The sequence below is a fragment of the Engystomops pustulosus genome, chromosome 6, assembly GCF_040894005.1.
Source record: "Engystomops pustulosus chromosome 6, aEngPut4.maternal, whole genome shotgun sequence".
Taxonomy (NCBI): domain Eukaryota; kingdom Metazoa; phylum Chordata; class Amphibia; order Anura; family Leptodactylidae; genus Engystomops; species Engystomops pustulosus.
In genome coordinates, this window is record NC_092416.1 from 132,664,298 (window position 1) to 132,772,409 (window position 108,112).

General features: G+C 41.5%; 2 protein-coding genes across 13 annotated transcripts; both read left to right on the forward strand.

The window, feature by feature from the left end:
- Positions 1-32,307: 32,307 nt before the first annotated feature.
- On the forward strand, positions 32,308-42,345 carry MYL4 (myosin light chain 4). The gene is made up of 7 exons (XM_072111091.1): positions 32,308-32,495; positions 34,775-34,802; positions 38,401-38,550; positions 40,344-40,517; positions 41,431-41,508; positions 41,964-42,002; positions 42,127-42,345. Exons 1-6 carry the CDS (start codon positions 32,382-32,384, stop codon positions 41,990-41,992), a joined length of 573 nt encoding a protein of 190 aa, XP_071967192.1. The 5' UTR covers positions 32,308-32,381; the 3' UTR covers positions 41,993-42,002; positions 42,127-42,345.
- Positions 42,346-54,139: 11,794 nt separating this feature from the next.
- Positions 54,140-107,459, forward strand: LOC140064328 (microtubule-associated protein tau-like). 12 transcript variants are annotated; one of them, XM_072111093.1, is made up of 16 exons: positions 54,140-54,420; positions 81,113-81,283; positions 83,160-83,276; positions 86,694-86,780; positions 89,603-89,668; positions 90,596-91,315; positions 95,691-95,740; positions 96,897-97,085; positions 97,555-97,663; positions 98,888-98,941; positions 99,203-99,474; positions 99,772-99,864; positions 102,238-102,319; positions 103,363-103,475; positions 105,042-105,174; positions 106,025-106,164. In XM_072111093.1, exons 1-16 carry the CDS (start codon positions 54,267-54,269, stop codon positions 106,027-106,029), a joined length of 2,415 nt encoding a protein of 804 aa, XP_071967194.1. In that variant the 5' UTR covers positions 54,140-54,266; the 3' UTR covers positions 106,030-106,164. The 12 variants fall into 12 exon arrangements, with proteins under 12 accessions (XP_071967194.1, XP_071967205.1, XP_071967195.1 ...); XM_072111104.1 differs by lacking the exon at positions 83,160-83,276 and having other exon boundaries at positions 54,143-54,420; XM_072111092.1 differs by lacking the exon at positions 105,042-105,174 and having other exon boundaries at positions 54,146-54,420; positions 106,025-107,459.
- Positions 107,460-108,112: the final 653 nt, after the last annotated feature.

Sequence of the window (108,112 nt, forward strand, 5' to 3'; positions counted from 1 at the left end):
ACAATCTGTTCAGATGTTTTCAGATCCTCGCAGAACATCTCCAGACTGCACCCAAAAAATACAACTTACACAATTGACCAAGCTTTGTCCCCCACCGTATATCACATATCCCTCTCATAGTACAACATACAACCTGATTACATTTTCATACAAAAATAATAATTCATCATTATACAGGAGTGTCCAGCTCATTTTCGTGGGGGGGCAGGAGGGGGGATGACATCAGCCTTGTGGTTGTCTTTTAATTCCTGTATACATGTATCTACTCAAGCTTTTCGTAGTTACATCTATACTGCATATGTAATCCATATATTACATTGCCACAGACAGAAGAGAAACCTAGCATCAATCTATTTCTTCCTATTCTATTTATTTCACTTCACAAAGTTTCATGTTAAATAGGGTTGATTCTTTAAACTCTCTTTCCGGAGAGGGTGTAAGACAATTTTATAATATCATTTAGATACAGTACAAAGGACCCCAACTCAAGGGTTATATGTAGGTTCATGTCGGATTATTAGATACCTCCCAACTTTTATGAGGGTTAAACAAGGAGAGATGCTGCAAAGTGAATATGCCCTGTGCCATTTACCTTGCCCCACCTTTCAGCCATAGCATTCCCACACAGTATATTGCCTTGCCCTTTGTACCCTCATACCCTTCACATTGTTGCCCCCTCATCCTCCTCTTTATATGCTGGCCCAATTCTCTTCCATTTTTTAATGTGGCCTCCTTCTACTTATATTGTTCCCTTCTTCTTACAGTATATTGTGGCCCCTTCTTCTCTATCTTATATTGGGCCCCCCTCCTCCTCCTGTAATGAGGCCCATTCCTACTCCTTATAATATGGTCCATAGGATGAAAATAGAGTTGGAATCTCAGGGCATACCTCCTGCCTCCACAGACAGATCCTGAAATGCAGTACTGTCTCCCTGGATCTGGAACTCTTGGGATATTTAAAATACAGTGTTAAGCAATGGAGGAGCAGTAAGCAATAGGTTTGCCACACTTCCGTTCATAGGAGATTGTGGGACCTGTGTAAAACCTAAAGATTCCTCTGCCCCATAACAAGTGATGATAAATAATGTATGAAATATGTTGGTGTATGATGGGGGGGGGGGGGTTCTGTTACAGACTATACATTAGAGCTCATTAGGTTATGTCTGGGTAAATGTGGAAATGCATGGGTTAATATAGACATCATGATGGAAGGAGGACCAAGTTCACATTCCATGTGGATACTCCCTGGAAGTCTGTGACACTGTATTGTGATGTTTCTCATACACAAGTTGTAAGTACAAAATCAGATCATTAAGACATGTCATGTTTGTCCTTATCCAACGTTCATTCTTATTTCCAATTTTGCACTTGCAAGAGTAAGTGTAAATATGAGTGGAGTCATAAGAAGATACACCCTCGCCGATGCAAGGCAGAACTGTGTTTGCAAATACGTCCCACCATGTAGCTTGCAGCCTGTGTAGGGTCTGATTAGCCTCACAGCATGTCACTACATAACACTAGATAACACAGATGAACTCTGCAGTGGTAGATCCTGCCTGGTAAGGCAGGAGTTGATTGCTTTATGTGATGTAAACTGTGTCATCCAATCACATGTATTATCCTAATGTATTGTAAGCTGGGATGTAATTGGAGGAGTAACCACCACATGACCAAGAGCTGAGAAAAAGTTGACGGTTGGAGATTTCCAACAGTCAGTTCAGTCAGAGAAGTGAGTCTGACAGGATTCAGTCAGAAAGACTAGCCAGTCAGACCAAGCAGTGAGACAGTAGAGTGTAGTGAGTTAAACAGAGAGAGGAAAGGGGTATCATCCTACCTTCCAGGGTGATACCTGAAGCAACCTGGGACAAGCTGAAGCATGCTACTAGGACACAGCTATCTCCCAGCCTGCCATTGCATCCAGGCTGATGATCCCTCCTGTGGCTCCCTCCAAATGCATCTCAGCACTCCACCATTTTGTTAAGGCACGTTGCTGCGATTCCTGTCGGTTCCAATAAAGAACTGTAAGTTGTTTTTGTTCAACGTCTGCCTCCGTCTGGTCCCTGCTACTACGGCTGTCACCATCACGGGCACCCTGTCCACTACACAGAGACTTATACTCTAGACACCAAAGGGTTGCCCCAGGGAGATCCGCTATAGCAGCCTCTCCCTCATCATTTCTTGCCAACACCACCCTGCTGGAGACCTGCCAGGATGTAGGACAGCCCTCCGGTCCCCATACCAAGCACCGTGACACTAGCGTGCCTAGGCCGCAACCGCCAGCCACTCAGGTACTGCGGGCCCCGGCTGACTCCAGGCCCCGAGAAAAGGCTAGGCCCCAGTGGGGGATGTTGCAAGTGGCGTCACGAACAGGATATATACTTCTGTGCCTTATTCTGGCACTATAGACTGTACTTTATTACAAAGACTGTGCTGCCTAACCCTGCTGCCATCCGGGTTTAGGCCCAAGTGATTGTGTGCATTACTACTTTGAACTGTGTTATACTGCTGCCACGTGCTGTCGAGCTCCGCTCCAGCACTCAAGAGGTTAAACCCTGCAAAGAACTTTGTCAGCTCTGCTACATCCGGCGCTGCTGGGCCTGAAGCATTTACCTCAGAGACGTGTGGCGCAGCAAGTATTTCCAGCCCGCCAAATCCTCACTGGCGGGAACTAGGCTCCGCCCCCTGCGCGAGTGGCGCGAAGTACCATGGAGGAGGAGCTGGAGTGTGTGCGGCCGGCAACGAAGAGGGTTAATCGGCCATCTTGGATTTCGTCGCAGGCCGCGCCTGAAGCCTGCCAGCAGCGTGCGCCTCATCCGGAGTTGCGGTGCACGTGTCCTGCGACTGGAGGAGAACACCGCTGAGCATCACCGATCCCCTGCTGCCTGCCGGACATCGGGAACAGAGTCCTTCATGCACCGGAGCTGTCCTGTCACCGTGGCTGTTCCTGAGTGAGTACCGCTGGGGAAGTTAAAGGGGGGTAGAGATTGTTTCCGACGCTAGGTTATTGGCTCACCTCCCAGGGAATAGTGACTGTGTCTTAAAGTGCCCACGTCCCATTCTAGCCATCGCCCATAGCAACGGACATTGTGTAACCCTACAGACTTCCCTCAGCTAGGCCAGTCATGTCCGCCAAGGACGAAGATACGGGACTGGAGCAAGTCCCGTCCCCTGGTCCCTCCTCAGGGTACCGGAGCATGTTAAGTCTTCCAGAGAGTCCCTTCAGCCCTGCTACAGCTAGTGTCCCTGGGACTCCCACCATGATGCCTCTGACTTTGCCCTACTATCTGGGGGCCCCCTGGTTACCCCACTACGAGGGAGAATCACACACTCTCTCTGGATTCAGAGACAAGTTGTTAGCCACCTTCGCCCTGTACCCGTTCACAGAGGAACAGAAAGTGGGCATCCTAACCGGGCAGTTGAAAGGACCCGCTCTCCGGGAAGTCAAGTCTTGGCCCCGAGAACACTGTCAGAATGTGTAAATACTAATACTCGTACCCACCTCTAGGGTAACAGGCCCCTATGCTGTACAAACAAGGAATACCAACAAAAAACATACGAGACCATGTGACATACTACACGTACCAAAAATTACAAAATATAAATCTTTATTAATGCACATAGACAATCAAAAATTGGACTTTAAAACCATACCCATTAAAACCACAGAAACAAACAGGATGGTGGTGGTCATATGCATAAAGCAAAGTATCACGTAATACATCATAACAATCTACAAGATAAATCCATAAATGTAAAAATAAGGGCTATACCGAGCACAAAGAAACATCAACTGCATCACAATTAAATCACAAGTGTCAAAGTATTATACCTGTGCCACAGGTCAAATAAGCCCCAGACCACCACCACAGCACCCCGACGCACGTTTCGCCGTCGCTTCCTCAAGGGGGTGTGCTCTAGACACCAAAGGGTTGCCCCAGGGAGATCCGCTATAGCAGCCTCTCCCTCATCATTTCTTGCCAACACCACCCTGCTGGAGACCTGCCAGGCTGTAGGACAGCCCTCCGGTCCCCATAACAAGCACCGTGACACTAGCGTGCCTAGGCCGCAACCGCCAGCCACTCAGGTACTGCGGGCCCCGGCTGACTCCAGGCCCCGAGAAAAGGCTAGGCCCCGGTGGGGGATGTTGCAGATACAATGATACCAAGACCCATTTAATAATACAAATATCTGAGGACTAACGCTTATTACAGGGCAGATTTTATTATCTGAGTATTGGGTATTGTCACCTCCGGAAACGCACACTGTAGTATCTGCTTGAAATAGTGAAGGAAGAAAGGGAATGACAGTGTGATTGACCCAGGCAATTGAATCAGGCAAAAGGAAATATTAGCAGAATATTTTACCAGAAGCCAAGAAGCCAGACATAACCCTGGTATTTTGAAGAGAAACTCTTTACCTACAGTAGCTGTAACTCACCATTCCACAGTACATGGGAGTAATTTATAGGTCGTTCTGCCTCTATCAACATTACAATGTTCATAGACAGGGTACAGTACACACTCAGCGGGCTATACCTCCCCATTTTGATATTGTGTCTTCATATTGTCACATTGTGGCCCCCTCCTCTCACTGCCCTATCAGCTCCCCTTAAGGCGACATGCACACGTCCGGGGCAATGGAGAGGAGGAGGGGTGACCCATCCCATCTCCATAGAGATACACAGTGCCGTAAGACAGGGAAAGATAGGATATGGTAAACGGTGCCGCACTTGCAGCCATTGCTGTCTATGGAGGACACAGTGCCCCCTGTCGGCCATGTGCATGGGGCCTAATATTGTATCCCTGACCAAGCAACGTCCCCTCATATTGTGGTCCCTCACCCACCGTTGAGGCCTGTGTATATTTTGGCCTAGCCTAGATTATTCCAAGGAGTATAAATTAAAAACAATGGCCCACATTAACTAAGCAATTTGCACCAGTATTCTGGTGTAGACTGCACATAAATAAGTGTGCACTATGCACGCCACAACACAATACTGTGCACCTAAAGGGGCGTTCCAGTGCGCATTTGCAGCATGCACCACATGTTGGCAAGTCTAACATAATAGTGGCACATCCCCGTTAAACTAAGTGCACCAGAAAAAAGTTGCACTCAGTTTAAGCATTTTGGTTGTGCACAGGGTGCGGAAGATTAATGAAGACCCTGCAGTTTGCCTCACTATAAGTAGATATGGGGCAATGTGTGAATGCAGTCCAACATCGAGTTCACATAGTTTTATTTAAGCATGATTTAAACAATCTGTTTGCGTGAATGTTTTATAAACATAGTTCAAAATGTGTGGTGTAAACATGGTTTACATCAACCTGATGTCAATGTAATGTAAGTACAGTGTAAATCCACAATGTGAATGCAGCCTAACATTGTATTCACATTTGCTTTTACGTAAATGTGGAGTAATTATCACATTAAAATTGTGTTTACATCAGGATCTTTCCTAGTAAAATCTGTCAATGGCTTAGCTAGTACAGAAATGTTTTTAATACATTTTTGATATTAGTTTGAAAAACTATTCTAGGGTTTAGCTTAGTGGGACGTCCCCAGTTCTCAATAGCCGTGACCTTGATGGGATCCATACAAAAAAAGACCTCAGGAGTGATGATGTAATCCATAAACAGGGTTGGATTATAGGGTGGGCACATGAGGCGTGCTCCCAGGGCCCTATAGACCATAGAGCACTCAGTACATCGGTGACATCCCAAGAGAAGATCATCGGTGACATCCCAAGAGAAGATCCCAAGAGGCGCACATCAGGGAAACAAGACAAGCATGCATTACTTGAGTATAACTTTATTATTTTACCTGGGTGTTGCTGGATATATGTATTTATTGTTGGGTGGCTGCTGTACATATATATATATTCCCTGGGATGGGCGGTGCTGTGTATATCTAGGTATTCCTGGGGGGTGGTATATACATATATATATATATATATGTATTGATATAGTGTATTCCTGGGAGGGGGCCATTCTGTATATGTCTAGTATATAGACATATATACATCCTGTGGGGGTGCTGTATAAAAGTATGTATTCTGTGGGGGAGTTGCATATATCTTTGTGTTCCTGGGGGATTGCTGTATATATCTATGTATTATTGGAGGGGCTGCGTATATGTGTTACTGGGAGTGACTCTGTGTATATATTCGTGTTACTGGGTAAGACGTTGTGTATATATGTTTTATGGAAGACGCAAATTTGCTTGTCTGCCTAGGGCACCAAAATGCCTCATCCCGGTCCTGTATATATGTGTTACTGGGGGTGGCACCGCGTATATATTTATATGTGCTGCTGCTGCTGAACTCCCCCCGGATGTCCTAGCCTTCTTGAAGCACATCTCCACAGTGCACCCCCTAAAATACCACAGGTACTAACAGCATAATTAACACAGTACTAAATACAGAACACCCCTGCCACTATCACCTTCTATCAGTGCTGGTGCCATTTACAGCTGTTAACCTTTTAAGGGCCTCAGTCACATTTGATGGTCACTACCCATGAGCACATCAGTGCTCATCACTTACCCTTTTATAGCAATACATGACAAAAATGAAAACCTGCCCCAACCTTTAGTACTCTTAAAGAAAACCCACCACCAGAATCAGGTATTGAAAACCAAGCACACTGACATAATAATAATAATAATGATCTTTATGTATATAACGCCATCTTATTCTGTAGTGCTGTACAGATCATAATGCTGACATGTGCCGCCTCTGACAGGATCTGCCCTGATTTTAGCTCCTTTTGGAATTGTTATTTACAAAAATAAGGCTTTTAAAATAAAGCTTTTAATAAAGCTGTCATTTGCTTAATTTTTAATCCCATTTACTTTTCTAGTACAGCCTCCCATGCATCATATGTGAAGCAGTGCTTGGTTCATTGGCCAGCAGAGGGCATCAGCAGCAATTAAAATTCTAGAAGCAGAGATTCAGCGGGAGAGGTGGGGAGGAGGGGGGGGGGAACTGTTTGTAAAAAATGTTAAAAAATGTTCAATAAAAAGATCTGATTTAAAAAAAAAAGAAGCAGAGATTCACATGGATAGATTGAAAAATAGAATTTTACTGCAGTTTCTTTCTTTTTATGAATCTAGAGAGGGTTTTTGATTAGCCATCCCCAATATAACTCAAATATTTCCTTTTTTAGTATGATAAGTGCATACTTTTATGGGTGTAGCTATGATAAATTATGTTTTTGCTCATTGTGTAATTTATGTATAGCTAGCTCCTGCACACAAACATAGTCATGTCATGGCTTTGTTCCCCATTTGCTATTGGACTAGCATGGGACCCTGAAAAACATAGTGGTCATAATGATCTGGACTTTGCACTTTTATTTCACATGTTCATTGAATGACATCTTTTTTGTAAAGGGCTACGGAATATGGTGGTGCTATGTAAATAAAGATTATTATTGTATACAATGGGGCACATTTACTTAGCCGGTCCAGTCGCAATCCAGCGGCGGGTTCTCCGACGCTGATTCGGGTTCTGCCGGGATTCACTAAGGTCCGTGCGCTGATATTCACCAGGTGTCGCTGCTGCGCCGAGGTCAGCTGGAGTTCACCTGCTTTTTTCTGGTGTATGTGAGTGCTTGATCTTGCGACACAAATGGCTTTTTAAATTCTGCGGTTTTTCCGGATCCTTCGGGTTGTCCGGTGGCCACACCCCCCGATTTCTGTCGCGCGAAAGTCGGCGCGATTGCGCCAAAAATCGATCGCGTGCGCCACAGTCCCGTGAAATACAGCGCAAAGTGGAAATATTCGGGAAAAACCCGGCGGATTCGCGGCTGCGGACCCTTAGTAAATGTGCCCCAATGTGGTTCTGATTATTATCCAACATACAACTAACAACTCTTGTTATCTGAGACCCCTAACCAGGGCCTAACCTGTTTTATGGGAAAATCCCTTTAAGACATATGAAGAGGGAGTAGGGGCTCATCTAGCCTCCTCTTGGCTCTGATGCTTCGGCTTCTCTGCAGCTCTAATGTATGGGACTAAGAGGAGGCGGGACAAAGCCGGGAGAGAGGGTCAGCCTGGGAAATTCTCCAACAGCCGGGGATGACGTGACAGCAGCTGAAAACCCGGGACTGTCCCACCGAATCAGGGACAGTTGGGAGCTATGCAATGGAGAGGGGAATATCTGTGTTTTACAGGTAGTTTTCCTGAAAAATGTAGCAGCCATTTTTAGAAGGACCAAATTGGAGAGGTGAATAAAGCAAAAAGGAAAGTAAATCAGAAAGCATGGCACCAGGAATGTTGACAATTCATGCCTTATGTAAAGTCAAAGGGTTGCTTATATTTTCCTGCTGAGCCACCACAAGGAAGATGAGCTGTATGGAGTTCTCATTCAAATCCATGGGTTCTGTGAAACTTAGGACATGACAGGTCTTCCAACACTCAGTTTTAAATCACTGACAAAGTGAGGAAGACCCTTAACAGAGGACCTCCCTGCTTTAATAACCTGACAGAATATATTATGGTGTTTCTAAACTGGGCAACTCTTGTACAAATAAGGAAATTAATGACTTTGTAATGCTACCTGTGTCCTTCGCAGTGTCTAAAAGTCAGAAATAAAGGCACTCTAGTCACTGATGTGAGGGATCTGGTTACTGGTTACTCGTGATGCAGCCCTGAAGGTAGCCCAGGAAGGGGTGGGTGGTGCAAGACATTCTGGAGAGCCTCCTAACGTGAAGGGTGTGAATTCCACAGAGGTCAAACAAAGGGGAAATTAGTCTGTCCTCCGCAGATGAAGCAGCCAAACTCACTGACACAATGGGTTGTACATGGCCAAATCAACAGGCATGTTACATTCAGGGATCCAGCCTGATGAAGTAATGAGAGGACAACTTCTGCTGCAGAATGACAGTCACTGATCCAGGGCTGGATGTACCCATTTTTCACGAGACAGCAACATGTCAGCAACATTCCATGACCTAACTTGGCCACTAGACTCTCTAGTTTGTTAAAGGGGCCTGTCATAGAAAGGTGTAGAATGTAAAATATATATTTATGTCAGTGTAGTGTCTCCTGTTACAAAGATGTTGATGATCCGACAGTAGTTTTATTCAATTGGTTGACTAACAGGCTACAATAATATCTGCCTTTATGATCAATTTGTCTTGTGTCCTGGAAAAGCTACTGACGTGATGGGTGCAGAACGCTCCTTCGGGAGGCATCAGACTTCTGCTTACAGAGGTAAAAGTAAGGCAAGTAGCTTGGGAATTACAAAGAACCTCTTGGAGGGCAAGAAGAGCAACACTTGATTGGTACACTTCACAGTGCATCTCCAGTGTCTTTCTTCATAGTTGCAATATACTAGGAGGATGACCACAGTTCCGTGGAATGGTCCTTATACACTGGCAATTATGGAACTGAGTCACAGGGCAATCATGTCCAAATCCACAGTAGCAAAGTAGACATAAGCCCTCAATCTGTAGTGTTTCACAATTACAGGTCGGCTGGTCACATCACTAGTCCATGTTTCTCCTGTGCAACTAATCAAAGCAAGTGATGGTTGGGGGCGTGGCTGGAGCCTGAACGAGATGGCCGCACACTAAAAGAGCTCTACAGCCCCGGTGCCAATTTAGCCTCAAAGGAGGGGTTTTACCCTGGCCACTAAGCCCAAAAAGACCCCCAGAAGGGGAGAGAAGCCTTCAGGACCCCAAAAAGAGAAAAGGGTGGGTGAAACGCCACTCACCCGGTTCCTTCTCCGCTCCGCAGACGCCATCGGTGCAGGGCCACGTGTCAAGCGGAGGTCCGGCAGCGCGCACGCCACGGGACAGCACCTGGAGGAAGCTACCAGCATGCCCCGAAGCCAGCGACAAGTAAGCGCGGAGCGGCGGTGTCCTCCGCCGCACCATCTGCGCATAAGGGCCGCAGCGCTCCTGAGGAAGCCTCCCGGACCGCGCCGAGCCGCCATCTTGGCGCCCAGCCAGCCGGGCAGCGTGGCTCCCCTGAGGCGCAGCAGCGCCAGAAAAATGTGGAGCTCCCGCAGCATCCCGATTTGGGCGCACGCCAGCGACACAATGGGGGGGGGATCCCCCTCAATCTAAAGGTAATGCCTCACCTCCAGCACAGTCCCCAGATCATGACCCCCTGCTGAGATCCCCCCAACTACCGCAGCCAGGGGAATTCATCCCCGGACTCCCATATGTCCCCAGATCACAAGGGATGGAGGACGAGCTGGGTGCTACCCCCACTCTCACCCGCTATGCTGCACCTTCCCCAGAGTGGGCGTCATCACCTGAGCACTATAGTGGGGACACTATGCCAGATAAGAGACCATCGACATCAGAACCGTTCTGGCATGCTCACCTCCAGAATTTGCCTACTAAAGAGGACTTTAAATCTTTAATTGCCGAAGTCAAAGAGGCGTTCAAATCTGAAATTTCGGAGATACGGCGTGATATTCAGGGTATGGCGCAGAAGATTGATAACTTAGAAGCTGAACAAGTGGACTCAAGGCGTCAGATTACGCAGACGCAACATGCCGTGCATTCTCACTCTGTCGCACTGCAGGACATGGCCAGGCACCTGGAGGATCTCGATAACAGAGGAAGACGCAACAATATTCGGGTGCGGGGTCTATCGGAGGTGGAGGGTAAAGAGGACGTTCGGATCACGCTACAAGCTCTCTTCTCAACACTATTAGGGGAGCCGGACACACAGGTGAAGCTCGACAGAGGTCATAGGGCATTGAGGCCTAAAGTAATGGGAGCGAACCCACGAGACATCATTTGTTGCGTGCATGACTTTGAATTAAAGGAACGTCTCATGCTGGCGGCGAGGAGGAAGAAGAACTTTGTCTTCAATGGTGATGCTATACAGCTCTACCAGGATCTTTCTGGGATCACCCTTCAAAAGAGGCGGATCTTACGACCATTGTTGGATATCCTGCGTGAGAACGACATATCCTACCACTGGAATTTCCCTTTTGCCCTGTCTGCCACCAAAGATGGAATAACGGCAACGCTTTCAGTAATGGAGGAACTGCAGGAATTCTGTGCCATTTGGAACATCCCGACTCCACGGCTGGAAGATTGGGGGAGTTTCCCCCCTCAACTGCGCCAACCGCAAAACAAGAACCAACCGCAACAAAAGAGAAGAAGACCACGAACCAGAGCTCTGTCCCAGGACTCTTATGAATAGAAGAGAATGCTTGCTGAATACATATCCTTTGTTGTTCTTGCATCTGATTGTTTGATGAGGGTCTTATGTTAGCTTATGTTAGCTTATGTTAGCTTATGTTAGCCTATGTTTGCATATATTAGGGGTATCTTTCCCCTCCTTAGTTATATAGGTAGTAATGGGCATAAAGGCACCGGGGTTAATCTCTGGATAGATAGTAATATTTCTTATATTTCAAAATTTTGTGTAGTACTATAATTGACATACTTTTCTTCCTTCAAAAGGGTTCCATTGCCACGGTATCCCCTACTTGGTGGGTCCTCGCTGGATCTCACCCTCTGGCCCTGACCAAGGGTTTATGCAGGAGGTGGTGATTCCGGATCAGCCGACTATACTCCCCTGACTTAGGGGTCGACCGGCTGAGTAGACCTACACCAGGGTCAGGAGGTTTCTCCTCTCCCTGGTTATAGAACTAGGAGTTTATCCTTGTTTTCTTATTACTTTCTTATTACTTTTTTACTTGTTTTTACTCGTTTTAACTGTTTGTCTTGTGGTGTGTGAGTTTTGTCTCCCCATTGTCGAACCCCTTGTCCCCCCCCCCCTTTTCTTTCTTTTTTTTCCCCTAGTGTTACTGACACATTAGGCCTATATACGTTGGTACTCTCCCCCACTCCCATACCAGAGCCTTACTGTATAAGCTACACATAACCCGTACAACCCCCTCCCTCCCCCAGGACCTGTTCAACCGCATATTACATAGAAGCGTACCAGACACCTTGATCGGGAACATTGGCTAGCTCATTTACCATGGTCCAGCTCTTGACACTGAATGTAAAAGGGCTCAACTCTGCCCGTAAGCGCCGACTTACACTCAATGAGCTTAAGAGAAGTAGGGCAGATGTAGTGTTCTTGCAGGAGACGCACTATGATACGACGGGGAATTTTAATTTTGCTAAGCATCTTTACCCGGTATCCTATATGGCGTCCACCGAGAATAAAAAAGCGGGAGTGGTGATCCTGTTTTCAACTTCGTGCCCCATAGTGCCTGACATCAGATCCCATGGGCCGCTTCATTATTGTGCAGGGTAAAATGTTCGGTTCGCCGGTGCTCTTATGCAATATATATGCCCCCAACTCATCGCAGGTCCGCTTCATCACCAAAGTCCTGAATAAAATAGCTAAACTCCCAGTGGCACCTTTACTGATAGGAGGGGACTTTAACGTCATTTTTTCAGAAAATATGGATCGGTTGGCAGTCAACCCCTCTCCCGCCAATAGATCGCAAAATACTATTTCAGCGGCTTTTCGCAGAGTCATCAGGAGATTTGCCCTGTATGATTTATGGAGGGTGGGCAACCCAGGGGACCGTTCTTTTACCTTTTATTCTGCTCCACATGGCACCCATACCCGTATAGACTACTGGTTTGGGGATATACAATTCTTGCGAATGATGCATACTGCAGAGGTGGGAGACATATCGTGGTCAGATCATGCGCCAGTTCTTTTACAGCTTAATGAGGGCCTATCTACAACTAGGGTATGTCACTGGCGCCTGAATGAATCCCTTCTTAAAAAACCCCTGATCAAGGAGGAGTTAACTGGATCATTAAGGGAATATTTCCAGTTTAATGAGGATTCAATCCCTTCTATCCCTGTGATGTGAGAAGCACATAAAGCGGTTTTCCGCGGTCATTGTATAGAACAGGGAGCTAGACTAAAAAGAAATAGGGCCCATCTAGAAAAGGAATTAAGAAAAGAGATTGCCAAACAGGAGGCAGCTTTGTTAGCTAAACCAACTAGGAAGAGACTCCAACAGTTAATTGAGGTTAGGGAACAGTTGCGAGAGGTCCAGACCCAAGCGGTAGAGAAATTGTTGGTGTTCACTAGGCAAAGATATTATGAGCAAGCAAACAAACACCATTCTCTTCTGGCAAAACAACTGAGGGAGAAAAGGGAACACCAAACCCCCCATATTATACGGGATTCTGGGGGGAATTTACTACATGACCCGAGAGCGATCGGCTCTCGCTTCCAAGAATTCTACGCAAAATTGTATTCCCTGCCAAATACCCTGCCCCCGGACGAGACCCTTAGGAAAAAGTCACTCGTAGATTTTTTTAATTCTTGCTCAATTCCTGGAATCCCCTCGGAGGCTATAGAGACACTCAGCTCAGAGTTCACATCGGAAGAGATTGAGGAGGTTATTAAGGGAATGCCTAATGGAAAATCCCCGGGTCCAGATGGACTTATGTATCTTTACTATCAAACCTTCTCCCCTGTGTTGTTGCCACGTATGACGAAGGTGTTTAATGCGTTCCTACAAGGTGCACCTATGCCTACAACTTTTACTCATTCTTACATTACTCTTATCCCCAAACCCGGGAAAGATGCAACTGATTGTGCCAATTATAGGCCGATTGCACTACTGAACGCAGATTTAAAATTTTTTACAAAACTGTTGGCCAATCGTCTGATACAGTGGATCCCTCAAGTAATCCATAAAGATCAGGTAGGCTTTGTACCAGGACGGCAAGGTGGTGACAACATGAGGAGAACAATTGATCTCATAGATGTAGCCAATAAACAAAAGGACCAAGCTCTGATCCTTAGTTTAGATGCTGAGAAGGCGTTTGACCGCCTTAGCTGGCCCTTTATGTTTCAAGTACTTGAACACGTGGGAATAAGGGGTCCCTTCCTACAGGCCTTGAGGGGACTATATTCAAACCCCACAGCTGAAATTAAGCTCCCACATGCGTCCTCCCCACCTCTGCGGATAAGGAACCGTACTCGCCAGGGTTGTCCACTTTCTCCTCTCCTGTTCATACTTTGTATTGAGCCCTTGGCCTCCATCATCCGACAAGACCCTAATATTCATGGTATTATGGTCAGAGACAAGGAATTTAAACTGTCTTTATTTGCGGTTGATATCCTACTTACTATAACCCAACCTCTAATCTCTTTACCCAACTTACAGGCACGGCTGCAGAAGTATGGCAGTCTTTCTGGTTATAAAGTAAATACTTCAAAAACGGAGGCCTTGCCTCTTAACCTTGACCAACCCCTGGTAAACCAACTGAAAACTGCGTTTAGATATAACTGGAAAGCAGATGCTATTAAGTATTTGGAGATACTATTGACCCCCTCTTACAATACGCTTTATGCGCAGAACTTCCCCGGTAGTTTCCGGGAAATAAGGACTCTACTTGACAATTGGAATAGCCTCCCCCTCTCCCTTTTTGGTAGGATTGCGGCAGTCAAAATGACCATCCTGCCCAAGCTGCTTTACCTCTTTGAAACCCTACCAGTCCCTGTCCCGCTGTGCGTTTTGAGGGCTCTGCAAGCATCGATAGTGCACTTTATCTGGGCAAAAAAGAGACATAGAATCTCCAAGACTGTCCTAGTCGCCCATAAGTCGAAGGGTGGCCTATCGGTACCGGATATCACCAGATACTACTGGGCAACAGATCTGCGGCGCATTCCGGCATGGTCCACTTTGCTGGCATTCTCCAAATGGATGGAGATAGAGAAATTGTGGTTGGCCCCTTTTCATCCTAACTCTTACCTCTGGCCTAAAGAAGTGCCTGCGTTACCTGACTCCCAATTAGGCCCCATCTCCTTCACGATTAAACTGTGGAGAGCTTGTCTGGCCAGGTTCCCATTGGTCTCTCAATGCTCTCCCATGCAATCTTTCTTACACACCCCCCTCATGCAACAGGCAGGGGTCGGACAGGAAACTAAACCCTGGCATGAGAAGGGATTGTTTAGGTTTGCTGATATTGTGGACTATCGAGACAGGAAGATTTTGCCTTTCGCGGCATTACAAGATAAATTCCATCTCCCGCATACGGCAAATTTTCATTACATACGAATTAGGCACCTTCTACAGGCTTTGAACAGTACTGAGACGGTTTCGGCACCCACTACATTTGAACACATCTGCAAAACCGCCACCCACACTTCAGGTCTTATATCCGACATTTACATAGTCCTACTACACCCGAACTCAGATGAACCTATTGCACACCCATACATGGCCAAATGGGAGAGCATAGTGGGGAGCCCAATATCTCAGGATACATGGCAACTGATCTGGAATAGAGCGGCTAAGACCTCCTTGTGTGCTACACATAAGGAGAATCAGTACAAATTAATGTTGCAGTGGTATCACACCCCATCCGTGCTACACAGGCTCTTTCCGGATACGCCGGACACATGCTGGCGATGTGGCTCGTCTGGGGGTTCTCTTCAACACATCTTTTGGACGTGCCCATTGGTGCAGCCCTTTTGGCAGGAGGTTAAGTCTCTCCTCCGGGAGGTCGTAGCAGTGGACATTCCACTCTCCCCACTGTACTACCTGCTGAACGTTTCTCCCCAGCCCATGGCTAAGACGGCTACGAAATTGAGTCTGCACATACTTACAGCCGCAAGGTGCTTGATAGCGCAATTCTGGAAAAGACAAGCCCCCCCCTCCCGAATGGACCTCCTCTCTAGGGTAAGGGAAAGGCGTAGTATGGAGTATCTGACTGCCTCTTTGAATAATCGTATCCCATTATTCGACAAAACCTGGGAACGGTGGGACCGCTACTGGATAGAGGAGCGAGCAGGAGGAGAGGAGTGATGTGGTCTTCCCTTTTTGTTTTTACCCAATTGTTAACTGTTGTCATGGTGAGTTTGTATGACTGTCTTTTGTTGATACCTCCCCCCCAACCCGCCTCATCCGATTAGGCGTAAGGCTGATGCCATATTTGGCAAGTGTGTAAATACAAGGAAACACTGCATGGTCAGGCCTAGTTTCCTGATACACAAATGGAGGATATAGGCTGTTAATATCTTTTGGAACAAAACTTGTCTTTCGGTTGTACTGTTGTTTGAAAAACTTTATTGTAAAATATGTACATGTCAGCTTTTCTGTTAAATTTCTTTGAAAAACGATAATAAAAATACAATTATATAAAAAAAAAAAAAGCAAGTGATGGTCTTCTTGCACCCCACTCTAAAATACCTTATTACAAGGGTGGTGCAGAGTACAATTTAGAACTTTTTTTCTTTGAAACTACATATTTTAAGTATTTTTTTGGAGTAATGAAAAGATAATGAGGTGATAAATAAACTTCATTAAGTGGAACAACTTTTCTGTGCCTTTTTCTCCTCCTTCTTTCTCCGATAGTGAGCAATGTATCTGCACTCTCAGCATAGAAATTATGAAAGGAGGCTAATGATTAACTCATCCCATATTTTCCAACCAGCCCGGACTTGTTGAAATAATCCCAGATTTCGAACTCTGCCCACTGCCGCAAACAACAGGATGTATGTTCTGGGAACTTCAACTCTAAAAGAGAGTTAAATACTGATGCAGAGACCTCTGCGCTGCTGTGATAGTAGCAGCAGTAAAAACAAAAGAGGAGAGCTGTGTGTAAACAGGGAAAGACTGATGTTATTTATGTAATTTTATAATTACACAGCAACAAGAAGGAGGCAAGGGGGCCACATAATAAGGGGGAAGGTACAATTTGATAGGGCCACAATATGAGGCGGAGAGAAAGCTGATTATTATTATCTTTATTATTGATTTATGCAATTTCGTTAAAATTGTAGTTAGGCTTTAATTTCCATATGGTGTGATTTTGCACCCAAATACATAACCAGAAGGTAATGACAGAACACTGTATTGTTTCACTCTAAAGATTTTCTCCATGTGACCTTGATCAGCCCAACCCTGTAGCCAATGCTCATAATAAAAGATTACATGTATAAGGTGCAATCCAAAAATCCACCCCGAAAAATATATAACAAAAGAATACAACTTAAGGACAACCGACTTACAGACTGACCTCTCTGTGTGCCCTCTGAGTTCCTGCAGTGTTCCTAAATCATTCAAACCTCACGATACAATGGACCACTCCGCCACCCCTGCCCCCCACAGTGGATATAGAGTCCACAGAGTGGCCCTTCTTAGTTTATAATAATAATAATAATAATATATGTCCCTGAATTAATTATAGTGCGTATTGCATCCCCATTCATTATATATATTAAAACAAAAGAAAGAGAAAAATTACTCTGACCGGAGCTCCAACAATCCTTTATAAATTCTTTATGAATCCAACACGGTATATTGCTTGACGCATCGATCTTTTTCAATGAGCATTGCACGTCTCCACAGGTTCTTCCGGAACCGGGTGGACATGTGTGACTGGCGTCCTGCTTATGTCTAGATATGCGCATTTTTACAAATGTTTTGTGAGTATATTTTTAATAAAATTTTAAACTACAAAGAATATACTACACTATCCGTACGCGTATTTCTTCTAGTGAAATTGTCTTAAAGAGAGATGGCAATGAAGTAGGATTAGGAAACGCAATGGAGTTGGTCTGAATGGTGACCTATTCTTGTCAGAAACCTGTGGAGACGTGCAATACTCATTGAAAAAGATCGATGCGTCAAGCAATATACCGTGTTGGATTCATAAAGAATTTATAAAGGATTGTTGGAGCTCCGGTCAGAGTAATTTTTCTCTTTCTTTTGTTTTAATTGTGGGACTGTTTGTGGACCGGTCCTGAGCCGTTGTTAGCTCCTAGGAGCCAAGTGTGCAACACATTAAGATTGTTACATTATATATATTGGGTTTTAACTGAATCTTGGGATGTTGCTGTTTTCATATATCTTATACAGCATCCTCTTAATTTTAAATATATATATAAATATATATGATATATTAATTAATATGTAGCCCCCTTCTATTACATACAGCCCCCATTACTTTATAATATGCAGCCCCTTATTATATAATATGCAGCTCCCATATTATATTATATACAGTCCTCTAATATTATAATATGCAGCCCCCTTATATTAAATGTAGCCCCTATTTTATTATATAACCCCCCCTTTTCTATAATATACAGCACCACTTATATAATATGCAGCCCCTTGTCTTTGTGTTGCTTAGCCACTTCTAAAAATAAAGCTGTTACTAACCTCGGCTACAGTCACGCTCCCACACCATCGTTGGCGCCCTCTTCATTTTCGTGGCTCTTTGCAATTGATTTTCCCTGTGGCCCCACAGTATGGTCCCACATTTTGCCACCCCCCTCAAGGCTCGGACATCTGCCGTCTGAGCAGGGGCGTAACTACAGTGGTAGCAGCCATAGAAAACGCCATGGGGCCCACAGAGTCGGGGGGCCCCAGCATCCGACCTGACACACTAAAGAGTGGAGGATGTGCATCATTATATCCATATTATGCTGCACTTTGTACATCATAATATGTATATAACATATATGTGATGTATATATGCAGCATCTGTGATGTGTATATGTTGTATGTGTATACAGTGTATGGTGTCTGCATATACTGTATGTGTGTATATATGCTGTGTGTTTGTAAATGTCACTGTATGTGTGTATACAGTGCCTACAAGTAGTATTCAACCCCCTGCAGATTTATCAGGTTTGATAAGAAGCAAATAAGTTAGAGCCTTCAAACTTCAAACAAGAGCAGGATTTATTAACAGATGCATAAATCTTACAAACCAAAAAATTATGTTGCTTAGTTATATTTTAATAAATTTAAAACATAAAAGTATGGGTCAATTATTATTCAACCCCTAGGTTTAATATTTTGTGGAATAACCCTTGTTTGCAATTACAGCTAATAATCGTCTTTTATAAGACCTGATCAGGCCGGCATAGGTCTCTGGAGTTATCTTGGCCCACTCCTCCATGCAGATCTTCTCCAAGTTATCTAGGTTCTCATGGGTGTCTCATGTGGACTTTAATCTTGAGCTCCTTCCACAAGTTTTCAATTGGGTTAAGGTCAGGAGACTGACTAGGCCACTGCAACACCTTGATTTTTTCCCTCTTGTACCAGGCCTTGGTTTTCTTGGCTGTGTGCTTTGGGTCGTTGTCTTGTTGGAAGATGAAATGACGACACATCTTAAGATCCTTGATGGAGGAGCGGAGGTTTTTGGCCAAAATCTCCAAGTAGGCTGTGCTATCCATCTTCCCATGGATGCGGACCAGGTGTCCAGGCCCCTTGGCTGAGAAGCAGCCCCACAGCATGATGCTGCCACCACCATGCTTGACTGTAGGGATGGTATTCTTGGGGTCGTATGCAGTGCCATCCAGTCTCCAAACGTTACGTGTGTGGTTGGCACCAAAGATCTCGATCTTGGTCTCAACAGACCAGAGAACCTTGAACCAGTCCTCAGAGTCCTCCAAGTGATCATGAGCAAACTGTAAACGAGCCTTGACATGACGCTTTGAAAGTAAAGGTAGTTTACGTGCTTGTCTGGAACGTAGACCATTGCGGTGGAGTACGTTACTTATGGTATTGACTGAAACCAATGTCCCCATTGCCATGAGATCTTCCTGGAGCTCCTTCCTTGTTGTCCTTGGGTTAGCCTTGACTCTTCGGACAAGCCTGGCCTCAGCGCGAGAGGAAACTTTCAAAGGCTGTCCAGGCCGTGGAAGGCTAACAGTAGTTCCATAAGCCTTCCACTTCCGGATGATGCTCCCAACAGTGGAGACAGGTAGGCCCAACTCCTTGGAAAGGGTTTTGTACCCCTTGCCAGCCTTGTGACCCTCCACGATCTTGTCTCTAATGGCCTTGGAATGTTCCTTTGTCTTTCCCATGTTGACCATGTATGAGTGCTGTTCACAAGTTTGGGGAGGGTCTTAAATAGTCAGAAAAGGCTGGAAAAACAGATAATTAATCCAAACATGTGAAGCTCTTTGTTCTTTGTGCCTGAACTACTTCTTAATACTTCAGGGGAACCAAACAGAATTCTGGTGGTTTAAGGGGTTGAATAATAAATGACCCACACTTTTATGTTTAAAATTTATTAAAATTTAACAGAGCAACATAACTCTTTGGTTTGTAAGATTTATGCATCTGTTAATAAATCCTGCTCTTGTTTGAAATTTGAAGGCTGTAACTTATTTGCTTCTTATCAAACCTGATAAATCTGCAGGGGGTTGAATACTACTTGTAGGCACTGTATGCTCTATATGAGCAGCATATGTGCATAAGTGTACAAATGTGTCATTGTAACTCGCATGTGTGACTATACAAATATGTATCATTTTTAAGTGGGAAGGGGGGCCCCATGCCGAAGCCTGCTATGGGGCCCTGCCATTCCTAGTTACGCCACTGCGTCTGAGGCAAGATTCTCATGTCACCTCATGGCAGATGTGGCCCTGCCTCTGGTGAAGCTCTCTGCATCTCTTGTATGTACCCGGGGACTGCCTATATACAAAAAAGTTTTTAGCAATAAAAATAAAAAGAGCAAGTAGTTAGGGTTGCATTAATAATAATAATATGGTAATAATAATAATAATAGAGCTTATATTGTTATCCTCGTAGAAAAAACGGAGATCCGCACCAAACCAGGATAAAAAAATTTCTTGTCCTGTTGGACTTTATTATATAATATATTTAAAATTTAAACATGGCATGTCCCCTAGACCATATAGAGGAAGAAAACCTACGCGTTTCAAGTGCACGAGGCACTCTTAGTCATGGTTGAAATGTTTGTGGAGGTTATCGGGATATATACCTGTTTCCGGAAAAGGTCCCGATCACATGATCCAGGGAGATTTCCAAAACATGGAAAATCTCCCATATGTTTATAAAAACAAAATAGAAGAAATATATGTAAGAAACCACAATGTGTACTCATATTAGAGAGTGGGACCGGACGACTTTGGACAATTATGTCAGTAAAGACATGATCCCTAGAGGACTTCGTTTAAAAAAAATACCGACTTATGTGTACTCGGAAGATTTTGTTACCTCATGGAACAATATTTTGTCTAATTGTTCTAGCGAATTGATGAAACTAATTATTTTACATGAGGACAAAAAGTTACAAGAATTATCCAATAACATCACAACTGTTAAACAAAATTTAAAAATGGAAATCGATGATAACAGCTTTCAGGAAATCGAAAACAAACTTAAGACCTTAATAGATAACCTAGAAAAAACCATCATGGAAACTAAGAAAAAAAAGTTCAAAAGAGACTCATTTGATTATACTTACAACCAGGTGTACGAATGGGGTAGAAGAGATCAGCCGTGGGATACTCCCCGCTCCATCCTGAAAAAATATCCAAATAAAACGTCTAAACAACCAAAAGTGAATTTCAATTCATCAGAGGCATCCAATATTGATACAGAAGTTTCAGAAACAGAAACACAACAACGTAAAAATAACGAGAGACAAACAACCTCATATTATAAAAAAGAAAAAAAGGTGAACAAGAAAAAAACGTCAAAAAACGCATCAGACGAGGAGGACGCAACCGTAAAAAAGAAAAATTCACCTCCGCAGAGAAAATTAAGACACCAACCTGTGAAACAAGTCAAAAGACAAATAACACGGAAATGTCTATACAAAAGCCAGATGTACATACCAATGATGTTCTTGATGTATTGAACCTCTCAGATATTCCTCTGTCTGTGGAGCAAATTGAAGTTTTGTCCCTCGGATTAAACTTTTCTATTTCCTCAAATTTTGACCTTTTTACTACGCTCAAGGACATTAATAACTTTGTCCGCAGATTGACTATACGCAAACATTTTTTTGTTCAGGAGGGATTATGCTCTATAAAGAATGACATACCATTCACTAACAAATATTGCGATTTGAATTTTTCGGATCAAAATGTCATTTTTATGTTGTCAAAATTGAATGAACATAGTGAAGATAGAGGCTATATTAATGAGAGTAATTGTAATTTTAGGGTGCCAAATCCGGACTTCTACCCTATACAGACTAGAGTGGAGGCAATGGATAAATTTCAGGATACTATAGAGAGGGAATTACTCAAATTATATAATAATAAATCTCCCAATAAACCCAACCTAAGTAATAAACATAGAAAAGCTCTTAAAGAATTACAACACGATGATCAGAGAGTTATCAAAATGGCAGACAAGGGGGGTACAGTGGTAGTTATGGGTAAGGATATGTATAGGGCACAAATACTAATATTACTACAAGACATCGTTACTTATAGACCACTTCCTTCCAATCCTACCAATTCCTTTTCTAAAATATTATTTCAACATATAGATGAGGGTTTAGCTCTGGGTGTCCTGACTGAAAAACAGGGTGAATATATTAAAATCAAACACCCCATTACCCCTATATTACATGCACTTCCAAAAATTCACAAGGATGCTACTTTACCCCCAATGAGACCAATAATTGCGGGCATTGGATCACTTAATGAACGTTTGTGCCAGTGGCTTGATGTGCACCTACAGCCACTGGTCAAACGTATACCTGGATATTTACAAGACACTACAGATGTTTTACGAGGTATACAAAATATCATATGGACACCCGATTCACACTGGGTCACATGTGACGTAGTGTCGTTGTACACCTCCATACCCCACCAAGTTGCCATGGATGCTCTTTCATACCATTTAAATAAATACAGCGATTATAGCGAAAACTGTAAATTGTTTATCAAGGAGACCACATGGTATCTCATAACACATAATTTTTTCACATTTGATGGTGTTTTTTACCTCCAAACACGAGGAGTATCTATGGGGGCGAAATTTTCGCCCTCATTAGCAAATATTGTTATGGCATTTTGGGAAGAGCGTTTCATTTACTCAGATGACAACCCGTTTTTTTCGTCGGTGCATTGGTACGGCAGATACATCGATGATATACTCATTATTTGGAGGGGCGATGTATCTGCCGTGCCAATGTTTGACGAGTACATCAATGACAACCCTTTCAATTTACAGTTTACTGTGTGTATGGACCCATGTCATGCGGTGTTTTTGGATTTGGAACTAAATGTTGTTGAGATGACAAAAATTGTCACTACCACACACCGCAAAAAAAAAAAAAAAAAAACTGCGGGGAACACTATATTGCATGCGGATAGCTCACACCCCAAACATGTGGCTAAGGCAATCCCTGTGGGGGAGTTTACACGGGCTAGGAGGAACTGTACATTACACGCAGACTACAAAAAAGAAACTACACAAATACAGAATCGACTTAAAAAACGAAAATACCCACATTGGATGCTCGATCGAGCTGAGAAAATAGTTGACGAAAAAGATCGTCACTACATGTTGGATAGAAATAAAACACATACTAAAGATGACAACAAGGCTCCTTTTTTAATGTTACAGTTCTCAGATCAATTTTACAGTATAAAAAATCTCATCCATAAACACATCCCTATTTTATATGAGGATGAGGTTTTATCTCAAATATTAAGTGATGGCTGCAAGATTGTAGCACGTAAAAATACAACAATTGGCAACCTTGTGTCTCCTAGTATGTTTACTACAAAAACTAAAAGCAATCACACTTGGTTGCGTCATGTGGGTTTCTTTAAATGCGGTTCTCATCCATGCAAATCTTGCAGTTATGTGTCCCCGGTTAAGACGTTCTCTAATAGTACGAACACGGAGGTACATAATATTAAAACTTTCCTAAATTGTAACAGTGACTATGTGGTCTATCAAATAAAATGCACTATTTGTGAAAAGATATACATTGGCAGCACCGTTCGTAGGTTTAAACAAAGATTATTAGAACATATTAGAGACATCACTAACAGCAACAAAAATTTGTCGAGAGAACATACCTATACCAAGAATCTATCCGGTGCTGCCAGACATTTTATAGAACATCACCAAGGGAGAGTAGCCTCACTTACAGCTTGTGCAATAGAACAGATCCGCCCAGGCAAAAGGGGGGGTGACCGTAGTAAAACCCTACGAGACCGCGAAGCCTACTGGATTTTCTGCCTCAATAGCAGATTTCCAGTGGGCATGAATTTCAAACATGAGATTATGTTCCATTATTGAGTTTGTATTATCCTAAATGGCATACCAGCTTTTAATATGTTATTGATGTATATACTGATCCTATACAATCCAGTACAGAATTTGAATTGTGAGACTCTGTCCAATTGAAAGACGCTATGCTCTGGAATGCTGCATGTCTTCAGAAATTTCCATAATAGTTACTAACACAATTATTGTCTCATTTGATGTTATATGGATCTCTAATATGAGTACACATTGTGGTTTCTTACATATATTTCTTCTATTTTGTTTTTATAAACATATGGGAGATTTTCCATGTTTTGGAAATCTCCCTGGATCATGTGATCGGGACCTTTTCCGGAAACAGGTATATATCCCGATAACCTCCACAAACATTTCAACCATGACTAAGAGTGCCTCGTGCACTTGAAACGCGTAGGTTTTCTTCCTCTATATGGTCTAGGGGACATGCCATGTTTAAATTTTAAATATATTATATAATAAAGTCCAACAGGACAAGAAATTTTTTTATCCTGGTTTGGTGCGGATCTCCGTTTTTTCTACGAGGACTTGGATTGTACGTTGCGTCAACGTGGATTTCCTGCACAAACGAACAGGACCGATTGGTGAGCTACAAATCTTTCTTACCTATTCTTATATTGGACGCTCTTGTTTTGTTTAAGCTCCCTTTTTCAGAATATTTCTGATTGGCATAGTCCCCTGTGATGACCAGGCTTTTGTCTCATCACTATCAATCACTGTGAAGACATGGCCACCGGCACCACCAGTGTGAATGAGGACCGATTGGTCAAAGCCGCACAAGTCTTTAAAAACGATGATTTGTTGCAAACTTCCGAAGGATTGGATGTAAAACACATGACTAAAAATCTGGAAGATTTAGTAACACAGGAATGCATTATATGGTGGGACCGGACGACTTTGGACAATTATGTCAGTAAAGACATGATCCCTAGAGGACTTCGTTTAAAAAAAATACCGACTTATGTGTACTCGGAAGATTTTGTTACCTCATGGAACAATATTTTGTCTAATTGTTCTAGCGAATTGATGAAACTAATTATTTTACATGAGGACAAAAAGTTACAAGAATTATCCAATAACATCACAACTGTTAAACAAAATTTAAAAATGGAAATCGATGATAACAGCTTTCAGGAAATCGAAAACAAACTTAAGACCTTAATAGATAACCTAGAAAAAACCATCATGGAAACTAAGAAAAAAAAGTTCAAAAGAGACTCATTTGATTATACTTACAACCAGGTGTACGAATGGGGTAGAAGAGATCAGCCGTGGGATACTCCCCGCTCCATCCTGAAAAAATATCCAAATAAAACGTCTAAACAACCAAAAGTGAATTTCAATTCATCAGAGGCATCCAATATTGATACAGAAGTTTCAGAAACAGAAACACAACAACGTAAAAATAACGAGAGACAAACAACCTCATATTATAAAAAAGAAAAAAAGGTGAACAAGAAAAAAACGTCAAAAAACGCATCAGACGAGGAGGACGCAACCGTAAAAAAGAAAAATTCACCTCCGCAGAGAAAATTAAGACACCAACCTGTGAAATAAGTCAAAAGACAAATAACACGGAAATGTCTATACAAAAGCCAGATGTACATACCAATGATGTTCTTGATGTATTGAACCTCTCAGATATTCCTCTGTCTGTGGAGCAAATTGAAGTTTTGTCCCTCGGATTAAACTTTTCTATTTCCTCAAATTTTGACCTTTTTACTACGCTCAAGGACATTAATAACTTTGTCCGCAGATTGACTATACGCAAACATTTTTTTGTTCAGGAGGGATTATGCTCTATAAAGAATGACATACCATTCACTAACAAATATTGCGATTTGAATTTTTCGGATCAAAATGTCATTTTTATGTTGTCAAAATTGAATGAACATAGTGAAGATAGAGGCTATATTAATGAGAGTAATTGTAATTTTAGGGTGCCAAATCCGGACTTCTACCCTATACAGACTAGAGTGGAGGCAATGGATAAATTTCAGGATACTATAGAGAGGGAATTACTCAAATTATATAATAATAAATCTCCCAATAAACCCAACCTAAGTAATAAACATAGAAAAGCTCTTAAAGAATTACAACACGATGATCAGAGAGTTATCAAAATGGCAGACAAGGGGGGTACAGTGGTAGTTATGGGTAAGGATATGTATAGGGCACAAATACTAATATTACTACAAGACATCGTTACTTATAGACCACTTCCTTCCAATCCTACCAATTCCTTTTCTAAAATATTATTTCAACATATAGATGAGGGTTTAGCTCTGGGTGTCCTGACTGAAAAACAGGGTGAATATATTAAAATCAAACACCCCATTACCCCTATATTACATGCACTTCCAAAAATTCACAAGGATGCTACTTTACCCCCAATGAGACCAATAATTGCGGGCATTGGATCACTTAATGAACGTTTGTGCCAGTGGCTTGATGTGCACCTACAGCCACTGGTCAAACGTATACCTGGATATTTACAAGACACTACAGATGTTTTACGAGGTATACAAAATATCATATGGACACCCGATTCACACTGGGTCACATGTGACGTAGTGTCGTTGTACACCTCCATACCCCACCAAGTTGCCATGGATGCTCTTTCATACCATTTAAATAAATACAGCGATTATAGCGAAAACTGTAAATTGTTTATCAAGGAGACCACATGGTATCTCATAACACATAATTTTTTCACATTTGATGGTGTTTTTTACCTCCAAACACGAGGAGTATCTATGGGGGCGAAATTTTCGCCCTCATTAGCAAATATTGTTATGGCATTTTGGGAAGAGCGTTTCATTTACTCAGATGACAACCCGTTTTTTTCGTCGGTGCATTGGTACGGCAGATACATCGATGATATACTCATTATTTGGAGGGGCGATGTATCTGCCGTGCCAATGTTTGACGAGTACATCAATGACAACCCTTTCAATTTACAGTTTACTGTGTGTATGGACCCATGTCATGCGGTGTTTTTGGATTTGGAACTAAATGTTGTTGAGATGACAAAAATTGTCACTACCACACACCGCAAAAAAAAAAAAAAAAAAACTGCGGGGAACACTATATTGCATGCGGATAGCTCACACCCCAAACATGTGGCTAAGGCAATCCCTGTGGGGGAGTTTACACGGGCTAGGAGGAACTGTACATTACACGCAGACTACAAAAAAGAAACTACACAAATACAGAATCGACTTAAAAAACGAAAATACCCACATTGGATGCTCGATCGAGCTGAGAAAATAGTTGACGAAAAAGATCGTCACTACATGTTGGATAGAAATAAAACACATACTAAAGATGACAACAAGGCTCCTTTTTTAATGTTACAGTTCTCAGATCAATTTTACAGTATAAAAAATCTCATCCATAAACACATCCCTATTTTATATGAGGATGAGGTTTTATCTCAAATATTAAGTGATGGCTGCAAGATTGTAGCACGTAAAAATACAACAATTGGCAACCTTGTGTCTCCTAGTATGTTTACTACAAAAACTAAAAGTAATCACACTTGGTTGCGTCATGTGGGTTTCTTTAAATGCGGTTCTCATCCATGCAAATCTTGCAGTTATGTGTCCCCGGTTAAGACGTTCTCTAATAGTACGAACACGGAGGTACATAATATTAAAACTTTCCTAAATTGTAACAGTGACTATGTGGTCTATCAAATAAAATGCACTATTTGTGAAAAGATATACATTGGCAGCACCGTTCGTAGGTTTAAACAAAGATTATTAGAACATATTAGAGACATCACTAACAGCAACAAAAATTTGTCGAGAGAACATACCTATACCAAGAATCTATCCGGTGCTGCCAGACATTTTATAGAACATCACCAAGGGAGAGTAGCCTCACTTACAGCTTGTGCAATAGAACAGATCCGCCCAGGCAAAAGGGGGGGTGACCGTAGTAAAACCCTACGAGACCGCGAAGCCTACTGGATTTTCTGCCTCAATAGCAGATTTCCAGTGGGCATGAATTTCAAACATGAGATTATGTTCCATTATTGAGTTTGTATTATCCTAAATGGCATACCAGCTTTTAATATGTTATTGATGTATATACTGATCCTATACAATCCAGTACAGAATTTGAATTGTGAGACTCTGTCCAATTGAAAGACGCTATGCTCTGGAATGCTGCATGTCTTCAGAAATTTCCATAATAGTTACTAACACAATTATTGTCTCATTTGATGTTATATGGATCTCTAATATGAGTACACATTGTGGTTTCTTACATATATTTCTTCTATTTTGTTTTTATAAACATATGGGAGATTTTCCATGTTTTGGAAATCTCCCTGGATCATGTGATCGGGACCTTTTCCGGAAACAGGTATATATCCCGATAACCTCCACAAACATTTCAACCATGACTAAGAGTGCCTCGTGCACTTGAAACGCGTAGGTTTTCTTCCTCTATATGGTCTAGGGGACATGCCATGTTTAAATTTTAAATATATTATATAATAAAGTCCAACAGGACAAGAAATTTTTTTATCCTGGTTTGGTGCGGATCTCCGTTTTTTCTACGAGGACTTGGATTGTACGTTGCGTCAACGTGGATTTCCTGCACAAACGAACAGGACCGATTGGTGAGCTACAAATCTTTCTTACCTATTCTTATATTGTTATAGCCTTTATTAATGAAAATAACAACAACCCAGATTATCCTCAGGAATAAATGAATAACACATGAAATAAACCATAAATGAAGTTCCTAAAGTTAACTGTAGATGCGTTGGTTTGTTTGATTTGGAAAAAAGGAATGGGAAACCACACAAAATCCCTACATTTTTATGCACAATTACAGATTTTTTCAAGAAAAAGCTTAATGAAATCAATACAAAATTTCTTTGCAGATTTTCACAAGTTCATAGACTTAAATGTAAAATAAATGCACTCAATAAAAGCAAAGAGGTAGATGAAAAAGCAGGGAAAGTAGCGGCTGCAGTAAGGAGATGACAGAAACATCCCTCAGCTATGTCCTCCAAGCAGAGGTCAAACAAACCGAGACATATTTCAGTGCAGGGGTCACGTGTCTGCCCCCTGTACTTAGGGCCCCCTCCTTCAGAGCTTAAAGATCTAATTTTCGCTTATACACCCAGTCTTAGAATCATTTATCAAGTTATCACATGTGTGATTGTGTTTTTACAATATAGCTACAAATCTGTAGAAAAAAAAATAACAACAACAACAAGTATGTCTGTTATTGTAGCCTCCGTTTTCACCCTCTAGTACCCTGGATGGCAAATAGCTAAGGCTACATGGTGACAAGTGCTCATGCTACATAAGACTAGAATGTTGTGCTACCACATTGCGCCTAATGAGAGTAAATGTGATCATGTTGCGACCTGGAAGATGTCAGACACAGACAGCTGGCACAAATCCAACACTGCTGGATTTTTTTGCATGACCATATTTTTATTCTATTTTACACACACATGGAACTCAATCAACATTTTTACATTATGGATGTGCAGATATCAGAAAGTGAAAGTGGGGAGAAAGTAGGTGGGAACTGTAAATGAAACAACCATCTCAGCTCAGGAAAACTAAGAAATATGCAAATACCCAGTTACTTATTTAGAAAAGCAATTGGCTTAGTTGATGTTACCAGTGGGGTGACATAGGGGTCAGTATTGGGGACACTTTTTAATATTTTTATTAATGACCTTGTAGTGGGTTAACACAGTCAAGTTTCAATATTTGCAGATGATACTAAGCTGTGTAAAGTAATTAATACTGACGTTGATAGTTTAGCATTACAGAGGGATTTGTGGAAGCTTGAGGAGTGGATGGAGAAATGTTTGATGAGGTTTAATGTAGATAAATGTAAAGTTATACACTTGGGCCATGGAAATAAAAAGGACAATTATGTTCTAAACAGACAATTAATTGGTAAAACTGCAGCTGAAAAAGGACTTTTGGGTATTAGTGGATGGTAATCTTAATTTTAGTGACCACAGCCAGGCAGCTTCTGCTAAAGCAAATAAAATGATGGGATGTATCAAGAAAGGAATATATTCTCATGAATAAAGACATAGTTTTTCCCTTATATAAATCACTGGTTAGAACACACATGGAATATTGTGTACAGTTTTGGGCACTAATGTATAAAAAGGACATAGTATAACTGGAACAGTGCAGAGGAGACAAACCAAGATTATTAGGGGAATGTGGTGGGGACTAGAATACAAGGACAGAAATTGGGAATATTCCATTTAGGAAAAAGGTAGCTGAGGGGAGACCTCATTACAATGCACACATACCTGATTGGGCTGCACAAGGATCTCTCCAAAGATCTTTTTATGCCTAGGCCTGTGACCAAGACAAGGGGGCATCCTCTACGCCTAGAGTAGAAGCGATTCTACCATCGCCATATATAGGGATTCTTTACTGTGAGAGCAATGAGACTATGGAACTCTCTGCCACAGGAGGTTGTTATGATGGACTCTATGTACATGTTTAGGAGGGGCCTGGATCACGGGTTATGGGAAAAAAACATTTGTTTAATTCTTAAAGGTTGGACTTTATGAACTTGTGTCATTTTACAGTCTTATATACTATGATATGTTTTCCAAGGTGGGGAATGGAAAACAAATGCCTCGTTTTGTTACCTTGAAAGGTACCCCTTTAACTCCAAGCATGACCTACATCTATTCCAGAAGGAACAGATTCCAAACTGTAAACAGCATTGTTTTCCACCTGGATGGTTAGACTATTGACTAGGGTCTGGAAGTAAAAGTTCTCTTTATAGAGAGTTTGACAATTATGGCCGCCTTATAGGCGTGTGGAGATTTAAAGCCATTGATGCTCCACTAGGGAATTCTGGGAAATTTTTCTACCTTGAAAGGCAGTCCCCTTAACACCGAGCATGACCTACAATTAACAGGAAATCTTTACATCATCATGGGAGAACAGAAGTTCCTACAAAAAGCTGCTGGTGGTTGCTTTATATAGATGTATGTTATTTCCACTGACTTAAACAGTAGTTGTATAATACATTCAGTCCAGCGAGTCTCATTATAGTAGCTGCAGATTGCCACCACTTTTGATATTGCTTGAATGCATTTGGTGATGCAGTTTGCTGTCAGGTGGTTTACTTTCCGGGTACTGTAGTTTTTTTGTGGTGCTTTATTTATGTGTGTGGGCAAAATATGTGTTGCCTTGATGCAACAGATGTCTCTGGACTTCTTTGGTGCCGCATGAATAGATAGCACCTGTCTTAAGTTGGAAACTTTTTACTGACCTATTGTATTTTGCTTGGATATAAATATGAGTATGATGGTCAGCTACAAGATGTGATCACATTTAATCTGTTTGTCATTTGTCACTTAAGTGGTACCTGCTTTGTCACATTGTCACACAGCACTGGAGGACATTCCCCCCTCCCTTCATTTGGAGATATGTCAGTTTACAGAGGGGGCTGGGTACAGCTCTTAAGTATTACATGCCAATGTATCTAATGGGAATAATGCTTTACATCCCACCTCTAATAATAGCCGTAGGCCCCATAGGACTAACCCCCTCCTAGCCAGAGCCCAGCTCAGTACCACCACCCTGTCTGTACAGATATGCAATGCTGCACTGATATTATATTTAAGCAAGCTCATGGACGCAGCTGTTCATACAGTGTGACCTTGGGAGTCTGTCAATGCCACCCTTCTAACAGACAGTCTTGCCCCCCTTTATCCCGCCACCCAAAGGGATGCAGCATTATATTCTGATATTTCAGGAACTACACAATCTAATATATCATTCATCTGCTTCTAGTTGGATAACAGCTGACACAAGTAGAGCACATAGGATTTTTGACAAGATTTAAAAAAAATTATAATTCCATTGTCTCTTATCTTTACTTGAGGAAATTGGGTGATCTATATAATTACCACTACATCTCTCATAAAACTATAATTCCATGTTATTTATAGATCTCTATACTTTCTAAGATCTCTGGGATTCTAGGAAATCTGGATTACAAATATCTACCCATCATCCCAGACAGAGATGGCATATTCTTTTTTGTTAGTTAAAAATACATTTTTTTCAATAATACAATAATAACCATATGACTATTTCAGAACTGAGAAGCAGTTCATGAGTCTTCTTCTGGCTATCCAGCTGGTGGTCTGTGATTTGGCAGGGCAAGTGTTAATATCTCAGTGTAGGTCGGGACTGATAACAATGATGAATACTTGTCATGTGGGACATCTCTGTCACTCTTCCTTTTATAGTAGCGCAGCTCTCTCTCCCTGGATATAAGAGTGAGCTGAGTGACCACCCTGGCTCTGTCACCTCTCCCATCTCATTCATTGCATCCCAAGAGGCCCTATCACCCACACATCATGGCCCCCAAGAAGCCAGAGCCTAAGAAGGAGGCACCCAAGCCAGCTGCAGCACCACCACCTCCAGCACCAGAGCCCCCAAAGGAGGCTGCATTTGATCCAAAGAGTGTCACAGTAAGTATTCAGTACCATGAGGAAATATACAGCATGTGTGAGTTAGAATGACACAAACAATGATTTTTACAGATTTTTTATTGTCACAGAGATCTTATATATAATAAGGACTTGAAACATAAAGTATATTGAAAAGTTTATAGGTTCAATATTTTCTTTATACAGTATTTTAAGGGGACCAGTTAGGAGGTCATGAAATGGTAAACTAAAATCATGACCCTTGGTGTATGCACAGTGAAGCAGTGAATAGCTATCCTGGTTTCACTGGAGTAATGTGAGTAACAAAATAAGAGAAAATTGAATATATAAGATCCATCTCTTGGTAGGATGTATGAGTTTTTTCATACAACCCTGAGGCAAACTGTTAACGATTGGGAGGTTTGACAAGAAATCATTGGTCAATAAAGACATGCGGGGTCCCAAAACCTCTTGACAAGTTTCCTTTGAGTGGGATTTAGACTTACTATCCACTGCATAACTGCTAGGTTTCTGGAAGTCTGATCAGTGGAGCTTTAGCTGATCTCCAGCGTATGCACACAGATATGTGCTGAGCTACGTTTTCAGTGCCATAGTCTATGATAGCGGTGTCATAAGAGATGCTTGAGCACTGCTCCATTCCTCCTTCTTGCTGTTGTCTTAAGAATGCAGGAAAGAGCAAACAAGTGCCTCATAATGGCTTTTCATGGTGGTCAGACCCCCAGTGATCCAGGAGATATCAGTAATCCAGTCAATAGGTGATTATTTCTCCTAACCGGTAAAGATAACTTGTCACCACTCGTACTGTCCATGATATGGCAATTCTGATGCTTCTTTTTGCTATCTATGAATATTACCATTCCCCTCATCGATGTAGTGTGGCCCTAAATACAAACCCCTAATTGGCAAAAGCTTTTTTATCAATTTATTCATGAAAATTGAATTTTAAAATCTAGATTGTTGTTGATTAGGAATGCAATAACTTACTAAACATGGATAGGTGGCATGTCCCCTTGAAGGGTGCCTTTTATATTTGGACTTGAAGTTTTCTTGATTGCAGCAGTATAGATCTTTAAAAAAAATGGATTATATCATTTACATGTGGCAATTTTAAGCTGGAATGAAATTGTAGTGACAAGGTACAGGTGTGGGATCCTAAGCTGTATACTCCATACAGCTGATCATTGGATGGAGTTCAGTAAAGTTCAGTAAATTACTAGCACTCAGAGAGCTTCACTAGAGGTGACAGTGGGCAGAGAAGTCTGTCTGTAACTAGGAGTCTGTACTCAAGTCTTTGTTAGTCAAAACCAAAAAGAAATCATCATGTAGAACAAGGCAAAGATTGATGAATGGTAATGTATATTTATGTATCTCTATCTGTATGTCTGTGGTTTACTTATCATATATAAGATGATGCATTAATATAGTTGAATATATTATGAAAGATGGAAGGGTTTTTTTATTCATTGAAAACATTGAGATTTTCCTAACCATTTATGAGACTTGGTGGCACAATTGTCTTTGTAGAGTACACCACTCTATATATTTAGAAGCATCCAATCACTTACCAATAGAACAAGATTTGGTCAATTGCTTTAGCTGGTATTAGGTTTCATACTGAACCAAGCTCCTGGAATCCCTAGTGATCTGTGTGCTATCATATAGGAGTACTTTGTGTGCTGGTGTAAAGCGCAACTATCAAACATAAATGGTTAATGATGCCAATCTGAATATAGAAACCTTTCTACTGTTTATATGGGCATAAAGTAACTCGTGCCACATGATTAATAGCCAAGAGATGTGCTGGCCCATGAACAAGATATGCCAACAAGTACATGGAAGTCCTATCACATAGAGACATTTAATAACAATCAGAAAAATGTAATGTCATAATGACAAGTGATCATCAAGAACACAACACTCTCTGCACATTGCAGAATAGATGTGCTGTCCTGGCAGATTTAGCATCCCTAAATGAATCCCCCTTCTATAGTTCACCCGTGCAGTCTTAGACAATGATATAATGTACTATATGCATAAACAGGACTGCACAACAGCTGACATTGAGGTGGACTGGCAAAATGCATAGGCTTAACCTTAAATCTCATTATCACTTTTGGAATGTGCAGAAATACACCAACACCCAGAAGTTTGTGCTATCAGTGGACAATGACAGGGGTCTTTTGGCTTAAGAATGCTCCCAGCATTTTCCTTAAAAAGCCAGCTTGCTTATTGTAAAACCCATTGAATATTTTTTTTTTTTTACTCTATTAATACTAACTTACATTTTTCTTTTTCCACAGATTGAGTATACTGCCGATCAGATTGAAGGTAATTTTATAGTTAAAATAGAAACATTTAGAGCTGGTCATATAGTTAATTAGCTCACAGGTTTAGGGCTCTTTCACATTTTGCGCTCAGCTTCAGTTGCACATCCTTTCGTTTTTGTCTCTGTTCTGTCTCCGTGTCCGCAAAAATAAACTGAAGGTTTAACATTGCTTTGAAAACATCAGACCTGTTTTTCAGTCACATCAAAAAACGGATGTTTCATAATTTCTTTTGAGGACCCATAGACTTCTATTGCCTTCTGTGAACTGCATCCATTAAAAAAACAGGACAGGTTTCAATTTTTTCATCGGGTCATTGAAAATACAAGCCAATGCAAAACGTCTATAGAAATCAATAGCTTTGTGAGGCATCTATGGAAATCACTGAACCACGGACGTGAAAACCAACGCCAATGTGAAAGAGTCCTTTATGTGGCCATTAAGATTAGACAACTTTCAGCAGATATCTAAAAGCACCCTCACCCTCAGAGACTCACCAGAGTTCTGAACTTAGGTGTCATTAACATGAGATCATGATCCGTTTACCTCTGTATTTATCTTTAGTATTATTGTTAGATTGGCTTTCCCTTTTCCCCTTATGTGTTTCTGTGTATGTTTGTGTCTTCAAACTGGCGGTGTGTCGCACTTTGAGGATGCACACTCTGTTATGTGGAATGTTATACTGTGGAAATCCATATGTGGCCCAACGTGATAGTATATGTATCATATTAGGTTCAATAAAATAATTTGTTAAAGCACCCTCATCCAAAGGGTACATTCACACAGCACCTCCTCCACCCTCCATAGAGAACAGTGGCGCACAGCCGCACACATGGGGAAAGATAGAGCATGCTGTATCTTTTCCCCGTGGACGGCACGGATTGGTACCGCCGCTGGGCAGCCTTTGCTGTCTATGGGGACGTGTATTTGCGGCAAATTTGCGATACATCACCCCAGGTGACCATGTGAATGAGGCCAAACACTTTGGGGCACAGTTTCCAGTTTTCTGGCGGACTTTGCACCTCTTTTCTGTGCAAACTGCTTGCACAGGTATTTAAGACGTGATTGCATTATTCTTCATGGGACACAAATTTCTCCACTGAAAGGGCGTGCATGCAAAGTCAGACAGAAGTGTGTCGCATGGCCCATGTTAAAGGTTCACTCTGTCAGAAATAGTTTTAAACCTATTGCTTCCCTTAACAAGCACAGAGTGTATTGGCCGACTTGAAAACATGTTTGGCAAATTAGTACATACATAATAACATCAAAATCAGACAATGTAATGCTAGTCTACAAAGAGAGTAATTTAGGACCCCAGTTCAATCTGCAGAGCACATTCTCGTCCTATGATCTGGAGTAGGTCAGCAACCCAACTGTTCACAGGAATCACTGACCTGCCCATGAATGGCTCAACACAGAAAAATAGCAGAATGGAGCTCAGCAACTTCAGATAGGCTATTCTAACAGTGTCCTTGTTTCAACTCCGCTCCCATTTATATATTCAAATCAGAAGGTCTATGTGTGGTCATGGTATCATACCCTGATGGCCAAATAATTTATATGGTTTGGAAAGGAAAACTTACACAATTTTTTCAAAATGCTTTCTATATCCATTCCTCAAGGTTTTCTATATCTCTGCTTGCTGTTGCAACACCCCTGCCAACGTATTGGCAGAGGAGTGTTTGTGGATAAGGGCCTCTATCTATGTCTCCCCAGCAGGTGAGGCTGCACAACTCGCCTTAGGGGTTACGCAATTATTCTGAGGCAATTAGCAGCGGTCGATCCTGCCTAGACAGGTAATGGTTAATAGGGTGCAAGTTTTTATCCAATTGTATTCCACCATGTACACTGGAGTGTGATTGGGGAGTTAGCCACCACCTGACCAGGTTAACAAAACCCCTGGACAGGGAGGGGCTAGGTCTCTTGGGTTCCAGAACACAGTGAAGAGGGAGACTGACACTTAGCTTATCCCAGTACCAGAGTCTGAAGACTCATAGCTGCAGCATCCACAGATTGGACATAGCTCCATCCCAGCCTGCATCTACTACCAGGATGGTGAACCATTCCTGAGGACACTCTCCATGATCACTCCAGTAATCCGGAATCTGTTACCAAAATCGTAACCAAAACCGTTGCCTGCAATAAAAAAACATGAGTTATTTTGCACAACGTTGCCTCAGTCTGATCCCTGGATACGGCTGTATCACCACCACGGGCTCCCCATCCATTACCCAGGGACATATCTTCCCTGCATCTAGGCCCCGTTGGGAGATTATGTACTGTACTACTATAGAATGCTTATATGTTTACTCGTAGTGGATAGAAATCTGTCCTTGGTCATGTGATGTCACACAGAGATCTAAAAATATGTGAGGAATTGATACAGAAAGTATCTAATGGCCTTAGGATAGGACATTGACTGTCAATTTTAGAGAACCTTTTCTAGATGTGATATTTTGCCATCTTCCAACACAAAGGAAAAATGGGAAGAATGAAACTCTAATATTGGACAAAACCTTGAGCATTGTTAGGGGATTAGACTGCTAAGGAAAGGATCTGGAATGAAAGGAATGTCCAGTGGAATGGACGGAACGATGGTTCTAATATAGATGTAACATATATAATAGTAACCGGACACCCAGAGAGACTAATTGCAGTGGTAAGTGATATTGTTCAGCTGCTTCTGAGGTTACACTGTTGAAATACTAGATAATGGCCATATGTACTATAACATTTTATATCAGGGTCTCTTCAGATTAGAAAAAGGGTATCCTTTATCTTACAAAACACTGCCACTTATTTCCATGGGCTGTGTCAGGTAGACATTCACTAGGCCGAAATACCAGACAATGCCTGCATTGTTCTAGAAAAAAAAACATAGAAAAATTTATTTTCAGTTTCAGATTATTTTATAACTACAGAAATCCCTAGAACAGAATAGAGATTCCAGACATGTACAGCCACCTCCCAAGAGGGTGCAGTCACTTCCAGTGAACCTCCCGCGACTGGTAATCAGCACCTATTGTCTTGTATTGTTTAAATGCAAGATAGCGGGTGCTGGTTACAGATTGCATACATTTCACTTGGAACGAATATGTGATTGGGCCATGGGCACTAGCATTGTGTTACTTACAGGCACACTTACTGTAACAACAAGAGACCTCTGTTCTTCAGATAGATGTGGGATCTATATCTATTGATCTTTAGGAATACCTTGCAAAAATGCAGCGGACAACCAAGTGTGCGGTCACATGAACGGTACTTCTTTGATTCTGCTTAAAAGCGGAATGAAACAGGGGTGTGCCCCGGCCTGATCACATATGCCTTAATACAGAAACACATGCGAAACACAGCACCTGGTAACTAGTATTTAAACAATACAAGACACCGGGTGCCAGTTACTGATCGCATGCATTTCCATAGAATCGCATATGTGATCGGCCCGTGGCCCCCATGCTCTTCTAAACGGAATCAAAAAATGGCGATGTGTCCAAGTAAAATTATACAGCTTTTGAAATATTTTTTCTTTCTATGTAAAATTAATATATAAAATGTTTGATTAATATAGAATTTGCTAGAATTTTCTTCTCTTTTACACCCAGAATTCAAAGAGGCCTTCCAGCTGTTTGACCGCACCCCAGGTGGGGAAATGAAGATCACATATGGGCAATGTGGTGATGTTTTGAGGGCTCTGGGACAGAATCCCACCAATGCAGAAGTAATGAAGGTCCTGGGCAGACCAAAACCAGAAGGTAAGTGAAAAATAAGTCTCGTTAACTCCACTCTGACCTGTGTGAAATATTATTAGTAAAACAGGGCACACCATATTGCCTACATGTTTTCCATTACATGAACTTGCTGATGATGATGGGGTTTGTATGTCAGAGCTTCTGCAATAGGAGGAGTTGACTGGCTCTGGTAAAACCATCTTTGTTCATATGGTATAACAGGGCACATGGAAAGGGCTGGTCTATTATCTTAATGAGATATTGATTTCTACAAAGGATGATTTGAAAATGTAACATACATTTTTTTAAAGGAAATCTACCATCAAAATCCAGCATGATAAACCAGGGACACTGGATCATGGATGTGGTAATCATATGACTCACACTGACTCATTTTGGTAATCTTCTTATATTTGCTATCCATGGGCTCTTCCTCCCAAAAGCAACTGTTAAAATTATGCTAATGTGCTGTAGCTGCACAGGCTATTAAAAATCTCCCCTTTTCTCCTCTGCTCCTTTAGCCCTCCTGCTGACTGATGTAATCTCACTACAGCAGAGGGAGTTTCAGCACACAGTGGAAGGAGGGAAGTGCTCCTGCACACTGTAAGCAGCACATTTGGGTTCTGGTAAATCTTAAAGTTTATTAGCATAATTTCAAAAGTTGATTTTTGAAGGAAACCATGGATAACAAATATAAGAAGATTATCACAGTCACTTCGCCTGGATCTACCGGTATGAGTAAGTGTCCCAGGTTTATCATGCTTAATATTGATGGTAGATTTCCTTAAAAGGAGCAGTTGCCACAAATTTAAAAAAATGTATATATCATTCTTGCTGTAACATATATGGTTTCAAGGCTTTGTGAATATTGTTAGAAATGAAGTGATTCAAAATTTGGTGAGAGGTCTATGCCACCTCAAGTGGTATGACAGGGTAGGTTTATGACATTACAGTGCAATGTAAAGATGACAACATATTTGTGTTATGTTGTATAGAATATAGAAGAAGAATGGCCAGATGCCAGACATGGGACCAACAGTCAGAATAAGACAATCCAACTTATAAATAGTATCGCTTTGGTAAACTGATATGTGCATCCAAAGATTTTGGCTCTATGTGACATACCTTCCATTTGGTGCAAATACACAGCCCCTCACACCTGGCATCGTGTCTTGTTCTATTTCTGCACAAGGGATTAAACCCCCTCGAGCCCAGAGCTATGAAGAATAGGTGGGTGAAAGCACAGGGCTACTGTCAGCTCTAAAGGATTGTGGTTATTACACCACTCTATTTGTGGGGGACCGGATCACTTAATTCCTAGTATTGAAAGGACAAACAAGGTCAGTCAGTCAAACTCATGGCCATGCCCTTAGCAGTCCAGATGCCAATACTGAACATCATATTCCTACTACTGACCAAGGGGAGGGCCATTGACATTTTACTAAGCAGTGGTATGTGTGTTGTTATCCATTATATGCAGTCAATGCCAGAGTACAGAAAATCCCAGAGGCTGCTCATCTCGAAGACTACATAGCTGATAACTTAATACTCAAAGCCTGCCAGCTGTCTGTGCCTAGATCTAGTAAATATATAGCATTCGGAATGATACACATAACACATCATACATCTCTGTATTTCTTAGATCACTGTGTGATTAGAAATTGTTGGCAACCAGGCCAAGACCTAAAGATATGAAACATTCCATGTTAACTATCATTTTTTTTTTGGGGGGGAGAACAGTTTGTGACCCCATGGCAGTTCCCTTATTGTTAAGTGGTTGGAAAGTTGATTATAATAAATTATTTGCTTTGTTTCAGAACTGAACACTAAACTCATTGATTTCGAGACCTTCCTTCCAATGCTTCAGCACATATCCAAAAATAAGGACCAGGGTTCCTTTGAGGACTTTGTAGAAGGCTTACGTGTTTTTGACAAAGAAAGTAATGGCACTGTAATGGGAGCTGAATTGCGCCATGTCTTGGCCACCTTAGGTAAATAACATGCTGCATTGAAATAACTTGGTATTGACTCATTTCTACAGTGAATGAGAGGAGACAGATTATGTGTGTCAAAGGCCCTGGTCTGTTCACCAAGTTTGGGTCCCCATAAAATACTGTAAGGTACAGATGAAACTAATAATAGATGTTTTCCCTATTACATATATCTTCATGAACTGCTCTGGCAGAATGTACATTGGGGAGTGATTCTAGTATATCCAGTATTTAAACTATAGTGTTATACATTACTTAAATAATGACATAACAAAAATAACGAAAAAGGGAATCTCATATGAATGCAAATAAAAAATATACAGTAACTATTGAATAAAAATATGAAAAATAAAAATAAACAGTTAACGTGAGTAAACTATCCCCATGCTTTGACTAAATCATAGTATCATACAACAACATCATAAGGTTTTCCGACCTTTTCTGTTTTGCGTTGCATTTAACTGCGGTTTTTGGCATGCGCAATCGGACTTTGATGCAATCTAGCCGACTTTCATGCGACACACGGCCATCGGACAACCCGACTGATTCGGACTAACAGCGGGATTTAACATTCAGAATTGTGTTGCAAGCCATGCACTAACATACACCGCGAAGAAGATTGTGAACTCTGGCAGACCTGAGCGGGGAAGCGACACATGCAGGAAATTGGACACACAATCTTAGTGAATCGCGGCAGCTCCAAATCATCGTCGGACAACGGACCTCAGGGATCGCGACGGGATGGGTAACTAAATGTGCCCCAATATTTTCACAACATATATATAATGGCCTACTATTTCTTATGTTGTATGTTCATTAAGGCACAGCTATCTGGGAGCTCATGGGCTCTAGGTGCCTTCCCAAATATTATAATCTGCTATTGTTACTCACAATCTTTCTCTATCACCTGCAGGGGAGAAGCTGCAGGAAAATGAAGTTGAACAGCTGCTTGCAGGACAAGAGGATGCAAATGGCTGTATTAACTATGAAGGTAAACCACGGCCCATACTAAAACGTTTCAGTAATGGGAATTCAAAAAGGAGCATTTTGTGTAAAAGCAAAGTAATTTATATTCTTAAATATGTCTATAAATCATTAGTATTATATAGTGTTGAGTAAAGAAGTACTTCTCCGACCAAGAGTTCTATATGCAACTCTAAATGACCCATTATCACAGATCTTCTCCAGAGTTCCTCTTCCATCCCTCATATTCATCATTACTCATATTCCCTAATCTAATGTTATTTAAAAGATACTACTTAAAAATTACCTAAATGATACATAGATCACAGCATCTTTTGTTGAAGCTGACCCCAGTGTTTTGATGCTAATCTGGCTAGCAAGTCTTTAGTTATCCAGCAGTGCCTCTGCAGGGGAGATAAAGTATTACACATCCCATCAAAAAATTTGTTACCATCTTTTCATTGAAATCTTTCTCTTCCTTAGCTTTTATCAAGCACATTATGGCTGGCTGAAGATAATATGGTATGTATTTAGCAATTTTACTTTATTTCTGACTCTGTTTAAAACTGGATCACAGTTTGAGAGATCATTTCATTCATATGTTTGACTCTTTGAAGGAACTATAATTTGTTTTCTATCTTTCCAGTTCCGCGTGAATCATCCATCACCATCTGACCCCAAGAAGTTAATTTAACTTGTTCATAAAGTACCTGAAAAGTCATCACAGTCCAAAAGCCACCCGTGACATCCTGGAGTTCTCATAAAGACTATGGCCTTTTAATGAAATAACATTTGTTGTTGTAAATTATTTGAGATGTTTTTTTCCCCTGGTGATCTTCACCAAATAAATTTCACAAAAAAGATAGCAATTGTGTCTTTTATTTACGGTTGTAAGTTTTATAATGTAAAGTCGTCTGCTGACCATAAAATGTGCTGCAACTGCAAAACCTAACATATTTTACTGTATTTTTACAATGTGCTAGTATTTAGCATTATATTGATGCATCCAGGAGCCTCCTGAAGAGTATTCCCCGGGCAGACTAATGGGAGGAGACTTATCACTGCTTCTACGCCAGTTTTCGGGCGCAGAAGCAGTGAAATAACTGTAAATTCTTGTTCAGTGCAATTATTTGCTATTAAAAAATAGCAGGGGGCATGGCTGCTAATACATGCTAGTGCAGGAGCGCGTATGATAAATCTCCTAAATGGTTTCTATTGGAAAGGCTGGGGGTGAGCATACATTTAACAGTTGATTTTAAAAGGAAAATAGGCCATGGATAACAAATATAAGATTACCGCAGTCACAGTGCTTGGGCCTATGAGTAAGTGCCCCTGGTTTATCATGCTTGATTTTTATGGTACATAAGGCATATAATCATCATGGTGGGGAGTATGAGCCATTACAGAGCACTGGTCTACAAAAGCAGCCCCTGCTCTGGTGACCTGTTATCATTGTGTCAAATAGTTGTCCATTAATTTGAGTGGCCAACACATAATATTACAGTCAGACAAGGGGTTCACTTGAATATAGTGACCTCTGGATAATAAAAAAATGTAGCTTTTATGAGAAACATTACTCAAGCTGCTATTACCGCCCTTGTACTTACTTTTCCCATTGATTGTGTGCAGAACCCCAAACTGGACAGGTTAGCCTACATTTTCTATTACAAACCTTCAATTCAATGTAAAAATCCCTATCAATATGTATCTGCCCAAATTACATTCAGTCATCCTACTCGTCCCCAAGTTATGTCCATCTCTGGAGGGTAGGAAAGTCGAAATATGCTCATTGGAACCCAATGACCTGTAGAACTATGTTCATAGTAAATAGGTCAGTAGGAGTCTCCTAAGGAAACCTCTGGAAAAGAAAAATAAAGACCACAACACAAGGTGCGATCTATACAACCACAAAGGATACTCAGTAATTGTTAGGTTGAAGTGTTACGCACATTACCTAAGCAGGTCAAGATATATACATGATATATGTGACAGGTAATGTTTGTGGGGGTGGTCTGATTGAATGGCGCACTCAGAGGTGAAGACTAAAAGATTTTTATTATTATAGAATAATGGGTCTTCGAATCACAACACTTTTCGGGGAAAAGAACCCCTTTCTCAAGTGAAAAAGACTGATGCCAAGGGTACAGATAGATACCTCTATGGGTATTCGCCCATATAGGAATTCCCATTATTCTATAATAATAAAAATCTTTTAGCCTTCACCTCTGAGTGCGCCATTCAATCAGACCACCCTAAAGAACTTTATCCATATATCCTGTATAGTATGGTGACGTTACACAGGAGATTTCTATTTGGAGGCAGAACCTGAAAATATCTATCTGAAGTCCAAAAATAGTGTTGTGCCTATCCTAAGCACAACTGCATACGGTGAGCACAACTCAACCTTTACATCTAAATTTACTCTCAAAGATGTCACACTATTAGCGCTTTCTCCCTGTCCTCCCTTGCCACTTTCTATTACCTCACCTCCCAGGATAGGTGATAGGTGTCCTTTTTAGGCCATTTTAAAATATTTTATTCAGGTGCTATAAAGAGTGAATCTCAAACTGCAGGACTTAACAAGTTCATGGATTTGTGATAAGCTATTTATTACAATTAGAACTGTGCCCCGTAGAGGCACTCCAAAGGAAAGAAACACACTCACTCAGTTCAGTGTTTGAGATTATATCAATGGGAAAGAACTGTCAGTTTATCTTCATAGAAAATGTCAAAGTGAACAAACCCTTTAAAGTTTACCTATAGTTATATATTACACTACAATGCCATGTGTACCATTTTATTTTACTTATTTGCCGTTATTATTGTTTTATACCATTACTATCACATTAGCCATCATAGAGCAGGTTCTAGGTTCTTCTTATATATCTATACACTTTTAAAAGTATTTGCTTTGCAATTATCTAACATTAACTTTTCATTGGCGATGACTCACACAATATTCATTTCCCTCCAACAATAGCCTGTTTTGTCACTTTCCTAGGCCCCATTACCTTGGTAAAAATAGCTGGTAAATGTAGAAGAGCATCCCCACTTGTGAGATAAGAAAAACCTTTCATACCAAAGAAGGCTTTGTGTCTGCATCGTCCCACCAGACACGTCTGATAACAGCACAACTTCATGTTAAGCCCCCTGCCCATTGGGACAGATCTGTTCTTTACAAAATAAAGGACATTGTCAAAGTGGGCAGATAATTTTAGCCGGAGTCCTAATCCACCAGACTTCTATATCCAACAATGAAAGAGGGCAAGACCTTATGTGGCATGAATTTTCATTAGGAATGTGCAATGTGTAAATTATGTTCTAGCTTCTCATATTTAGAAATCCTGAGCCAACATTCTGTAGAATTCCATGGGCGCACTAGAGCAAAGCCAGATCAATAAATAATCATAATGATGAGTTTGATGGATATACACTGAAATATAATAATGCTAAAAATATTGTGAACACGTGGGCGCATTCAAACTTCTCTCTGGAAATAAAGGTTCATGAACAATAAGGGCACATATGTGGCACACCATGACCTGGCATATCACAATTCAATGCTCAAATCTGTATAGTCAAATTATATGTCATGAAAATCAATATATATATTTTTAACAAACTTAAGTAATTAATGCACTGATGGTGCTGAGCAATAAAAACGATCCTTTAACTGTCCTTGTAAAGGACAGTTAAAAGTGCAACTAAAATTGCTACTTATACTTACTTACTTACTTATAATATACTTACTTAATTATGTGTATTGTAACCAAAATATACTTACTCTCTAATTCCAAATATTATACTTAAGAAAGTACAATACATTACAAATATAAATATCCATCACTTGCTTATAATGTGGACATCAAGGACAGGGCAACACTGCCCCCTGCTGGTAACTTACACGCTCATTCACACACCCATGAAAAATAGTATAGTTATCTATCTGTTCAGACATCTATTGATGTCTATTAATGTGGTTGGTTGACTTGGTTGTCTTTCTTAAACAACCGATATGAATGTAAAGGATTTGAAGAATTGTCTAGGGACTTTTTCTAGTATACAAACTATTTAAAGGCATAATAAAGAAAGGTTATCCTTATACTGCTGTCTTTTTCTAAAAATGAAACAACTTGATACCCATCATCTGTATAAGACCAGTTTAGACTATTCACATTCACATCTTGTTTTAGCCAGTAGTATGCACATACCATGACCTCCCCGTTGTGGTGTCTTACATGTCTCATATGTTTGCGCCAGTTTTCTGTCTGACTTTGCGCTGAAAAGGACATGCAAACTGCTTGAACATGTATTTATAAAGTGTCTGTGGCAGTTTTTTGTTGCGGCTGCACCACTTTTGATGAATCTGGCGCCCTCCGGAGACTCCACAGGCAAACTGCACATCACATACTGCTGCTTGCATTACTTTTGATAGGCCAAGAATATATATGTATGTTAGTATGTTAATTTTTTTATCTCATCCTTATAATGTTTTTTTTATTGAAGGAAATTTGGACAAATATAAATATAAGATGGATGGATGCGTACAATCTGCATGCATTGTCCATAGACAAGGCCATATTGAAAGATCTTGCAGAAAAAGTGTACAGAAAAAAAAGCAGCAGGCTACAAATTTTTGGACCAAATAAAAGTAATCCCAGCACACAGGGCAAGGAAGGTGTAATGTATATGTCCATTTGTGGTGTCCATAGACATGAATGTATATACCTATAGCTCACTTATGGATCCCCCTTTTTGGTTTAAAAATGCTTTCTGTGTGCAAGACAAGATGTGAATCTAGCCTTAGACCAGTTTTTCAGTCCAGGCAATCTATTCCAATCTATTCGTAAATTAAAAACAGAGAATTAGACTAAAAGAATGTAAGAAATTTGAATAACTTGTCCTTCTACTGTGATCAGATAGGGCCCCAGTGATACCACTAGTTCCACTGCCAAATAAGTAGATATATCCTGTGATATGAATAGTACATGTTAGGTCAGTCCTCGTTGCACTTTTGGCAGTATAGCGCCCTAGTTTCAAGTTATGTCTCTGTATCCCACTACCACTAGTTTTACTACTGCTATATACTTAAAGGGAACCTGTCAGGATAAATTGACCTGATGAACCCTTACAAGTATGTTGTCATGCAGCTTAACAGCTTTCACATCATGGTTCTGTTATGGCCCAGCACGGTAGCATGATCCAAAAATTAACATTAAAGTAAGATGTAAACTGGTGGTATAAACATCTCACTTCAAAGTTGATTTTCTTAATGATTCCACACTACCAGACCATGAAAGAAACATGGAAAATGAAGTTTTGGAAGGTGTTTAGCTGCTTAATAACATACTGGTAATGGTTTATGAAGTTCTGCTGACTGGTTCCCTTTAAACACTACTACAACAATACCACGACTACTACTGTACTATTGTATTATTCCACTTTTCATTCTTCATCATGATCTGAAATTTTCCTGAATAAAGCTCATTGAAACCATCTAGAGATGAAAGAGAAAGCTCAGTCTTAGAGAACAGAGAATACTATTCATTGGAGCAATGCACAGCATATTAAAGGTCAGTATAATGGAAAAAACGATTAGATGGAAGAAGAGATCCCATCATATAAATATAGAAGAAATTTGACTGATGAAAATATGATGAACAGAAAGTCAGGATATGTCTATCAATTCTATTATATGGTGGTAGTCTTAACGCCGTTTTTGCATTTTCATTTTTCACTCCCCAACTTCAAAAATCTATATATTTTTTAATTTTTCCATATAAAGAGCTGTGTGAGGGCTTGTTTTCGGCACAACAAATTTACGTCCATATTGCTGGTATTTAATATTCCATGGCATGTACTAGGAAGCGAGTAAAGCATTTCGAATGCAGTGAAATTAGTGAAAAACGGATTTGTATAGCTTTGTATAGGTTTTATAATATTTTCATACATTTACAAGAATTAAAACCTGTACATATATCACAGTGTAATACAGATGTAGTACACTGTGTTATTCAGCATGCTCATTCTGTTACTATTACTTTACAATTTTACTCAGTGTTATTGCTGTTTTAGCTCCTATCACTCCCTCGGCTGCTCAGTGCCGTTCTATGGGATGACAGTGTGGTTACATTATCAGGGTACAGGTGTATATACACTTTCATTGGCTTCTGACATTGTACTGCAGGGGGCCCGGCTAGAGGCACAAAGCAGAGAGAGAGACAGAAGTCTCATCTGCACACTGTCAAATACAAATCCAAGATGGCAGCCTGACTCTAAAGTCAGAAGTTACAGGGCAACTGGAATTGTGTACACCAGGACTGATAGAGACAGGTTGGAATTATATCTGTGAAATGTTGCATTTTTGTTAATAACAGTGAATTAGAGAATTATATATAAGTATATATAAGAAACTTGTCTTCGTGGGAATACCCTTTTAAGGTCAGGCCCATATTAGACCATTTTAGTGCCAAGTTCGCCCAGGCATATACCCAGGGGTGCACCTAGCCTTTCTGCTGCCTGAGGCGAGCTATAAAAAGACGCCCCCCCCCCCCCCCACTCCATATATGTAATATATCAAGGAGTGTCAAGACCAGACACAATCATATTGGTTTAATTTGAAAATAAAGCAATGCAAAATACATAGAGCATCCCTCCGTGTACTATATAATAATCACAGCGAGCTACCACAAAGAACAAAATACATACAACAATCCGCCATATAATATAAAATCAATCCATCATGCCACCATATATTATAAAATACATCCGGCGCCCCCCCCCCCCCATGTAATATATAATAGGTCCAGTGTGCGGCCATATACCAAATAATACATACAGTGTGCGGCCATATACCATATAATACATACAGTGTGCCGCCATATACCATATAATACATACAGTGTGCGGCCATATACCATATAATACATACAGTGTGCCGCCATATACCATATAATACATACAGTGTGCGGCCATATACCATATAATACATACAGCATGCCGCCATATACCACATAATACATATAGCGTGGCGCCATATACCATATAATACATATAGCGTGCCCCCATATACCATATAATACATACAGCGTGGCGCCATATACCATATAATACATACAGTGTGCCGCCATATACCATATAATACATACAGTGTGCGGCCATATACCATATAATACATACAGCATGCCGCCATATACCACATAATACATATAGCGTGGCGCCATATACCATATAATACATATAGCGTGCCCCCATATACCATATAATACATACAGCGTGGCGCCATATACCATATAATACATACAGTGTGCGGCCATATACCATATAATACATACAGCATGCCGCCATATACCACATAATACATATAGCGTGGCGCCATATACCATATAATACATATAGCGTGCCCCCATATACCATATAATACATACAGCGTGGCGCCATATACCATATAATACATACAGTGTGCCGCCATATACCATATAATACATACAGCGTGCCGCCATATACCATATAATACATACAGTGTGCGGCCATATACCATATAATACATACAGTGTGCCCCCATATACCATATAATACATACAGCGTGCCGCCATATACCATATAATACATACAGCGTGCCCCCATATACCATATAATACATACAGCGTGCCCCCATATACCATATAATACATACAGCGTGCCGCCATATACCATATAATACATACAGCGTGCCACCATATACCATATAATACATACAGCGTGCCTCCATATACCATATAATACATACAGCGTGCCTCCATATACCATATAATACACACAGCGTGCCGCCATATACCATATAATACATACAGCGTGCGGCCATATACCATATAATACATACAGTGTGCAGCCATATACCATATAATACATACAGCGTGCAGCCATATACCATATAATACATACAGTGTGCCCCCATATACCATATAATACATACAGCGTGCCTCCATATACCATATAATACATACAGCGTGCCACCATATACCATATAATACATACACTGTGCCGCCATATACTATATAATACATACAGCGTGCGGCCATATACCATATAATACATACAGCGTGCCCCCATATACCATATAATACATACAGTGTGCCGCCATATACCATATAATACATACAGCGTGCCTCCATATACCATATAATATATACAGCGTGCCGCCACATACCATATAATACATACAGCGTGCCTCCATATACCATATAATACATACAGCGTGCCCCCATATACCATATAATACATACAGCGTGCCCCCATATACCATATAATACATACAGCGTGCCACCATATACCATATAATATGTAAAATATACTATATGGAGGCAAGCCGTGTGTATTATATACTAAATGGAGGCATGCTGTATGTATAATATGGTATAGGGCGACACGTTATGTGTATTGTATATTAAATAACGTGTGCCGCTATATATATATATATATATATATATATATATATATATATATATATACAGTAATACAGTATACACACTCATACAGCAGATACACATATATACAGCATATACAGTCATATAGCATGCATATACCCACACTCACACAGTGTACACACACGTATATACAGTCATACAGTATACATACACATACATACACACTGTACAGAATATACATAAATACAGAGATGCATCTAAATATATAGTAGCTACATACTTACCATAATCGTTGAGGCAGGCCGCGGACGGGTTTGTCGGGCGGCTTGGAGGGGGGGGGATCGGAGCCGGGAGCCGGGAGCCGGGAGCCGGGAGCCGAGACCGGGGGGGGGGGGGGGGTGTGTTTGGATGGAGCCGAGCGCCGGGGTCGGAGCCGGGGGGGGGGTGGAGGCGGGGTGTTTCGGTGTTCGGAGTTGGGAGCGAGGGTTGAGGGGGGAGAGCTGGGACCGCGGGGGCAGGAGGGGGAGGGATTGGCGCCGACAACTTTTGGAGCGGGGAGCGGAGAGCGGCGGGGTGGGGGGAGCGGAAGTTAGCTGAGGTATGCGGAGAGCGGGAGTGTCGGCTGGTGGCCGGAACCAGGTGCTGGACGGAGCTCTAGAGTGCTGGTGGACCGGAAGCACAGTGCCGGCGGGGAGCATGGTGCCACACGGAGGGCTGCAACAGTCCCGTTCGGCGGGTGGGAGTTCGATGCAGGCGGGGGTTGGATGCACGGTGCCTGCGCTGGCGGGGAACTCGATGCCAGCCGGCAGGGAGTGGGGGCACGGTTCCGCCCCCTCGTCGCGCAGGAAGTTTGCCGCCTGAGGCGAGATGCTCAACTCGCCTCATGGCAGGTGCGCCCCTGCATATACCCCCGCCAAACAAGTGGCCATAGACGAGTCCCTGGTACATTTGAAAAGGGAAACTTCAATTCCGCCAGTACCTGCCCAATAAGAGGTCAAGGTATGGCGTGAAGATATATAAGCTGTGCGAATGTACATCAGGGTATACATACAAGTTCAGGGTATATGAAGGGAAGGACTCCACTATAGTGTCTTCACTATGCCCCCCCCCTCCTTCTTGGGCATTACTGCAAAGATAGTGTTCGATTTGGTGCACCAACTGCTGGACCAGGGCTACCACCTCTACCTGGACAATTTCTACACCAGCACTACCCTTTTCAAGAAATACTGCGGCATGCGGCACTGTACGCAGAAATCAGAGAAGTCTCCCAAAGTCTCTGCTAGGGGAATAAATTAGAAGGCACAAGAGCAGGGCACAATGCAGCGACTCTGTATTGTATGTTAAGTACAAGGACATAAGAGAGGTCCTTGTATTAACAACAATACATGGGCACACCTCCACCCCTGTTCCAGTACGAGGTACCAGTGCAGAAACCCCCAAGCCGAACAGCTGGCTTGTTGGACCAGGTGCTTCAGCCATACAACTCCATGCAGAAGTTGCGGGTATGGTACAAGAAGCTGGCCATGCACATCATGCAGATGGCACTGTATAATGCTTATGTGTTACATCGAGGTTCAGGCCAGAGGGGAACTTTCCTGGAATTTCAAGAGGTGGTTATTACGTATTTTCTTTTTAGAGACCAAGAAGGGGGGAGTGCTAGCACTTCTGGAAGCGAGGCCACAACACGTATTGTACCAGGGCAGCACTTTCCAGGAGAAGTTCCCCAAACTGTCAAGGAGGTAAGGACACAAAAAAGGTCCGGGTGTGCTCCAAAACAGGAATCTGGAAGGAGATCATTTACCATTGTGAAACATTCCCAGATAAACCAGGACTATGTATGAAAGATGCTTCAGTATTTATAACACATCCCTGAACCTTTAGATGTAGATTTTACCCTGATGTACTATGCACAGCTTAACCCGTTTACGACCCGTGACGTAATAGCACGTCACGGATCGGCCGCGGGTGCATGGAGAGGGCTCACGCGCTGAGCCCTCTCCATAGCCGGTAAGTCTTTTCTGCATATTGCAGCAAAGGCTTACCGGTAACACCCGCGATCGGTGCTAGCACCGATCCCGGGTGTTTTCACCTCGATCGCCGCCGGCAATGCTGCCGGTGGCTTCAAAAGGATGGCGGCGCATGGGCGCCGCCATCTTTTCGAGGATCGCCGCTCCCCGTGACGTCATCGGGGAGCGGCGATCCGTCGCCATGGTAACCTCGGGTCTCACGAAGACCCGAGGCTACTTCGGGTTAACCCATGCATTACAATGTGCTATCAAGTTTAAAAAGTGGTTTAAAACACTAACAAAAATAAGCTCCGGCACCAGCTCACCCTGAGCTGGTGCTCGGTATTTCCATCTGAAACCTGCCACTTCAAGTGGTAGGTTTCCTTTAAGGGTTTTTACTGTTATTGAAATATAAAGAAGATGAATGGCAAAAGGTTTCTACAAAAAAAATAGTTTTATGACTTTTTGTCTAAAAAGTAGAACATTTTAAACTTAAAAAAAGTAGTTTTTAAAAATTTGTCCTAAATTATTGAATTTTTACCCCCCCCCCAAAAAAAAGTCACCGATCAGTGAAATTATACTACTAACATAAACTACAATGAGGGGAGGATTTAACAATGGCGCTTTTTTCACACTTTCGTCGGTTTGTTCGCTGTTTTCGGGATTTTCACAGCTTTGACAGGTATTTAAAAAGGGGTTTGCACAGGGAATGTGTTGCAAGCAATCGTATTGTGGCGTTGCTGCGCCTGCTTTCATGCAACAGAAATTGGGGGGTGGGCCGGACGATCCGACTGATTTGGACTGAGCGCAGGATTTAAGTTTCAAATTATGTTGCAAGTCAATGCACTTACATACACCAGGAAGAAGAAGGTGAACTCTGGCAGACCTGAGCGGGGAAGCGACACATTCAGGATATTGGGCGCACAATCTTAGTGAATTATGGCATTTCAACGGACAATGCACTTTCTGTGTACTCCAAGGAAGAAGGTAAGTAAATGTGCCCCCATGTTTCTCAGGTTATGCCTGTTTCTAGCTGGAAAACACTAGCCTTTTGCTAGTCTAAAAGCCTTGATAAATGTGGCGCAAAAACACCAGAATTGTGGCGTAAGTGCATTTATAAATTCCCCCAATGTCTCATACAAAAAAAAACATTTCAAAATCACAGGGATATGTTAAAGTGTTGAAAAGTTATTACCACCGGAAGAGACACTGGTAAATTTTTTTAAGAAAAGACTGAGCCTTAACGTACAAACAGGCTACATCCTGAAGGGGTTAAGGATTGTTTGATGAAAACAAATCATTTTCATATGACCTGTCATATGATCCATCATAAACCTTTAAGAACCAGAATGGAATGGAAAGTGGCTTCAGTTCTGGAAAACATAATATAATATATAATATAACACTAATATAGCATAATATATTATAATAAATATCATTAACCATGTATAGCCATTAACCATGTATTACCCACTGTCCACACCCACCAGACCCCATTATATCAATGAAGACTTGAAAAGTGTAACAGACACTGTAGAAAATAGAGAATTCATGTAGAAAATATATATTTTACCATGGATCCCTAAGGGACACAGTGTGCAAGAACCCTTGTCCTGGGTTATCTCTTTTTCAGGAGTGGCAGGGGCTGTATCCCACCAATATCCTAAAGGGTGCTGTCATACGTAGCACTCTGACTGTGTTAAAAGCGGAATCAAAGCACAACGCCGCATGCCACGGCCCGATCACATGGAAATGCATGCAAACGGTAACCAGCACCCGGTGTCTTGTATTGTTTAAATGCAAGACAACTGGTGCCAGGAATGCCATCCAGCCTTGGCACTCAACCTTTTCCTAACAGTCAAAAGAGCTAGATGCCACGGGACATTAGGGATCTTTTACAATCAGTCCCTAAACATTCAACAAAGGACCTGTATTTTCTAAACATGAAAGTGTAGTAACTAACCTATTTTATTGCAATAAAACATCATCACTGAATTTTTGAGCAGGGTTAACTTTAATTATTGCAAGAGTCAAATGTATTCATATTCCTGTCTGAGTTATTGCTTGAATCCTAAAAGATTAGAGGAATGAGACATTAGCCATACCATGTTAAGAGACACAGCAAAGAGAAGGGGTTTCTAAATGTCCTCACTGATTATCACTGTCCAGATGTCGGCAGATTAAGGGTTTGCGTAATAGAAATACACAGGATGAGTTATAGGCAGGGGCGTAACTATAGCCGTAGCAGCCAGGGCCTCGAGGTCCAGGGGCCCGTAGTACCTGTGTCATGGGCAATTTTCATTTGTCATGCGCTACAATGAAACATCTTTACAGGAGCCCGGCTGATAAGAGGAGGGAGTGAAATTACAAATTTTATGCAGTCCTGGCCCCTGTGCATACAGAGAGGAGGGAGCGTGGTCTGTCCCTGCCCCTGCCAGGAACCTGACATGATCCAAAGGCCAACCTCGACCAGTGGAGAGCATGGTGGAGAAGAAGAGTGCCGCCCACGTAGAGAAGATAGATCTTCTGGTAAGTATGCTGGTGTATATATGTGTTAATGGTGTGTATGTGTGTGTATCTGCATGTGTATATTCTGTTTGTGTGTATATGATGTATGGTATGTATATATTGTATGTATGATGCCTATATACTTTGTGTATGTGTGGATGTGCTATAAGTATGTATATGCAGTATGTGTATATAGGATGTGCATATACTTTTAGTCTAAGTATATTGGGGCACATTTTCTGGGCCGTGCGCCAGTTTTCTGGTGGACTTTGCATGTTCTTTTATGGGCCAACTGCATACACAAGTATTTAGTAGTGTCTGCATCGCACGCACGCAACCATTTTGTGGTGCAGCTGCAATAGGCATTATGCGACACAAATTAAGGGGTGTTCCAGTGCTCATTCAGACCATACGCCACATTTATACACATAAAGTCTGTTGCAATGGTGCACTTTGTTAAGTCTGTCGGGGCAGTGCAGAGAGTGCCAGAAATCAGGAATCTGGCGCACCCTGCATTGTACACAGGCAAACACTTTACACTACTGTTAGTAAATGTGCCCCAATATTATGTATATATAATATATGTGTTTATAATTTATATGCACTATACAGTTTGGGGGACATCGATCATAAGCTGGCGCTAAGAGCGCAAGCGTATGATGCTGGCCCTGCCCTTGACGCTCACCAGCAGAGCTCTTCTATACCAGTTCAGACCTGGTGTAGAATTGCCCATTGCCTGCGCTAAGGGATGGGTGCAGGTTATAGGCTTTGCACAGATGTGGGGTAGCATCACCCTGCTCCGGCCCACTGCACGGTGTAGCACCTCCCTGCCCAACTGGTGTATAGGGGAAAAAGTTTCAATTTCAGGCCTCTGCACCGGAAATCATGCAAAAGTCACAGCTTGTATGCCTGTTGAGAGGACAGGAACTCCGCGTGACGGACCACTCCCCCGCTTTATGCCCCTCCACGCCCCCCCCCCCCTGGTATGGAGGTGGCGGAAAGGGGAAAATAATACAAGTGCTAACGATACGCTAACATTTGTGAATGTGATGGACAGATTGTCATTTATTATTGGGAAAAAAAATCTAGCAAAAAGAAACTGACCAGCGCAGAGGGATCCATTGTGACCAATGATGTGTCAGCTCAGTTCAGAACAGATCATAAATGAAAAAACGTAGAGAAACATAATGATAGGATATTGTGGGAGCACAGACCATGAGTATGTGGCTTTATTTTTCCAATACATGAAGAGAAAGCAGGGAATTTAACCTCAAAAATTCAGATAACATCCTCCACCCGATCCCTCATAATGATTCTTTATAACAACTTAATACAGTGATCATTTCTTTTTATGATCCTTGAGCTTTAGCAGCTGACATCATCACACCCTGGGAAGAATCTTTCTCCCATCAGGGTGGGCGCCTCAGACACATCCCTCACACAAAGGATCAGGCTGTAGGGGGAGGGATGGAGCTGCTGCTGCTGCTGATCCTGTCTCTATGGCAACCACCAGCCGCAGCCGCAGGACCAGGGAAGCGCGCTCCCGCTAAGTGGCGTTCACGGCCAGCCCCGCCCACTGCAGGGAGCGCGCATTTTGGGGAGCGGAGCTGAGTGCTACATGTCTAGGAGAAGGTTGTTTTTTTCTCTAGCTCACATAAGCGCGGGCACGACTGCTCCCCGCCTGTGTTACGGTACAGGACGGTGAGTTGTATTCTAAGTAGCTAAATAGCAACCTGTTGTCCAACTTCAACTCCCAGCATGCCAGCGGCTGTCAGGGTCTGCTGGGAGCTGTAGTTCCCCAACACATGTACAGCTGGAGCATTAGCATTGGGGAGACTTATGGCAGTTTGTACTATTGTGGGGACCCATCTCATTACAGCGCAGAGCTGACGTTCAGCACAGAAGGAAACCGCTGCAGGAGCGGGGCATGCTGGGAGTTGTAGTTCAGAGATCTCATCTGGGTCACGCAGGGGCTGACATGAAATGAGATGAAATAAGCCAGGTGTTATAATACGTCTTCTTCTAGTATCAGACTGCTCTGTATGACAAGGAGGAGAGCAGCATAATGCTCATGGAGGCCACTCAACTTTCCCAGATTCCTTAGCGGATAGATATGATAGATAGTAAAGAACACACCACAGAGGACACATGATAATGGGGGCAGGTGGATACATATGCCTGGGTGAGCACTCCTCCTGCAATGAGTGTCCCGCTGTCCGGTAATCCCCACCCGGGCTCAGCCTTCTCTCCCCCGGTCACTGGTGACAGCCGCCCCCCCTCCTCCTATCACGTGACCCCGCTCTCCTGACAGCTCGTCTGCTCGTCCCCGCCGCCGCTCGTCCCCGCTCCTCCAGCTCTGCGGACCAAGGAGACAGCAGCCCAGGCCAGCAGCGGCAGGATAGCACCGGCCAGGTACCGATCACCTCACACCCAGCACCGCACATACAGGGCCAGCTCCAGCCCTAATAGCCTCACTACTGGCATCGCCTGATTGACACTTCAGTATTTATATGAAAGTGATATGGACATTACTAGGTGTCTATGATGTCACCTATAGCTCCTATGCACAAACCATTAGGAAAATGGTATATATACATATATAATAACTGAGCTATCTACTGATGTTTTGCATCTATATATCATCTGTAAATATATATATATATATTAAGGTTATGATTATTATATCATTCTGTAGACTTTAAAATGACCATTTCTATTTTACAATATGATAGACAGGTGGGGGTCCATTGAACAAAAAGGGTGTGATCGCTTATGCTTATGATTTTTAGGAAAAATGACATCTGACACATAGTTTAACCCCTCCCCCGCCATAGACTTCATTTGACAATGACCATGCAGTGTATAAAGGTGACAGTGTATATAGAGCTGGTGGCACACGCCGGGTGAGGTGTGGCATCTCCATCCTTCTGTAGCATCCTAGTGACAGGAGGGGGCTTCTACCCTCCTGTATTCAGTGCATTGTCTGCACATTTGCTTCTATAAAAATATGCTCTTACATGTCAGTATGTCTGGTGTATAGCCTGCCGCCAGCATGCAACCTATGCATACAATGTGCTGATGGGGTGGATGCAATATTTTGTCTTTTCTGATTGCCTTTATCTCTTGATTATCATCCTCAGTGAGAAGCAGAGCAATGCCGGCTATCTGAAGCCTGTGCGCACATAAGAGGGTGGCATAATCATGATAAACATAGTACTGCCAGCTTGTAATATGGACAGGTCACTTCTGTACAGCAGATCTGGCATCAGCAGCGAGCATGGCTCCTGTGGGGCGTTGGCATTGCATGCCCTTACTATGCAGGAGGCAGGGTACAGGAATTTCACAGGGGTCTGTGCATATGTGAACATGCCCGCCTGGCGGCATTGCTAATTTTGGAGAAATTTTACCGCCTTGTTCTAATTCTTTCTGTATTTGCTATGAGGTTCAGGGATCCTGTATGAGGTACAGCCAGGCGCTGTACTCTTATTTTGTGTCAATAGGAAGCTGTTTTTAACCCTGACAACTAGCATACTATATAACAATGGTTTGGCCGGGGCTGGCTTGTATTGTGCTGTGGTTTTCTTTGGCTATTTTCTCATTATATTGTGCGTGGACACACCCCTTGCAGCGCAGTCCTCCACACTTTGCAGATGTTCCTCCATCCCTCTCACACACCAGCCCTGACTGCGCCCTCCCTGGCTCCATCAATCCCGGCTTTTGTTTCTCTGCTAGCCCCCAAAACGCTTGTACACAGAGCCCCCTCCACCACATCTGTTGGTAGTTTACTCTCCCTAAGCATTTAGTGTTTTGTTCCTCCCTCCCCCCTCCTCGGGAATACACAAGGGGACAGTCTGTGTCTCCTCTCTTGTCCCTGGCTTTGGCAGTGCTTTCTTTTTCCCTTTGTGTAGTACAGAGCATTTAATAATGGGTTTTATTTCCATGTTATCAAAGCATTAGATTTGCTGCAGGGAAAGCAATGAGATGCAATCTAGTAATTTGTAGCAGAATTGAGGAATTACATAAAAAACGCAATGACATGAATAGGCAAAGAAAAAAAGGAAATTATACGTGTGATCTGATATTCGCATTGTATTATTGGGGCCTACTATCTTCTATTCGATTATTGGCCGATTGCTAAGTGTCTATAGGAGATTTTCCCATAACGCACCTGTGCATTTTGTCATGTATAGCAGTCTATTGTTCTTCCCATGCTCGGAGCAGCCATTCCATCTGTCTCACACGTGTCGGTTGTAGCTGATACAAGTAGTGATGTACAGTCTTCTATTTCTACTCCCTGAAAGATATTCAAATACTTTTTTTATAATAGACGTTACCTGTCGGTGATATACACAGATTCAGGATGTGCAGAAGCCCATGGGCCACTAGCGTATTATTACACATACAGTATATGAACTGAAATATAAAGATAAGGGCCCCTTTCACACAGTCTGATGTGTGTGAAAACTGCATGTTTTTCAGCATGTGCTACATATTTTTAAGCAGAATATGTTTTTTTGGTATTTAAGAGATTGTCCCCTTGCTGCATGGATTCCAGAAATGCCATATACTAATGTAATTACATGAGAAGCTGCTACATGGGTAAAGGGGGATTTTTGGCTAAAAATACTGATAGAATAGATCCTTTGTATCGGATTGGTGGGAGTGAAACCCTCATCAATCCTACAGATCAGCCTGTCTCAGAAGATAACAGGAAATAGACAGCTCCGTTCTCTGATCAGTGGTCAGTCCGGGTACTGCGAATCACCTTTAACATTTTTGTTAAAGGCCCGGGGAGGAAGGGGGTGGGGAGGTTGGTTTGTAATACATTTTTCCCAATACCAGGTCTAAAAGGAAGGAGGAACCTTATATGTTTGATTTCAAAGGGGATTGAATCCATGGGGAATCTAGACTAATAGCTTGGTGCTTGGCGTATGTCACTGTCCATATGCACCTAAAACACAATAACAATAGGAAAGGGATAATTATAGGGAGAATGTGGATATAATGGCTCCCTTGTACAATATGTCGCCTTTAGCAACCAATCAGATTGAATCTTTCATTTTTTAAGTACAAACAGGTAAGTGAAAAATGAAAAATCTATGGGAAAATCTTGTTGGCGCAATCGATCCTCGTGACTCCTGTGAATGTGAGAGAACGTCAGTATTAGTATTTATGATAGTAACTTCTTGCTATCTATGGACTGGGCCCTTGTTTTTATGGAGATGAAAGTACTATACATACTGGAGGACTCAACTCTTTTCATGATTCAGGTAATTAAAACATTTTGACCAGACATCATCATGTGAAAGCTATGAAATATGCATAATATTTAATATGTAAAAATGTATTCATTGATCTTTATGCAATTTGAGATCCATGTATACAGAAAAGTGATGGGATCGGGTCTTATTGCTGTATAGTAATGACGATTATTCAGATCACTTGGTGTCCATACTCCATAAATCAGTACCATTTATTGTCCGTTTGTTTCCATAGTCATCCAACCATCGCTCATCTACAGGGCCAAGTAACCATTTGAGGACATTTATCAGAAGTGTCTGAGAGCAAAACTCTTCTAGTTGCTCATGATAACCACTCAGAGCTCAGCTTTCATTTTTCCACAGCAGTTTATAATATGAAAGCTGAGCTCTGACAGGTTGCTATGAGCAACCAGAACAGTTTTGCTCTCAGAGACTTCGGATAAATCCCCCCTCTATGGGTTTATTTCCAACATCTGAGAGTAATGAAGTGGCAGTGTTCATACATGGCCATGGGTTGCTTGTAACGGATGTACACAATTTTCTTAACCCCTCCCTGGGTCTACCAGCTGTGTAGCCAACAGCGAAGAGATTCTTCTAGAAGTTTTTCTCAAACCTCAACCTTGAAATAGGAGATTTCTCATTTTCTCCACTAGGTGGCACACTTTTATGGTATCCTTGACTCATTCATTTATTTTTCACTCTCTATGGTATTGGGCCCCATGCACACGAATGCGCTGGAAGGCCCCATGCAGGCCGCAACCCACAAGCTATATGCTGTTGTTTGCGGCCCGGCCAACATGTCAATAGAAAGGGACTGTGGTGCACCATACTGGGAAGATGCCCAATAGAAGGCTACAGGGCCGTACACATAAAACTGACATCTATTATGCATAAAGCAATAACTGGCTTGTATACAAATTACATGTTACATCATTTTACACACACGTATCAGATTGCAGACATAGTATGAATATTTAAAGGGGTTATTGCACTTAGGCCCTTTTTCGAACTATGCACAGGATATCTTATCGATGAAGGCTCTACCACTATTATCCCCTCGTGACCACTAGAACTGGACCCTGAGCTCCCTGTTTGAAGGGAGATATAGTCACTGGTTCTCCCTGCTGCTCTAATTATTGTCTACAGGGCTATAAGTGGTAGATGGGTGCTGTACTCCGCTGTTTATTTTCTAGTAATTAAAGGGGTCCCAATGTGCAACTCCAAGGAATCGGACATTTATCACAATAAATAGTGCATGTCCTCTTGAGACAAACCATTTAAGATAAAGCCAATGGAATGTACCAACTACTGCTCTTATAGACACACTACTGATTTAGGATTAGAGAGTAACATGAGGCCAAAACTTAGTAAATGAGGGCAGGAAGCCCTCTTTTTGTAAACGCTATCTATTTCTTGCAGCCTGGCCCTGAACCAAGCCTTCAGCTTTATATTACCCTGTTATTGTCATTCAGTATTCCAGTTACATACGACTCTTAGAGCTTACAACTATTTGCTCTGTAGTCCTTATTCGATAACTTCTAGCAAAATTCACACTACCGTTCCTTACCTTCCTTATCATCTGTTATGGTCAGGCTGGCAGGTATGCGTTTTCCATGCATTTTTTTTAAACTGAGGAAAAGTACTGCAGCCTCCTTCATATTTTTCCATCCAGAAAATGCATGGATAATGGATACCTGTCTAAATTGAACATAACGGATGACATACAATTTACATTGATGTTAATGGGATTTTTAATTCATATGTTAAGCCTTCATCCTATCCTTTTTTAAGAAGGTAAGGAATGGTAGTGTGAAATGAGCCTTAGGTTTGGAAAGTTTTACTTACCTATAGATATTGAGGTCTTCTTATAGGTTATTGTTTTGACCCAAAGAAAAGGCAAGGGAATACAGTTATCATACCACAGCTTATAAAAATGTTTTACAGGGTATAACAAAAAGATTTTCTCCTGAAATTTGTGGAGCCTGGCATTGTCTCCAATCTGTCACTTAGTTAAGCGCCAACATGGCAATCCCAGTGCCAGTGTAGCCACACATGACAGCTGTCATCTGCAGGCTAGGTTTTTAGATGATCTGACAGATTTTAAAGAGTTATATAAGAACATATTAGAAATGATATAATGTATGTCATTACTGGGATGACCAGACTGGTCCATGTGTTAATGTGTAAATGCTTATGTAGAAATGTCAAGCTCAGGCATATTGTATGGCACTGCCTTTCTAAGTATCTTGGAGATTTCTGAGCGAGGTACCTTAGGGTCACATAATGGATTAGAAATACTCCTATAATCTTCAGCTTAACCATTCAGGTCTGCATTTATTTGTGTTCAGAGTAAGAGAATGATAAGGGATGGGGAAGAGGTCCTCTAAGAAACAGGTTGAGGTTCTGCTATGTACTGACAAGGTTTCGGTGGTATGTAACAAATAATTCTGTTTTTCCCACGATTCCTTGTTCTCTGCACCTGTATCCATGGAATTATAAAGGAGATGCGTGTATAGAAAGTTGAGGAAATCTCTGTCGGCTAACATTTATAATCCAAGGAATAGGCAGCACTCCAGATTGTTGTATAAAGCAGTGTGTCTTTATTCCAAAGTGCGACGTTTCAGTGGATAAACCACCTTTTTCAAGCTAACCTCTAGCTATATTATGGCCAGTTTGTATTTTTTTTTACTATCCATTGGTTGAACTTTTTTGTGTTATTCTACCAACTTTTTGCTAGACCACATGAGCTGCCGGGATAGCTCAGTTTTTGCCTGCAGGAAATTTCATGCCGAAAATATGACCTCAATAGCCCAGGGTCCACGCAGCTAGAGGAGAAGCAAGCCCAGTGGGATTCACATGTCTGGCGATGTATGTGGAAGGATTAATTGCTTTATTATATGATAATTAGAATAATCGCAGCCCTAAAACTGCTGTCACTGACTGATGGACGTCTCTGACCTTAGCTTCACAGCATGCTTTATAGCCGCCATTGCTTTATTTCCAACATTTGTCAGGGCTGAAGATTAAGACTTTATCCAGTGTGTGTTAGAAGAGCCTATAATAGAGGGTATGTCATAATCACAGCTACAGGATAAAGTGGAGTTTTATGTATAGAGAAACAAAATCAGACTCAGACACATTAGGGTTATGTACAAGAGACGTGTAAAATGTGCACATTTGATTAGTATGAATCCATAGTATAACCACCGTGTGATACAGTATTGTTCTCTTATAGGCCCCAGATTTCCATATGAACCCAACAGATATTGCAGCATGCTTGAATGGACACTGCATTGTGTGTACTTTGCTTAGACTGTGCCATATACACTCACCGGCCACTTTATTAGGTACACCTGTCCAACTGCTCGTTAACACTTAATTTCTAATCAGTCAATGACATGGCGGCAACTCAGTGCATTTAGGCATGTAGACATGGTCAAGACAATCTCCTGCAGTTCCAACCGACCATCAGTATGGGGAAGAAAGGTGATTTGAGTGCCTTTGAACGTGGCATGGTTGTTGGTGCCAGAAGGGCTGGTCGAGTATTTCAGAAACTGCTGATCTACTGGGATTTTCACGCACAACCATCTCTAGGGTTTACAGAGAATGGTCCGAAAAAGAAAAAACATCCAGTGAGCGGCAGTTCTGTGGGCGGAAATGCCTTGTTGATGCCAGAGGTCAGAGGAGAATGGGCAGACTGCTTCGAGCTGATAGAAAGGCAACAGTGACTCAAATCGCCACCCGTTACAACCAAGGTAGGCAGAAGAGCATCTCTGAACGCACAGTACGTCAAACTTTGAGGCAGATGGGCTACAGCAGCAGAAGACCACACCGGGTGCCACTCCTTTCAGCTAAGAACAGGAAACTGAGGCTACAATTTGCACAATCTTATCGAAATTGGACAGTAGAAGATTGGAAAAACGTTGCCTGGTCTGATGAGTCTCGATTTCTGCTGCGACATTTGGATGGTAGGGTCAGAATTTGGCGTCAACAACATGAAAGCATGGATCCATCCTGCCTTGTATCAACGGTTCAGGCTGGTGGTGGTGTCATGGTGTGGGGAATATTTTCTTGGCACTCTTTGGGCCCCTTGGTACCAATTGAGAATCGTTGCAACGCCACAGCCTACCTGAGTATTGTTGCTGACCATGTCCATCCCTTTATGACCACAATGTACCCAACATCTGATGGCTACTTTCAGCAGGATAATGCGCCATGTCATAAAGCTGGAATCATCTCAGACTGGTTTCTTGAACATGACAATGAGTTCACTGTACTCAAATGGCCTCCACAGTCACCAGATCTCAATCCAATAGAGCATCTTTGGGATGTGGTGGAACGGGAGATTCGCATCATGGATGTGCAGCCGACAAATCTGCGGCAACTGTGTGATGCCATCATGTCAATATGGACCAAAATCTCTGAGGAATGCTTCCAGCACCTTGTTGAATCTATGCCACGAAGAATTGAGGCACTTCTGAAGGCAAAAGGGGGTCCAACCCGTTACTAGCATGGTGTACCTAATAAAGTGGCCGGTGAGTGTACAGTAGGGCACATTTACTAAGAACACTGCAAACTTTTCCTGGCATTGTCGCCCATCTTGCGCCCTCTGCACTGCCCCGAGAGAGTGCACCACTTATTTTTTTGGTGCGCCTTAAACATAGAGCATGCAACACATTTCTGTTGGACTTTGCATGACAAATGTGGCACCTGGTCCGACAGAGCACGAAGAATAGTACAGCCGCGACACAAAACGGTTGCGTGTAACACAATTAGGGGGTGGATACTTCTTAAATACCTGTGCAAGCAGTTTGCACCTAAAAGAACGTGCAAAATCCAACAGAAAACCGGTGCGCGCCCTTTAGAAAATGTGCCCCAATATACTTAGACTAACAGTATATACACACCCTATATACACATACTGCATATACATACTCATAGCACAGCGGTGGCGAACCTATGGCACTGGTGTGGGCACTCAGGCCATCACCAGAGAGGACTCCAGGTATCTTCCTGCAGTCCCAGACAGCCCAGGACTTGCTGTGCTGTGCTATTTTAAAGTGACAGTGCTACCTGGGACTACTGGAGGCGCGGGAAGGTGTGGACAGATCTGGATTATCATTGTAGCTCATGCTCCGGCTCTGACAATTCTTCCTGTTTATGGGACCCTGGAGGGAAGCTACAATGATCATCCAAATTTCTTCTATTTTCTGCTTTTCTGGTATCAATGAAAGCTGTGACAGAGTAGGGAGTATAAATCACAAATGAAATTTCTGTTTTGGCACTTTGCGATAAATAGGTGGGTCTTGGTTGTAGTTTGGGCACTGAGCCTCTAAAAGTTTCGCCATCACTGTTATAGCATATCCACACATACACAAGGTATATTAGTAAATGTTCCCCATTGAACGTAAACTATGCATTTTGCTATGTAACCATTGTGTGATTGGTTTACATGTTTTTTTTTGTTGGTTCAGTAGAAAAGAAGCTATTCACAAGACCAGCCACCCTTGTCCATGTGTCTATTGACAATTCAGTGAAATGGGGTTCAATGTCAATGTCCATGGATAATAGTGGTATGGTCTCCACAATTGAGCCCCCAAAAATTAAAATCTATATATTTTTTGGTCTTATCCATTTCACCCTTAATGGTGTAAGCTAGACCTTACTGTGGTGTTTTACTATGCAGAGGAGAATGCTGTATACACAGTAATGCTTCAGCAGCGCACTCCATTACACCCCAGAAAAATATGTAATAAACTGTGCTATTAGCTGGAGGCTGTGAGTGTTCACACACCTCCAGGAAGTGAGCAGATCCTCTGAGGCTTGTCCAATGATATGAAATATTAATGTAAGACAAGAGAGAAGAAACAAGGATTTGGCATGAAAGCTTCAAACGTGGGGGGGCTGGGGGGGGGGGCATGAAAGTGGAGTTGAAAAGAGGTTTATAAATGCAACACATATATATATATATATATATTATTATTATATCATATTTGCCCAGGCACATGTTAAATCCCATAACCCTAGCTTTGTTTTTTTCCCCAACATGGAATAATGCTGTAAACTGCACTAAAAGGCTACATGCACAGGAACGTTGGAAAAAATCTGGTATTAAAAAACAAACGTTAACTTCCATTTTTCCCCAGCCAATTTGCATCAGTCTGGCATTAGTTTTTTTTACTTTTGCTTGTGAACTGTAGTCTATGAGATATCATTGAAAGCGTATCAGACTACGACATCTTCTACTTTTAAACAGAAACCACAATAATAACAGCCATGGACACTGCTCTGTTAAAAGGTATTGCATATAGTATATAGACCAAGTTTCTTAGGTATCTGTTCTTAGGCAATAGGCACATGTGGCTGGTGCTTGTATGTACCAATGTACTGTACATACAGTGAGGGAGATTTATCATAAGTCTCTTAGAGCAGAACTGTTCTACTTGCCCATGGCAACCAATCAGAGCTCAGCTTTCATATCCCCACAGCTGTTTATAAAATGAAAGCGGAGCTCTGATTGGTTTCCATGGGCAACTAGAACAGTTTTACCTCAGAAACTTGATGATAAATCTCCCCCAGTGGGTATGGAATGTATTCAGACCCCTTAAAATTTTTCATTCTTTGTTTCATTGCAGCCAATTAGTAAGATCAAAAAAGTTCTTTTTGCTCATTAAATAAGTTCAGACCACAACAGAACCAAGTAACCACTTCTGCTTAGTGTTGTAGGAGCACAATGTAGATGATCTAGCTGCATAATGGAGGCCAGAGAAAGGATTCCTACATCCCCAGGCCTGGCTGTATATTACTCACAGCTCCGCACTGACTGGATACATGTGCTCATTTGTATAAGAGCAGAGCTCGCTGTGTGATGTATACATCCGGCTCCTTCAGAGAGGAGACATTATGAAAATGAGGTTACATTAGTAAACTTTAACAAATTACCTAAACATCCTGACACACATTTCTAAACCCTTAGTCCCCCTGCACACAATTGTTGTTTTACTATGTCCGCAATCTGCGGCTGTAATGGCTGCATGGGGCCGTGTGCAATCCGTATTTAACCCATGTCACGGCCCATCAGTCGACCCATCAGGAATAAATCTGAGAGAATCATCCCTACTTTTTTACCTACTTGAATCTTTTTCTAGAGGTATCTGCACTGACCTTGACTTGTTTGTCATGGAAAAGTTCAATATTTCGGCATTATTATAACTAGAACAAAATAAATCCACAACCAGAGTCACATAATAAAAGCTGAAAAAATATGTGAAATGATCTGAGCCTTTTAATATGATTTGGGTAAAAAAAAATGTAAAATTCGTCATTTATCATTTTAATTTTTGGTAAATAAAAGCAGTAAAGCAAGAAAAATGTAGAAATAAAAGCTGTTAATGATGCGTCCCGCATTACAGTAACATCAATGAACGTGTGTAAAATGAATACCGTATATACTTGAGTATAAGCCGACCCGAGTATAAGCCGAGACCCCTCATTTTACCACCAAAAACTGGGAAAACCTATTGACTCGAGTATAAGCCGAGGGTGTAGTATACAGCCAGTCCCCGTGTAGTATACAGCCAGTCCCAATGAAGTATACAGCCAGTCTCAATGTAGTATACAGCCAGTCTCAATGTAGTATACAGCCAGTCCCCATGTAGTATATAGCCAGTCCCCATGTAGTATACAGCCAGCCCCCATGTTGTATACAGCCAGCCCCCATGTAGTATACAGCCAGCCCCCATGTTGTATACAGCCAGCCCCCATGTTGTATACAGCCAGCCCTCATGAGGTATACAGCCAGTCCACATGAGGTATACAGCCAGTCCCCATTAGGTATACAGCCAGCCCCCAAGAGGTATACAGCCTTCCCCCATAAAGTATATAAAATAAAAAAATAAAAAAACGTAATACTCACCCTCCGGTGTCCCGATCTTCAGCGTGGGTCCCGATCTTCAGCGCGAGGCTCCGGATCCTCGGCGCGGTACCAGGCGGCAGCGGCGGTGGCTCCTCTTCTCTCTTCTGTAGACGGCAGATCACGTCCATGTGATCTCCAGGCTGGCGCGCACTATGATACCGCGGTGTCGCGGCTGATGACGTCATCAGCCGCGACAGCGCTGCATCTTATTGTGCGACCGCCGTCAGATCGCATGGATGCGATCTGCCGGCTACAGAAGAGAGAAGAGGAGCCACCGCCGCCTGGTACCGCGCCGAGGATCGGGAGCCTTGCGCTGAAGATCCGGACCCGCACTGAAGATCGGGACACCGGAGGGTGAGTATTACGTTTTTTATTTTTTTCTTGACTCGTGTATAAGCCGAAGTGAGGTTTTTCAGCACATTTTTTGTGCTGAAAAACTCGGCTTATACACGAGTATATACGGTAACTTTCTCAGGAGCTGGATCTCTGACACCTTTAATCACTCCTTATTGATGGACGGAGAATTATCAGAGAAGCTGAGACTCATCTAAAATGTATAAACTAGGATTGTAGGTAGAAGCATCACTGAAGCTACCGGTAATGCCGTTTTATTACTTAAAGGGGTTTCCCATGAAAACAAGTTAGGCCCTATCTACGGGATAGGGCCTAATTTGCTGATCAGTGGAGGTCTCAGTGCTGAGACCCCACGCAGATCCTGAAAACAAGGGGTCCGACCGACCCCTCGTCGCTCCATAAGAGTAATGGAGCAGACTGCTGCACATGACCATTCGGCACCATTGATCTCTATTTGAGATTTTATAATGATAATGATGATGATGTGGCAGAAGTGATCCAGTGCAATCTAGTTAAAGGGGTTGACTGTTGGGAAATAAACCATTTTAATACAGATATAGGGGATCCTTTGACACATGGCACATGATGATGTTTTCTTCCCCATATGTATTGATTCGAAAGTTAAATTAAAAGGGGTTTTTCAAGTTTATAAAAAAATGCGGAAGTTGGTTGGGGGGGGACAGTAAAAAAAGCTACACTCACCTCCTCGGGCACTTCCAGTGCCTCGTGTTGTGGTGCTTCAAAGCCCTGTCCCTGTTTGTTTACAGGCGCTAAGACAGGGACAAGTGGGTGCACCTGGCGGGTGGAAGTTGTTGGAGTCAAGGTGCTGTGTCCCTGTGAACAAACAGTGGCACAGCTCTGATGCGGTGTGTGACATCAGAAGTGCCCAGGAAGGTAAGTACAGCTTTATTTTTTTAAAGTCTTCCCTAGCCTACCTCCACATTTTTTAATTAAGTTGGACAACTCCTTTAAGAATATTTTTTATACCTGAGAGCAGTGCATTGTGGAAGTTCAGAATATGTTACAAAGTCAGTGCCTCCTTACTGGTCACAGTTCATGTCATGTGACCAGAGTGACATAATTTCAGGTCCTTTAGCCTCTTAACAATAGCAAACTGTACCCCATGCATGTATCTGACCACATGAAGCCACAGCTGCCTCCATGGACCTCTACTCCTCTCCATCCTCAATGGAGGCTGCTTTGATCTCATGTGATCACATACATGGTGTACAGTTTGCTAGTCTTAGAAATCTAAAGGACCTGTGATGATGTCACTCTGGTCACATGTCATGAATGTAACACAAGGCACCGTGTAAACAAATGGACATTATTTCACATCTGTACTTAGAGCATAGAGATTTGAAGAGACCCAGAGCTGCTAGTCACAATAATGGAGCGTTGTTCACTGCCAGGCTGAGAGAGAGAAGAGTCACAGATACCAGACATGAGTCAAAAAGCTAATTGCATATCAGAAAAACATCTGTAATTAAGGTACACTGCCCCACTGGCAGCTGATTTTAGGTGATACATGGAGGACTTGTTACCCTTTATCACCAAGCATTGTTAGTCAAGGTGGTCAAAATCTGGTAACAGGTCCTCTTTAAAATCCCTCTATTTTTTTGCCTAACCCCAATATAAATACCACCCTTTTCTGTAAAGACCCACTTATAATGCACCTTTTTCTGTAGTCCTCCCACTTATCCTTTTCTGTGCCTACTTTGCCCCCTCCCACTTATAATGCATACTAACTTATGACCCCTTTCGTCTAGCACCCCATTAATAATAAATTAATCTGAAACATACCTAATACTGCCAGGGATGGTGGGAGAAAGTCCTAACCCTAGCCTCACTACAAGAGGTAGTTTAGGACAGTGATGGCAAACCTTTTAGAGGCCGAGTGCCCAAACAACATTTTAAGCAGTAACTTATTGTTACCTGTTCTTCCACATCTTTTAATTGTATCGGCCGCCCGAGGCCACCAATACAGTTGAAAGAAGGAGGGCCAATTCAGACTATCATTGTAGCTTCCCTCCGGGGTCTCTCTGTACAGGAAGAATGGTGGGCCAACAGGATGACCTCCAAAGATTTTCTGTCAAAACCTTTTCATTTTTCCGCAGTTCCAAACAGTCAATGAAGTGTCGCTTTATAATAGCTCTGAGAGCAGCATCTCTTAAGTTGCCTGGGACTGCAGGAAAATTTGGTGGATTTGGTCCTGTTTCATGAACTCTGTCCTGGGGCGATGGCCTGAATGCCCACAGAAAGGGCTCTGAGTGCCACCTCTGGCACCCGTGCCATAGGTTTGCCACCACTGGTTTAGGAGCTTATGATTTATTTTTTGAATTGCATAGTAAAACAGTATGCAGTAAGTTTATTTATTTTGTTTTGTTTTAGTTAAGGGTTTAGTTGGGAATTACACTTAGTTACTACGAGCAACAACAGTGAACTGATAACAAATGGTAGCCATGAAGCATTGATTGATATCACTGAAATATAGGGTGCATGGTGCCTACAGGTCAATAGTAAGTAGCTCAGCAATTGGTCAGTACAAAAATTTGTTCAGATCACAAAAATAGCTGTATAGTACAGAATTACTGATGTCTTCATGTGACATTGTTATTCACTGGATGGTCAATCACTGTATTAATATTGACAATGCCGACACATTTTGGCTCAATGATTTACTTGAAAACCCTGCAGGCAGCTGATTTTTGCTGATGTAATGATGATTTAGGCAACTGCAGGAGCCGCATAACAATGTTCTTTTGTGGTAAATATGCATTTCTGATGATGCACAACTGCGCTTGTAATAGATGCCAGCCCCGCATCTGCAGAGGCTGATTGACTTCCGAGGACAGGCAAGGTGAACGAGATTATGTCATAGCTGACCTGAGAGCAGAATCATGCCTCAAATGCAAAGACCAAGTGTAGCAACGTGATTCTCCTATAAATATTACTCTGGTTTCCACGTACAGTCACCACTAGGGGGAGTTTAGAAGATTATGATTGATGGTGGTGACTGCACCCAATAGTAAAATAGTATGCAGAATGTTCCTAATCTCCCCCTAGTGGTGGTTGTTACTAACCAGAATTTGATGAGGTACCTTCCTTATTCACTTGGTACAGCTACACATCTGTCTGAGGGTTCTATCAATGAACATAGAATCTCAGCAATAATTTATTATTCTGTTGATTTTGTGGGTTTTAGGAAGTACACGTAGTTTCCATATAAACACATATGAGGCATACAAGGGATGAAACAGTCACAATTCATGGCGATAGGAAATTGCACCCCCCCCCTTCGCCTTGTGACTGTAAAGAAGCCTAAGGTGTGAGCGCAAAGAAAAGTAGAAGAGGGCAAATTTATTAAAATTTTTATTTATTTTCCTTCTTCCTTCCTAAAGAGGTTTCTTCCCAAAATGTTCTACATTCTTTCATCTTGTCCAGTTTTGTAGGGAGCAAAAGTTCAAGAATTAATAGCGAAACTTTCCAGACAACATCCACGTTCCATGTATAAAACAGCTTAGGAGTCCAGAAAATCCTTTCCCTGGGTTTTGGGTGACATCAGTTTGTCACATTGCCTTGCTGTCATTGCTGCGCCCCTGGTCTTGCCTGGCACAGGGCAGCACGTCTGATTGGCAGGCCATGTACTGCTCCGGTGGAAGTCACAGTTTGGTAGGCATGTCCGTAAAGCCTGTCGTCTCCCCCCCCCCCCCTCCATGCTGAGAGTTATTTATAGATGCGACACAGGAAGGATTGATGAAACCCAAGCTGCCGTTCTGCCGGCTCATATAACTCTACATATGACACGCAGAAAACACGGGGATCCCTGTGTGTGGCTTTCTGTGCAAGTGGGGAACTACTTAGTATATACTCACCCAGAGCAGAGCTGAGTATAGGGAGACTGGCTATTGACAGGTAAGGGCATCCTGGGATATTTGCAGCTTTCTGTATTGGCCTTGAAAAATGCAAACTCACGACATAGTTTGATGCCAATTGAAACCAAGGCATTAAATGTTTTTGTATTCCTCCTCTTATATTTACTGCAAAAGATCCTTATAGGAACCCTTACAGACAAACTCTCAAAAATATTTTTATCCACACCATACACATCTCGTAGAACATTTCTTTTGTTCTTGTATCTTGTTTTTTGGTTTAGTTTTTATTCACTAGAGAGCCTTTTGTCTATATGTTGCACGTGTAATGAGTCTGTAATCCATAGGGGCCTATAGTGGAATAGTAATTGTAAAGCAAAATGCCACCAAGGAGTTAGGATGAGGACATGTAATAATGCGGAACTGCGTGGCAGGACTACAGTTTGCTGCTGCTGTTTTACAGGAAATCAGGGACTCCTTGCATCATATATCACTATGATGCTTGGAGTCCCATCCCCTCCACTGTGGTTGGTCCATGCAATCCACAGACTGACCACATTCATGTGTTTTAGCCCTAAAAGAAACATGTCAGGAGGGTCAAAATGTATTACTGCAGACCATCAGTAGGGCAGTGTATGGATATCATGTAGTAACCTCTGAAGTTCATTTTACATTTTTTCATTTCTGCTTTCTACTGCCCACCTTCCAAAAGCCATTCTTCTTTTATATTTTCTTAGTTCATAGAACTATATATAAGACCTTATAAAAATTTTAACATTCTGTGTAAAGTCCTGGAAAACTGAAAGAGAAATTCAAAAGCAGTGGAATTTAAAGAACTGTGTACAGAGCTATTTAAAGGAAATATACCAACAAAATCAAGTATGGTAAACAACTTACTCATAATCCACTCTCTGTGGCTGTGGTAATATTCTTATATTTGTAATACATGACCTCCTTCCTTCTAAAATCAAGTTTTAAAATTATGGGCTACTGGGGGTTTTACCAGAGCCCCTCCGTGCTGTAGCTTCACAGACTGTCACGATGTCTGCCTCTGTCCTTCAGCACTCCCCCACCCTCTGCCTGATATAATCTCACTACAGCAGGGGATTTTCAGTGTAAAGGGGGGAAGTGCTCCTTGCATACTTAAAAGCTTTCAAATCTGTAGCAGGGAGGGGCTCTCATAACACCCCCAGGAGCCATTCAGAAGCATAAAATTAAATGTTTGTTTTGTAAGGAAGGAGGCCATGGATAACAAGTATTAGAAGATTACCACAATCACAGTCCCTGGATGATGGATTTTTATGCTATATTTTTAAAGGGGTATACCAGAAATGTGTCATTCAAATATAAGCAAATGTGTAATTAGTTGTGTAGTATTAGTAGTGTTATTTAACATTTTGCTCCCCTTAGCAGAAAGGTATTGTTGAAAATGCTGCCGGGTCACAGGGCAGGGTTGTGGTGAAGATCCGTCTCAGTGATGCCTCAGCACTGGTCATAATGGATGCACTGTGCATCATGGGCTGTTACACAGATCATTACTATGGTAACAGAGCAGCACAGTCTGTTACATCATCACTGGGAGCAGAGCATAAGAGCGAGGAGGAGTTACTGAGAACGGCAGAATCATGGGTAATTTTAGATGGCGGCCATCTTGGAGATAACTGCATACTTTAGCACATACAATTTTGTGAATCCTTAAAGCAAACTATTTAAGCTCTGTTTTATGATTAATGACATTGAGTTTTGTTCTATTCATTTTATTCATAGCATCATGGGTTATTGTAGACGTTCATATTCCCGGGAAAACACTCCTTTAAGGATTCTGATTTTGTAGGTCAGGCTGTAGTTTTTATTGATACCAAACGTATGACTTTTTGATCACCTTATTAAACATATTTTCTGGCATATAAGACAACTGGGCATATAAGAGGAACCCTAACTTTTGTAAAATGTTGTAAAATGGCAAAAAAGTAACTTTGCAGACATTTGGACGCTATTTTCTGTTACAGGGTTATTATATTTTGATTGATCAGACTTTTTGGGACCCAGTACACTCAACATATTTAGGATTTTTACTATTTATTATGAGGGAAAGGGGGATTAATTTAACAATCTAAACCAAGCTTTTTACCACCGCTGGCAGCTTTGCCGGCGGCGATGAAGGGTTAACACCCACGATCTGTGCTAACGCTGATTGCACGTGTTACGGGTGGGTGTTTGCTGCAGGGGGCACATTATTGAATCTTGCTATAAGACAACTCTCAACTTTTGAGAAGAAGTTTGAGGGCTTAAAAGTTGTCTTCTACGCTGCAAAATACAAGTATTTATGGGTAAAAAGAAAATTGTTGAAGACATTTTGAGGTTTTTGTTCACCTCATCGAATAATTATTATAATTATTTTTACATCTTAATAGATTGAGACTTTTTGGATACAAGGATAACTACTGGGTATATTTTGGGGGGTATATTCAACAAGGTCTCTTTTCAGCGTGCTACACGCCTGATTTTCGTCAGAGGTTTTAGTAAATCTGGTGAGCTAGGACATTGACAGTCCCCATCCCGTGATGCCACTATCAGAAAAAGTGTTGTTCAGGGTGAAAAAACAACAAAAATATCGGAAACTGTCCTTTTTACATGCATTTCTGTGATGTCCTGTGTTCTGAAGCACGTGTCGCAGGTTGGGGGCCATGAACTAAGATGCTCTCATTTCTGTACGCACGCCACCTTTATCATCACCACGTCCATGACAATGGTTGGAGGGATTTGTGGCACGTCCCTCCAACTAGTGACATGGGGGTGGTGTTCAAGGAGGAGACGTACATACAGTAATGAGTGTTTAGTAGTGCTTGACCCCGCAATGTTACCGGAAGTCCAGAAACTGTCTACCTGTGGGTCAAGCAACATTTGGCGTTACTAGAAAATATATTAGAAAGTTTACTCGGGTAAGTACAGTTTGTGTGACGCTTTTACTTTTGGTAATCGGCTCCTACCTCTTTCATTTAAATTCTGACAAACATTCATCACTTTCTCACTACCCTTTTACATCCTGTATTGTAATGGATACTCATGAACACAAGGATAGTTGAAAAATATTACCTAACTCAAGACAAGGACCATTGACATTGTAGATAAATACTAAGTGTCATTTGCCCCTTATCAATCAATTTCTCACTCATTCCCTCAAAGATTGTTGTATTCCTGCTAGAACTGGAGGTATTCACTGTGTTTAGGCCGTAGCTACATTTTAAAGAAACCTGTTATGTGCTTAGCATTAAATGAAATCCGGTTACTGAGACAACAGCTAAACTACTCCACCAAATGAGGCAACATAATGGATCACGTCTCATCCATCAGCTATGGGTAGTGATGGATTCTGTGCAAAGAACACAGATGAAGGGTTTGGTGAATAGGACATTTTTTGTATGTTTAGTGTTGTTTAAAAAAAAGCCCGCAATTTAAAAATAAATTGCAGTATATGTTTTGAAAGAATCAATCTGAAAATTCTCTCCAATCTTAATAATTATTTAGCTCATTATTTTGTTTATTGTTTTGTGGCACATTCTATATAAATGCAATTATTTCAATCCAGTATAAAGCAACTTTACTATAGGTGTAAAATAAAAATCTCATACGCAGCCCAAAGTAACCCCATGGTTACAGAATAGAAACAAACCCCCATAGTCTGATTCTGCTATCCATGCCTATCACGAACATGTTATTAGGTTATCTTACAGGAAGTGGGGAACAGATGGAAGGAAGAATGACTCCTCGATCAGACTACACAATCTTTGTTTGTAGTCTGTAGGCATGGCAACGCATAGGTCTGCAAGAAACATTAGAAATAAAATGCTACTTTTGATATTGGATTCCCTAAATGAACTATCCATTACTATCCAAATTTTGTCTTTTATCAGGTGTCAGTATTGAGAGTGTTGAGTGGCGACGGTCACTTTTGGAATACTCAGTCTTGATGCAGAAGTCCCCACCCCCCTCAGTGTAATGTAAGCATTGCAAAGTGTTAACTTCATAGATGCCACTTCCCATTCCTCAGCTTCAGTATCTAACTGAATTAAATTCCCAGGAGCTGAACTCTTGGAGCTTTCAAATATTGTCCCTATTCTGCCAGCGTCTCTAGATAAACTGCTGACTCTCTCAAGTGTTTTGGAGAAGGAGGGGAGTCTGCAGCCTCAAGATAAAGTGTTGGCCATGTTATGAGGATTCCCTGCTGGGTGAGATAAAACGCAGAGTCCTCCCTTTGCATTTATCTGTTTCTTTTGAAGCCTTCACACACAGGGAGATATTGCCCATTGAAACACAAGTGCCTTATTACACTGGGGTCCATTTTATAAAAGGTAGGTTTTTTTATTGCAAGCTGATAGAGATGATTCATGAAGTTTGGATATCTTTTCATTGCAGCTTCATAGTCAAGCTGTTTTGTTCATGTTTCAAGTGTATTTTGGAATTGTAAGGGTTAAAGCTAACAGGTGCCTAAGAGCCCTGCAAATGCCCATGTGTCATTAGAAAAAGTTCTGCGATAGGCTAGTTAGGCAGTAAAAAGGTTCCTGGATTTATAAAGCGTCAGTGTTCCACTTTATGACTGTTTAGGGTGTTTGAGATACATAGAGGTGTTGGCTACTTTGAAGTGACAAAATAAATAGCAAAAATATGATTATGATTTCAACAATCTACATGGGGTGCTGTTATTTACGTCCCTGACATTTACTCTCTACTAGAATAATGAGAGACAAAATTAAACTTGAGCAAAGCTATTGCTTATTACTGTACTGAGAAGTCACTGGATTCAGCAAGGCTCCATCAGGGTGGAGAATGCATCAAAAATAGCTCTTTCATGGGTTATACCATGTATCTAATGAAATTACTGGAAATTCATGTGATTTAGTTAACCTACGGTAATATCCATCTTTTATGTCACACAATGGGGCGGATGTATTATCGTCTCTGTGCCTAAAAAATGCCGGGATCATTATTTATTTTTTTTTGGCACAGAATTGTTGCGAATCATTTTTAATGAGTTTGCGCCAGAAAGAACAGATGTTTCCGACAATCCTGACTCCTCCGTCTTTTTTTCCCCGCAAGTGGGCGTGGCCTAACTTTTCCACATTATCCATCACATTTATGTGTATTTTGTCGGCATTTTTGGCGCACAATAGACCAGGAAAAAAAGGGTCAGAGAGCAAAATTAAGGCGCAGTCCATGTAAGATTTTGGCGCACATCTCATTGATGTCGGCATTTTTATGGCACACGACTGATTAGTTCCGTCTACCCATTAATTACTTACAGCCTTGCGCCACTTTAATACATTGGGCTGTGCTTTCCGGAGACTGATCTCCGATGCCAACAGTTGTGCCAGTTGCGCCAGAATTAGTAAATTCCCCCCCAATACGTCTACGGTACTCGCTCAGGATTATAAGAAATTTCCCTATATCTCAGCTTTACATAAAAGTATGTATAGGTGAAGGCTGTATTGGAGGTATAAGGGTTGGTCATAGGGGCCCCCACAACATTGCAGTCATTTTGGATACCCACATGGTTAGCCAATTACACGGCTACAGAGAGTGTCACCTTCAGGACTGGACAAATCGTGGGAATTAGGCAGCTAGCACAGACTATGGAAGTTCTTCACCAGGCCAACATTTTGCATGAAGGGCAGGTTTTTCCAATGGTAAATTGGTTATGTAGGATATCAGAGAAAACCAGAATTTTCTGTGCAATCGATTCCCACAATTACATTAGCAAATTTTCTTATGGCTCAAAAGTAAAGATCAAAGAACATTTTAATAACAACAACAACATTATTCTGAAGGTGTTGGATCCAATTTTAATGAAGCTGCATGAGAATTTCAGGAGAATCTACACATAACTTTTGAAACACAAGAGATTTTGCAAAACTGACTGCGGCAGTAGATATCTAAGACACATGACCACCTGATCCAATATTACAGCCTTCAAGATGACGGCCATGTTCCCTACATAGCTTAAAATAAAGGTACCTCACTCATTACTTGCTGGGGTATTCAGACATCTTCTTTTTGTTTCTGAAATAATATTATTTTTTGTGAGTACTCCTATACTCTACAGTTTTTGTCTCCAAATTGGCTTAATATCCAATACATGGGTCCATTGTAGCGGGTAACCATATATTAATGTCTTCTTGTATAAAGCCAAGCACAGCTAGGGAAGCGTAAATTGTACAAGTGCCATCCCCTGTGGGCACCAGATAACAGTGCCAAGGACAATTGTCACCTTTTTTTAAAGCTTCGCTGAAATAAATTGAAACACCTCACTCCCAAAACACTTGTTCACTTTATCTAGGTCATTAACTGAAGCAAATGTTTCCCTTTAAGCCTTTTTAAAAAGCTCTTTGTCAAAAGAAAGCAAAAGATATTTCATAGTCTTCTGTATACATCTTTCCTGGTACTGAGAGACTTACTGGGGGGGGGGGGGGGGGGGGTTGTTTTTTGGCACCTGATTTTGAAGTTTTTTTAATGTACAGTAGTGGTGTACAGCTTTAGTCTATTTTTGCACACCCTAAGAAAAACAACTACGCGTCAAACGACAAACCAAATTCATGAAAGGGGTTTAGATCTTGTTGGTCTTATTTTGCGTCAAAGATTGTGCCAACAAAAGTGTCAAGAAACCAGAATTGCTGGAGAAGCATCAGGATACAAAGCTGTGCCCAAATTGAGTAACAAAAAAGTGAGAATGTCAGAAAAATTGTCAACATAAAAATGGTGCACGCAACGCAGAAAGAACAAGAAAGTAAAAGCCCCAAGTATATCTTGTGGATGGGTACAGGCTTTCTCATTATAGACAGGGAAAGATGGTCATAAAATGGAACCAGTCCAAACACGGCTGCAGTGTTTTCTCTTCAGCAGACACTTCACCTCCCACAAAGCTAATTTCTCAGCATCTTCTAGTTTTTAACACATTTTGTGATGTATTGATACCGCCATTTTTACACCTCTCTATTCATGGCATGCCCATCACAGCATAAGAACAGATCACATTACACATTTTTGTGTTTCGCCAAGAGAAAATGCCAGTCAAAATAGATGCACAATAACTGGGAGCAAGCAGACATATTATTTACAGCCTTGTTACCCATAAATGCTGGGAGCACATGACTCATGAATTTTATTCTCTGGGGTCTATAAATACTACACAGAATACTGGGCGGCGCGTCTGTCTGCTCGTAAATACACACCGTGTGGTATAAAATCACTCTCCCAGTATATTTGGGGTGGGGGGTGTGTGCCTGAGGGAGTCTAAAGGGTTAACTACGAAGACGAATGACTGACTTTGTATTGTTCTGACATTACCATTTATGTGTAATTGCTTTTTATGAGGGTTTTCACCTTAGTCAGTGATTTGTGTTGACAGCGATGGCAGGACATTGCAGTTTCCTCTATCTGAAGGGAATAATGAGTAGACTGCAGAACTGCACTGTTTGTAGGCATACAGGCTCAAGACTCAAATATCTACATGATTTTCACTATGTAAAGTGCACCATATAGAAATATATAATATTTATAAGTCGGCTCCACGTTTCAGTAGGCCCCTGGGCGACAGATACTCAGTAGGCCTCTTTGCAGTGAACTTCCATGGCAGCATTCAAAATTCAGAAACTAAAACAGTCTCCTGTCTTAAAATATTCCCTAATTTATTATACCAAACAGCCCCCTCTTGTTTATTTTATATAAGCCCCCCTCTCACCCTAGGGATTAATTAGATACTGTCCCCTTTACCCCCATGGATGTACAGTCTTATGTGGGCCCCCAGCAGCTTTGTGCCCCGTCACTTGCCCAGGTATTCCTAGTGCTGGCACTTGCCCTGGGGAGGATCAGTGAAAAAATGTGTGCCACAAGGATGGATGTAATGAAGCCATGAGAAAACAGATGAAAGTGTCTATATTTCATGAACCCAAAAATAGGCTCAGAGAACATAGCCTTAATCCAACTTTTACTATGATATCTGAAAGGGGCTTTCCAGGGTTTACAGAAAAAGCCTTGCATTACAGTGGAGTATCCACACTGGCATCCCATTTAATAAAGCATGGCCTCCATTTTCTCTGCTTATACTCCAGGCATGATTGGAAGTTGTATGACTGCAATCAAAAGATTTTGGTAAATTTTCAAAAGATACAAAAAGTCTTCACAGAAAAACAGAAATCTTCACACAAAACATTGCAACTTCACCAGTATTTAGTATCTTGATCCACGCCATAGATTTCAGCAGAAAACACCTTCGTGTAAGAGAGCCGCATACACCCAGACCCCCTACTTTTTGGGGGATACTCCCCCTTTGATCTTGCAATTGTATGTTCCACACACAAAAAAGAGACTATTTGCATTTTTTACGAATGTAGCATGGTGCTAAAGTACAGTACCATCAAGAGGTCCGTCTCTAACTAGGGGTCGTCTGTAAGTTGGGTATTCTCAAGTCGGGGACCGCAAGTGTATATATACATAACGGAAATTGGGGAAAAAAAAACAGAAAACTAATGACACTGCTATATTTGGGGTTAAAAAACAGGCCATGCCCATATTCTTAAAAGAATTCTCGTATGTTCTGACAAAAAATGAAGCATCCCTCCTCTTGCATTTTTAAAGAGGGACTGCGAATCGGAAGATCTGTACCTATAAGGTTCTAACGATGTATTACACATTTGTTGATGGAATTTATATTGTGAACCAGAGGGCAAAATTGATTTCTTCCAGCTTATACAGATGAAATGAAATAATGACACCACTTCCTGCAATATGCTTGTGTATTAGGCTGATGCCATGTATATTGTACAATAGATCCATTATTATTCTCTGAGGAATATCTGGATTATTCTCCAAGAAATATTTGGAAAATGTCCAACAGGTTTTTATGCCAGAGATGCACCTTGTTGAGTGCGGTGGATTTGAAGATTAGCTTTAATATGCAACTTTAAAACCTACACAGCTGGAACGTGCACATTAATAACCGTGATCTCAGTATTGGTTGTCTCAGACCCTGGAAATGCATCCCGTCTATGCGTCTCCCAGCACAGTCTTTGCTCCTTCTGCTCCCTGGCAGCCACACAGTAATTGACGTTCCCCTGCGGGGTATGGAGCCTGTTTTGTAAATGCACATTAATGTCTTTGAGATTTTCCTGATGCCATTGTCTAAGTGAAATCTAGGAGTTTTAACTCCAGCACTTTATTGCCATCTTGCCACACGTTTTGGTACTGCACCACATCATCGCTGTTGTCTATTATATGATCTGAATCTAAAATAATGTGTACTCTTGTCTGTTACGTAGGTTCGTCATACTCCAGGATGACTGATCAGTATCAGGACTATGATGCAGTGGGGGACCATGCCAGTGATGGGTCTACTCAGGAGACCTACTCTGGCGGGGCTGGTGCAAATGATGGAGGTCACGCACAAGAGGGTGTCATCAGGCTGCCAACTGCATCACAACATGGAGATGGTGAGTAAAGGTCTTCAAAAATCAGAGGTGTTGTCATTGGCATTAGACGTGCTATTTAGTTTCTTTGTACAGATCTCATTCTGACTTATGGGCATATCTGCTCATCTCGCCCTGATGGAGTTTATATGGTGTATCTATATACATCAGAGTGTGTGTCGTTTGCAGGCATCCCGACAAAGTGAGTCAAACAGAGTCAAAGGGGGAGATTTATCATAAGTTTCTTAGAGCAGAACTGTTCTAGTTGCCTATGGCAACCAATCTGAGTTGAGCTTTCATTTTCCCACAGCTGTTTATAAAATTAAAGCTGAGCTCTGATTTTTACAGTTTTACCTCAGAAACTTCATGATAAATCTCCCCCAAAGTGTAGATAGTTGGTAGTGGTGTGTTCCAGGTTGGTTATCAGCGCCAATAACTCCGTTTGGTGGTATTATTATATAATTAGTTTTATTCATAAGCTGTGTAAAATGCGTTTCGAGCCTGTGCTAGGCTCTTCATCAGTTACATATAGCTTCCATGTAACTGATGAAGAGCCTAGCACAGGCTCGAAACGCGTTTTACACAGCTTATGAATAAAACTAATTATATAATAATACCACCAAACGGAGTTATTGGCGCCGCTAACCAACCTGGAACACACCACTACCAACTGATAAACCGAACGGGGTGAGAACGCTCCACCTCGTTACCCAGGACGGCCGCCGAAACAACTCAACCAGAAACTGCGCTCAAACGTGTTGTACCGATCGTACAACCTAGAAAGGTGAGCATTATTCTAAACACCTTGTTTTTTACTGTAAAACGTTTTTTTACACATGTGGCGCCCGTATCGCCTCTTTTTTGTCTATACCAAAGTGTAGATAGCCATTGGCTGAATTCTTCTAATAGGTTACCACATTGTTACTACTTCATAGACTTAAAAAGAGAGGTATCAGCATTTTTGACCATACAAAGCTGCAGACATCGCTCTAGAAGTTGTGTATCTATACCTTTGTGTGAGTTGTGTGGGGAGTAGCCCAGTAGCCGCTTTAAAAAGCAGTCCAAGATGCAGCCAAAGCAAAGGTTTCCATGTGAAACAGGGCTTTGCCTTGTTTTTTTATTGCAAGAAAAAAAACTAAATAAACATGCAGCCTTATACTTCAGACGAAAATCAAAATAATACCTGCTCAGCACTCACTATACAGAGTCTTCCGGGACTACTTAGATGGCTTACTACCAGCCACCTAAGACAAACGAGAACAAAGTTGTGGGTTTTACCTCACACAAACAATCACAGTCCATAGACAGGCTCGCAGGCCTCAGTGCAGGAGACTCCGGATAGGTATATAGGATCTATCTCTTCACATGGTCCCCTCTGTAATACACACAGTGCAGACATTTGTAGCTCAACGAAGAGCTGAGCTCCAACACCTGGGTTTCCTGCAAGCTATCTGGAAAATCTGTACAGGAAGGGAATGACCAGCACCACTACAGCCTGCCAATTACATTTTCTATTCCAGGATTTCAGCACAGTTCATTCCCTTTGCTCTGAGTAAGAGCAGCAGCTGGCTTCTGGTTAGATATTACAGCTGAGAGGAAGGGCTGGAGAGCAGTTTGAATGCAGCGATCAAAGAACACAGGACACTCCTGCAGAGCTCTCAAGTCCAGCTACATTTCATAAATCCGTTTTTCACAGTTCTGCTGTTACTACACACTCACACACACACAACACTTTTGTCTAGCACTGTTTGAATCTCTGTATGTTGAAAACTGTTTGTAGACTCCCTTTGGGAGTTACTGATACTACTGCTCTAAGCTCCCAATATATTTAAAGTACACAAAGCCTAAAAATGTCTCCTTTATTTTGATCTTGCTGATGCCCCTGCTGTTACCATGGCAGGAATGCCTGGTTGTACACTGCCTCCCCTACACCGAATCTCAATGGCTCCTCTTGCTGGCATTGAAGAACTTTATGACCCCCTTGAGCCTGGGGAGCAGTGTACTTGTATTTCTGCAGGTAAGGCCTCCTGTCTGCTTGTAGAAGGTAGTGGTGCTATAGATCCTGTGTGTGTTAGCTATCTAGTGTAGAGATGTTAGAGATATGCTGATAACATCATTTTATTATTATACAATTCTAGATGCACATTGACATCATGTATCTTCCATCTAGAGCCTTTGCATTCATTGCAATATTCATAGGGTCCAGTTTATCAAGAAGAAGAATTCTGAGTCATTCCTGCTGTGTAGTACAATGATGATGTACACATATATGATGAAGCCAGAGCCTCAGCAGTTATGCTGTATGTCACTGAGACCATAACTGTAGCAAAGCACAGCTAACAGAGCAACCCTTACTACAGAAGTCATAGGTCACACAGATATATATGCTACCTGGGTTAAATGTTAGGAGGTGATTTCAGTATTCTTATTAGACCTTTAGTCTGTTGTTGCTTTTTATTATTAGAACCATATAAGCATTGAATTACATATATATATATATATATATATATATATATATATATATATATATATATATATATATATTAATATGTTGTTTAAATTAGAGGCATGGGGAGGGCAACTACACATGTATAGAGCAAGACAGTGTAGATAGGGAACTGAGAAGAGTCATGGTACATGGGTGGGCTGGGATAAGATCAGGGAATATGAACCAAAGGAATAGGGATAGGGAGAACCAAATAATGTCTATGTACACTAAAGCCTCATAAACAAGATGGAGGAACTAGAAGACTTGGAGGGCAAATATCAGTGAAACATGGCTGGATAATAGCTATGATTGGATTGGATTTTGTGTACCTAAAATTATGGGATGTATCAACTGAGGCATAGATTATCATAATAAGGACATGGTTTTGCCTGGTCAGGCCATATATGGAATGTTGTGTACAATGATAGATTACTAAAATTGGGTTTATTCAGCTTAGAAAAAAGACGACTGAGTGGAGACCTCATTACAATGTACAAATACCTGAACGGACAGTACAAGGATCTCTCCAAAGATCTTTTTATACCTAGGCCTGTGACCAGGACAAGGGGGCATCCTCTGGGCCTAGAGGAGAGGTTATTCTACCATCACCAAATACAGGAATTCTTTACTGTAAGAGCAGTGAGACTATGGAACTCTCTGCCGCAGGAGGTTGTTATGGGGGATATTTTGCACATGTTGAAAAAGACCTGGATGCCTTTCATAAGAACAAAAATATCATATGTAGTGGGTAAAATCATTTGTTTAATCTTGTAGGTTGGACTTGATGGACCTGCATCTTTTTCCTAAGACCTGAGTTTATAGTCAAACACTGGCCATGATAAATGGATGTCACATACTATATATAATAATATAATATAAGACTGGATTTACAATGTTGGATAATGGTACCTCACTATTAGGAGGCGTTTTCTACCCAGAAGGCCTCCTGCATTAAAGTCAGAATTTGTTTTGTATGTTTCATCATTTTTAGCAATGGTTTTAAGATAACAAAGTAAAATATTTTTCTTTTATCTGTTTATTTCTGTGTTGATGTCACTTTACTAAATTTGGTTTAAGAACACGGTAGGAAAACGTCAATCCAGTACTGAAGCGTGAATGAGGCAATGAGGGTATATCACTCATGTTACAGCAGTACTATGGCTTCATATTGGTGGGGGCCTGACACCCGGAACCCCTGGTGGCCACTTCTGCTTTACATAAGACGTTACATCCATTCATCACATGGCATAGTCCTTGGGAATAGAGCTGAGCTGCAATGCCTGGCACAGCTGTTCTACTCTTCACTATATTCATTCTGGGAATAGCCCTATAAGAGGTTTTATCATAAGCGATAAACATACCCTATCCACAGGATATCTCAACAGTCCGGCATGTCCTGTTCCAACACATATTTGGAGAATTTATGTGCCTCCTATGGAAAATGTGAATCTAAAGACAAATCCACTATGAATGATGAGGTAGGTCATGCCTGAGCATTGCCGTCCCAGGGAATTCCAAGGGACTTCCAGATAAATCAGTCCCTGGTCTATGTAGATGTCAGTAAAGCCCTGCCCTTTAATACAGCAAAACATTATGAAGCTCTGTATTTAATATGAATTCATTCAAAGGAGCAAACCTCACTTGCTATTTCCATCATGTCTAGCTGATCTTCATGTCATTGTGAATACCCCAGGCATAGGTCTAGTATATAACCCTGGGGATCAGATTCACATTTCAACATTTGACCGGAAGCACTGACATTCCGTGTTCTTGTCACCCAGTCTGTAACCAGGAACAGCTCTGCCCAAACAAGCAAATACGTTATCATTTCTTTTTATTAAAGGGAAGATGCATCTAAAAGCCCACAATCAGCCCAGACCTAATGCTACAACATCTCTGCATTGGTACATGCAAGTGTAAATCACATCAATACCACATTTACTTTTATCTATTTAGGCTGGGGCAAGGCCTGACAGAGGCCCAACATCCTTAACCTTTTCCCTGTTCTCCAAGAAAACCATTATAGTTTTTTTTACTGCAATACACCTGCAGGTAATACCCTTGGGCAGGGTCGGCTCCAGGTTCCAGTAGGCCCCTGGGCTACAGAGCCTCAGTGGGTCCTTTTGCAGTAAACTCACATGGCAGCATTGAACATTCAGAAACTAAAACCCTGTTCCCTAAAATATTCTCTTGCTATACCAAACATCCTCCTCATGGGCATTTTTTATACAGCCCCCATCATGGATTAATTTATATAAAGCCCCCCTTACACCCTATGTTGGTAAGTATGTAAATGTATCTAATTCTACTTAAGTCTACTAATATCTACTTATTCTAATGCCAGATATGCACGGCCCTCATGCACGTGGACATTGTTTTCGTCTGTGTGCCATTCATTGATATGGACAAATCAATTTTTGTAGGCTCATACGCAGCCGACTGCCTGAGCCACAAAACTCGGAGCAGGTCCTATTCCTGCCCATGTTTGCGGCCCTGGCTGGGTTTATTGCTGTTGTGTCAGCGGCTTTCACGCCAATAACACAGGTCACAAACATGATTTGCACACGTTCAAATGAGTTCATCTGTTTTCGGGGGCCTCGAGACATTGATAAATCTATTACATTGAATAATGCAAAACTAACGGGTAAATACGGGGTTAATGGAAGCTGCAGTAATCCGCAGCAGCCAGACAGCAGGAGGCTGTAGGTAATCTCTTGCTATGCTGGAAGTAAAATGAAATGTCTTATTGCAGTACAGTACTTGCCCTGGGCACTGGGAAGCCACGTATTGGCACTTTGTTAGTAACCTGGAGCAAGTTATCCAAAATCAGCGACGTATATGGAAGTCACTGATTACAATGGGCGTTTCATAGACAAGTGAATTATGGGTCATATTTTCTCTGCTGTAAACATGCTTAATACATACTGTTTTATCATCCCCTTACAGATGGAAGCTCTGTGTTAGAGGAGGATCTAGCTAATGGTGAAGCAGTAAAAGAACAGGGTGATTCAGAGATCCCTGAGGCAACGACTGGTAAGGCAGAACATGGCTAGGTTATTAGCCAGTCAGGCCATTGCCCCTCTTGGCACGGCCTTGCTTTCAGCTCTGCCATCCTTTTGCCTATGCTTTGCATTTCTGCTCAGGATCTGTCAGTGCGGAGGACGCATTCATTATGTGTGATACAAGCAGGTTGTGGATCAAAACCAAGGATATAGTCTTGACTCCAGCTTCCAAAAGATAGAGCTCTAGTATTGTCAAAGCTGAGTACAAGGGAACAAGCTCATTCTGCCATCCTTTTAATGCCAGCATTGTCTCCAAAAATGACTAAGGGTACATTCACACCTCGTTCTATGTATACATATGTGCTAGGAAAGCCTCTGCCATATACACTGGGCGTATACATAGACATATGCTGGCAAGTTGAATCCTCCTTTTCCCCTCCGTATGTACAGTATATGTTGTATCTTGTGGGAAGCACAGGATGAAAAGATGCAACAAAATACATATTTCCTTACTTTCCCCTCGTCAGTCAGAACATATATACTCAGGGGAAGGCATTGGGGGATGGATGCAACGATTTGCATCCCTCCCCCAGGCTCTGCTGATGTGCTGCCGCCAGTGATCAATCCTCCTCCTGTTAAGCTATATATGAAGATGCTCCCCCAGATTCATTGATGCACTGCAAAGAAAGAAGACAATGCTAGAGGTTTCGGATAGTAGTCTACTCTCTTCCCCCTTTAGAAAACACATGTACCCTTGGCCAAGATGAGGGTGCATATGTATGAGGAGGCTAGGAATAATAGCTGCCAGCTTTGATCGCTAACCAAGGTGTATTGGCATTCAGGGTGCGTTCACATGTTCATTTTTTCAGATGCAGTTTTTGATGTCCAAACCAGGGGTGGAGTGAAAAAAGAAGAGGAGCAGCTTCTCTTAATGATAAGCCCATCCATTATGATCCAATCCAGCGTTTGGCTTCATGTAGACGCACCCTTAAATAGTAAAACTTGTCCCTATATGTGAATATTTGCCATGCCCTCAGGTTACCTATTATCAGATTAGATGTAGCTGGAGAATGCCCGCTCCTCTCGGGCTATTAATATAACGCCCCTTCTACGGATACAGTCCTGTTTTGTTCCATTCCCTTCTTTATATCACACACCCTAGTTGCCTTGCTGCTTTTACTAACTCTGCTTACTACTACTTTAGTATCTTTTCCTAAATTGCTAGCGTTTTCTTAAAGGGTTGTTCAAGTTTCATGAAAAACTTCCCATAAATTGCATAAATTTCATGTATAAGTGTCTTATCATTGGATGCTAACATTCACTGGCTACAAACAGATTTCTTATAATACAAAGTAGCATCACTTTTAATTATGAAATTTGCATAAAGCATGGACAATCCCTTTAAATCTAACTAAATGCCCTAATTAATACAGCACGAAGATCTTCAATTCTTCTTTTACCGCACAATGTTTTTTTTCAGCGATTATTCTTGATTTTGTTACCTTCTGCTGCTTTATTTCTGTCCTTTTTAGATCTGATCAAAAGAGACGACTGCTTGTTGATTTTGAGTTTATACTAAATCTCTTTATAGTAAGAAGTAATAATAGCATTCTAATGCCAGTATTAATTTAGGCAGGACTAGAGTTACCAGCTTATCATCTAATTCTGTATAATAGCAGCGGCTCACTAGACAAACTGCTATAAAGTGCTAAACATGTCAGATAACTCTCCGCTAAATGAGTCTTCAGCTATTTCTTATGACCCCAAGTGGATTTCGAATAAAGGGCGGGGGATAAACCAGTAGTTTATCTCAGCAGGAACATACGTTGGGGGATTTAAAATAATGAAATAATGTGATAATTTCTTTTCCCTACATTTGCTGTTGGAGGACAATAGAACAGCTCCTTTAGATAATCGGTGGTCCCTACTAAAAATGTGGGCTTGAGATTGGTGCCAGAGATTGGCCTAATATTCATTAGATTTGGACATTCGTTAGCTGTACTGAGGGTTGATGAGGGGTTGATGAGGTTAGCCATAGATATTGAATGGCAACAATTCTCTTTCCCAGCTCTCATATACACATGCATGCTTGGCCAAGCCATCAGTAGATCTTGAATAGAGGAGGGGAGTGAGCGCTTGCCAGATACCTCAAGCTGTAGCTTATCTTTCTAACACCAAAAGGATGGGGTATGTTAAAATCTAACAACCTGATGCTTATAACCCCTAACACAGTGATGGCAAACCTTTTAGAGACCGAGTGCCCAAACTACAACAAAGACCCGCTTATTTATTGCAAAATGAGGATACCAATAAAGCAGAAATTAGTCCCAGGTAGCGCTGTCACTTTAAAATAGCTCTGTGCACAGCAAGTCCTGGGCTGTCTGGGACTGCAGGAAGATACCTGGAGTCATCTCTGGTGATGGCCTGAGTGCCCACAGAAAGGGCTCGGAGAGCCACTTCTGGCACCAGTGCCATAGGTTAGCCATCACTGCCCTAAAATCTGCCATCACTGGGTCTCCAATGAAGGAGGGCTAAGGGATACTTCTATAGTAGATTCCAGATAAACACATTAACTCTTCCTCATCCTTACTATGTCCATTGCTAAACTTTCTACAGATGTTGGTTGGGGCCTGCAAAGCCAACTATATCAGTTAGGTATCAGCTGTACCAAAGGTTTAGCAAACTTTATTAGTGATCAGATTAGTATAGAGCTTTGGCTATATGATATGTTGGACAATTTCCTTACACACATAAGCATGTCTTTGCTTTGCTATGACTGGCTTCTAAACATCTGAGATCAGTTACATAGGGTTCCCGAGGACTGATCACTGATCTCCACTTTATATCCTTCAGCCGAGGAAGCTGGTGTCGGTAACACCCCCAGTCAAGAGGACCAGGCTGCCAAGGGTGCAGTGAAAGGTACTTACTTAGTAGCAGATACTAATCCTTTCCTGAGCATTTTATCATTATTAGAATGATTTTATATAAAATAGATTGACAGTTATGGTCTCCAGGTAGCAGTCTACCAATATCCACAATAATTCCAATATTCTATTTTTTATATAAAGTGATCTTGAGCTGCTCATTCATGCTAATGTTGATGAAGTTTTTTTTTTTTGCTTTGCAGTCATTTATAAAAATAGACTTTGAAAGGAAATGCAAAACTGTAAAATAATTCATACATATAATAATAATAATAATTCTTTTATTTATATAGCGCACACAGATTATGCAGTGCTGCACAAAGCTTGTTTATAGTAAGACAATATATTCTACCAGATGCTTATGCTTTGTCAAGCCCCTATCTTTATGTAGGTCTACTTAGAGACTCCTGAAGACTCTTTACTTGTTCCCATTAAGCAGGGAAAGCAAAGCCATATGTATTATATTTTGAGTTTACCAGTAGTAAGGGGTAAAAAAGGTTTATGCTTAAATGTTGTGACTTTGGAAAAAATATAATTTTCATGAAAATTTAAAGAAAAAAAATCTAAAACAATTCTGGGCCAATATATTTAATAATATGAGACCACAGTATGTTTGTTTGACTTTCAAGGTGCAATGCACAAAGATCCAGAATTGTTAGCATGATATAGAGAGGGTTATCACAATAATATTAAATGAGGTATTACTATATACGTATTCTATAAAGAAACACTTACATGGTTGGAGGTAACTGGCAACGTCATTTATTCCCATGGCGCATATGTCACCTGCCTTTGTTCGCAGTAGTAGATTTGCTCTGCTCCATGTATTAGCCTTACATTGTATGTGTATTCTGTGACAAATGACAATGCATATTCATTACATCTTTTCATGTCAAATTGTACAATTTCACCTAAATCATAGAGATAAAAATTCCGGCAGCCACAGGCGAGGTGGATATTCAGGAGTCCTCAAGTAGCACACCAGAAACAGAAGTTGGTATAGAAGGAGACAGATCTATTACAGAACGGGAACTGGAAGATCTTTGTGTCATTACTGGAGACACATATGAAGATGTCAGTCCTGGCTGGACAACATTTAGTAATGAACTTACAGAACCTTCTGATGTGCAAGCAAAACATATGTTATTACAAGAATCCAATGGCCTTCATGCTCCAAGGCATGATGATGGGCTGGAAGAACAGAGATATGAAGGGGGAGAAGTGGAGCAGGATAACACATCATCTATGGAGCCATCACCTAGTCTACAACCTCAGACAAATGGCTTTGCCTTGAATGCAGAAGAAACCAACAACCTTGTTGATGGCTCAGTTTTCACAGACAACAAACACAGCAATGATATAGAGAAGCCACATGATGACATGGCCACTGATTCTTTTTCGATTGAAGACCAACTAGTGCTGCCTCGTTCACGCCCTTCTGTATCTGTTTACCAAGTAGAAGTAGATGCCAACAAGCCAATAGATAGCAACAAGATATCACCATGTGAAGCAGTCAGTACACCAGGTGAAGAAACATCAGAACAACATTTACCATCTCCTAGTGAGATTGTGGAGATCCCAAGAAAACGTGTGCCAGCACATGGATCTGGAATACCTGTCAGCAGGGTTCCTGTACTTAAAGGTGTGTTCTCAATTGTTATCTTCTAGTGGCCGGCCTACTAAAGTCTCCGATCTCCCACGGCTGCCTTTTGCTTTCCTAACTTGCTTTGAAGAAGCCACCAGAATTAAAAGCATCTGCCCACCACCCGTCCCATCCTTCTCGTATGGTTTTCATTGTTTGGTTTGCAGTTGTCTCCCAGTGCATGACACACTTTGCATGATCTCCACCCACCTCACTGCATGTCTTTTCATGTATACTCATCTAAGAGCGAGAGGCACCTTGAAAATTTATTAGTATGACAATTATTTTACAGGACAAAGATGGACATTCAATAAGAAAAAATAAATGATGCAGAGTTGGTATATAATATTTATGTCATTTTGGTGCCCTCAACATTAGATGAGTAAATGGTTTCATATCTAACCGTTATTGCTTTAGTCGTAAAGGACCTCTATTGGACCTTGTATGTCATCACGGAGTGAATTTATCAATCTGCATACTCTCAAACTGCCCTTTATTGTGTATTAATTTTGTACATGTACATGTTCAAGAGAGGCCTGGATGCCTTTCTGGAAAGCAAAAATATCACGAGTTATGGGGAAAAAACATTTGCTTAATTCTTAAAGGTTGGACTTGATGGACTTGCGTCTTTTTCCAGCCTTATATACTATGATACTACAGGCAGCCCCCGAGTTATGTACAAGATAGCTTCTGTAGGTTTGTTCTTATGGAAGTCAGAATTGTATATTTTATAATTGTAGCCCCAGCCACATTTTTTTTGACAATTGGATTTTAAAAATGTTGGGTTGTCATCAGAACCAGGATTAACAATAAAGCTTAATTGCAGACACCTTTGATGACTGTTACAGCTGTTTATTGTAGCCTAAGGCTAAAGTACAGTAAATTATCAACATCCAGAGATTCATCTGTACTATGTACTATGATACTATGATAGGCTTATATATCCATTTTATTAAGTTATTATTCATAATCTTTGTTACAGATATTCAGTCTTTGTTTACTTATCAGCTAGTATTTCTGTCATGGGAGCAGAACAACAACATCAATGAAAGTTATGGATCCTTGACCTACTGTTGCAGAAAGTTGTCCCTTTAGACACATCCTGAAACCCAGAGAGTGTTAGTGTTTATTAATCGTGTAGTGGCAACTGTAGTATAATGAGGAATTAATGCCGACATTAGCAATGATGTCACCACTTAAAAACTTTTTCTATTTAGGACTACAGCCATTAAACTATATTTTGAGCAACGTACATCCCCACTGTCTGGAGAATAAACATGCCATTAGGTATAAACACAAGGAATAGGATGACAGATACACAAATAGCTTAGTAATATTAATGCTGAGAGCATCTAGAAAACATTCTGGGATTTAACTGATATTTTCCATCTGTCTCCCTACCTGATATGCACAAAGGCCATTAGTTATACTTAGCAACATAATGGAGGCTGGTGGTAATTGTGTTTGTTAAAGGGACCTTCTCATCTGGAGATTCACATTTAAAGGGAACACGTCACCAGGGACCTTATTTTTACTAATACATTTTACAGTTATAATTATGTGTTATAACTTGCCCTGAACCCTGACAAAATCCTCTGTGTGATCCCAGAGGTTGGGATTTCTTTAGGATGCATTTTAAAATACAACATGTGACTTGTTGTGCTCCTGTACAGCTCCTCCCTCCCCCGCTGATATCAGCTCACCAGGCTGTGAGCTCTGTGAAGGAGCAGGAGGGAGGAGCTGTACAGGAGCACAAAGATGGGGGCTGAGAGCAGAGCATTCTGCAGACAAGTCATATGTTGTATTTTGAAATGCATCCAAACCTAATTCCAACCCCTGGGACTACACAGAGGATTCTGTCATGGTGCAAGGTGAGTTATAACACACAATTATATTGTAATGCAAATGCTAAGAGAAAGCAGAAAGGCATATTTGCAAAGCAGATGTAATGGGCTTCTGTAACCTGTCTTTAGTGAAAATGAGGTCCCTGGTGACAGGTTCCCTTTGAATTAATTCTGCCATATACATACATTTTTTCAATTTCAATCTATTTAAAAAGCGTACCTGTGTGAAGATAATTTTCCATACATGTTGCCCCTTAGACACAAGAGAGTTGTCCTTGGATACTACCACCCCACACTCTGCCAGGGGTGTCCACGATGCGCTATTGAGGAGATCAACCACCTTTATTCAGCCAAAGAATGGTTGTGGGACATGCAGTAACTTACAGACATTTCACATGAGAAAACAATTGGCTTCTCCGCGCAATCAATGCAGCAGCGATGGTCATATCCAAGGACAACTCGTTTCTAAGGGACTATATGGCTACATTAATTGAAAATAATCTTCACACAGGTACATATTGTTTTATAAGTAATGTATGTATTCGGCATAGTAATTAAATTGAATGTGAATGCACGTGTGGGAATACCCCTTTGTGAATCCTCTACTTCTCTGTTTGCCCATCAGTTAAATGACCACCGGTTTTGTTATCTAAGCATATGACAATTTTTGCATTTGATGTCCTCTCTTTAATGTACTCGTTACGTGGCATTCATTGCCCCCTTGGGATATACAAAAGGATTTTCCCCTATGACACAGAGTCAACAGCCTGAATGTTTTTATTATTTTACACTTGCCTGTAAAGATTGAAAGAAACGTTCTTTAATGTATTGTCTATGGGAGTCTTCTTCCAGACTTGTTTCACCAATTATCTTTGATGAGAGACACAAGGACAGTGAACACAAAATATAACCTTCCATCTGCACACTCTATATCTCCGATCCTCCAGAAATATGAGTTATACCAAGGAGTGTAGTCTTTGAGTGTGACATCTTAAAGATTGCATTGCAGAAGAGAGCATTGAATTTACCCATCAAGGGTCAGATTTCTAAATGCATTGCGTGCCTATAAAACTTGCAGTAATTTGGAATCAATAAAATAATGTGATGCGCTTGCATAATGTCTTAGCTTTCCTGTAGATTATCATACAAACATAACCTGTAACATGGGGCTCAAAAGTGAACATGGGCTTTTTTTCTTATCTCAACCACAGTCATACTGTATAAACACCATATGGCAGGAGCCACCCATGTTTGTCACACTGAGAGTAGATAACAATCCAAAAATGGAAGCAGCTTTCTTCAATATGGCAAATTATTTTCTTATTTGACAGCAATATTTCTGTGTGCATAAGTACGATCCCGCCTACCTTTAGAAAGGACCTTAACACATTCCTTTGACAAATGACAATGACTTTGGGGGCAGATCACAACCCCCATAGAGGTCTTTGGCACCTGGTCATTGTGCAGTGAGCAAAATATTGAACATGTCCTATTTTTAGCTGTTTTGCCCGGCGCCCGCTCTGCTTTCTATGAAGAGGGGATGGGTGAGTGATGGGGCTCACTTCTCCTCTCTTCTGCACCCGTCCACATTCTGGTCTGGTTCATGTGCATTTGGCCTTACAGTAGCCTGCAGCTAAAGTTCTGTAAATTATTAGGATCCAGAGGTCTGTCCAGGAGTCTTCTGTAAATCGGGTGTCGGACACTGTCTGTAAACACCTTATTTGTTTTGTTTTGGCAATGCCCCCTACACACACACCCTTGCAAAACTTATCTAACACATCCACGTCCCATGCATGATTTATGGACCAACTATCCATATTCACCCTAATAATATTCTTACAGTATAGAAATGCGTCTATTTACTTTTTTTTGTTGCTTCTGGTGTAAACCTCAGTATGTCCAAGGCCTAGTGCCTTATCTTACCTTGCTTGTCCATAGTTTAGCAGGTATCTACACATGATTGTGATTAAGTGGTTTTGGATAAGACTGGAAAATGTTGGTAAGTATGATCACATACATAGATATAGTCAGCTAAACCTTTGTTCTCTATTCTGCCCTCTACTTATACATGCATGTCTTCTGATTTGGAATGGTATTAGCTATTGTCCTGAGGAGAGAAGGAACAGTAATGTTGAAATTTGGCAGCCTGATCTTTCTCTTACACATTATGAGCACTCCCTGTGTCATTTAATTTTTAAAAAAGTAATTATTTATTAATTTTTTAATTCTTTTGTATAATAACAATAAACTTGAACATATAACAACACAGCCGGCTACTCTGTGCCGTTTAATGGGTTTGGCCAACTTCAACATTGCATCAAAAATGTATCATAACAGACGTTAACATGCAGTCAGGACCTCTAGGGCATAATGATTGCGGTTATTACTGTATATGATCTGACAATTTCTTCAATGGCAGGTTCTTTCTTTACTAATGCTGACTTGTAGATGGGTGCACATCCATGAATGAGGACTACTATTGCATCAAATCCCAAATTTAAAAGAAATATCCATTTTTTGTTTCATTGCAGCTCATGATCAAGAGAAACATGAAAGGGATTCCCAAGAAAAAGCAGGAGAGGTGAGTGTGAAGGCCCTGGCACTAGTTTTTGTAGGACGGCGCTCTTGAAGCTAAAGCAATACCTCCAGGCACAGTACTTACATGCTGACTACTACAGGCTGCTGACTACTAATTCTATCCCTATTAACACGGAGGCAGGAATACACTTTCCATCCCTTTTTTGTTATATTTCCTTTTGCATTGGTCATGTTTCTTTTCCCTTCATTGTTGTATTTTATTTGTGCTAGAACTTCTATTAAAAGTGCAATTCACTGATTACATAAGATGGAACAATTGTTGGTGCCCTCATTAACATGGTACATTTTTTCACCTTTTTCTTTTATATAACCTGGAATATTCTGTAATTTGACAAAACCAAATTACACCATCTCCTAAATTGTTGAAACATGCTTTATTGCAAAAAAAATACTTTTAATATTTCACATAATACTAAATTATAAATCTAATCTAATCTAAATCTAATTTTTCAATAAAGTATTTATATAATGAATGGCCCATAACCAATTTCATAGGGCAAAAATTAAACCAAAAAAGTAAACCACAATCCCAAAGGTAGGTAGTAACAATATCCCAATATATTCCAAACCACTAAGGGTACCATCAAAATGGCATGAACAACAACACCTGCCAATGGCCATGGTTAAACGGGTGTAGGATACAGGTCACAGAGAGACACTGATATCCACCTTAACGCATTTTACCCTCTTGAGCTTTGTCAGGAAGTAACTGGTTACTGAACACCCTAAAATATGGGCACCTGCAGTCTCTTAAAGGGACTCGTCTGGGCAAAAAGTGACTCTTTTCAGTCCATTTCTATATGACTTTAGGGATCTTTTTAAATATGTAAACTGATTAGATTTCATATAAAGTAATAATCATGAGGATGCCGATAAGGAGGTAGATTGCAGAGGGAGCAGGGAGAGAAGGGAGAGCAGGAGAGAGAACCAGAGCCCTTGCAAATGCAGGAGCATGCTACAGTAAGAGAGAAGAATATTACTATATGGATATCGGTATAAAGGGAAAGCAGACTGGAGACCATCCATTGGATTGCACTTTTAATTCTTGATCTAGCAGTTTCATCCTTAATTAATGTTTTAATTTCATTTTCACCATTTATTTTTCCTGTTCATTTAATGTTTATTTTACATTTTCAAAGACATCCTCTACTCCTCCCATTGCCAAACTCAAAACAAGCAGAACTTCCACAATCCCCAAAAGATCCCCTATCACTAGCACAGTCACCCAGAAAAAAACTTCCACTCCAACAGTACCTCCTGCACGGAGTCTTGCACAGCGGACTTCCCCTGCATTGTACCGCCCACTGGGGGCTTCACCGCGGGTCAAGGTAAGGGGAGAACCAGGATGAGTGATTTAGGTATTATAGAACCTATCGGTCAATGTCTGCTTATATTCTGAGACTATTTGTATTACCCTGTGAATCAAAGCCACTATAAATACATTCCGGATTACATAGGCCCTGCATGGTGGATAACAGCTCTCTATGAGAGAAGGAAGAGGGAGCAATACTGACACCAGGACACCACTAAATTCCACCGATGATAGACTGACTTTCTGGTGCAGAAAACACTGTACATTTTTTATTGGAATCGAAGAACCATGTAGGATCAGTCTGCCAAGCATTTGGATCATTGTAATTTGGAAACTCAGAAGATGAGTGGGCACAAAAGAAGTTATTAAAAGAAGAAAATAATTCAATTCTCTAGATGTACTAAATGATCAAATATTGATAACCGGAGGAGGGAAGTGTCCAATTACAGACTGTTGCCAATATAACACATGTTATTCCTAAACAGGATGGAGTTCATGATGGCACAGGGGCGAAGCTGCCAATTACCAGGAGCCCTGCCAACACAACCAGAATCCCCTCCAAGACTCCCACAGCCCCTAAGACTCCCCCTAATGGTAAGGCAACAAGCAGCAGATATTTGTGAAAATCAGTATGCCGTGCTTAGCGATCAAGTACACAATCATGTGCATATAGAGGGTCCTATGTATGCGGCCCACATGCCATCAGTGTGTCAGATCTACTCACCCAGTCATTACAGTAGAAAGGACTGCCCCAGCTGCATACATGGGCAGGAATAGGACCTACTCTGAATTTTGTATCTTGGGCAGTCTTCTCACTCATGGGGCCCTGGAAACGTGTTCATGAACCCACAGAAATACATGGGAACATATTCTAACCTTTGAAACAATGGCTGTATTAAAAGACTTGTGTAAGTAATTAATTACCGGTAATTGTACAATGAATCAAATATTTAATTCATCACTCATCACAATTACCTTTTATAGATCGGGTCTCTTTCATTGATCCAATTCCATTGTAAAAGAAGAGTATCATTCATGTAACTGTTCTATACCTACTCATTTCATTCAATGGGGGTCATTTACTAAGGGCCCGAATCACGTTTTTCCGTCGAGTTACCCGGATTTTTCCGTTTTGCGCCGATTTTCCCTGTATTGCCCCGGGTTTTTGACGCACGCAATCGGATTGTGGCGCATCGGCGCCGGCATGCACACAACGGAAATCGGGGGCGTGGCTGTCGGAAAACTGATTCGGATAAACCGCCGTATTAAAAAAAAAAAATGTGCCGCTTGACACGCACTTACCTGCACCCAGCATAGCTTGATGAACTTCAGTGAACTCCAACGGACTTCAGCACAGCAGCGACACCTGGTGGACATTGGGCGCACTACCTTAGTGAATCGCTGGAAGACCCGAATCAGCGTCGGAGAACCCGCCGATGGATTGCGAATGGACCGGGTAAGTAAATCTGCCCCAATGTGTTAAATCAAACCAATTTTATGCATAAAATCGCATATGAATGGAATATACATATGATAGGATGCATCAATAGCCCAACATAGTAGTTTTATCATTGAGAAGTTAGGGTGGACGCTGAAACTGTTTGTCCTGTATTCTATACATCAGCCCAGGATAGTAGCCAGTGTTACACCAAGTGCCTCTCTTGACACCAGAATTTAAAAATGTACATTTTTTTAGAATCTAAAAAAGATGCATCCTAGGGAAAAGGTGAATTATTTTGTTATCTGGCTTAATAACTAAGACATATATGGAACAAATCATATATTATTCTGAAATTTACAGAAACATTTCTATTACAGCTGTGAGAAGAGAGCAGAGGAAGCCACCAGCCTCCATGCACAAAGGTGATAGAGGTAGGAGGATGATGTATCCAGAAACCATATATTCCTGTTATGTGTGGCCATGGCTAATGATCATATACAATGAAAATATCCATATTGGGCTATGCAAAGCTGTATGAACATCTCCTAAGCACTACAACCACTATGTACAATATAATGTACAATATCTGATAATATATTTGCTTTCACTACCTTAAAGGAAATGACAGGATAATTTAATAATTAACTACTGTAATCGTATCTAATATAATACAATTTTACATTTAATTGCAGCTGAATCTCCAAAATCCGGTGAAAGAAGTGGATACAGCAGTCCAGGATCACCTAGTACACCAACAAACCGCTCTCGCACACCCTCATCAAATTTGCCGCCTCACCGGGAGCCTAAAAAGGTCGCCGTTGTGCGTACTCCTCCCAAATCCCCTGCCTCTGTCAAAAGTCGCCTTCAACCGCTTCCCAGTCCAGTAGCAATCCCGGACTTGAAAAATGTCAGATCTAAGATTGGCTCAATTGACAACATTCGGCACCAGCCAGGAGGTGGCAAGGTATTTGGGCATTATTATGGTGATTAGTAGAATTTCAGAAAAAAGCTATAGTAGATGGGTGGAGGGATGGGAGGGTTTAGGGTGGTGATATATAAGAAGAGGGAACAGAAGAGAAATATGAAAAGGGGCAATGTGGCAGTAACTCTTACCAAGTCCTTGTCTCTCCACCTCTCCTGGTCACATCTTCACATCACATTTTCATATACCCCAACAATTCATCACAACCATCCATTCACCTGCTTCGTTGCATCTGCTGCCCCATTTTTTCTTTTCCCACCCACACCATTCCTCTCATAGGTGCAGATCACCCACAAGAAAGTGGATCTGACCAATGTCCAGTCTAAGTGTGGATCCAAGGACAACTTGAAGCATATCCCTGGGGGAGGAGCAGTGAGTGAAATCCTCTGTCTTTGGAGACACTTACACTCAATAACCAACACACCCAGATTCAAGCACGTTTGATCAATGCACATCACGCTTTGCACTGCCTGCATGTTGGCCTTTGATTTACTCATTCCAGTTGCCTGCACCACACCGCATAGGCTATGTTCACACTATTCTTCTGAGAAAGCATGAGCATAAAGTAATAATAGTAGTGTGAACAGGGCCTTACTAACAATTTACAAGGTGGTAATGCTCTACTATATTAATCCAGTATTGATTCTATTGTTACTGAAATTTAAAGTGTAACTCTGATTTCATAATGATTAATTCCAAATTGTCATATGTGATTCTCCAATCAGAACCTGCTCACCCTTTTCTTTCCAGAGTTATGGCATTTTCTGTTCTGAAACTACTTGTCAGAAATGTTCCTCAACAGCAGTAAACTGGGCGGAGACTAACCTCTTATTTGCCCTCAAGCCATGTCAAATATAAGCTGCCCACAGTTCCCATGATGTCTTGTGTTCCCTCATTTTGTAATCTAGCAATTAATTCAGTGAGATTCCTACAAATAAATCCATAGAGCTCAGGATAGTATGTACAGGATCTATATAGTGGCTAGGTTGGCAGCTGTCATCACATGGAGGCGCATTGAGCATGGAATAAGAAGTCGAAATCAGCAGTGAAACAATTACATGGAATCTAAGTGAGCACTTAGGGTTAACAGTTCCCTGATACGTAGAAAGTTTAGGATTGTAGAGGCTAGTTGCTGCAGAGGAGTCTATGATATAGCAGGAGGTTAAGAGAGAGACAAAGATTTGCAGAATCACAGACTGGAATGGAGGGGATGATCGGGAGCCCTTGTACGTCACTATTCCTTGCTAGACCCTCAGATCTGCACAGACACAAGGCTCTCCTGCCAGCTACACAGAACAGCATCACATGACCTCCCCCTCCTTTCAGAATCAGCAGGGAGCAGTAGCCCCTCCGCTATGTGAAAAAGCTATGGTTTCACAAGGATAATCAGCATAGCCAGGAGAAACTGCTTCTGCAAAGTCAGGCTAAACTGAGGAGGATAGCAAAGAAACTGCTGCACATACTGTAGGTAATCAAAATAATAGGCAAAGTTCTACCTGACAAAAGTTACTGCCCTGTGAAAAAAAAAAATTATCTAAGTTACGCTTTATCATATTTGGTCAGAACGTAGATACATTTTACCAACTATAAATTACATCATAAATAATGCATACAGTATAAGGAAAGATTATCCTGTTTGAATCTTGTGGTTTGAGTATTAGCACATTACACAAAAAAAAATATCTGGTTCTGAAAAGGTTATAAAATGCGGCTTATACAACAAGCTCAGATGAACAACACGCAACATTTTACACCATGTTGTTATATAAAAACTAGACCAACAGTACTGAAAAACTAAGAACTCCCACAATACATTGTAGAATTTGCTGGGATTTTCACTCCTCAAAAGATTATCTCACTGAAGAGTGATGAACTTCAAATAGTTGGAAATGATCAAGAACCTTTCCAGATTCATGGTCAGTAATAATTGCTTCACTACATGCATAGGGCCTTTTTTCTTCCATATCAGAATTCTTTAGGTCACTTAACTGCCAAACCCTCTGCTTTTAAGGAGGTGGTCACACTAGCTGATGATCCCTATATATTTTTATGAAAGCTGTGAGTGTACTTCATTTTAAACACACTGATTCAGCATTTTTACTCAGTGTAATTTGTCTACAGTTCTTCATCTGAGGTTGCATTTACCTAATTTTAAGACCTTCTAAGGAACAGATGATTTTTTATTGTGGCTACTTCAAATAAAATGAAATGATTAGATTAGAAATAATGATCAATCATTAAGTAATTGTTGAATCGTAATTGAATTCTTTTGCTGACAGAATTTTTAACATTTATAAATGAATAATAAATTGTACTACACAGATGTGTCCAGCTTCCCTTTGTAACTTAAAAAATGGAATTCATAATAAATCATGGTTATGATCTATGGTGACAATCTTTTGAAGTTTATGTCATCTACACATATATTAAAATACAATATGTCGGACCCAACCCAAATCAACCCAAAACAAATAGTCAGGGGCTAATAAGTTTGTGTAATTAAACATTTATTACACTACCCTACTCTGATCTGTCCCGCTTGAGGTGCATGCACAAATTGTTTTTTGGGCGTGGGAGCAGAGCTATGGCCATGGAATACATCTTTCTGTTCGAACTTTCCTCTTGCTTCTCTCTCAGAATGATGTCTTCCAGACAATGCACTTTAATGTACTAATTCCATGCGCCGCAGATTTCATCTAGTAGTCTGGGAGTTTATCTGTCTCTTACGTGTTCTTCACTTTATAGGTGCAGATAACACACAAGCCAGTTGATCTCAAACATGTGACGTCCAAGTGTGGATCCATGTCAAACATCCACCACAGGCCAGGTAAGTCTATCTGTGGGCACCCAGGCCATCACCCCAGCAGGGACTTTGCCAGGCAGGTTGAGTAACTCAATCCTGATGTGCAGCACTATTTTAAAGCAACACTTCTTGGGCTCCCCGGGATTGTGGAAGGAGGAAGGTGTGGACAGGGCTGGATATCACTGCAGTTCTTCCTGTGCAAGGGGCGCCGGAGGGAAGCCACAATAATAATTTGAATTTCCCCTCCTTCTTGATGTCCTCAAGACACTAATAAGATTGAAAGCTGTTGCAGTTTTGTGGGTGTTTGGCTGTAGTTTGGGCACTCACCCTCAAAAAGGTTTGCTGTCATTAGGCTTCTTGTAAGTCATGCTTGATGCTAAGTGGGCTTCCTTTCAAGGTAGTAAAAAGAGGCATTGTTTTCCTTTTCCCACTTTGGAAAACATATTAGCATATTTTTCGCAGAATTCCCTAGTGGGAGCATCAATGGCAAAGTCTCCATAAGGAGAACTCTTACCTCTGACTTTACAGTTGTCATTTTATTCTGTGTACATTCTAGCACAAACACAGCTCATGTCAAATCATTCTGATCCTCATGCGTTACACTGTAGCTGTGTATGTTTCCTCGGTTACTGTGCACAGGCCCAGCTGAAAGTGGGGCACATTTACTCAAAACAGTGCAAACTAAAAATGTAGTGTGCAGAGGGCGCCAGATTCATGTATTGTGGCATATGTTCTTCATGAATCTGGCGCCCCCTGCCCTGCAACTTTTTTTTGTGCACTGTTAACATTTGGCGCACAACACAATTCTGTCGGACTTTGATAAATGTGTTGCATGGTCTGACTGTGCACCGAAACGCCCCCTTTGGTGCAGAAATTTGTGTTGCATGAAGAATATTTCAGCTGTGATACAAATGTGGTGCAGACACTTTTCTAATACCTGTTCAAGCAGTTTGCACATAAAAGAAAACTGGTCCATAGTAAATGTTCCCCAGTGTGTATTAAAAGATGTCACGCATCATACTGTAGCATTTTCCTGGCCTATGAACTTTATCCTTCTTGTGACACAGGTGGAGGAAATGTAGAAGTGAAATCTGAGAAACTGGACTTTAAAGAAAGGGTTTCCTCAAAGGTTGGCTCGCTGGACAATGTCACTCACACACCCGGAGGAGGGACCAAGAAGGTAAGCCGTGTGACCTGCATAAAAAAGCTGCATACAAAAATCTGGGTTGTGAACGAAGGTCCAATATCACCTCCTTCATTCCCACTGTTTCTTCCCTGTTGCCTTGTGCACTGGATTCCTAGACTTTTGTAGAGTGCGCTGTTAACTCTTTCCTTTCCATAGTGTTGTATTTACTACACTATACATGACTATACATTTCTATAGCCTTATTGTGAATCTAATGGCTACATGTGTACTGATGCCATAGCATCCAAACCCCACAACTATCCTCATGTGCCAGTGCTGTAGGAATAGGTTCACAATGTACAGTGGATCGAGGTTATATTCCTGGAGGGACGGTTATGGACACTTCTTTCTTCTGCCCAGGTTTCTTCACTGTGTGACTAACCTATCCTCGGGTGCTGATTCTTTCTACAAGCGTTTTCTAGATTTGTGGAGCAGGTTCTGCCATTGTAAGTATGGGCCAGGGGCCCTGCTCCACACTCCTCTATCGCACTACTTTCCCTGTAGATCCATTCATTGGGTCTCCTCCACCTGTTCTATTGATTCGCGGGGTAGAGCTTCACTTTCAGAGCCGCCTCTGCACTTGTTCACTTTTTACGCTGTTGGAAACATGTCTTGCTATCCACGCTCTGCAAGACTGGTGTCTTTCTGCTGCCTCCTTCTGCCACCTCAACTGCACCTTTCCCGGATCTCCAATCCGTCAGCCACCTCTTACTGACTTGTTGCCTTTCTCTCTCTAATAAACATCATTTCATCCTGCAAACCGTGGGGACAAACATCGCTTTTTACATGAAATCGTCCTGCAGCACCGCAATGGACACAATCTACTAAAATTTGCCATCCCATCCCAAAACGGGTCAATTTACAGGTCGATTTGCCTTTATGATCTTTTGGGTGTATCCGATTCTTTATTTTAACTGCCTTATAGAAGGCGGCCAACTTTAGGAGGGGACTTCGTAGTCTACTATCCCAATAGTATAGGAGTGCACAAGCTCCCTCTGGTGGTGACTGCAAGTTGCTATAAGTGGGGATGTATAATGGATATCTGACCCTATAAAGACATATTATAAGAGCAATTAGCACAGAATGTTGGACTTAATAACAACATGAGGTTAAAGTTTGAGTCACTTTAGGTTACCAACCTCTTGGTGCTTTCCTAAAAAGCTCCGTGTTCAGAACTGTATATGCAGAATAGGGGTGATACCAGATCTGATCGGTATAGTACTCAGGCTATAGGGAACTATGGAGTAACCATGTGTTTTCTCTACACACAGCCCTTTCTATCGCATGTGTGTATATTTACTGTACCGGTTACTCGCATCCCTGGAAATTTGGACTCTGTGGGATTATAAACAGGATGTGGATTACAGACGGGGAAGGGGGGAGAAGGCGATCACTGATGCAGACAACATTCCTTCATATCTACAATGTCCCTGTGGCTGCTGGTTTCCATATTAACCATCTGCTTTCCCTGCACTTTCCATGGCATACTAGTCCTTATCCTCATATATCTGTCACCATCCCTCACCTCATCCTTCCCCCAAATCATCTTATCACCTTCAGAGAGAGAAAGGGAATGATGAAAAGTCAAGGGGAAGCAATTCCCCTACAAATGGGCTCTACCTGGGCCTTCCACCACCTCCCCTGCCAGAAGAACTAGAGGTGCCCGACTTACTGTGCGAAGAGCTGAAGAGTGGTAAGTACTGTATAGCAGAGTGTGGTTAACCGTATAATGTGTGTATTACATACTTCATGTATGAGGTTATCTGCAGTGAAATACTGGAGAGCCGGAGCATGGAGGCAACATGTCCATCTAACAAGGAGTGACAGCAATTATTGAACCACCCTGTGTTATTGCTGAGTAATTAAAACCTTCATTAGTTGTGTAGCTCTGTATCAGGGTAAAGGCACAATGGTAGCGATCATAGCAGGTTACCCACTGCAACCTCCACCGTGACTAAAACCTGCAGCACAATGCAACCAGGGCTGCAAATTATTACTGCATGTCCATGCAAATGTGGACGGCTGCAAGGCATCCATAGCAGGTGCAATGGGGTGCAGGCTGCTCGTCACATGGTCCCACACGTCACAATATGATTTATAATTACAGCTACAGCATATCTGTAAGGGAAACCTGTCCCATCAGGAGAAATTGGCATATGTTATTAAATGGGATGACCAGGGACCAAGTATATTGGAAAACTGTATAATTTTTTATTACACAAACAATATCAATTATTTGTTGAAAGTGGACAACCCCTCACCGCTCCTCAGACTAATGAAGCAGACAGCCGCGCATGACCGTTCTGCTCCATTAATCTTATGGAGCGATGAGGGATCTCAGCACTAACTTGTCTTTGTGGGAAAACCCCTTTCATATTTCTGCTCCTTTTATGTTTGTACACTATGTCTGTACACTAAATGAATATTGGGCCTCCCAGCAGACCCCCCCACACACACTTTTTCTGGAAAATGCTCCGCTTTATAAGCTATTAGTGATTTTAGGGTCCATAGCACTCATCATCTTGTGTTCATTTGCCATACAGATTGAGACTCACAAACTGAGTTTCAGGGAGAACGCCAAGGCCAAGACGGACCATGGAGCAGAGATTGTCTACAAGTCTCCCAACCCTTCTGGAGATACATCCCCTCGGCGTCTCAGCAACGTTTCCTCTTCCGGCAGCATTAACATGTCTGACTCCCCACAACTCTCCACACTGGCTGACCAAGTCTCTGCCTCCCTCGCTAAGCAAGGCTTGTGATGAGCTCATCTCTGAACCGGAGCTGGAGGTTTGAGAGACGTATCCAAGATTTAAAAGAAACAAAAAAAAAAGGGAAAGTTGCATAAAATTGACCACTTTCGATTGAATAATTAAACTGTCTCTTGTATACTTATTTATTACACGTCCCATTCTTGGAAGAACATCTCTACCTACTCACTAGTAGCAGAGGGGAGAAAAACACAGGTGTATTCATTGATGTTATGTATATTTTGTTCTAAGACACAATGGGGTGATAAAGGTGAGTGCCATATAGAACTGCCCACTTACACGGGACATAGCAGGGTCTTATATATAGGCAGGAGACCGACACCCGGCTTAGAGGAATGTCACTTTTTTATCCATCACTCTAATAGATGTTTCCTCAGAACATTCATAATTGGGGGTGTCGGGTTTTTAGGAAGAAGGATCTGCTTTTCCACAGCGCCACCCTTATGGTGGGTCGTTTCTGGTATTGCATTTCATACCCTTGCAAGTACATCTGGCAGTACCAGAAACAACTTGTAGACAAGGAGAGCAAAAGTTTCCTAAAATTAAACAGTAGAATTTCTCATTTAATGTTGCGTTTTCTTCTAAGGGGAACTAGTGTTGCATGTTTACAGACAAATGCTGCCCCTTTGTTTAGTCTATAGAAAACATTCACCTTCCAAAAGTCTCCGCTCTAGTGAGCTCACACTATAGCGACAAGCCAAATCCTGTATGAAAAGCTTTTTGTAGTCTGCACTGCCAAACCTAGTATGATCTCAAGATGCCACAGGAGATATATCTCCCCCAGCACCGGTACGCATGTTTCTGGATGTGAACAGGGTAACCTACCCGGAGTCACTTCCTGGGCTTTCATGTATCCATATGTTCAGTGCATTCCCACTTCTACCTGAGATCTGCTTGTTCTCTCTGAACTCAGTGTGTGACTTATAATGGGACTGAAGTATTGGCAGTGGCTGCTATTCAGTTTTTGAGATTTTTTTTTACTTCAATGCTGTCCTTCCTCTGCAGCTCCAGCGTCCCCATTCTTCTTAATTTCAGTATTGCCTTCCTTTCTCCCCTCTGTTAAAGTCATTGATACAGATCCCCCTCCAATATACACCCCTTTTCTCTGCGTTGTGTCTGTGGCTGTCCATATTCTGTGTCGTGTCTGACCAGCTGGTTCACACGGTCTGTTGCTGTATAAGTGGATTTGGAAATAAAGTTATTAATACAACGTGGCTCTTGGAGGGTTTTATTCTCTTCTTGGTAGAAGGGGATTCTTTATTTTGTATGTATAGTGCAATTGTATATCCTGGGTTTCTCCCATCAACTTGACAGTCCTCCAGGACCCCTTTACCACAGTGCTGATGGAGCAGAGAAATACAGACTATTGCCTGCTGTGTTGGAAGGGTTAAATACCCATTACAGCCGAAATCTGCTTCTGAACCAAAACCAAATGTGATATTGTACATCCACCATGTAATATAATAGTGGGACAGGAAGGGGTTTAAGTCCTAGATCACATTCCTAGAGCCATAACATTTGTTTGCTGTTGACTATCTGATGAATTGGGAACAGTGGGATAATGAGGCACTTCTGGGGGCAAATTTAGGGTACATAAGGGTTTTTTTTTTTTTCAAAGAAATAAACAACGTTTGGGTCTGTGCATCATATGAAAGACACTTGCCCTTAATAGTAATGCATCTCCTCTGCCAGTTCTGAGCAGATTCTGGGTTGTCAGGCTGAACATGTGACATTTCCTGGTCCTAATTTTGCCTCTTTCTGTGAGGTCATGTCTGAACTGACAGGTCCATTCCCTGTGATGTAGAGATGCAGCAAAGGGTGGAGTGTACAGAGGAATCAGTCTGTGTCAACTTGAGTGGTGGT

Bases quoted from the DNA above. Each gene is read 5' to 3' on its own strand.
- MYL4 (XM_072111091.1), top strand. From the start codon at position 32,382: ATGGCCCCCAAGAAGCCAGAGCCTAAGAAGGAGGCACCCAAGCCAGCT. The intron at 38,551-40,343 runs GTAAGTGAAAAA...GCTTTGTTTCAG, and splicing joins GGGCAGACCAAAACCAGAAG to AACTGAACACTAAACTCATT. The intron at 41,509-41,963 runs GTAAACCACGGC...TCTCTTCCTTAG, and splicing joins TGGCTGTATTAACTATGAAG to CTTTTATCAAGCACATTATG.
- LOC140064328 (XM_072111092.1), top strand. From the start codon at position 54,267: ATGCAGTCCTGGCCCCTGTGCATACAGAGAGGAGGGAGCGTGGTCTGT. The intron at 97,664-98,887 runs GTAAGGCAACAA...TTTCTATTACAG, and splicing joins CCCTAAGACTCCCCCTAATG to CTGTGAGAAGAGAGCAGAGG. The intron at 98,942-99,202 runs GTAGGAGGATGA...ATTTAATTGCAG, and splicing joins CATGCACAAAGGTGATAGAG to CTGAATCTCCAAAATCCGGT.